This window comes from Crotalus tigris, unplaced genomic scaffold, assembly GCF_016545835.1.
Source record: "Crotalus tigris isolate CLP2741 ecotype Arizona unplaced genomic scaffold, ASM1654583v1 scf7180000019894.434026, whole genome shotgun sequence".
In the NCBI taxonomy this organism is placed as follows: Eukaryota; Metazoa; Chordata; class Lepidosauria; order Squamata; family Viperidae; genus Crotalus; species Crotalus tigris.
Window position 1 is genome coordinate 201,410 of NW_024097758.1, and position 130,336 is coordinate 331,745.

The following is a 130,336-nucleotide window of genomic DNA, read 5'->3' on the forward strand; positions in this document are numbered from 1 at the left end:
TAAGATAAACAACTGTAATATCATGCATGGAAGAAAGATGTATGTTATTAAAACTTTTCTTTTGGGCAAGTAAATACTTCTCAAAATTCAGACCTGGCTTTGATTTTTTCAAGAGCTCTAAATAGACATGTACTATTTTTTTCCTGGCTCCATGGTTTGTTTCCACATAGATTTTAAAATAAATTTGGCAAAAACCCAAAGTTATCAAAAATAATTTGCTTTCAATTCAAAGACAAATTCAAGAACACATTTAAAAACAGATCTTTTTAGCATTTCTAAAAGTGAGATAGACTAATATGCTGAACATTCTAACACTATTCAAAACATATATATTTAAAACATATACATACATTTAAAATTTATGTATATGTTTTAAATATTTAAAATACAGTATAAGGCACACAAACAAACATTTAACATTAAATAGTCTATATTAAGTCATAAATCTAGATTAATCGAATAAATGGTTTACGTTATCTAAAAGAAATGCAACTGTAAAGGAGTCTCTAAAAGGAAATTTATAAACAGTATCCTTTAAGTTTTCAAAATAACAGTTTCCACAATTTTTTATATTTAATAAATGCATTTTACTTACAAATCAGGAAAGAAAACCAACGAGGAAGTCATATCTCCTCAATTCATACTCCAAATATCTTTCACTTCTTTTCATGTTTCCTACATGGCTCACAGTATGCTTTTTTCTATCTTAGGGTGACTCAGAGTTACAGAAAAAAAAAAAAATAGAAGGACTTTTGGGTGTAAGGGGTTTGCCTTCTTAGGAACAAGCTGAAATAAACCTGCTGAAATAAAATTATTAGTGACTTCAAATTAAAAAGTTTTAACACAAAGGTTTTCAAAGAACAGTAGCAGATTTTAAATCAATAGCATATATTTAACATGAACTCATGGCAAAATCAATGGTATGTCTCAAATAAAAAGGCTCCTCGTTTGAGTTCCTTAAAGACAATTCAAAATTAGATTTTCATGAATAGATGATATGATTCAGATAAGATTGACATTTTCAGTATTAATATTTCCCATAACATTTTAAATTAAGCTATAGAAGAGATGGTCAAAAACATTACAGACATTTATCTGCAGACATTGACCAGTGAGTATTTCAGATTCTCAAAAAATATCATCTGAGGACCATTATTTGTTACTTTAATAAAGGCTGTTCAGTTATAATAAACTATCGCTTTTGCCATCAGATTGTTATATCATGCAAAAAAGTACAAGTCTAATGTTGAAAATCATCTTAATAGAGAAAAACAACTTTTGCAACATAATATTGTGATTGCTATGCAAAATGCTATGCAATTTGTATTTTCTCATTTCTGTAAAAAAAAGTCATTCACCTATTGAAGGTAAGGTTAATATATGTTGTTTAAATAGGGCATTTTTTTCAGAATAGGGCAAAAATCCAGAAAATTATAATGGTTTTTTTTTAATGTCAACAATATTCTTTTGATATCCTCTCCCCCCCACCCCCGGGCATTCTTCTTTTATTTTGGTATCAGCCACTGCAAATGTTGCAGATAGAAACAAAAGCCAGCAAATTTCCTGGACCTAAGAAAAACTTCAATTGCAGCTCCAATCCCTTTTTAAAACACTCTTATAATGAACAAGTTATTGTTCATTTATGAAAATACAAAGATCAAGTACAAGGCCAACCACTTTGAGACAAATGTCTTGAACTTGAAATATTTAAATAAATTATACTATTTCCTCTAGCTTTTTGAAGGATTTATCTCTTTGTTTTTTCAAGCATTGATATTCATGTGCACTTGCTAATTTTTGCTTAAAAGATATGAGTGATGATGAGGAGACGGTGAGTCATGCAATAGCCTTTTGGTATTGTTGAAGTAGTTCTTAATTTTAGTGAAAAATGGATTAATATGTACTTATCACTAAATAATAACAAACCCCTTGAGAATTCTAAGAATAATCTGAACTATGCTGCTGAATGAACCATAAAAAATTCCTATACTCACTATGAAGTAGGAATGTTCTTTTTAAAACTAATTTACCCATAGAGGTTCAGTATAATGAAATTCCATAGACATCCTACAGTCTATCTGTTAAAGTATTATTTTTAATGTTTGAAAAATTAAACACTTTAAAACTGTTTTTTTTTTAAAAAAAAACCCATCTGTTGTTGGGGTGTGTGTGTCTCTCTCATGTGTATTATCTATTTAAAAACCAGACACAATAAAAACTTACTTTAAATTTTTATTTACCTCAAAATATATGCACTTAGCACCTCAGATTTGATTTCAGCATTTTTTTTCAAGTGAAACTTTTAAATTACAAACAGTAGGCACAGCAGTAATATTTAAAACTGTTCCCTCAAAAAATAAAGGCAAATCAAAAACCTGATTTATTTATTTGCTTATTTTTAAGAACTTCAGCTTTTTGGTGTCCTGATACAACATTCAAGTAGTTTTTATGCAAAAGTAAAGAATTTGGTTTCTGAGGTTACTTGGTATTCTAAAGTTTTCTCAAAATGAGGGCTTCTATTGTCAAGGCTGGAGTTTGTGCAAAAAGTTTGTTTAGAAAATCTCAGTCCAATCAAAGAGTAGATGGTAAGCAAAGATGCTTTCAAGTCAAGATTTTTTTTTCTTTTAAGGCACTTAAAAGAGTCTGTGAGTAAACCAGGCACAACTTTGGGGCCAATGCTTTGCCTTCATCTATAGTGAACTTGATCCTAAGCACAATATGAACAATTATCCAATTTTTTCTTTTAAAAAAATCAAGATGTGCAGCTTGCTATTTATGCAATTACCAAATGGAAAAGCCATATTAACACTTTTACAGAGTGATCATATCAAGGACTTTCCACTCCTTTAAAACAGGAAGAGAAGTAAATTATTTTTATTTTATTTTATTTGCATCTCAAGGCTCAAAGCAGATGCTTATAAGTATTTGTTTCCCTCTAAATCTTAGCCCAAAATAAAGCAGCCATCTTGAAGAAGCTTCTTTTGTCACTGTCTTCTGGGACAAAATTTTTAAATAAAAGTTTGTTGTACGTTGTCTCTGAATGGCCAGGAAAATAAACTTAAGGGTCAATAAATGATACTGCAATATATCTTGTTCCTTTTAAAATTGGAAGTCCTTCATGTAAATGAGTAAGTCTTCCTGGATGCATGAAACTCCATCCTTTTCTAGGTGATTCGATTGAGCAGTTGTATCTCAGAAATTTACATCCACCTCCCTATAAGAAGTAAATCAGAAATATCATCTTAAAGTCTTTATGAAATCCCACAAGGTCCTCTCTAGGTAAAATGTTTTGAATGACATAACAATGATTGACATTACCATCCCATTCTCAAAAGTATATTATTTTGGAGCATCTGTAAATTTGGTTGAAAGATAGCAATAGCAGTAGCACTTAGATTTATATACCACTCCATAGTGTTTTACAGCACTCTCTGAACAGTTTACAATGTCAGCACTCTAACGATCCATGATATTTGCATTTTCCTTTCATGAAAATATGATAAACAGACTTTATCTGATATTGTTATTTTCTTGACTTACAACTCCAATTCTCTCCCCCTCCCCCAGACAAACTAGTTGATACTCAGGTTGGAAAAGAGATTTAACTACAACTGCAATGAAGTTTGACATATATAAGGGAGACCCTGCAGTTACATCCAACATACAGGGTGAGTAAGAGTCAGTCATTAACAATCAGTTTATTTTCTTTAGAGTTAAAATTAGGAGGTACCGCCTTTTGACCCCCAAAAGAAAGCAGTTGCATACACAAGAATGAAATGGCTAAAGGTGTTCACTTTGATATCCCACATGATACTAAGCTAAGTGAAAAAGGAACTATGAGGAAAGCAGTCCATTTGGCCAAAACTACTTTTGGGAAGTTTTACCCATTTATTCCTTAAAATGCCACTTCAAGAAAATCAGACCCTATCAACAGTACTGTTTTCATACTGGACATCCTTATTAGCCATACAATGTATTACACATTTCAAGATTTAATATAATTATATGGTTGAACATTCAGGCTCTGTCCGTCAGTGTTTTACAAAGGCCTAGTACAGAACCAGCTGTTCTGACTGTTGGACCAGTTTCTTATGTTAATCTTCCAGCAGATGTCCTACAAATATTTGTGTGGAAATGAGCTAGAAGTTGAAAGAACAGCATCAGTTCTTGGATGCACTGCAAACTTACTTGAAAATCTTCTCCTGGTTTGTTAAGGGCAATGTTGATGGTAAATGTAGATGAGTCATGGTGAGGTCTGAGAGAGCGCTGTCGGTCAGTAGTATATTTCACAACAAAATTCAACAAGGCATGACCCTGGAGAATAAAATACATGAAGGATTTAAAAGGCATACTGTAAGTTGTCGTGAGGGGATTTATCAATTGTGGGTGCTCTTTCACTCTTCTGGCTTTCTAGAAGAGGGCCAAGACCTGGAAAGAGTGCCAAGTAGCATGGAAATCTAAGAGTGGGATGCAATCCTTGGGGTGGTTGCTGGCCTGTGTACACTACCTTTGCCTTTTTGAAATTCTGTACTTGTCAATTTTCAACTCTTTTTAAGTTACTTTTAATATTTTTAATTATGTTTCTTTCTAAGTTTTCTTTACTTATAAGCCACCCAGAGTCACCTAAATGAAGTGGGCAGACCAGAAATTAAATGGAGGAATGAATGAATAAATAAATAATAGCAGATTCAACCACACAGAGGATTATTATTTAATTTATATATCTATTAAGAAAAAAAACAATTTCACAATATGTTATTATCATTGCTTTTTTGCAGAAAAAAAGAATAGATAAATATAGAGGAGGCATGAGTAGGGCTCAAAATCACTGCAGTCCCACGTATCCAGTAAGAGAGAGAGACTGGGGAAAGGGAAACATGCCCAGTGATACCACTCTCTTCATATTTGGACTCCAAAACCTCAGAATAATTAAATAAGACACAAATCAAATTTTCCTTAAATATCAGCCACAAGTTATTAATAAATTAGCTCACATGAAAAATTAAGAGTTCAGCGTTAAATTTACGCAAGCCCAAAATTTAAGGGAGAACTTTTATAAAATGTTTTATAGATGGCACCTTGATCCACAAAAAATGTCTCGTATGTATCCTGATCTACAGCCTAAATGTTGGAGATGTGGAAGTCTGGATGCTACATATTATCATATTTGGTGGACGTGTAAAAATATAAAAGCTTTTTGGATTAAGATATGGTGGAATATTCAAAGAATTTTTAGAAGGAGGGTAAAGTTTCCCCACAATTGTTTTTATTAGGTATTGTTACAGATTGTGATACTAAAGATATCACATTGATGTTAAATTTAATCACAGCTGCAAGGTTGTTAGTAGCACAATGTTGGAAGAAGGAATCTCTGCCTACCTTGCAAGAGTGGCTTTTTAAAGTTTCTTATCTGGCGGAAATGGCAAAGATTTCGGCTTTCCTGAAGGATCAATCTCAAGAGAAGTATGTTGTGGTATGGAGGAAATGGATAGATTTTATACAACACAAGATGGATATTAAAAAATATTATTTAGCTTTTTAATAATTTATATTGAAAAGCCAATTTTTTTGAAAAGCCAAACTTTTTTCCCCTTTTTTTTCTTTCTTTCTTTTTATTATTATTTTCTTCTTTCCTCTTTTCTATTTTTCTTTTTATATATATATATATTACCTTTAATTATTTTATAACTTGTTTAAGTAATGTATTTAGATTTGTTTATAGTTTATTGTTGTTAATTATTTAGTAATTTGTTTAAGTAATGTATCTAGATTTATCTATATTTTACACTTTTCTTAAGATTCTTTGAAGAAATTCTAATTAAGCCTATATCCAGTTCTGGGATAGTCGGGGGAGGGAAGGGGAGGGTTGGGGAGGGATGGGGAAAATTGTTTTGTTTTTGTATTGTAAAATCTTATAAATTTTCAATAAAAAAAAAATTAAGAGTTCAGACTATGCTCTACTTGATTACTTTTTAAATTTTAACTTGCCTTTGTATAATAGCCAGCAAATACTTTTAGGGTTACAGGTGCTATGAATTCTCTGATAAAATGCAACCACACATTTTCCAGGCCGATTTGTTTCATGTGAATATCATCTGTTGGAACATTTTCATAGCCTCCAGAAATGCGGCTATCCTAAAACAAGACATAATAGTGTATTTTACGTAATATGTTTCACCTGTTATTAGTACAACTATAAAACAACATGGATCTTTGTAATTATTAACTGTTAATATACTCCAATATCTACTACTTTATAGAGATTATGGATATATAGAGAGTATAACTCAGTTTATGCAACCAAATGTTAATTGCTTTTTATATCAATTTTATTGTGCAATTTACAATGGAAGCAAAACAATTTTTCCTTCATCTTGATAGCTAATACATATATTTTTATTGTAAATCAGTAAGAGGGTTTGATAGCCAGTATAACAAGCCCAATACATTAAGTTCTAAATAAACCTTTATAGTTAAACTGTTAACTGCTTAAATAATTTTTAGAGTATTAATCAGCCATTTAATAAGTTCATTAATTTCCTTTAAAGGAAATATCTCTTTTTTATTAACTTTCACATTATAACCTTGGTGTTGCTATAAAAATTTAGCATGAATTTTATGAAGATTAATTAATTATAATTAATTAATCTTACTTATTAATTATACTTATTGTATAATAATATTGTATATGATTATACAATAAGTACCATAGCCTTGCAGAGTCAAAATGTCTCACTTAGTATTGTTTATAGAGACTATAAAACCTCCAAGAGAAGAAAAGAGAAAAGTTTTTCAACCAGGGATTAAACTTCGGAATTTTTCCATGCAAAACTGCTATTAAAATAGTTATGAATTATAATCATATATTCATGAATAACTATTAAACTTACAATTAAAAAATGCAGCCCACCTTAAAACACTGGACACGTGTCTGATCTTCCCCAATATCTCAGACATTGACAAAGTTTTTCCATTTATTTATTCACTGGCCTTTGTTTATGGGCTCCAGTAGTGAACCCATTGGCTGTTACTGGTATAAGAACCCAATAAGAATTCCCTAACATCATGCACTAACCACAATCTGCCTTAGCTATCATTTAACTTGATTTTACTTACCTTATATCAGAGTTATGAATTTTAAAGCTACTATTAAAACTAAAAATAAATTCTAAAAGTGTCCATGAAATGATTCTTACATGATGTTTTCCACCAGACCACTGGCCAAAGTGTTCCATTTCTTCTACTAATTCATTGCAGGCTGTTTCAGAAAATATGGGGAACCAAAACACATCTGGGCATGGCTATAAGTTAGAAATAAAATGCACTTACATTATAATGGATTTGGCATGCTATTTGACAAAGCAGACACTCATATTTTTCTTGACATCTCTGACTAGTAGAGAAGGGATTTATAGTTTACAATTATCTACCAGCTCTCTCTTGTAATTAGAACATATATGTCATTTCTTGTCCTTTAATTGGTGGATTTAATAAAATAATTTTGTGCAGATAATAGTATATAATGCACTAGACCAGCTATATAATTGCTCTTATTGAAATGTGTAATTATCCGGAAGGAAAGACCATTTCAGTGGTGACTTGGGTCTGCCTGCATGAAGTAGTTTCCTCTCACATGCCCACAAATATGCAGCCTTTCAGGCCTTCTTATATTTGAGCAAAATAAGTTTTTCTTCTCAAGAGTCTGAATTAAGTCTATGAGACCAGGAGTTCCACTCATCTGAACCAGGTTGGATCATTCTGAAATGTGGCCCTGGTGACTCTACATCTGAGCTGTGTAAATGTTTGGAAAGAGATTATTTACAACACGTGGGAATCCATATGAAACAATGGTCTCTGAAACACCAAAGCACTTTTCCTGGGTTTATGCAACTTTTTGTACATCTCCATATGCAAGTACAGGCACAGCCACTTCACCTTTTTATGCATGCTTTGAAAGGAAGGAGTTTTACATATCCTACTCTCAGTGCTGACTAAAAATGCTTCTAGGATGTGTGATTTTAATGCATATTACACATTAATTGCAGTGTTTGCTAAAGTTACCCTGCCTGAAATAAGTTCAGGGTAACTGAACTGAACTGGCTCTAGAGTGGGTAGCTTCAGCCAGCACTTCTCTGACTACTGCAGCATTTTCTTAAGTTGCCTAGCATGGCAACTTATACATTAGTTGGTGCTGCCCTTGGGTCTTCTTCCGCAAGAAAAGTTCTGTAGGAGGAAAGCTGATAATGAGTGTGGATCAGTGCAAAGCAACATGGCTGCTTGTTAGTTAGAAAAAAGAGGGAAGAACCTGGGAGCTTCTTAATTAAAAGCAAGAGGGACATGAAATTTTGTAGGTTAGTTTTGAAGAAGGCCTTTGCTCAATGTTTGTTTATTTGCTGCCAAAGCAAAGCTCCCCTTCAAGTGTGTATAGTCCTACCATGTTAGAAAACAATAACATCTCTTATATAAGCTAACAGTGTGATATTTTTCTAGCCTTAGGATCAGATTGTCTTGTTTGCTTACAGTAAACTGAACGGTAACATAACTGTGGAGTCCTTGGTGCTCTCCTTGTTTGGTTGCAGAACAAACATTAGCAGAAATGTGATTTCTGCTTTATTTTGGAATCAGAAGGAAGGTAACATATACATTATGTTCCCTAAATTCAGACCAACTATACTTTTGTAATTGTAGCTCCTATCAAATGACAAAATGTTTCCATTTGGTTTCCCAGAAACATGTGGTTGCATTTCCAACAAACCAGAGCATACCAGGGAATGAACTGCTCTTCTTGAAGCTTTCTATCTCATCAGATGTCACCACAGAGAGAGGGGGGGAGGAAGGGAGGGAGGGAGGGAGGGAGAAAGAGAGAAGAGAGAGAAAGAGAGAGAGAGAGAGAAAGAGAGAGAGAGGTTGGATGGGGCTTGATATGAGATTTAGAAGACTAGTTTTGGGAAATGGAGACAGGATTATGAATTAAAGTTTTCTTAAAGTTTTCCCTAAAGACAACTCTTTTCAAAAAGTTTTGTAAGAAGAAAAACCACATAACAATGACTATATAAAAGTCTCAAGAGATACTCTTTAAACATCGGTAAATTAATAATACCAACTCCATATTAAACATTTAGAACAGCAGAACTCTTAATCATGCATTAAAAATCACATTGCAATATTTTCCTTGAGGAGAATTTCTAATTACCTGTTCTACTATATTTTCAGTAAAAATTTTCGAATAGTTGGGATTTATGTAAGTCTCCTTCCAATCCTTGAAAAAAGGATAAAACATGAATTATTTTTAATGTTTTTCAATGCTCAAAGCATTCAGATAATTTTTCATATTGAATATGGATGGTCAGTATAATATACACAAAAGATGATTTCACACACACACACACACACACACACACACACAAACACAGTCTGAAAACAATTTCAATTCATAATTCAATACATACCACAGGATTTTCAAAGATTTGCCAAAGGTCATTGTTGTAGTGAGAAGTATTGTAGTTAGCAGTTGATACAAGTCTCCCAAATTCATGTCTGTTAGTGAGGTACATAAATATCCCCTATTATTAGGGAGCAGGGAAAAATATGTTAGTGATTATATATAATAATTTAAAATATATAAAAAACTATGTTACATATGAATCAAGATCACTGAAATCAATGGGACCCAAACTATAATTTAACTGATCAGTGTTCACAAGATTATTTTGTATTTTTCCCTTTGATCACTCTTTTACTTCTTCAAAATTTGCTAACCAAAGGGCTGCCCATCAGCTTCTTTAAATCAGCACAACTTATTTGATGGGAATTAAATGGGTTACACTGAAAATTGACTGTCCTTAGGAAATGAGCAAGCATGGATTCTAACATGTGTACAACCTTAGTTCTCTCTGTCATATGTAGCATGTATTTGCAATGAAAAACAATAATAGTTTGTTGTATCCTCCTGTTACAAAAATACACCGCACCACTGTCCAGTTTTATGTTCCATTACTTTTGATGGATTGCATTGCCATAGAACTGGAGAAATGCAGTGGTAACACATGCTTCTAACACAGGTGTATTTAAAAATATGAGATTATGTCTCATAGAAAATGAAAAAAAAAATACTACAAGCATTCTTTGTTATTATAGCACAAAAGAGCTGCAATTATATCACAAGATTCAGCAGGAAACCTGCTATGCAAGAACAGGTTTTCAGGATCAAAACTGATCAAAAATAATTGGGTAATTTAATTTCAACATAAACAACAATAATAATAAATAATACTCAATTATAAATATAAAAAAAACCTATTTCTTCTCTGGTAACTACTTGAATTTTATTTTGAATTTTATATTGTGCATACATTTAAGTTTGTGGCAATTTTAAGTTAACATCTTATCACTGTATGGGCTAAAAATAAGAATCACTCTCATGCAATATGGTGTAGTTTCATATTCATTAACTCAGTGACAAATTTAGCATTTCAAACAGCAGATAAAAGTGATATAAAAGATGTTAGCCTTAATGAAAAATTATCCAAAATCCCATAGAATTTTATCTGAAACTGTACTATAATGGGATATAACACCTGCATCTGCTGTTACTAGAACAATTACTTAAAATGTATTATTTTAATATAGAATGACTTATATCACTAGATGAGCAAATGTTTTGATTTGAATTTTAATGCAGAATTTGCATTCCTTAGCTAATTTGCAATTATATCATAATTATATTTGAACAGCTTTTCAAATTTCATAGACCTATTTTCTAATTTAAAAAAATCTATGTGAAAATTTACTATTAAAGAAATATTAGTCCAAACTTTTATATATTAATAAAATATAAAAATGGTAGCTGTTCTGAAAAACTGTACATACAGAATTGAATACACTATTAGAAATATTTATGGAATTGTATGCACATAAACAGTAGCCTACGTTCAGTGATGCGCTGATAAATATGTAAGAAATAACCCTGCTGACTGTATTTGCCATGCTACACTGTGTTGCCAGCAACTTTTTAGGCATCCTAGCTCAGTTTTGCTCTCAACCAATTTCCAGAATTCCAGAAAAGTTAACATTTAGTTCTTGTGAGCAGAGCAAGCCAGCTCTGAAACACCACTGTCTAAGAGATATTATAGCATCTCTCAATAAGAACTAATGAGGGCTGATGGGAAATGTAAGCAGTTTACAACCTAATGCTGGAAATTACAGCACTAATACATGGTATCACCACCATCACCACTTTATTAATATCAAAAAGGAACTATAAGGGCATGTCCATAAAACTAGCTGATATATCACTATGTAAACAGTAGTAATAACCGCTTCCTTTCCACCATTTAGTTCTGTTGATTGCTTAGATCTGTTAACCACACTGCATCTGTTAACCACACTGTATTTGTTAACTGCACTATATCTCTTAACCACACTGCATCTGTTAACCGCATTGTTTGGCAGCCTATAGCTCTAGAATGCCAAGTGTCTTTCAATTTCCCTTTCTGTAAGCTATATTTCTTGATTACATTCCCTAACCCATTTTTAATAACCATAAAGTGTTTGTCTTAAGTTAACACCCAGAGGGGAAAAAAGTGTATCTTCTCCAACATTTAGTAACCCTTTAAAAATTCAGTGAGCCCTCCATGTGGATAATCCATCCTTGACCTAAAGAATACAACTCTCAATTTAGTTTTTAAAAACAATGTTACACCTCCTGCTTTAACACCTTTCACTGCTTTGCATGATATATAAAGATAGACTGAGTTTGTAAAAACTGTAGACGTGGGTCAGAAGACATTTAAAAAAAGGGTATCGATTGTATTGAAATAAATGATTAAAAATGTGAAACCTTTGGGGGGCTGAGCATATGGAAGGTCTCCACAGAAGGGGAGTCTTTTTCCCTCTGTATGGTCTAAAATGAAGGAGGAGAAGCACCACATCAGTTGACCTTTTGTTGCTCTCTTTCACATTGTTAGAGCTGTATTAAGATTTCCGCTGCCATGTTAGATAAACAACATTCTTTAATCAAAAGCTGGTAAAGAATTGTTACAAACAACATGCAGCTTCAAGCATAGCTATTCATGTATGGGTTAAAAGCTTGATCTGTCAGCTCTTTATGTGATGCAATTAAAAGAAAAAAATGTGCTGATCCAACGAACAAGAGTATTTTCTTCTTTTTTTCATGAACTGTGAAATGGAGTTAGATTTAATGAACACGAGCACATGGCAAGCATAGATTGTAACAACTGATGCTAGAAATATTGCGAACAAGATAATATTGACTGGGGTATGCTGTAAAATGAGTATGAATAAAATAACATCATGCATTGTTAAAGAAGGGAAGAAACTTTAATACTTGCCACCTTTTCTTGTTCAATTCAGCAAAATTATTTTTCAATGCTACATTGCCTGGAAATAGCTGTCATATTGTTTCTGCTCTGGAACTAATGTAAATATCAGTACAAATTACAGATTTACAGTTGTATTCCAGTGATATTCACATGTGATCTTACAATACTATCATCCATTCAATACTATTAATGATATTATTGCTTTTGTTTGATAAAATTTAATCAGATTTATAATCATAAAGTTAAAGGCAATTCTACAGTGCAACACGGGGACATTAGTACAATCCAATAATGTACTAATATGTACATACAATGTATAGCATTGGGGGTATTTTTTTTAGCTAATAATAATTTCAATTTATAAAATGGCAAATAACTATCTATAAATATCACATGGAATGGATTTTTTGATTCATTATGTTAAAAAATAATTTTGTATCCAAAACTGGGCAGCCTAATTGCGAATATTTAAGAATACATAAAAATGCTTCATTTTAAATTAAATGGTTGCCAAGTTGAACAAAAGTACAAAAGAATTGGCTAGTAGTTTCTTTTTGTGAAAATAAAATAAAAAGGTAACAATCAACATGAAGCATTACATGCACCTTACCATTTCCCGGGCGTTCCTGCACATCGCCATATCAGAATCCAGCTTTTCACGAGCAAAATAATTTCTTTCATTCATCTCAGATCTGAGAATCTGTCCTTTGATCAAGTATATATTAGCTACATAAGGGACATTCCACACACCTCTATGAAAAAAAATGGCAGAATGATTGGAATTGAAATAGTCCTGCAGTTGGGCAACATTTTGGCCCACAATTCCCTTGTTTCTCTCTTAAGTTAAGTGATCAAATATTGTCAAACTTTAACTATAATTTCTACTTAATATGAAATGGGAAACTATACTTAAAAGTGCCAAGTGCACCAAGAAGATGAGCAGCTTCCTGATATTTACTATCCTGATTTTTTTCCAAAATTGTTAACTTTAGAGACCATAAAGAAACTATATGAAACTTACATATAAAGTTATTAGGGCAAGGTGAATTCCAATAAACACATTTTCTCTTATTATTCAATAAGAGAATGGCCAATATCATTCATCAATTTTACAAGTTGCAATTCTCAATTTTAACTTCTATTTGAACATTGTCGTGTCAACTGCACAGATATAAAAACTACATTAGCAACATAATCTGTTTGCTATAGTTAGCATATCAATGAACCAGAATAAAACTATGATAGGAAAACAATCATTTTCATGGTTGTTCCTCTGCTTTGGAAGAAGTCCACAAAGCAAGTTTGCATTGCTGAATTTTACAGAACACTTGCTCCTTTGCAAGGAAATCAATTTCTGGTGGAATATCTGAAGATGAAATGCACATTGTAAACAATTCTGAAATTAATTTCCATAAGTAGCTGTAATTTGTTCCATGTCCCAGTACACTGCTTCATGCAAAAATAGTTTTATAATATTCAACAATTCAAGGGAAATACAAATTACTTAACTGTAATTCATAATTGAGTAATTGATATCTACAAATAAAGAGCATTTAACTTTTCAACTTGTGACACACAATTATACTTTTTAAAATTAATGACAATTTATAGTTTACAATAGCACATTGCTCACAATTAACTTCATATTATTTACATAAATATTCCTTAAAAAGCTTTCAGTGAGCATTTGCTATAACTTCCACAAAATTAGCAAGTCTGAAATAAATGACTCAACTAGGCAAGAAGGGATGATTTCACATCCTGTAATAGGCATGATTTGATGGTATTATGCAAAATATTTTGATGTGCTCATTTGAAATTTGAAACAGCCCATTCTGATTGTGTGAGGCAAGCCCAAATGTGAGCTAGTATTTTAAGAATGATCAAGACTTTTTTGAAATACTTGAAAAGGAGCCACGTCACACAGAAAATTTGTTGTTGTTCAGTCGCTAAGTTATTCTTGAATATGCATGACCCTATGGACCATAGCACATCAGGCTGCCTTATCCACCACTGTCTTCCAGAGTTTGTCCAAATTCATGGTCATTGCATCAATGAGACTATCTAACCAACTCATCATCTGCCATCCCCTTTTCCTTTTGCTTTCCATCGTTCCCAACATCAGGATCTTTTCCAATGAGTCCTCTCTTCTCATTTGGTGGCCAAAGTATCTGAGCTTCAGCTTACACACACACAAAAAAAAATGGACTGTTTCAAATGTAACATGACATTGAAATAATTTACACATAACTTTTTTCTTCATATTGCAACCCTTCAGTAAAGAAAATTGCAACACAAATTTAACAAGTTTATTAAAACTGTTTATACTAGATAACCACAAAAGTTTAAAAAAATAGAGTTGCCAGCTAAGATCTTTAAACATAAGACTAACTTACATTCTATTTCCTTGGATAATATCTATGTAGTCTTCAGATCGAGCATAATACCCATCAGCAGTTAATGAACCCCAAAAGTTAGACCAGAGTTTCCCATGACGTGTTACAAGAGGTGCAATGATCTTTCTGTAAATAACAATATAAGGAAACGTGACTAGGTTGTAAATTAACAATGGAAGCTAACATAATAGCATTAACAGTATAGCATAATAATCACTCATATCCTGGTCACCTCATGATTGAATTATTTCAATGTTCTCTACCTAGGGATGCCCTTGAAGACCATTCATAATCTATACCCAAAATGCACTGCCACAAGCAGTAACGGACATTTCTCAGTGTATCCATGTATCACCACTGCTAAGTAAGATGCATTAGCTATCAGTTGGCTTTTGAATGCAATATAAGATGCTGGTTATTACCTATAAAGCTTATATTTTTTTCAAATTCAAAAGCTGTATAAATGGCTTTTGAACAAGTTCCTGAAAAAAAAACTGAGATGGAAATACAATATATCTAGCTGTGATCTTAGTGAACAGACAAAAGGAATGTTGACACAGAATAATATTAGCATTATTTTCTCTAACACACACTAAAACTAAAGCTATTTCAAAAAATCATTAAATAAATCTATAGAAAAATTGAGATTAGACTTAATAATGTTCTCTAATCCCAACCAATTTTCCCCATGTTAAGCATACCTATTTTGTTCTATTAGAAGCTTCAAAGTATTTGGATTTGTTAAAATAACATCTGCATCAATGCTGAAATAATAGTCACACTCTTTATTCTGTCGACAGATATCCCTTGAAAAATAGAATAGACAGCAAAGCTATAAGAATTTATAAACAAGTCAGTATCCAAATAGTCATAATAGCTGTAGATATGTATGTATAAAACACAGAAATTTGAGAAGGTTCTGTGGCAGCTTAAATAGTATAACACACAAATATATATATAGTTAATTGTTCAGAAAAAAGATTTAGATGATAAAATAAAAAAGAACAAGGTGTCACAAGTCATATGCTAGATAAAGTACTGCAAAAGAAGAATTCAGAAGTAAAAGCACTATGGTTTCTCATGTATGTGTTAATGAAATACTAGAGGATGATTCAGAGATTAATTTTGCAACTGTCTGCAAGATTATTTGTCTGCAATAATTATTCAGATGACCTTCCCAGTAATCTTAAGAATAAGCTATCCAACTTTTGAAATGGGAAAATGACTCAAAACAACATTGCCTCTACATTAGATCTTTTCTTGGCTGTGATGGAATGTCAGGAACCATTACAATGGTAATGTGGAACCATTACAAATGAGATCTAAACCTTGGGAAAGTAGAAAGAGTGAAAAAGCTTTCTTGGGTTTGGTACATAAGGTGGAGTAGAAAGGGGCTTTGAAGGGCTTTCAGAATTCTGTAACTATACTCCAATTAAGCTACTTTTTTCCAAGATGCCTAGTAACTCCTGCTTCCTGAAAGAATTAAGTTTAAAACGTCCAAATAGTACAAGATACAGTACTAATAAAGGATAATATTTGTAGCTCAGGATTGATATGAGGGGGCCTTGATGTCCTCTGAGCTTGTTGTTTTCTGGCAGACATTTCATTACCCAACCTAGGTAACAGCGACCAGCACTGATGATATTATCTAGTTTGGGTAATGAAATGTCTGCAAGAAAACAAGCAAGCTCAGAAAGCACCAAGCTATAGTACATTTGCTGCGGTAGTAGCATTCCAGAGATGATCTGGAAATCAAAGGGCCAAAGTGGTCCCAAGGGTGGTAGGAGCACTTGGGGCTATGACTTCTAAGCTGGGAGAGTAACTCCAGCAGATCGCAGGAACATCAGAGCTCTCTATCCAAGGGAGTGCAGTGCTAGGAACAACTAAGTTAATGAGCAGAACCCTCAAACATCTAGGCCTCTGATATAGGAACCAAGAATGAAGAAGACACATGCCATCCATGGGATTGAGAAGGAAACCTTTTCTTTAATTTAAAATATAAATTTTACTCCTATACTGTATGTACAAAGAGAGAGATCTTCTGAGTCTTTTTTATTGCAGAAAATCCGAAACACTTTTTCCAGATAGATTGAACGTATGCCTACTTTAATAGCTTTCCAAGCAAATCAAGACAGCTTTATAATCTTGACTTTTTGTTGAGTGCTTTATTTCATGTCTATTCATTCTCTATTTTTGTTGGGAAATGTGCAGTTATATTTGCTTTTTAATTTTTTTTGCTTCATTGTTATTACTTGTTTCAATATTATTTCTGAATATTGAATTTAAAAGACAATTGCTTTCAAACTTATTAAAAGCTAGTGAAGAAATTTGATAAAATAAACTGAAAATAATGAAGTTGACAGGCTGATGAATAATGTACCCCATCTGTTTTGTTTCAATATATTTCTCTACCATACTGAAAAACATATAAATTTTAATATTAAGCAATCCCACAAAGAGAAAATGTGTATAAACACATAGCAGAGGTACTTAATTAAAGCAATTCTTTTTATATATATTTATTCAAAAGAATAAAAACCTTCTAATCAAGATCATTATCTCTTCTAATATATGCACTGGAAGATTAAATAATTAAAATTAAATTACATTCCCATGTTCCTGGCATTGGCTTGATTCAGATTTTCTTCAGGTCCAACAATTTTTATAGTTTTAATTATATTCTTCGCTTTTTCCCAAAAGTTTTTTATATCCTTTTCATGATGAACTTCCTGGAAACGTGTTTTTTTTTTTTTAAAAAAAGAGAAAGAATTAATGAGAAATCAGTAAAACTATACAAGAACAAAATATGCAGTAAAATAAATAGCAGACAAAATGGAAACTGAAATGAAAACTCTACAGATCTGGAAAAGATTATAAATAGATTGTTCTTACTTCAACATTTTTATACCAGATTTTTTCCTCAGATGGTATTTATATAGGAGCAGGAGTTCACCCAGTGAGATCGAATGGACTTATACATACAAACAGACACACACACACAGGCACACACAACTTATTCTAAATATAGACACAAGTAGGCCATAAAAAATATGATGGACTGCACAGTAACAGCCATGCTCCCGTTCTTTCCATTTATGGATGATTTTATTCTCCAAATACCATTACTTTAAAATAAAATTGAGGACACTGCATCAGAATTGGCTCTATTTTCTCAATTTAATAAAGTTCAACAGTAAAAAAAAAAAAAGGTTTTCAGTTCTCAGACCTGATTCTTCGGTAGAAGTGGATAAATAGAATGTTCAGGATGCAAATAACCATTTGCATAAAGTATTCACCCAGATTGATAACATAATCTTTACTTCCGCCCATGTCTAATCTTCTGCAGTTAAACTGAAAAAAAACATGTTCAAAGTCCCTAAACAATTGGGCTAAACAAACATTTTGGATATTCATTCATTCATTCATTCATCCATCCATCCATCCATCCATCCATCCATCCATCCATTCATTTTCTAGAGTAGCCTGTTTCAACCACCTGGGTGGCTTGCAATTCTAAAACAATTAAAAACAACAGAACTGTAAAAACATCCAGAAAATACAGCAGCAGAGATAGTTACCAGCTAACAGTAAAGCCAAGAAACAGGGTCTTTAATACATTTCAAGACTCATAATGCACAGCTACAGTCAAGTTTTCAAAGCCTTGCAAACAGAACTCAGAGTTGAAGTCACTAAAACCTCCAAAGGGAGAATATTCCACAAAGTATAGGCTGTAGCAGATAAGGCACATCTTTTAGTTCCTGCCATTAGTTCTTTGGCTAATGGGATTTGTCACATGCCCAATTTGCTGGAAAAAATTGGATGGATCTTGGGGAAAAAAAGTTCCTCAGGTAGCCTGGTTCCAAGCCACAGAGGGCTTTAAAGGTGGTAACCAGCACTTGGAAATACACTAGCATATTTAGTATTTGTGAGTTTAATTCCTCCTTCCATGCATCTCTAAATACAAAGGAACAAATGCTTCAAGATTTGAACGAACAATGCACTGAAGATATAATAGAAACACTAACCTGAGATGAAATTCTACTATGAATATTCACAATATATGCATATTATATCTCATGTAACAGCACAATTATTTAAAAGTTTAATGTTATTTTACTATCAGTCTACAGTATAAATTGAGTTATTTACTGATTTACAAAAATTATCATTAAATTCCTATTTATAAAATACTTACATTATTATGAATAAAGATGCTAAGTTTTTCTTTTGTATATTCCAGATTCAATACTCTGTCTAAGCACTTTGATAGGAAGGGAGTTGGTTGTTCAATGAAAATACCAATTGTTACTGTTGGACCCTCCTAAAAACAGTAAGAGTAAAGGTATAAACAGTGCAAAGGGCTGACTTCAAAATCTTTTACTGTAAGAACAATGAACTACTATTATGAACCTTGAAAAAAGGTATTCTTTTCTGTATTAGCATTTTCCACACATTAGTAAATACTTTAAATTATACCAAAGAACTGATGCATTAAATATTTTTATAAACTACTATAATAATTAGTTTTGCCTGCAATCCTATAACTATTTACCTAGGAATAAGTTCATTGAATTTCACGGGGCTTAACTTTTTAGTATAGATGTATAAGATTTCATAGTAATAATATGGGTGCATAGTTTTCAAGTCTTTTATATAACTAAGATGGAACCCATATTCAGTTGCAAGGTGTTGATTTTAATCCTTCAAAAACATAATATAGAATGAGGATCTGGGAGGGATGAAAGGTAGGGGGGGGGAGAGATTATACTTTATTATGTGTGGCTTTCCAATATCAACATGAACAAAGTGGATTGAGTCCAAAGGAAAACTTCCAGTTAAAACACAAAAAGTAAACTATTAACTTACGTATGATCACTAGGATTACATTTGCAAATACTTTAATTAAAAAATAGATAATGCCATCACCTGTCATAAATCTTAAAACCACTGATATCATTTTTCATCTTGAAATACAGGTTTATGTCAATTGAAAATGTTCAGAATTTCCCTGTTTCAGTTTAATCTCTCTTAACACTATTCACAAAATGAGAATAACAACTATGTAATATTTATATTTGTATGGTAATTTTATGTGGTAGTTTATAACAAATCAGCAAGCACCATTTCCCTATGCACTACTATTCTTACCTAGCTTGGTAATGAAATGTCTTCAAGAAGAAAAGCAATTTCAGAGAATAAAAACCCTAAATTCTGCCATAGTTGTCTCTTAGAGTAAATATTAGTGCTGTGCGTCTGGCTGAAAACTAGGCACTGCCCAGACTAAGTTATGCCATGAAGGAGAGGGCCTTGTGTACTTTATTCACTCCTATCTAACTTTGATGAGAGAAGACAAATTACATTTTCTACCAAGACAAAACCATGATAGCAAAGAATCCATTTGCAATCTTTTGCAGAATCTCCATTTGGTGTCTTCTGGGCTTTGGGGGAGAGGACTATTTCCCAACCCTTATTATATATGGTCCATGAGATCAGAGCTATCATAGAAGCATCCCTAGGCTGCGGGGCCAGGCATTAAGTTGAAATTATTGGGCTTAAGAACCAAAAAGAATATTTTTGACAGCGAAAAGAAAGATTCTTTGGGGATTCCCCATTGAGCCTCAGTGATTTGGCTTACTGTACTGAGAAAAAGAAGCTATTAAACAGAACTGCAAGTTTCTGAGAACTTGTTTTCTGCTGTGTGATCCATTATGATTTTGGGTCCTTGAATCATAAGAGTTTTGAAGTTTTTTTTGGAAACATTAAACAAAATCTACATTTGGAAGATTCTGGTGAATAAGATTGGTTATTTACAGTATCTTCTTTGACTAAGGACAGCTTCTCCTTCTCCTGATCTGAGTCAGATGAGAGAGATCTGAATCATGTGCAGTAATGAGTGGGGATGTTTTTCTTCTACCTACAACATTGGACTGTACCTTGTCCTTTTTGGTGAAGAGGTAGAAAAGGGGAAATGCAGAGAAAAGGTTCAGATTTTTGCCACCATCCCACCCACACACCATGAGATTGTTAATGTCTGTCATGGGCTCAATCCAGGAAAGCTATCACCTCTGTTTAAATGCCAAGGCTTTCTCTGGTAAACTTTGAAAATAGAAAACCAGGACTCTCTGATGGAGAGAAATGTGTACATTCAGTCCTGAACTCCATATAAAGTTGTAATTATTTTCGCATAACAGAAATCAGTTCCCACCCTCATTTTATGGATAAAATGGTAGCTAGATGGAGAAAAGAAAGATGAGAAAATCTGTTGGATGTAAGGTATGGAAGGAGACACTTATAGAAATCATTTATATACATACTTCAATTATATGCAGCATATACTCACAGGCAATGTAGCAATTTCTAATAAATCTGAGTCACAGACACCACAACCTGTTTCACGAGTCCAGCCATTAGGTATATAATTTCCAAAGTAATTGAGATTAAGCTAGGTTAGGAAAGATAGAGGAACAAACCACAATCAAGTCAATTCAATAGATTATCATTTCTAGCTTTTAAATAAGATCTACTCACTTAATGGGACAAAATGAATTTGGCTATGAAATTTCATGAAATGCATTGATCCTTCTTACCACTGCTACTAACAAATGAATTTCTATTTTATTGCTGTTATGTGGAAAAGGTCATATTGAAATTAAGTCACTTTCACTTACTTTTGTTGGGCCATTTCCATGAAGAGTGACTGGCAGAGTATCATATATAGAATTCCTAGCTCTGGCTCTTCCGTCTTCAAATTTCAGAAGAACTTCATCTGCAGTCCATCAAGAAATTAACAATGCATCAACTGCTGGTTACTCAAACAAGGATGATACAACATTCTTGGCATTTTTCCCCTCATCTAATCCAGTTCATACCATTCTTCTATTTCTATGTCTATTGCCAGGAAATGAAAAACTGGATGATATTGAAAGTAGTTTTTAAAATTTAGAATTAATGTTCAGTAAATTCCAAGCCTTCTTATCTTGAGATTGATATTTTTGGTAAATAAGTGAATACACTTCAAGCTCTCTTATCCATAACCAATAATTTCATACAAAATTTGGAAATCTTCAAAGGGGTGCTTCCCTTTAAAATTTGTGATGCAGCATGGCCTCTTCATATTTCCAGCATTCTCTCCCAGCACTTACGAAAACTAAAAGAGCCTTCCATGTTGATGCAGGTCCTGAGAATACCTGTTTCTCAGTTCTAGCATGTGACTAAGACAAGAGACAGATGCAGTGGTGGGGGCAAATCCCACATATTGCAACATTGAAACGTGAACTTTTTGGCACTTGCATTTTATTGCTGCATCCAAGCATTATGTAGAGGTTATGTCATAAGTAGTTAAAGGGTAGATGTTATGTCATGACACTACAGTATATTGGTCATTTTGATAAAAACTCCACTGCTGCAGATCCCCATGTAAGAGACTCTAGGAAAACTTGAAGCATCATGAAGTGTTACATGAAGGCAAATAGCATTTCTTTTTTTCTTCAACTATGAGAATAATTTTATATCCATTTCTTCAATCAGGCAAATATAAATCACATAGGCCAAATTCCACATCATGGGCAAGAATTGCAACATTGGCAAAGAAGAAGCAATAATTGTATTGTTTGTAAGCTACCTAGAATCACCCCCAGTGAGATGAACAGCATATAAATTGAATGATTGAATGAATGAATATTTCATCATTTAATATGTACTTTAACATACATACCAACAGCTCCATTTAGGGTCTGGAAAATATTGCATTTGTGATCCAAAGTAATATTAATACGTTCCTAAAGTACAAGAAGAGAAAATATGGTAAAAGTGGCCCTATAAAGTAAAGATCAGTATAAAACTAAATTCAAATAGTGTTATATAATGACCAGATGTTTCATTGGCAATTCTTTTAAATACCCACACCCACACATTTGCAATATTCCATATATCATCATGTTCATAATACTTCAAGAATATATACTTTGTTAAGACATTGTTTATATATCACTAATACCAGAGATTTGCTTTCTGTTCCAAAGGCCAAGAGAAGTTCATGACTTCTCAGAGAAGAATGACTTGGCAGTATATAGTACAAGAATATCTGCCAAAAATCGCTAGCAGATTACCATATTTGAAAGATCAGAATAGAAAGTTGGAAATAGACTATGGTACATAGACAACAGGATAGTTAAGTCTGCTACACAAATTAACCTTTTAATAAAAAGAACAGCAAGACATGTTTCTAGAATCCATAGATGTGCCTCAGTTCAAATCAGTGAAAGAGCCAAGAGATTATTTTAGTATCCTTGAGCATAGGAATTACATACACCAACTCCATCAAGAAAAACTGAATACAGTTCCATCAGCATAGTAAATATAATTATCCCTTACGTAAGCAAAAAACTCCTTAACACAATCATTTAATTAGCTGTTCAAATGCAGGAAGTTGCACCATAAAAAAAAATATGGCTAATATTTGTGATAATTCTGTTACTATATTCCATGCATCCAAAGAAGCCTGTTGTGATCCACAATAGTTATAGGATAATATTTTGTTTCCTTTTGTTATGGTGTCACAATATTTACTGCTTTTCTCCCACTGGAAATTGTTATATTGACCTTGGTTCCTTTTATATTTTTTTCCAATCCAATGGAATGGTGAAATAAATTATGTAAAAAGATTCAGGGCTATGCCTGTCAGTTGAATAATTTTCCAAAAGCAGAAAGGAAAGAGACAACATTTGATGTTCTGGGAGAAATCAGCAAGACAGAGTCACAACTCAAAACTAGATTGGATTCAACCAAGCTATAAACATGATAATAATCTATAAAATGTCCCTAACTGACAAGTGATTGAAATCAGCTCAAAAGGTTGCTGACTCTTCCATTCTAAGATTCTTTCCTCATCTACAACAAGTGATCTAGAACAAATATATTTTTGTTCAAAAGAATTGAAGAAATGATGTTATGTTTTCCTAAGTTGTTTAAAAGTAAGATTTATGTGAACTGCCCCCAAATATGTAGGTTTAATACATTACCTATAGACACTATAGACACTACAGATAATTGTATTGATTGCTAATTAAGTTCTACTTACCCTCTTCAATGGATCAATATAAATTTTTGTATAAAAAAGCTGATCATCATCACTATCTTGAAGGTCCCATTGTTGTACAATATCATTTACATTTGGATAATAACCAATAAATCCTGAAATAAACCATAAAAAACAATTTGATATTTTTTAAGACACCAACCATTAAACTTTAAGAAAATTCTAAAAACCTTTTTGGAGAAGCTGTACCCAATTTCTTGCTGGAGATTCCTTGGTGTTTATTTCTTGAGATACATTCTGTTCTTCTGATTTCTTGCTCCTAAATAGAAAAACTATTCTAGGTATCATTCTAATTCTGCTATTGTTTGAGAGAAAACGAAATTGGGATGATGACATGACACTCTCTAACTTGGCATAAGTGATCACAAAATCAGTCTGAAGTAATTCATAAATAGCAAATGAAATTGCTGTCAAATCCTATGCATTATTTCTAAAAAGATCTGTAAGAAAGGACCTTCTGAAGTTGAATCCATTCTCTAGCACAAGGGAGAAGGTCTTTTCCTGAATAAATTCACATGCAGTGAAATATACTCACTACAGAATTTCCTTGGGACTTTGCATTTTAATGGGCAGCCCCAATACCTCTCTTTCTTCAACCTTAAATTAATATTTTATTTTTCTGATTATTGTAAACCATTTGAATACCTAGGGCAGTAAAAATATATTATATAAAATGAGCAAAGCAAAACAAAGTAAAAAAGAAGTGGGACATTCTTAGATATAACAGTGCATAGAATCATAGCTTTAACATACCATGCTATAAGAGCACATTGTAAAGATATCTTATTAGCCAGTTTAAGGGTTCAGCAATCTCATGTAAAATTTAAATGGGAGGGTCAGGGATTGAAAGATATGATGCATATACAAGCCTAACAATATCTCAGACTTTTTTAATAAATCATTAGTAGTAATCCAATGTTATATGTCAGCCTTATTTAATAGCAAAATAATTTATATCATTTAAAATCTTTATATTCAGCACAAGTTCTCTTGAAAGTCTTCAAAAAATGTTTTGCAAAAATGATTCAGGATTTCAAAATAACCAATATAAACCATACCATGTTGTTCAAATAAGTAATATTGTTTATATAAGCAAACAATAATTAAGATAAACTACAAATGCTATGGCTCCATTTAAAACTAAAAGACGATTAAGTTAAACTTTTCTAGTTGGTGTAGAAAAAGCTATAATCATATTGGCAACAACATTTAAATGGCCATGCACAATAATTTCTTTTAGTGAAACACACATTGGAAAAATCAGTTCTTTCCTAATCATTGTTGTTGATTTATGGTTTGCTTTCCTAAGACAAGGCACCAAGATAGCCCACAGCAGTTCCATTTTCTATCATTCTTATTGCAAATGAAATAAAATCAGTCTGTCAAATATTGTCTGAGCTTAATTCATCTATTAGTTATTCTTGAAAAACTTTATACCAACAAAAATCAGTATAACAATTGACTGCCTGCTTCTGCTCTAATTATATCATCAGTTGCTCATTATTTTAGCTAGTGAAAAAAAAATGTCTTAATATGACAATACAAAGATCGATATGTTGAAATATATGAGCCTACTTTTGAATTATACACCCCAAACCTGGAACTTATATAAAAAAATTTGGATTTATTGAGCATCGAGGAATTAAAGATCATTACTTTATATTGGAAATATATAGGTATTTCTGATTTACAATCTTAGATTGCAGAAATGCATTAACTTTCTATTTATGAGATGGTTTTACATTGACAAAAGAAGGCTGATAAAATTATTTCACATGATTAAATTATTAGATTTCTTTAAAAAAGAAAAGGAACAATTATGATATAGTAGAGAAACATTTGTTTTCCTTCTAATCCATCATGTTTGATTCTTGGAGATTGCGTGGAAAAGTTCCTGCAATTTTCTTGGTAAGGTTTTTCAGAAGTCATTTGCCATTGCCTCCTTATTAAGGCTGAAAGAAAGTGATTGGCCCAAGGTCACCCAGCTGGCTTTGTGTCTAAGATGAGACTGGAACTCATGGTCTCCCGGTTTCTAGACTGATGCCTTAACTACCACATCAAACTGGCTGTCAGATAAACTTACAGAGTTAGACAGATAAAGAACATATAGGCACAAATTATTTTTCTTTCTGCACAGGTTTATATTGTTCCTTCCCTTTCTTTATATATTTGTCTATTTCTCTATTTCTCTATCCATCCATCCATCTATCCATCTATCTAAGTGAAAATCAAAATGATATTTCAATTCAATTTATAATATTTATTGTTTAATTGCCAGTTGTAAAAAATAAAATGAAACTCAGAGTGGCTGGCAAAAATGTGCAAACATCAGTAAGAAAATTAAAACATTGTTATTTCAACAGATAAAAATAATGGATAAACATTAGAAAATTGCTAAAATCATCTCTCCCAAAAGCACTAGATTCAGAGAAGCAGTATCACATTAGACAAAGAGGCCTCGGAAACCGTTCAACATAGGAGCAGGGTGTAAGATGCAGGTAGGAACAGCATACACTGAATGGCACAGTCAAATTGCTGCCATTGTGTTCCAGAAGATTTATACAGTGTATGGGCTTCCAAGTCCAGAGGGAAGAACAGGCATTAAGTATCACATCCATATCTCTGTTTCTACCTCTGTTTCTAGTTCCTGACCAAAGTTTCATGAATGCCTGTTGGAGGGATGGCACTGTAACTAATTTCAGATGAAAATTAAATAATAACTGTAACTTCTTGCCCTAAAACAATGCCCTCCTTAAACAAAATATGAAGAGTGGGTATCTGCAGAACTGGCTAAAATTCCAAATTATCCAAATGGCTAAACGCCCACAGAGGAACCTGCTTAGTTCAAATAACAGAAGATAAGAAATCAGTCAGTTTCCATTTTAATGCTACTCTACCCAATTAGCACACAAACTAGAACATCTGTGCCAAAGCCAAATTTATAACACGAGATTACAAGGAAAAGCATACACAAAAACTGAATACTGTATGTATGTACGTACGTATGTACGTACGTACGTACATACGTACGTACATACATACATACATACACACATACATATGTATATCAGGGGAAAGTGTGCATGAGATAACAAGACAAAAATATTATATGTATTAAGATAATTCTGGTAGAGTCATTAGATGACAGATGAAGAAGCAGCCAGCAACCATTTTAATTTCTTGAAATGTTACTGAACAGAACTATGTTAGAAACATTGAGAAATTCAATTCAGCCCAGGAAAGGACAAAGGAGAACATGAATCATTCCAGTACAGAAAAATTGTAGTTTCTACTGTATATTTAATCATCTTTCTAGTGTCACATAATAATAGGCTATCTGTGATAACTATGGCATAGAGTATTTTTAGGAATGTGAAAATTTGCCTAAGCAATTTTCTTTGCCTGAAAAACATTCTGAGGAATTTTTGCAACATTCTTCAAACAAGCTAGTTGTGAAAGAAAACCCTATGTTGCTTTATAAGTACTTTGTTAGCTTCTATCTAAAATAGTGTTCTTCCAAATTGGCAACCTGAAGATATGTTGGTTTTGATCCCAGAATTCCTTAACAAGCATAGAGAATTCTGGTGAATTAGGGAATTGAATCCACACATCTTAAAGTTGCCAAGTTTGAAAAATACTAATTTAACTGCCTCCCACTTTTCTCTTTTTATCTTTTCTTTTGCCTACCTCAGCTCTTGTTGATAAGAAAAGGAGATGGAAATGAAATAAACTTATCTGAAATTACTCTTATTAATAATGTACATTTTCTCTTCAAAATGTTTCAAAATATAATTAACAAAGAAAGCAAATTTGCATAGCATGCCATTTTTCCACTTTTGACTTTGAAAAATACTACTTACCTCCAGCATTAAGGAATCGTTTTCCACTGCGAACAATCGGGTATTTGTCAGACAATCTTTTATCAGGCCATATCAAGCCATCTGCTGCAAATACAACTTTATGATTAATTTGCTGAAATTTCTTCAGTAATTCCTCAGGTCCTCCAGTAAATATAACATCATAACTAAAGAGAATAGAAAAAGTGACTGTTAAAAAGCATTTCTACACTTCAACAGTAGCATTCAACACTGAAACGAAAGAGAACAATTCTATCTTTATAGTGTAACGATTCAGGTGTTATTCAGATGTAAGCTTTACATTTAGAAAAATGAGACAACTCTATTTTTTATCTCATTCACTTAGCCTTAAATAAAATCAGGTTATTTCCAATTTTTCTTTCAAAACAAGTCATTCTATTAAAAGGAATATATAGATTAGCCCTTTCATCTATTTGCTTCTGTCCATTTATCGCTGCAGCCATTTTTACCATTCTAATGTATTTCCAATACTGAGGCCAAGAAGGTGGAAAAAAGATTTTCTGAAAGAATTGTAGAGAAATAGTATGGGAGAGAGACCATTTACTATGCTTTTCAGTATGTTCCTTCTACAACTGAAACCAATGTGCAGAAACCTCAACATTCCACATAAATTTTCTTCTCCTGTAAGTTTCATTTTTTGCCATATTTTCCAAGCTCATGAGAAATTCCATTCAATTCCCCATGGTGTGTTTCAGAGTTTACAGGGTTGTTGGAGGTGGTAGAGCTGAAACTGTTATCTTCTATTACACAATTTCCCTACATTCTGAAGCCTCTGTGGCTGCCCACACTTCTTAATCCAAAACACGTCATGTAAGGAGTTGTCTCATAGGGCTTCTTTCAGGAAGCAGGAAAGCTAGAGAAGCTACAAAGCTACAGAACAGGATATTCTTCCATCCTGTCCCTTCAAATTCCACCCAGGATAATTCATGATATTACATGAACTACTACATGATATTATTTTCTATTGTTATTTTTTTATATTTTTTAATCATTTTTTTTTCTTTTTATTGTTGTAAGCTAGCCAGAGTAGTCCCAGAACGTGATAAATAAAAATTAACAAATAAACAAACAAACATTCATTTCTACTTTGAAAGAAATTGTAATGGAAATTTTCAACCTAAATCAGGACTGATAGAAAAAATGCATGTAAAACACTGGGCATTGGCTATAATGTGCCCTGTGTTTTACATGCGCAGACAGAAATCAGTGGAGAATAGTTTCCAAAATAGTTGATTCTTAATCTTTAATTTGCATTCTCAAACAAATCCCAGATAGATAATATCTAGCTATCCCTAGGTGTTGCCTACTTAGTAGTAGCTTAAAGTTGTCCAGATTGAGAAACATTTGCCTTAGAACATGTTTCAACAACATGATCCAATCCCATTGAACCAAATCTCTACTCCAGCACCATTGTGATACCCGTGCCATACTTTTTCTGCAAGTGCAACTGATACAATAGCAACTTGATGAAATGTAGAGGCTGTCTTTCCTAAAAGATATAACATTCATTTCGTATATCTATAACTATTGAATTATTGAATTAATTATTGTGTTTTTGTGTGTGCTTGTTTTATTCCTAATGTCCCACTGTCACTCTTCAAATATTTTCAAGAATCCCTATTCACCTCTAATGAACATATAATTACACTGAAGCAGTACAAGCCAGAGAGTCTTTACGGGCTTCAATTTTCTTTATCTCCTCTTCTCTACATTATCACAAGATAACTATATTGTAGATGCAAATACAGCATCTACAGTCCCTTGCAGTTTTTATACGTTCAGTTCCCCAAATGAATATGGAAAAGAATATTTTTTCTTCCATATTTGTAATTATAAATCAGAATAACAAGAGTTGAAAGGAACCTTGGAGGTCTTCTACTCCAAACCCCTATTTGGGCAGGAAACCAACTCAGACAAATGGTTTGTCCAATCTCTTCTTTAAAACTTCAGGATGCAGATTGCTCCACTGATTAATTGTTCTTGCTGTCAGGAAACTTATTTATTGGTTCTCTCCTTGATTAGTTTCAATTAAATAAGATTGTGCAGAAATATACTCTTTATCTATTCCTATTTTCTGCTTTTAATCTCTCTATCTTTTTAATTTTTCACATTTCATTTTCATACTGCTGCTCCAGCTGTCTGAAATATTTCTGGCTTTTTTATTTTCATCTTAGTCATGTCCATAAAACAGAAAATGTAATTTTGTTTCGAACCTGAAACAAACACAGATTGTCTCTAGAGTCTTGCCAAATTGTTCTGGATTGCCATTGGCCACAACTGGGCAAAAAGAAAAAAGAAATTGCAGAACTCTTTGTGCTGTTTGGATTTTGGCTAAAACAAAAGCTGCAGGGATTCTGGAACGATCTCATAGGATAAGAAGGGCAAGGCTATTACACATCCTCTCTCTGCTGTCCTTCCAAAGCATCTCCCAATGCAGCATATCCCAGTACTTACAATTCACCACACACACACACACACACACACACACACACACACATATACACATTTCAAGTTCTTTTCCTTCCCTTTTGCTGTAGTCAATGACTTTGAGTGGCATATTTCACTTCCATCCCATGGCCTTCCTTTTTTTGCCTCCTTCCAGTTGCTGTCACTCATTTCCTATTGCCATCTATATTCCAATGCTTTTCCTTCCCTAAAATTTTAATGCTACACCCTTGCCATTTTTCCATTTCCCTCTTTTATTATACTGTTGTTATATTGTTTCAATAAGTGATATTTGTACAGAATTAATTACTAACATTCTATTGTTCTTATAAAGTATTAGAAATAAAAAAGAGAAAGAAATGTTCTATCAGTTATAAGTTAGAATATTGATATTACATACTTAAATTATCTGACTTTTTCATATGCTATTGAGTATAAGATAAAGAAAAACTGCTTCAAATCACATCAAAGGATATATATTTTTAATGCTATAAAGCAGTGGTGGCGAACCTATGGCACGGGTGCCAGAGGCGGCACTCAGAGCCCTCTCTGTGGGCACACGTGCTGTCGCCCCAGTCCTAGGCCTTCAGCTGGGTTTTATAAAACCTTTTGGCTTTAGACGTCTGCTAAAGGCCCATTACTTCTTGACCAGACTATGTACCACTTCAGAATTTTGTTACAACACAGATGCAATGATTTGAACATTAGCATCCCTTTGAATTGAAAAGTTTGGATTGTAGGGTCAGTAAAAGATAATAAGATTTCCCTTTCCAAATTGATCTTAACACCAGGCCTATCAAACTAATTTTTATGAATTCATATATGGAGTACATAATGTATCATGTTTAGATGATTTAGAAGAGACGTATGCTAAGAAAAATTGGCTACCGGGTTTGGAAGTGAACTAAGTGACATTTTCCTAGTTTTTATTTTCTCTCTCTATCATCTATAGATATAAACTGAATCCAGTAATACTATATATATCCTCTTGAGCTCTTGTAAGATAAGTAGATAGAATATGAATGCCTATTAAGTGCCTGTTAAAATCACAAACACTTATTTGGTGAATTTGGGTCACTTTCTGTATCTCTTTCCAGTATAATTCAGAGTAAATGTTAAAGCTTTTAAATCAGAGTATGTTGCCTTAGGTTCTTAGCGACTAAAAATAAGACAGAACAATTGAATATGCAGGTTGTATTTGATTCTATTATTACAATGGTTGCAATCCTAAGTTTCATTTAAAATCTGAAAAGAATCTGAAAATCTAATAACTTTCATAATTTTTTTTCTTTTAAAAATGAACTAATTGAATGTAGAATATGTTAAGTACAAGGAATATCCTGAATAGAGAGCAACTAAACATGTACCTCCGTTTGCTCACATCAGTCTCCAAGAAGCATATCAAAATGAGATTTAATGTAGAGGTTAAGATACTGGAGTAGGAACTGGGACACCATATGTTCTATTTTTCTGAGGCCCTTAGGCATGAAAATTGGCTGGATTATTTTTACAATTTTACTATAATCACTCTTTCTTAGTCCAACTGCCTTGAGTTGTACAAAAATAAAGGCAGGATAATCATCTATAAGAAAAGAGTGATCAGAACTCTTGTCAAAAAATGAAAAGCTTTCCAAGTTAATCACTAAAATACATACCTAAATTATAACAATTTCTTAATTATAACCACTACAAAACTGCCCAGGATTAAGTTTGCTAACTCTGTCTTTCCCTGAAAAAGCCTGCTTGAGAAATTGCTCTATGATTCATTTAGCTATTTCCAGTTTTGTGTTTACACGTACTATAACATATTCCTAGTAATTAAGATAAAAGGAAAATGTAAACTTATTTGGACATTAAGAGAAAACGTGTCCTTCGGCATATGAGTGAAGAAAGAAATGTTCTCGTTATTTTACCTTTATCAACAACTCAGTATAGAACTTAAACTCATTTTAATAGAGTAATAGAATAATACGGTTGGAGGAGATCTTGAGGTTTTCTAATGCAATCCCCAGGTGTTTGCACATATATAGGGTAGGAGGCTTCATATGTCCAACTAAAATGGTCCTATAGTTCAATCTATATTCCAAAGACAAGAAATGTTTCCTATAATTCAGGAGTAAGAAGTGTTTCATGCTGTGGTCTACACTTTTGAATAGCACGTCAAAACCTTCAGTTCAGAAAGTGGGCAGGCTAATACAAACCCTAGGTTTCCATTAATTTACATTTCATTAACATCCACTTCATTTTAAGAATTAATATTATTATTCCAACACTGGAAGTTTTTAAGAAGAAACTGGACAGCCATTTGTCTGAAATGATATAAGGTTTCCTGCCTGAGCAGGGGGTTGCACTAAATGACCTCCAAGATCCCTTCCAACTTTATTATTATTATTATTATTATTAAATTATTCTTCATTAATTTCATAATTCACCATCTCACACTAAACCTTCAACTTTCTGACAACTATGGAAATTTTTGAATACTTGGAATAAATTCTGTTCTCTAAGGACTGAATAGGGCTTAAGCTTTCGGCAGAAACTGATGCATCTCACAGATGTTACTATTTAAAACATGTATTACTTTGCAGAAACTCTGTTCACATCTGGATATATATTTCTGAAAAAAAAAACCTTAAAGAATGCCGATGGTATTCTATGTCTGGACTCCTGCTTCAATGTACATTGTTGGAAAAATTATTGCTAAAGTCGTGTTTTTCTAGGAATTACTACAAATCAAAATTAAAAGGTACAGCAGTCTCCATATTATTCCAAATTATATAAGTTATGTTACATTATATAAATAATATAGTTCCATATTATTCCATTTTTAGAATAAGATATTTAAACATTTTATTCATATTCCTGAAGAACTTCATGACTAATTCTAGATAGATGATGATGATGATGATAATGTGTGTGTGTGTGTGTGTGTGTGTGTGTGTGTGTGTGTGAGAGAGAGAGAGAGAGAGAGAGAGAGAGAGCGAGAGAGAGAGAGAGAGAGAGAGAGAGAGAGAGAGAGAGAATAGGCAGATATGGTCTCTATTTTCTTTTCAGAACGTCAAAACATTTCTTTACATCATGGTATAAATGGGAGTTTCCACTATCTATCTGTCAGGATCAGTAATAATCTCTAGAGTTCAAGTTTAAACTGTGCAAGACAAGTTCATAACCCTTCTAGAACCCGAAATATATCATAAAAATGCAGTCATTATTTTACTCATTTATTTTCTTTTTTAAAAAAGATTTTTTTTATTTTAAGAAAATATGTTTTTAAAAAAGGTAGCTAATTCATCCATTTCATGGGTTTTTAATCAGCAAAGGAAATCATAGCAATGATCAACTAAAAAATATGATTTCTGTGTAAAATTTATTAGTTATTCCATTGACTATCCATACAACAACCCAAGATTTATCCTAACTGTGATTGAACAGATATGTGTCTTCTACATAATAAAAAATATCAATAGAGATCTAAATTCACAGTTGTTCTATGGTCATCATGAACTTATTTATTTGTGCCTTTAAAAAAAAGTAATACATAACAATGGAAAATATAAAGAAGCTCTAACTTCCAAAATTTTCAAGGTCTAACTACCTAACTACAAAATTCACATTTGTCTATCAATATAAAAACTGTATAATGGCAATTCAGGATCCTTAAGAATCCTAATATTATTTCTCTTTCCTGTTGCCAAAAACATTTCACAAACTGCTCAGAGTCCCTCAGGTAAGACTGATGATGTAGAAATGTGATAAATATATAAATTCTACTGCAGCTTTCTGCAGAATGGTCATTGATTTATCTAATGTTATATTGTTTGTAAGCCACCTAAAGTCACTGAGAGTGAGTGGTTGGCCATATAAATCTAATAAATTAAGAAATAATTCCAGAAAATTTCCCCAGGCTGAATTCTATTCTCCCCACTTTTGTTCTCAAGAATTTTCTCAATACCTTTCATTCTAAAGAATTTATTCATGAAACCTTTTGTGTGAAGCATTGCTATATCTTTCTGCCAAGATACATAAATGTTATAGAATAAGATGCAACAGACCACACAGAAGGGAAATGTATACATGCATTTCATCCTTGTGCATTATGTACAGTCACAAGATGCTGGGTAACTACACGTCTCCATTTCTCCAAAAAATTCTAACTAGCATGGATATTTTTAATCATAGCAAGCAAATATTCTAATGGTTAAGGGTTAAATGGATGCTCTACTATTCAGAAAAGATTGTAACAATTAATTATATCAAAAGTTGTGGGGAATTTTACAGTAAAGTATTAAATTTGCAACAGTAACAAAGTACAACACTTAAATAAACCAGAAGTAAGGTATCAAATATGGTATATTAAGTAATAAAAAATGTAACATCAAAAAACTTAGAATTGGAAAATAAAGACATTTCAGATTATTAAAAGTTGATGACTTACACTGATTGAAAAGAGCAGTTTTGCAATACCTATTAACAAGCTATGATTCTTGTGCAAGAGCATATAATGAATCTAGATTAGAAATTTGATAAACAAGTAAGTGAAAATCCATGGTAAATGGTAACAGTGAATTACTTCTGTAATCTTTCCCAGAAAAGCACATGATTCAGTCTTCAGAAGTTGAGCTTGACTAGAGGAATTTTATCTTTTAAGAGCTACTAATCCTATTTGGAGTCGAGGAGGTTACCAGACAGAGAGGTGCTGTTTTACAAAAGGAAAAGAAAACAGACTCTTTTCATGTTCTAAGAGTATGGTAAGAATTTGCAGGAGGGAAATAAATTATATATATATAATTTATTGGTATAATTTTTTGGTATAATTAGGGAATACAGTACTTAGAAGGTTTCTAAAAATTTTCACTGTCACGCTTTCTGCAAGTTTTGGCAGAAGGATGAAAGAAAATAAATTTGCTTTGGGATTTCTTCTGTTTCCAAAAGTTGTCTGGTTGATGCTACAAACAGCCCTCTGGGCAAATTCACCAAACCAGAGACTGAGATAAAGAACAATGCAAAAGAAGGAAAAGGTGACACACAGAGAGGAAACTGGTAGCTGGCTCAGAGCTACATTTTCCCTCTTTCCAAAGCTGAAAGTAGAAATGTTAAGCCGGTGACATGATCCAGATGCAATAGAGAGCACAGCTTTCCAGACAGCATTTTCTTTACCACAAAGCAGAATGACCTAATGTTGTTCTGCTGGCTTCTTCTACCCTTTGTCTGTCCCAGAAAAGAATCAGCCAGACTATTTGTTAAAGTAGTCACAAAGCAGTCAGGCCAAAAAAAAAAAAAAGGGGGGGGGATATGTTGGGATAGCCAGATTGCTTTTGTTAATTTGTTCTAATTACTGCTTTTTAATTAGTCCAGAGGTTAACTGTGTGATGATCACTTAACTTTCCTAAAAGTAAAAAATTATTATTAACAAATATTTTATTAACAAAACAAAGGCAAAGTAGGATACTTAAATCTCCCTCTACATCTGTGACAATTGCATTTCTTGCAATATCAATGAAAAATGTTAAAATGCTTGTCTGATCCAGAGATATAATCCTTTTTGTTTTATACTTATAGGAAATATTTCCAAAGCAGAAAGAAACGTAGTATCAAGGTTCATGACTTAGCATCTGATTTTCCATTTCAGAAGGTTGGCAAGTTGCTATTATATAGCTATATGCATTTAATATTGCAAGTTAAAAGACATGTTGCCAGTCTTTTCTGACTGAAAGGACTAACTTATACAATAAGAATGAGCGAAACAATTCTGAGCTATACAGTTCATACCTTTTAAAGTCTTAATAATCTGTTTGACATCTTCAAGAATATAACAGCAATAGTCTCTGAAAATGTTTTACATCTCTAAGTCCACTAGGGGAAAAAAAAGCTGGCCATAGAAAACAGATTCATTTCTGTTCCTTAAGACCATCAGAAAAGATCCAGCATGATGCAACAAAACTAACAATATTGTGACTTTCCCAATGACTAGAATGTAAAACCCAAACAAGGAATTCTTCTTACCAATCCACATACATAACCACCAAATCTTCTTGATCAGCATACGTCTCCAATGCAGATTTTAACAGACGAACTTTCTGACCTCCACCAATAGAATTTGGTTGCCCTCTTCCTTTCCACTTTTCACCTTTGCCTAAGACCTAAAAAAAGAAATAACATTGTTTTTATTTTCTGTTTTTCTTTATTAAAAATATGTTGCCATAATTTCAGTAGTTAAGAGGAACACGGACAACTGGGCTGGGTCAGATCCATAGCTGCTCTTGTTTTATCCAGTTCTGCTTCAGATTTTTACAAAGGGATCTTTCCTAAACCTGCCAAAAATTGAATGTGTTGAAATCAATCAAGATAAATTTCACACAGTTTTTCAAACTGAGTCAGATGACAAAAATTATACAGTATTTCTACCCATACCTAATTTTTACATTTCTCATAGCCATTTTTTAGTTGTGAACAACAGATTCAATTTTTTTTTTACTATTAATAGTAACATTGAACATGGTTACAGTGTTGAAAGTGGACAAATTCTGAGTTTGGTGCTCTCTGATCTTGATTGTTTGTTTGTAGATATTTTATTACCCAACATCATCAGACTGGTGATATTACTTAAGCAATGAAACATCTAGAAGCAAACAACCAAGATCAGAGGGCACCAGGAATGGTATAGTTCAACCCTCAGGTGTATATATATTTGGTTCTATTGGGGAACAGAAAAATATACTTTGTCTACAAAAAATAACACACACACACACATGCACACACACACACACTATTTTGAATAGAATCTGTAATACAGATAGTCTTTGACTTACAGCCATACATTTAATAATCATTCAAAGTTACAATGGCACTGAAAAAAATGACTTATGACCACTTCTTACACTTATGATCATTCGAGCATTCCCAAAGTCACATTATCAGACTTTACGTGCTTGACATCCAACATGTATTTACAGCATCCCAAGGCCTTGAATTATCATTTCCAACCTTCTTAGGGAATTTCTAATAAATAAAGTCAATGGGGGAAGTCAGGTTAACTACTTAACTACCTCATGATTCACTTAACAACTGTAGTGATTCACTTAATAATCCTTGCAAAAAAGGATGTAGCCTTGGGGCATGACTCAATTGCCTTGCTTAGCAGTGGAAATGTTGGGCTCATTTGTGGTCAAAAGTCAAGGTGTAACTGAATAAGAAAGCTTACCAACTTGGAAAAATAATAATAAAATAATCTCCAATTTCCTTTCTCCAGATCTAAGAAACTTACACTTCTACCCTTATATAACTTACACTTCTACCCTGTACCATCATTCTGTTCATAGTGACCATCTGCCTAGCTCACAAAATATTTGTCTACAAAAATTCATGGAATAGTCTATTCTATTATATAGAATATAATATATTCTATTCTAATAGTTGTAAACTTGCACTAAGATAATGCTGTTGTAACTTCACGTTAAAGAAAAAATGGGGTGAATTACTACAGGGTTAAAAATATTATCTCATATTTGATAACTGGTGTCATTGGTTTCTGTAGTTTGGGATACAGAAAATTTATGAGTAGTGAAATGCTGACTTAATACGGATTAACATTAGAGGACATGATATTTGAAAGAGTGTATATATGCATAATAGGCTTCACTTTAACTTTTCTTTTTCTTTTTTGACTCCACTTGTGTTAAAAGAACTGATTGATATTCATTAACTTTTACAACATATGCTTGGAATTAAAATATCAGAAGAACCAAAAGTTAAGGGTAGACTTGGGAAAACTGCTCCTCTCTGTGCAAATCAGGAAAAACTGTGCAAATCATGAAAAACTCTGCAAATTAGGAAAAACTGTGCAAATCAGGAAAAAACTTCTAGTGCTTTATCTCTATCCCTTTCCATTGGACTAATTGGACTAATGCCTAAAATATGCTTTTACACTATTGTAGCTAAAGTACTTTCATAATACTAAGTTGCAGAATGTTCCATGAGTTTTGCATGATCTGATATTTACTGAAGTAGCTGGTTGGGAAGTTCCAAAAAATTGAGCAGAAATCAAGGTTTTAACAGGTGCAAAACATTAGAACAAACATGGTCTTTCTGTCTTCTTTAGTCCTTTTGATAGTGATTACAAAGCTTTTTTCTCAAGCCGGTAACTTATGATAAACTTGAAAAATGGGAGAAAGCTCATACCTGATTGTCCTAATTTCCAATCAGTATTTAGGTTAGTATGAAAAGTAAATTTGATTGTTTTTTAAGACCTTATAAACTAGCTACAAAACACTCAACAGAATCTAAATATTTTAGGTGAATCATTTTTTATTTGCATAGATGAACTCTGTTCTTTCCTTCTTAAATATGTTATGTTTTCTCCTTTTTAAAGAGATACAATGTGAAAATAGGTGGCACATGTATAGGCATCTTCCACTTGATCAGTTATTGCTTATTTTAAAGTTACTAAACCATAACTGTGTTTGTAGTCTTTTAAGCATACAATTTCAAAACATATGCCTAGGCTGTTCATAAAAAAGAGTTTACTGGCAACATAACACAAAACATAATCCAGTTTCAACTCCAAATTTTCAGTATGTCCTCAATACTAATTGGATAAAAAAGTTTTTGTCTTACATCAAAGGATATCTGATACATCATAGATTATGTCCTGAATATCTTGGTAATATTCAATTTTAAATGATGGTGTTAAAACTATAGAGGCCATTACTGAGGTGGCGCAGCAGTTAGAGTACAGTACTACAGGCCACTTTAGCTGACTGTGTTCAGCAGGTCAGTGGTTCAAATCTCACCGGCTCAAGGTTGACTCAGCCTTCCATCCTTCCGGGGTAGGTAAAATGAGGACCCAGATTGTTGGGGGCAATGTAAATATATATATATACATTGCTTACTGGTGTACACCGCTTAGAGAGTGCTTGCACTTAAAGCGGTATATAAGTCTCATAAATAAATAAATAAATACCTGTATATTCGTATTGACTAAATCAGAAAAACAAGTATCTCACTGAATCCAGGAGCCAGAATAAAATCATCAAACTACAAATAAATTGTACTGAGATGGCAAGGGGTGATATTGTTAATATGAAATTATGGAATAAAAGGGAATATTTTTGAATCATAACAGATGCAAGCACCATGAAGATAATTGAATGGAAACCCAAAAAGGTAATATTTACAGACTGTTAAAAATCTTGCCAGCCTTTCAGTCTATAACTCTATGAAACTGTCTCCTAAAATGAGTAAAAGACTGCATCTGAAAGATTAAGAGCTAGGCAACACTAACAAAGTGCTATTGGAGGGAATATTATTGAGCTGGCAAACACATGCAGGATATGGCAACAGAAAGATTTTCTGATTTCATTCTGTTTTTATTTTAGCATAGTATAACCTAATTTATAAATGTCCCATATATGTATGTCCACAGAGTGAAAATTGTCTGCAACATCATGAAATGGCAAATGAACACACAATACCTTTACTGTGTAGTTGAAGTGATTTGCTGATTGCATAAATCGGTGGAAGCCATCTGTTTCCTTCGTTGCGATAGTTAGAATTAAAAGCTTATCTAGTGAAGGAAAAAAGAGAAGATATTTGTTCCTGACTGATGAAATAAGAGAGCTCTGAAAAATAAGGAACAATTGTGAAGTTGGCTAAACTCATCCAACATCTCATAATAAATCAAATCTTCATTTCACCTTAAATCATAACAGTAAACTAAGTTAATTTGTTTCATCAGAACCTCAGAATTTAAGAAGTTTACATAAACTTAGCTGTCAAAAACAGCATAAAAGAATACTGTTGAATGGAAATATGATACTATCCATTACTATCTAAATGATAGTTTTATTTAATTATTCAACTTTATAATTAGAATGAAATGCAATTCATCAACAAACTTCATTTTAAAGATTAGAATGAAAACTGTCACATCTATTTCAAAAGCTGGCTTATAGAAAACATCTGTCTAAATGAATTGTTAGTGTCCAATTACATGGGATGGGAACCATTACAAGTTCAGGCCAGATTTACAACTTGGCCTCTACAGGTACTATTGCTAACCAATATGCTTCAAAATGTTCATATTCAGAATAAAAACTTGTATAGCACAAATGAGAAAATCCATTCTGAGTGGTTTCAATTTGAATGTTACTGACAATTAGTCAGTAATGGATTTCTACCTCAGAGTATTCTAAATGCCTCACCATTAGTACTAATTATAGAGAGCCAATTTGATGTAATTATTAAGGTATTAAGCTAGAAATCAGGAGACCCTGAATTCTAGTCCCACTTTTGGCAAAAGCCAGCTCAGTGACCTTGGACCAGTCACTTTCTTTTATTTCTAGAGAGGAAAAAATGGCAAACCATTCTTGAACCATTTTGCCAAGAAGATGTCTAGGCAATCGGACACAATTGAACAAAAGGGGGAAAAAACAGTACTAGTTATATTTCAGTATAGGGAAAATATTTGTTAGATATGGTATTAATTATAGGTATTGTTACTATTTTTAAAAAAGTACTAGTGAATTTAAAATTGCAGTATAATTTTTAACAACTCCCCTTGTGAACCATAGAACACAATGATGAACCTACTATTTTTTTTCTTTGTTTACAGAGCAAGAATTATGAAGCTTGTGAAAGAGAAAATAGAAGTATAGTATGCTAGAAAATGAGATTGCGTATGACTAAGTAAGACAAATCAAATCTCTCAGCAGCAATAAAATTACTTCTATTCCATTTTGAATAACATTGTGGAAATGATGAAACTTTGATATATTGTATGCACGACTTTTGTTTGGAGAGATTATAAATTCAATTCATTTCTGGTATTCTAATAAATTCATGATCTTAAGATTTACACTAGATTCTAATTAAATCATCATTATCCCCTTGCAAGTCAAAAATCTGCTTATTCCTTTTTTATCTTACCAATAGTCTTCCAAATATTCTCCTTTCTCGGGAATTAAGAAGCAAAGGGGTCCAAGTGTGAGATACAAATAAGAGGTGTGCTTTTTGCAACCATATGAACACCCCTTTGTTCTAATCACTTCATAGCAAAAATGTCTAAATGTTTACAAATATTCTATCCCAATCAGAATATCACACAGGGAAATTTATAAATTAATATTTAACTATAATGTTTTTAGTTTTATTCCTTTCTATTTCACTCTCAGCCCAGCCCACCCGAGTGGGAAAATAGCAGGAAGAAGGAATACTTGGTACATTGTCCTCGTGGTGCGATTCAAATAATTTAACTGGTTCTGTTAGTCGTCATCTCCAGCATTACATGCCTCGCATATTCATCATCACTACATTGTCATCATCACTGGCACAATGCATGTCGCATTGACATTATCACAGGCACGACATGCATCGCACTGATGTCATCACCGGCATGACACGCCTTGCGGCATCGGCATCACCAGCGTAACACACCTTGTAGTGGTGGTGTCACCAGCGCAACACTCCTCACAGATTTATTGTAACCAGTTCACCAAACTCAAAGTTAGGTATCGGTTCTGCTGAACCCGTGCAAACCGGCTAAATCCCACCACTGATTGTCCCCTTCAGCTACTTTGAAGTACTAAAGTCAGGATAAAAATCTAATAATAATTAAAGTAATAAGTTCTGTTTATGTGTCAAAAGTAATTCAAAAGTGCACAGGAATAGATGTTCTGCTTTTAAAAGCACCATATCTTTCCTCTTGTTTCTACTCAAATCTGAAAAAAAAAACAGAAAAACTAATCTGCTTTAAGGAGTCAAATGAATGAAGCATTTATTTTTTTCATTTACATGGACATGTTAAAAAAGATATGGTTGCTTTAAAGAGATGCTGTTCTTTTTTAATATTATTTTGAATGCACACACAACTTTACAAAAGGACTTCAAATATTTTGATCATGATATGGATTTTTAAGATTACAAGGAATAAAGCAGGAAAAGACTATCTGGTTATATATTAAATTCAACTATGAAGATCTTACTTGTTCATCAAGACTTCTGAAGCTAAAAATATTGTCAGTTTATAGTTTATTAAATTTCTTCTTGTGACTTAATACCTACTCCATTTCAACTTTTTTTTAAAAAAAGCAAGTATGACTGCATTTTAAGTTTATATTGCTCATTGTGTGAGAAGGGTTAATTTAATTTCTATTATTTATGTCAGCTTGCAAAATTTGTATTTTGAGAGACAACAAAAAATTGCTAAATAAACAAACAACATTCTCCTATATGAAATTAATTTAATCACATGTTGCATCAAGCATTAATGCGGTTGCTTGGCTTTATTTAGAACCATGTGTGACCCGGGCTACTATGATTTGTTCACCAAATTATGATTAAGCAAATTTCAGCTTTTGCAATTTACAAAGCCACCCTCTGGGAGTGACAAAACAGCAATTATATATTAGGATTTATTAACTCTTAGTGAAAGTTGGCAGGCAAAAAAGAATCAATTTCAACAGGAATATAAAATTCAAATCATCTGGATAAAATTCTATTGCCTTGAATATAACTTGGTCAGCAAACCTCTGAGGATAAATTCTGGAAAGGCAATATACTTTATACTACTTGAAACAATGATGAACGAAAATCAATTTTCTACTTTATTGGAAACATTCTTACTCTGCAAAAAGGTTTTATTTTTCTATGTTATTCTCAAAGTGTTTCAGAATTTTTTAAAACATTTTTGGTGGATTTATTTTATTTTTATTGTTATAAACTATAGAGGATTCAGAAAAATGTTTAGCACAAAGCTAATATTAAATATATTCAGAATTCTAGTATATTGTCATTTTATGACTTAGGTAATACATTAATTAACTACTGTCCCCACTTCTATCTCCTCACTTCCACAAAATACTCCAAACACAATAAACCATTTACTTAAATTAGTCTTTGGACTAGTATAAAGTCCATTTCCAATAAGTATGGATTATTTTACATTATTTTAACAAGGTAAGATTATTGTATGTATAAATCTCGTGCTAAAATTAAGTATCAATTAGTTAATTTTTTAACATTGCTAGTCATTTCAAGGAGAGGAACCTATTTCTTTCTTTAAGAAAGAATCCTTAGCTTTTTTTCACAATTGTCCATATTGGCTGAAGTTGTTGGGAACTGAAATTGAGCAATATCTGTAGGGTCAGAATTGCCAAATTCCCATTGGTACAAACACAAGCTAAAATATGGCTAATTTCATAAAAATGTGAGAGCAAGGTGCTAAAAGTAGGCATTCTCTTGAAAAGTTATATAAACAGTTTGACCAAGAACATTCTATATTGACTTTATCCATTCTTTTGCCCTTCTGTTATGTTGGATTCTAAGCCTCATCATGGTGTCTGAAGATGATGGGAACTGCAGCACAACGAAGGCTAGAAGCTACCAAGACAGGCTGTCCTCTATGACTATACTCAGCAGCCCATGTGTCTATAACACTTTTCCCCTGAACTATTTACAAATGTAGGTATGGATTATGTTCCTACAAGTTTATTTTTATCCATCTAAGTCATCTACTTAATAGTAATTTTAATAGTAATTTTAGTAAAGGTTATGAAGGGTTATAGTTAAATATATAAAAAATAATAATACAAACTAAAATATGAAAGAAAAAAGAAAAATGCATAAAAGAAAATGCAAAAAACAGAAAAAATAAAAAATAAGAGTATAGCAAAGGAAAAAGAAATATATAAATGAATAACTTCACCCTTCATCATTTTAGTAACTTATTATCTTTTCTTAAAATATAACTAATGATTTCTTCTTCCCATATCCTGCCTCATATCTATAAATAAACCCTTTTAAAAAATCAGTTTGGTTTAATGGTTAAACCAAGAGATTGTGAGTTCTAATCTTGCCTTAGGCACCAAAGCCAGCTGGGTTAACTTGAACCAATCACTCTCTTAACCCAACTCACCTCACAGGGCTGTTGTGGAGAAAATGGCAGGAGGAAGATGTATTAGGTATGTTCACTGCCTTGAGTTATTTATAAAATTAATAAATAGAAATAAATAAAATAAATAAAGCCTCATTGATAAGCAAAGGGCTACAAGAGATAACATATCTACTTCAACCTTGGTCAAATAAAGCAACATTATATTCATTTCTTTTCCTTTTAACAATCTTGACCTTTGAATTTGAAAGAAAGCTTTTTCAAATAATGTCCTGGTTTCTTTTTATTTTTTCTTCTCACAAAATTCTTCAAAGCTTTAAGATTTTTTTTGTCAATTCAATATAGAAAAATTATAGAAGTCACATAATTCCCATTTAGCATCTCTTTCCATATCGTTCTTGTAGTCTGCCATTTCTAAATCAAGCTCAGTCTTGTCAGAAACAAACCTGTTCCTCTTCCATAACTTTTTTTAAATGCAGAGGCAGAGACTTTTAAAATTAATTTCTGGGTCCATTATTCAAACATATCCTTGAATATGAGAATGTTAAAATACTTTGCTTCTTTCTATATAAGCTTGTCTAGTTTTTACTTCATTCTGGTTCCCTGTAAGTGTTCAACCTTCAAATTCTCATCCTTTATTTTTAAGGGAAATCAAAACAAAAGCATTTTCCCATTATTTCAAACCCGTCAGAAGTCTTAGGCTATTTTTTCACTTTCTCTCTTCTCCTGAGGAGCAACTGTCTGGAGCACTTGTGGGCAATCTGTATTAGTTGGTCCCAAGAGTAATCACAAAGAGCTGGTCTTGTCGCTAGCAATTCATTTTGTTGCGGTTGTTGGCTTCACTTCAGTTCACCATTTCTTGCCTGGATGTCATGCTACTTATGCAGTAATTAAGAAAGACCACAATTTCCATAATGAAAATCAAATGCTGGGCTGTTTTGTTTGATCAAAAAAAAATATTTCCTACAAGAAATTAACATTCTTCTTACAATAATTGCAACGTCTTCATCAGATTTACATTATGATCTATGGCCGTATATGGAATTTCTTTTTACATCCTAAAATTCTGTAATCCAGTCAAAATTTCAGTTCTGTCAATTGTTAGGAATATATACACTGGAATGTTATGTCCATCTTTGTTTTAACTGTTTTATAAATAAAAAACTTAAAAAAATATTTCAGTTCTATCACTGTCTTTTTCAATAATTCACTAAAGTTATTTTATTTTCCAAATGTGAGATTAAACAGAAACTTTGAAAATACAAGCTATAGGACTACATTGCATTATAAATCTTAATTTAGTGTAGCTAACATGTAGCTAACATATGCTTTCTTTTTAGACTTTTTTAAAGGATTGTTTTTATAGTTCATGCAACTTGATTATAGATTATTACACCAACTGAAGACCTGCTTTGAGCCAAATTTGACTTCTTTTTTTTAAAAAAGAGAGCTCTCCATCCTTTACCTAACTGACAGTTCTTTTTCAAAGTAAAGATGTATAAATGTTAGCACCATGCACCTTTCATGCATTCTTAGCTTTCACAGGAGAAAATGCATGCCTGAAATAAAAGAGGTCATCAGGTTGAGGACAATATAACTCCAAGCATCAGCTGAAGGAAAAGGATTAGGAAAGTTATTTCCTGCTTTTAAATACCCCTGAGTATCTGAGTGGCCACCAGGAACATCAAAATGCTTAGTTAAGATGGGCCTTGGCCAGACTCAACCAAATAGTTCTGATATTTTAAGCAGTGGTGGGATTCAACTATGTGAACAACTGGTTCTTTGTGTGGATACCGCTTCCGGAAGTCCATTCTGGGCCTGGGCAACAAAAAATTAGCTACCAGTTCTGCCAAAGTGGTGCAAACTGGCTGAATCTCGCCACTGATTTTAAGGCATGAAACATTTTTATTTATATTAAATGCATGGATAGCTGATATTACTATAGTTTTACATTGAAATTAAAGGTTTTAAAAGAATCAGCATAGCAAATAAAAGATTTCCTGAAACAGACTGATAACCTACTTGCCCATTTGAGCAGCACACAGTATAAACTGTAAATTACAGAATTAACATAATATTCAAATGTCTTTCTAGTGCCCAGCCAGTTCACAAAGAATAAAGGGATTTACTTTTATTTATTTCTCATTACTACTCTTCCTCCTGCCCACTATCCCAAATGACATGTCATCCAGGCACTGTGGTTATACACAACCAAGCTATTTTGGAAGGAAGAAACATTTTGGGGGGAAGCTGGGCTTAAAGAAATCTGAATGAAAGAGGTATATACAAAGCCCAGCAATTTGTCCAATATATACAGAGGATTTTCAGTTATGAAAGGTATGGATTTAAATCTGTTGTTCTGGGATGGTTTCCATAACACATTGCATTTACATTGGATAATCAGAATACTGTAAAATATCTGCTTCTGCAGATGTTATTCAATCTCGGGACAGTAAGAGATAACGTTATGAAGTTAGATTTTTAGCCAGCATTATAAGGTACAATAGGAATGATTACCAATGTTAAATGCACTTTGACATTAATCCTGTTTTCTCAGCATGCAATCCATGATTCAAAAATTAATCTAAAGTTAAAATTTGTTTTCTGCTATTTCTTATCCCATTCTTTCTGGATTTTTTTTTGAAATCCAATTGTTGAAAAGTACATTAATACAATGCATGGGTCCCCTGCGACAGAAATTACAACTTTTGAAAGATGTAGTGGTAAGATGAGTTAAAACATCTGCACTAACTGCCAATAAGTTACATAACCATATTAAAGGTACTAATATTAGCATATAAAATTTTAAACCATTTAGGCCACTTAACCATTTTGCTTTTGCTAAAAAAAACCTGTATGAATATGAGAGATATTTCAACAGAAAACTAAAGCCATGGACACTAGTACATTTATTCCAAAGTTACAGTAACAGAATCTTGCAAATCTGAAAGTACTTTTCCCCACTCTTGCCTTTGCTTTCCAGAAAACTAGGGAAGGTCCCTTCTGAGACTCTTCATCCATCCCTTTCCTACTGTGGCTGAAACATCTCTTATCTGGCCATTATCCAGGTGGAGGCTTTTCCTCTGTCTCCCAAGGTTATTTTCACAACTTATTACTATGTCCATAAAACTGAAAGAAGTCAAACTTGTTTTGAAGAGGCCTTACACTTTTATCTTAAAAAATGTATTTGAGCGCCCAGCCTCCTCATCCCACTCTACTAGACATAGTTTACAGTACGAATGAGTGTGTCTTCTCCAAGGTAACATCTGCTGTGGAATAATCCTGTCCAGGTATACTACTCAGTCCATTTCTTGCACAACTTTGCTCCCTCTTCCACTAGCTTCAAATGATTGCCTAGCTCTTCTATAAAGTAATCTCCTATTCATAAAAATTTTAACAATCTGCACTAATGAATATAATTTATACAAGTCATGGTTTTTAATACTGGCCCAAATCCTATACACATACCAGTACTGGCATAAGTATGTGCTAGATCTAGGTAAATGGAAGAAAAAATATCCAAGGTTGTTGGCACTGACTAGTTACTATTTAAAAAAATGGTGTGGCCAACTCTTGAGATAAACAACTGAACTCAGAAGGTCAATGTGTCTTTGTCAAAGGAGACAGACCTTTCCTCTCTCAGGCATGTAAATGTGTGGAGTTAAAGAAAAATAAATAAACTCCAGTTCTCAAATGAACATTGTAATTACTTAGAAGCTGGCAATTTGGAGTCCACATAATAGGCATGTACATCCTCCCTCTAATTGAACTGAATAAATCCATATGTGCAAGAGGCAAGCATGTGTTTTCATAACCCTTTGTGCTTTCAAAACCCACATTCATAAAATCACAAAAATAACATAGAGATGAAACAAGGTTGTCTATGGAGGAAGATCTGATCCACTATGAGAAACAGACAAATTTCCACTATTAACAATGTATGTATTTTTCTGCTGAGTGACAATACTTTCCCAATGTCAAGAATGTAGAATTAAATATGTAGTCAGGCATTGCAGTATTATTTCCAATAGATTAAAATAATGAGCAGGGGGGACAGATTTGATCCAAACTGTGTGTGTCATAGGTTTCCTGACAAACACAAGAACTGTGAGGCCAGAAACCTTTTCTCTCATAACCACTGTAATAAGACTCATTGCCAATGGACAGTCCAAGTTCTTGAATTTATGGCATTGTAAATTCCTGCAGTGCAAAGCAGAATAAACTAGTTAGAAAGAGAAGACCACCAGTGATTTTATCAACAATTCCACTTGGTCAGAAGCAATTCCATTTTCTGCTCCAAATTTCCTCCAATAAATCCATCTAAAGTAGAAAATGTCTGCATTTATGGCCAACAATATCTACATTTATGGCTAATTGGAAGCTCCTTATAGGCTTACTGTATGAACGGAAAAATGCACTTCTGACTTGTGGTTTTGATGATTAGAAAAAAAAATGGTCAATAGAAAAAAGTGAGCTTTTTTGTAATTATAGGGTAAGAGAGAATAATTGTAATTGTATTTTTATTTGCTGCAACAAAAATCAGAAGCTTCTCCTTCCTTCCTTCCTTCCTTCCTTCCTTCCTTCCTTCCTTCCTTCCTTCCTTCCTTCCTTCCTTCCACTTTGTATTAGTTTGTGTTAATTCTTATGTTCCTTGTAAAAACCTTTAATAAAATTTATTTTGAAAAGCAATCCATTTTAAGCAGAGGCAGAGCACTACCGCATTTCTCCAACCTCCTTAATTGTTGTTTGTTTGATTTTAAAAATATAAATAGGAAAATGATCTTGTTGTGTCCTGAGCCTGCAAAAGCAGGCTCGGGACATTGCAAATGTCCCAGGCATTACAGAAGTTGCCCAGGACCAGACTGAGTGGTGTCAGCCCTGTGCGCATGCGCAAGGTGCGAAAGCGCTCCGTTTTGTTGCCATTTTGTCCAGGGATCTGTGCATATAAAAGGAGGCCTGCGTGCCTTTGCTCATTGTTGGTGTTTTGACTGAAAACAAAATAAAGAGCTATTTAATGCAAGATGTATCTTCATCATTCGCCATTGTTGGAAGGACTTAGCACTGGTGACGAAGGTGGGATGTTTTACAAGCTGAACAAGAAGAAACTTTAAAGACTCTCCCAAAGAAGTCCTGAAGAATGAAAGATGGTGTTAAAATCAACGTCCCAGCCTGCCAGTATAGCGTCGCTGTAGGGTGAGCTCAGCTGAAAGACCCCTTCCCTAAGAGAAGCGAGTGGTGAAGTTGTAAACTATAGGACGGCGAAGATTGGCCATTTATCCAAATTTGAGGTCTCACCCGGAGAGATGGGAATCCTACATTGCGAGGGTGGAGAATACTTCAGGGTAAACCAGATTAGAGAAGATGGCTTGAAAGCTGCAACCCTATTGTGTGTCTGTGGACAGGAAGCTTTTGAAATTGCAGAGAATCTGGAGGCCCCTGCACCTCTGGAGTCAGTAACATATACTGACTTAAAGAAACTAATGAAGGAACATTTCCAGCCCAAGTTGTCCATTATTGCTTGGAGGCACATGTTTGAACAAAGGAACCAGAGGGCAGGTGAATCTGCTAAGGAGTTTATTGCGGCCTTGAGGCAAGCAGCCAGACTGTGTGAGTTTAAAGATTTGGAAGAAAGGCTGCGTGATCTCTTTGTATGCGGGTTAAGGAATAGAGACTTATAACAGAAGATTTTTGCAAAAGAAGATGTCTCTTTCCAAGATGCTCTGAGAGAGGTTACAGCTGAGGAAGCAGCAGGTGGGGCGGTAAAAATTTGTGGCCTACCAGGAGCCCTCCAGAGACAGCCACAGTCTACCAAGAGGACGTTCGAGAAGGGTCGGAGGCAGATCCTGAAGAAGAGGTGGATAAGCTCTACCAGGCAGCTGAAAGAAGGCAGAAGGAACGTACAGACAAGGCCCTAGCAGCTTTTCAATGCTTCGGGTGCAGAGGACGCCACAAGCGAGCTGACTGCAGGTTCCGTTCCGCCATTTGCAGAGCATGCAGCAGGCAAGGCCACATCGGATCCGTCTGTTTGGGTCGCCAGAAGGTACAACCTCGTGATGAATTGCGTCTGAAAGGTACCAGGGTCCCCAGCCACAACAGGGTGGGTTTCTGCGCATCGCACAGGAGTATTTTAAGGACAGACACACATAAACCACTAAAGAAGAAACTGTCCCTTAAAGTAAGGTTGCAAGGGGTTCCTTTATCCATGGAGTTGGACACTGGGTCCGCTCTCTCCATTATTTCCCTCAACACATTTAGGAAAATTTGCAATAGCAGTGGCCTTCGAGCCAAACTCAGGCCATCCAATGTAATACTCACAGATTTTCAGAATTCTAAGGTGTGTATTAAGGGGGAGGCCACCCTTAAGGTACAGCACAAGGATTTTGAAGGTCCTTAGATGTGTTGGTTTTGGGGGTGAATGCACAAGTCTTATTGGACTCGATTGGTTCAAGGCTCTGGGAATCCAGGTTACTGGGCTGCACAATTTGCAAACATGAAGCTTGGCAGAAGTCTGCAAGGAGTTTGCAGATGTGTTTAGTTCTGAGCTTGGATCCTATAAGGGGCCACCAGTTTCACTATGGTTAGACCCAACCATAATGCCCATCAGTGTTAAGCCTAGGAGGGTACCCTTCGTTCTCAAAGGCAAGATTGATGCTGAGCTGGACAAATTGTTCCAGCAGGGTATCTTAGAACCTGTAGATTCTATTCCATGGGAAACCCCCATAGTAACTCCTCTAAAGGCTAATGGGGACATACATATATGTGCAGACTACAAGTGTACACTGAACAAGGCACTGCAGCAGCACGCTTATCCAGTACCTGTAGTGAGCCACATCCTGGCTTCCCTCAAGGGGTGGGGCGCATTTTTGTGAAGCTTGACCTGGCACAGGCCTATCAACAGTTGCCTGTTGAAGCAGCTGCTGAGGCTCAAACTATTGTAACTCATAGAGGAGCTTTCAAAGTAAAGAGACTGCAATGTGGGGTGAATGTAGCCCCTGGCATATTCCAAAGTGTCATGGAAAGCACACTTCAGGGTATTCCTGGAGTCTGCCCATATTTTGATGATGTTCTCATTGCTGGTGAGTCATCTCAAAATTTGGCAGAGAGATTAAGGGCTGTCTTGCTTCGTTTTCGAAGAGCAGGCCTTAAGTTAAAGAAGGACAAGTGAAAGATAGGACTCAATTCTACTGACTTCTTAGGATTCAAGATAGATGCTCAGGGCATTCACCCTGCTGAATCTAAGTTGCAAGCTATCCAGCAGGCCCCAAGCCCTAAGTCTAAGAGTGAGCTGCAAGCCTTCTTGGGGCTATTAAACTTTTACCATGCATTTCTCCCACATAAAGCTGCAGTAGCAGTAGACAAACAAGCCTGTTGGCAGTGGGCCAAAGTCCACGAAAAAAGTTTTAATGAGGTTAAAGCCTTGCTCACTTCTAATGCAGTGTTAGCTCACTTCAATGAGCAACTACCTGTTTGCATTGCCTGCGATGCATCTCCCTATGGGGTTGGAGCTGTACTTAGTCATCTGAAGGATGATGGTACTCAGGTTCCTGTGGCCTATTATTCTAGGACTGTGTGTTCTGCAGAGAGTAATTACACTCAAATTGACAGAGCATTGGTTATAGTGGCAGGCATTAAGAAGTTTCATGATTTCTTATACGGCCGCCATTTCAAGGTCTATACTGACCATAAGCTTCTGCTAGGGTTGTTTACCACTACCAAACAGACCCCACACATCCTTTCTCCTCGTATGCTGGGATGGTCCATTTTCCTGTCAGCAAATGATTCACAAACCTGGAAAAGAAATGGGTCACATTGATGGTCTGAGCAGATTGCCATTGAACACATGGGAGCCTGATCCTGCTCCAGCCATTAATATTCTGTCCATTCAAGACTTGCCTGAGTCTCCCCTCAATGCTAGGGATGTGGCTGCTGAAACTGCCACTGATCACACGCTTACACGCATGCTGACATGGGTATTGTCAGGATGGCCTGACAAGTGTCCTGATGCAGAGTTTCAAAGCTTCTGGCACAAGAAGCATGAGTTGTCCATGTTCAAGGGATGCTTGTTATGGGGTAACAGGGTAGTAATCCCAGCCTCACTGAGGTCTAGAATCTTAATCTCTCTACATGAGGGTCATCCTGGTATAGTCAGGATGAAAGTGCTTGTGCGCAGCCATCTATGGTGGCCTGGCCTAGATAAAGCCATCGAGGCCCAGGTGCACGGGTGCCAAGTGTGCCAACAGTCCCAGCCTGAAATACCTCAGGCCCTAGTTCATATGTGGGAGGAAACTCAAACCTCATGGTCTCGGGTACATATAGATTACGCTGGGCCCTTTCAGGGGCAATTATTCCTGGTTGTTGTTGATAGCCATTGCAAGTGGCTAGAGGTTGTTCCTGTGTCTTCCACTACTACTACTACTACCACTACTACTACTGCCAAGACTATCCAAGTGTTGAGAGGTATTTTTGCTGCTCACGGCCTTCCAGATGTTCTGGTTTCAGATAACAGTCCTCAATTTACCTCTTCTGAGTTCCACACTTTTCTGCAGGCCAACCTGATCTGCCATGCAACTTTAGCTCCTTTACACCCATCCTCCAATGGAATGGCAGAGCGAATGGTGCACACCACCAAGGATGCCCTCAAGAAACTGACTTAGAGTAACTGGCATTACAGGTTAGCAGACTTTCTTCTTGCACATCGCACCACACCTTGCACGGCCACAGGGAAGAGCCCTGCAGAATTCCGCTGTGGTCGCTGGCTCATCACTAAGCTGGACAGGCTGCACCCTGACTGGGTGGCATCACAGGTGTCACAACCATGGGCTCCGAGGAGACTTCAAGTGGGTGATCCGGTCTGGACTCGAAACTATGGGCTTGGTCATCTCTGGGAAACAGCTGTGGTCTGCAAGGTCTCCAGACCATTGTCCTATGAAGTGACCTTGGAAGACAGCCACGTTCTTTGTCGGCACATAGACTAGCTGTGTTGGAGACTAGACTCTCACCCTTCTGCTCCTGGCTCTGCTCTGGGGGGGGGGGAGGATTATAGTATGCATTCTGGGGATCAGTATCCCAGGTCTTTCCAGCAGCTGATGACGCCATGGGTGTCCCATCACAAGGTTCCGCAAGTGCTCGGAAAAGGAATTCATTGGGCAGGGGATCATCCCACACATCCACAATTATTCCAGACAGGGAGACTGACCGGGGGTATCCACACAACTCACAAACTGCAAGAGAACTGGAAACACAGCAAGGGAATTGGCCCAGTTCTGCAATTGCTCCCAGAAAAGTCCTCTGGAAAGGGGGTAAACAGAGAGGCAACTCCTGATTCTGGCACTTCAGGCACAGCCTTGGGGGCCACAGGGTACTGGGGCACTGCAGCTACCCCGGACTCTCCATATACTGGCCTTAGGTTCGAGGGACAGTGCTCCCAAGAAAGGTCCATTGTGGAACTGGGGAATACCACCCCTCCAAGGGATGCTGGCTTGGGCTTAGAGGGTCCAGCCAGCCAGCAGATGGGCAGGTCAACCGGGTACTTGGGGACAGCAAAGTCCTGGCCTGCCGAGCCTGGTAGGCAAGCAGGTAGGCCAGGCATCAGCACCAAGGTCACCTGGGGAATTAGGGCAGCAACGTCTTGGCCCACCTAGCCTGGTAGGTGATCAGAGGGGCCAAGTAAATGCTCCTAGTCTGAGGAGGTCGCAACGGGCCAAGTGCCCACCCAAATATCTTAAGGATTTTGTGAAGTTGCTGTCCAGTTCAAGGGAAACTATTCCTACGGGCTCTGAATAATAAAACATGTTTATTTTGTGTTATTTTATGATTTTGGGTACGTGCATTCACCAAAGCAATGTGGTTGGGGTTTTGTCTGAAGGCAAACTCAGATAGTCCACATTTAGACATGTGATTGTTGAAAATTATAACACTCTTCCCAAGGAATGCTTGTGAGGGTGTAATGGCATGTTCCATCTAGGGGGGAGGGGTGTTGTGTCCTGAGTCTACAAAAGCATGCTCAGGATGTTGCAAAGGTCCTGGGCATTACAGAAGCTGCCCGGGACCAGACTGAGTGGTGCCAAAAGCTCTCCGTTTTGTTGCCATTTTGTCCGGGGATCTGGGCATATAAAAGGAGGCCTGCGTACCTCTGCTCGTTGTTGGTGTTTTGGCTGAAAATAAAGAGCTATTTAATGCAAGATGTGTCTTCATTATTCTCCATTGTTGGAAGGACTTAACAGATCTTATCTGAATTAAAGCAAAATATAGTTTAGAAACATCCTTATATGCAAAAATTTATATATATTTTTTTAAAACAAGAAAATGGTGTGTGCCTATAAACAGCCAAGTCAATCATCTTTCAAGATTTATAGTTAATTCAGAGCTTGTGATGAGCTGGACCAATTCATGTTTTATATCATTGAACTGAACAATGATGGCATATTGATGTATAAGGAATAAAAAGCAACACTTTCCCATACTATATTTTCTCATTCCATTGCATACTATATTTTATATTCCCAAATCTAATTTATTGACTTTTCGAGCAGACATGGCTACTGCCCTTCCATGATGCTTGACCTCGTTTGTGTATCACTTCCTCTACTTCACCCTAGTAATATACATTGTATTTTATTATATTAACAAAGCCACGTGATATACTAAACTTCTAGAACGGATATGAACATTTTATAGAGAATACAAATCAGTTTTCAAATTCTATACAATATTGCTAAACCAAGAAATTAACATTTATAAAAAAATAATAAAGCAAAGAAGCATAGTGATATGCTTGCATATAGTTGTGGTTTATTATCAGCCATACATTTTACTTGTCTGAAGTGAATTATTTTATTGCTGTGTTCCAATTATTTTTAAGAAACTGTAAAGCAGCGGTTCTCAACCTGTGGGTCGCGACCCCATTTGGGGTTGAACGACCATTTCACCGGGGTCGCCAAACAATGTGATCCGCCATTTTTTTCTCAGCTGGCACAGGGGGCGATGCCGCGTATGCGCACTGCGCAGGTGGCACCGCCGTGCATGCGTGCCACACAGGGGGCAGTGCCGCACATGCGTGCCGTGCAGGGGGCGCCGCCACGCATGCATGCCGCGCAGGGGGCAGCGCTGCGCATGCGTGCCGTGCAGGGGATGGCGCCACGCATGCATGCCGCGCAGGGGGCGCCGCCGCGCATGCGCGCCACCTGCTTATGACCGGGGTCGCCGGTCTAAAAAGATTGAGAACCACTGCTGTAAAGGAAAAAACTGTCACGAGATGAAGCTACACATTAAAACTGTTGCACTCTACACTTCCTTATTTGTATTAAAGTTTCCAAGTAATTGCTTCATGCTACACATCTCTTCCTAACACAAGCCAAGTTTATTATAGTTTGGGGGATTTTTTAAATAAGAGAAACATGTGCTATACAAGTTCATTTATTCTGACTCTGAGAATGAATGAGGGCATAAAAAAAGCATCCAGCAGAATAATTTGTTTTGACAGGAACCTGAACTATAACTAGTATGTCAGGACTTGAGCAGCCAATAAATTGGGATATGCTCCACAGTGCATGTGTCCTTTATAAGCGCTATTTTTGGCAGTGCATTTCAGCAAATGTAGCATACATGTTGATTACAAGTAAAGCAATAAGTTAACAGCCACTATTATTTACTCTTATTCAATAGTTACTTTTATGGGTACAAGGACTAGTTGCATGAAAAAGACATTGTTCTATCTATTCATGATCCTTTCAGCTTTTCCACTCAAAGAAGAACTGGCAGCTCTCTCCCCCTCCCATTTGTTTTTTTTTCTTTTTCACTAGATCAACTGATAAAGCTGAAGGACTGAAGGATTTAATAAGTGGACAACGACTAGCCCTAGGGTTACAATCCCTTTCTCTTTTTATGCATTTTAAGATTTCTCCAAAGTCTGGTCATGCATTGATGAAAATCAACAGCAGTGATTTCCATTATTCCCCATCATTCTAAGAAAGGAAACTCATAAAAATAATCTTACAAAAATATGACTTGGTACAGTAAAAGTAGAAGACAACAAAACTCCTTCAAAATTGGGATAATAGTAGTAGTAGTAGTAGTAGTAGTAGTAGTAGTAGTAGTAGTAGTAGTAAAGTTGGAAGGGACCTTGGAGGTCATCTAGTCCAACCCCCTGCTCGGCAAGAAACCCTATACCATTTCGGACAAATGGCTATCCAGTTTCTTCTTAAAAACCTCCAGTGTTGGAGCATTCACCGCTTCTGGAGGCAGGTTGTTCCATTGGTTAATTGTTCTAACTGTCAGGAAGTTTCTCCTTAGTTCTAGGTTGCTTCTCTCCTTGCTTAAGTTTCCACCCGTTGCTTCTTGTCCTGCCTTCAGGCACCTTGGAAAATAGCTTGAGACCCTCTTCTTTGTGGCAGCCCCTGAGATATTGGAACACTGCTATCAAGTGGAAATTCATATCTTAAAAATCCTTGAAATTATTGTGCAAAATTAGTGATTTTGCTTCACTAATATCCCCACTGCCCCCAAATCTTAAGTGGAACAGAAGATGCCTTCCTCTTCTTTAGGGGAGCTGCAGAACTGCCAGGAAAACATCATCTGAACTTTTCGTCATTTACTATGCTGATCACTGTTTTCAACCAATTGGCCATAGTGAGGGCTTGTACTACAGTGAAGTCTTTCTATCACTAATATGATTCTGCCTAGCAGAACATTCAACTGTGATCTGCAAACACATCATAGCTCAAATGCCCAATGAATGCTCTCTTGCATTCTAGGCAAGCAGTATATTCTTATGGTTGGACTTAATCCAACACCGAGGAATCCATATCCCAATCTATGTTTTCCTCTCCAGATCTAAGATATGCTTTCTTTTTCTATTTTCTTGCTGTCTCTCATAATTCCTGTATATTTTACTTCATTCCTGGAAACTGTACATCTTTCTCCTTTCTTCATGTCTGCTCCAGTCTAGACAGAGCCACTGTTACTTGCTGACTCAGTTTAGTCTCTCATCTTTTCATTGTGGGGCAATTTGTGAGTTAACTTTTTGTAGCCTTCAAATGAACAAACCAACCAAAAGAAATGTACCTTGATATTTTGGTTCTGCTTTGCCTGTCCACTATCTGGCAGAAAGTTAATTTGTCCTTTTGGAATTACTATCATTTTGGGAAAATATGTTGGATTGTATCAACAACAACCTGTCAGTCAATCAGTCAGATCTTTATCATTAATCAATCCAAAAGAAAAACACTGGTAGAAAAAAAATGTCAATAAGATCTAGATAAGCTCAGAACCTGAGTAGCTCAAAATGAACCCAATTTCTCATTGAACAAGCTCAACAAACCACAGCATGAAACTTGGCCATGCAAAGGATAATAATATCTATAGCTATGTCACTGATTAAAAAAGAATCAAAATAGATCAATTTGCTCTGTTCAACAAAAAGGAGTGATAGGGATAGCTCAACAAAATGAACAATGCAACAGAATGTGAATCAGAATATTAACTTCCTCTGAGCCAAAAAGACAGAATTAGTTTCTTTCCAATATTATGAAATTTACCCTTTTGACATATCTGATAGTAAAATGTTAAAAGGTCATACAGAAAACTGTCTCAAAGTAGTTAGATGAGTAAGATATCTGGCTGTTTGGAAAAAAACTAAAAATATATCAAAATAATACCTTCATGCCAAGCTGCAACACCAGGATAAAACACATTGTCACATTGTAGAGTCAAAGCAGTATAATTCATGATGATAGCCTACAGTCTCCTATAAGTCTAAATTGGAATATGAATATCCCTCAGTGCAAGTCATCAACATGTATAGGATTTATGGTCAAAAAAGTGTGTCCACTATAGCCTTCAATCTTAAGGTAATTTCCTCTTCTGTATATGAAATAAACAATTTACTTTAAGCATATTATGAAAAAAAATAAAGCATTCTCTACAGCAGTTGTTTGCTACTTTAAAATGTACCCCAAGACTCTGGACATTGTAATAAATTCTCTTGGTATTGGTTCTGGAAGATCCTTTAGGGAATTGAAATGTTACTAGGAAAGATAAAAAAATTTAGGCAAAAATAAATAGTTAGGATACTAGAATTTTTTCTATTTCATTTTTAGCTCTCATGTTGATTTCTGTCTTTTCTTTTCCTTACTTTATATTGGTTTGTATTAGTTTTTATCTTCTAAAGTTGTGTGCATATGTTTCTTGCAGGTATGGCGATCAGATATTATGATGGATTTTCAAGGCAAAATACATGTAAGAGTATGAAAAAAGTCTGATTTAACTCAAGATCCAAGCAAAAAAACATGTGGCAAACAAAATGTGTGTTTTAAACCCATTATCACAGTTGAATGAAAGTCTTGTGTTTTTCTTTGAACAGATTTAATGCATGTTTTTATTCTTCTGCTTTACACATTGCAGATTGAATTTCTTACTGCTTTCCAGCTCTTCTGAACAAGCACTTTATAAGATCCAAGAAACAGAATATGAGCAAGTCTAGGGCACAAATTCATCTCATTTTGAGAAAACTGGCTGGGGGAACAGGAGGATATAAAAATAACAGTTACTAAGTTGAATAAATTATTTTCCCCAATCTTGCTCCTTAGGCCAAATCTGTTACTAAATGAAATGATGCCAAGAAAGCAGCATTTCCTTTTTTGCCTAAGAAAAAGAAAGAATTTCTCTCTTAGCTTGAACTGGATTTCTAGGTTTGCTACTTGGATTCTGAAACTGGAATCATCAGAGTGAAAATAAATTCTTCATAACAGTCATTTAAGTGCATTTGACAAATTACAATCCCCCCTTCAATGCCTTCTAGGACCTCCCCTTTTTCAAGAACAATGGCTTATGCTTCAATTTAATTTTGTTTCTAAGATACCTTTGTAATTTGGGGGGGGGGCTTTAGAAACAACTACAAAGTCTTCCCTGATAGAATATTGTTAAAATCTGAGGTTCCTGAAATAAACTTTATGAAAGAAAAGAACATCGCATTTGTTCATCCCCATTCATTTTTTAAAAAAAAATTTCCTCCCAGACACAAAGAGAATTCCATAAAAAAAAAAAACCTCAAAATTTCAGAACATATTTCTCTCTGATAGGAAGGACGTGAGTTACAGTTCAATATTGAAAAGGTGCTATAATTAATCTCTTTTTAACGACCTCCATCCCAAATATATGTGTTTAGAAACGACAGTCTTTAACAAATAACACTTCTGTTTCAATTTGTATCTAGGTGAGCATTTGCCAGTTATTTAGGTTGTACATAAATGGGGAAGCAAGAAGATAGGAGAAAAAATAGGAATGATGAAACCCTGGATCATCATTATAAGGGAAGAGAGTGGCCACAAGACTTTGGTCTCTTGAATACAAGGAGAAGAAATGATTTGAAACTGTTTGACAAAACCAGAAACTAAACTACATACAAGGTGCAAAAGCAACACCTTCTAAAATCAACTTTGGCAAGATCTGGAATGCCCTCCCTTCTGTCCTTTCAAAGGACATCAAGCAGCTTATCCATTCATCGGCTGCTGATAGTATAAGGTGGACTTAATTTAATCTCTCTCAAACAGATGCAAGCATTTCTTAGAAAAGAAACGAAGTCCCGCCTCCTAGGAATTAATCATCCTCTTATAAATCAGTCTGATAATGGAAAGTGCCTAGGGTAGAGCAGGAATACTCTCGCCTTCTGAAACAGGCATGGCTTACATATAAACTGTAATCAGTGAAGTCCTGGCGTGCGCGTTAAGCTTAGAACTAGAACAAGCGCGACAAGGTTAGTTACCTGCAGGAAGGGGCGACTGATGGGATTCGGGCTCAGCGAGTTGGACCGGAGGGAAGAGATGGAGGACTAAACCCAAGACGAGGGCGAGGGGTACAGCGATCCTCATCGCCATGTTCAGCATTTCGGCAAATCAGCCAGCAAAATCAGCGGCTGAGTCCTTCTCCCTTCACTTCACTCGTTCGCTGAAAGGGAATCCTTTCGAAGTGCCTCGCCTTGCTTTTCCTTTTAATACCAAGCCCGGGGGGCTGCCATCCAAACTCCCGAAATGAATGGGCTCGGGGAAAAGTTTCCACGCGGGAGAGGAAATGGGACTTGAAAATTCCACTGGTTCACTTGGAAAGAGGAGAGGCAGGAGGACCCTTCCGACAGAGTTGGTCAAATGCACGGATGGAGTGATTGCCGCTAACTTCTGGTCTCCTTAGGTCCTCGATTCGGGGCAACAGGCAAAGGGCACGCCTGAGAATCGCTAGAGCTTTTATACGCCAGGCGGGAGTGGGAGGGGAGAGGCAGCAGGGAGACCTGAGCGGAGCGAAATCGGAGCTTCTGGAGAAGGAGCTGCGAGATCCAGCTATTGGCTCGCGGCGAGGTCGGGCGGGAACGTATCTTTCTTCTTGCATCCAGCCTTTTCTCCCCCTCCCCCAACGCCCCATTTATTTTATTATTTCATTTCATTTTTGCACTTCACAGAGCCGGGACGAAGAGAACATCCAGAGGGCCCAAGTGAGCATGTGTGAAATATGCGCACATGCTCCGTAGAGACGTGAAGCCGTTGCCCAAACTCTAAATGCTGGCTTAATAGATGTCGAGCCGCTTGCTTATATCAGAGCTTTTTTTTTAATCCCGTGCAATTGGGCTCGGAAAGAAGGGATTGTTGGATTCTGACTTGGCATCCGTGGAATGGTGTAGCCTATTTTTCTGTTTTTGTTACTTTTTGGCAGCTTGGTTACCGCTTTGATATAAAAAGATACAATAAGGCAGAGTGATAGCGTTTCTCAATCTTAACAATTTTAAGATGAATGGATTTCAACTCCCAGAATTTGTTTCCTTGTCTTCTTTAGACTAGACCTGCCTAGTTCTCTCAATCATTCTTTGCACAGTTTAGCCTCCAGACCTTTTATTATTTTCCTCTTCTCTGTACTCCTTCTAATGTCTCAGCATCGTTTTTGTAATGTGATCAGAACTGGACACAATATTCCAAATGTGGTGTCTGCCAGAGGACTTGTTATGGCACAAAAGTAATACTTTACACAGCACAAATGGAAGCTGTTTAATTGCTGCCCTCATTACATTTCATGCCAGCACCTCTACTTTACTGCACTGTGGCAGGAACACTCCATCCTCTTCCCACTGTGGTGATCCAGGGTCTTTTACCCTGAGCTCCCTGACTGGTAACAGGCTGGACATTTTTGAAATAAAGTGCTAGTGGAAATGAAAGCCTGGTTAGAATTTTCTTCCCTCCAACTTCCTGACAATTGTTTTCATTTTTTTTAAATTGAATCCATAATACAAATGAAAATAAAGATGTAGGGCAAGGGTCCCTAACCCCCAGTCTGTGAACTGGCACCAGTTTACAGCTTGTCAGCAACTGGCTGTGCACAGGGAAAAAGTTTTCTCCATGGAACTGGTCCTTGGTGCCCAAAACGTTGGGGGCCACTGTTATGGGGAAATGGGGAAGAAATGGGGCAGGGGGAAAGATAAGTGTGAAATGGGGGGGGGGAAATCATTAACTTCCAACCTTTTTCAGCATAGTAGAGTAACAATAGTTAGGTACTTGTCAGCAAATCTGAAAGTCAGACTTCATTTTTTTCTGTCTTAATAACAAAGTATAGAAGTGATTTCCAAATAGAAACAAAGCTGGATAATTTGGCCATCTCTACAAGCTCCACCAGTTTTTCCATCCAGTCTTCCATTGTAGGGATTGTTATATCTTTCCATTTTTGTGCATAAAGAATTCTTGCTGCAGTCAGCATATGCAATACTAAAGTTCCAGATTATTTTCAAGTTCCTTGCCTATTAGTCCTAAAAGAAAAGTCTCTGGTTTCAATTTTATATTCATTTTAAGAATCTTCATTAAAATTTGAATTTGACCCCAATATTTTTTTAGAAATGGTGAAATAGTAGGTATTTACTTTTTTTCCCCCTTTAAAACAAAGTAAAATTGGTAAGTGTTGTGCCAATTCCCCTTTCAGCCTGAATATTAGGAAGAATAGTTTTTTTAAAAAGTAGTGTTCTCTTTATTTTTACTCATTCTCCAGTGGTCACATCAGATGGAATGTATTGTATGGAAGGGTAGAGGGAGATCAACAGAAGACATTTTTTTTAAAAAAAAAAATTGGAACCACATATCTGGAAAGGCACATCCATAACAAGGAAAGTGGGTGGTGTTTCATTTTTGGCATGGGTGGGAAGAATGAAGAAACAGGGGATTCTTTTGGACAGAACCCCAGACCATCACTGCAGCCAAAGTGGAGGAAGGAATTGCAGTCTGTAAAAGATTATTTAAAGAAATGGCTACATTCAGTTTATGCATATAGTCTGCAGAATAGCCTCTTGTCTTTCTTCCTGAAAGTTACTCCCAAAAGATTAGCATTGAAGTGGATGGTGTCATGAGAACTTTGTGGGTTTACAGGACATAGTCCAACTGACAAACACAAAAGACTTCTTGTTGCTTCCTTGTTTGTTTGTTTTCTTCCTTTATTAGCATAGCATGCAAGTTTAAGCACTTCAGTTGATTTCCAGGCTTGGAATATAACTCAGGCGGTGACATTCCTCTCCCGAGCTTCCTGATAAGCTACAGAGAAAAGCAATAAACAGGCCTGATTTATGTGAATTAAGCCAAATGTTTGAAAGTTAACTCTCCCTCCACTGGAATAGGAAAAGAAGGAAGGGAAGGAAGGAAGGAAGGAAGGAAGGAAGGAAGGAAGGAAGGAAGGAAGGAAGGAAGGAAGGAAGGAAGGGAGGGAGGGAGGGAGGAATACTTATAATTTTTTTTATGTTCATTCAGTCATGTCCAGTTCTCAGAGACTGACTGGACAAGTCCCTGAAGTTTTCTTGTCAAGGTTTTTTAGAAGTACCATTGCTTCCTTCCTAAGGCCTAAGAGAAAGTGACTGATGCAAGGTCACTCAGTTAGATTTGTACCTAAGGAAGCATTAGAACTCCTGGTTGCATTAATTAAACAACTTGTAGCAGACACAGAATGCCAGTTGGATCTAGTCATATCCTCAAACTTTATTGCTAGAAAACCCAGCAGGTACTCTGCCTCCCCTAGTGTACTTAACTAATCTTGAAGTATTGGAGGATTTACTTTGACAGAATATCAGGCCTTCCCTTCAGCTGTCCTTGAAAGCCAATACAAGAAGATTCTCTGGATACATAGAAACAAGAGAGCTTGTATATAAAAATAATAAAGGTAGGAGATAGATAGATAGATAGATAGATAGATAGATAGATAGATAGATAGATAGATAGATAGATAGATAGATAGATAGATAGGCAGGCAGGCAGGCAGGCAGGCAGGCAGGCAGGCAGGCAGGCAGGCAGGCAGGCTAAATGAGCATCTAATTTGTCTTCTTGTGGTGGTTTCTTTATTCATGTAAGAAGCGCCTTCAAACATATAACATTCAACACTGAGAAAGTAAAATAGGTATAAAATTGATCAAAGAGCATGTGTAAAAAGTATATAAAATAAATAGGATTAAAACTAAATGACATTTGACCAGTGTTGGATCACATTGATAGCATGTTCTCTCACCAAATTGAGCGCTTCCTCTGTACATGTTGAAGGACATTGTATGCACTGTAGCAGAGGGGTCCCCAACTCCTGGTCTGTGGACCAGTAGCAGGCCATAGTATGCCAGCAACCGGGCCGCCCTCTGGTCTGTGGAAAAACCTCTCTTCACGGAACCGGTCACTGGTGTCCAAAAGTTTGGGGACCTTTGCTATAGCATATGTGAGGTGGAATGTTCCTCTCCACATTAAACTCCCTTTTTACAACCCTTTAATCCTTTAACTCATGTTAGAGTTGGGCACACAGAGTATCTTCTATAGGAAAGCCTCATTTTTTCAGATTGTTCTTGGATCTTCGTACCCAGAGTTATCTGTAATTCGATAGATATAGCTGTCACCAAACTAAATTTTATGATTCCCTATATCCATTTAATGTTCCTACACCTCTTTTAGATTTTTTATATATACATTTTGTTTTATATTTTTAAAACAAATTATCAATACCTTACATTTTTATGTACATTTTTATGCTTTTTAGTTTACTGAATCCAACCCTTCTTATGTTGGTCTGTTTATTGTAATAATGTTTATTTCAACATTAAAAAAGAAAGAACTCATAGTCTCTCCGTTTCTATCCTGATGTCTTAAGCACTACATCTCTCATCTCTAACCTATAGATATAGATATAAATAGCCATATATGTTGCTATTTCTACACTCTGTATTTCTTACTTAAGAGTCAAGTAAGGGATAATTATGTTGTGTGTGTTTTTTCCTCTCGGGTATTTTTCCTGAACCATTATGATCTCTACACTCTTCCTTCAGCTTCCTATGCTAGACATCTGCAATGATTAGAGTTAGTCCTCTTGGTGGTCTTCAGAGGGTCTTTTCTAAAACCCCACAGGGGTTGATTGATTGAATCAACTTCCTGTTATGTGCTTTGCTGCTAGAGAATCCTCTAGCCAGGAACATTACAATTTGCTGACATATAAAAATAATGCCTTTTGAACTATCCCTGAATTATAGACACATATTTTACCTCATGTACAATGTCAGAGAAACTTGCTTGAGCCTTGAGTGGGGATTTTTCCCTTATATTCTTACATCAATAAATTGGATCAGTGACCAAAAAAATCAGAAAGACAATATCATCACTTTATATTCTTTCTCAGGGTAACCATTGATTAGTGAGTACTCAAATAATTTGCATGCAAAATGCCCTTGATTTAGACAGCAGTTTCTAGACAAATATATGGGAACAGCTGAACTAGAAGTAGCAATTATAACAATTATAGAAAATTATATGAAAATACCTTCAGAGGTACTGGAGAAATCAAAATCATAAACTTTTTTTCCAGGAAAATTGTACAATACTAGCTGTGATACATGTTCAAGATGGATACATACATATACATAATACAGTTTTGTTTTTCTATTACACATTTAAGTCCTCAATGCTGTAGTGCAAGTAAAAATTGATAGGTGAGGATCTACTATTGACTGTTCTTTGGAGCAATTCTAGTTTCTACACATGGTGCCAATTACAGTAAGTTTAAATACTCCATTGCTGTCAATTTTCATTTTGAGGAAGGTGTATGCTGGGATACACATAAAGTGTAAAAGATTAGTTAATCAGTTTTGCTTTGCTGGAAGAAAATTTAAAATTACCTAAGTATTTTATTCTAACAAAATCCAATATCCAAAGAAGCCAAGTTCTCCCACCCTAGATCAAAACAAAGCATCATGTTTTGTTTCCATTTTGAATTAAAACTCTTCAACAAAACTCTTTAAATTGAAATATATGTCGTCATATACCATTTATCTAAGCACAAAAGGTAGGCACGATTTTGTATAACCACCATGAAACAGGTTAGAAAATATTAAGATCACTTTCAAAATCTATTAAAAAGATGATAAGTTGCCAAAGAAATTGGAGTATGGATTATTTAAGAACAATGGACAGGCTACACAACTCTCTCATATACAAGTTTGTAGAAGACCATGAAACTTCTCACTCCTTCCTTCCTTCCTTCCTTCCTTCCTTCCTTCCTTCCTTCCTTCCTTCCTTCCTTCCTTCCTTCCTTCCTGCCTTCCTTCTTTCCCACAAATATACATTGATAAAAATAAAGAGCATTTTAGAGTGAACTCAAGCAGTTAAAGTGCAAACACCTTCCTTCGCTATGCTTTATTTGAGAAAATTGTTATGAAGCTAGTTCTGGTTAGGCATATCAATATTTTTATCTTAAACATACTCATTCAAGCATAACTCCTACAAAATTGAATGTGCCTAACTTCCTGAGAAGTATGCTTAGTTTTGAAGCACCAGAATAAGGAATGGCAAAGTCAGCTCTACTGTTATCTGAATCTATGATTCTGAAGAAATGTTGAGATTCTATAATAGAGACTTAGACACCAAAGTAGTCCACAGGAAACTAGCAGTTTAGATTAATCTAGATGATTAAGTGTTGTACAACTGTGAACTATATATTTCAAATATACAGTAACAATTCCAAGCACATTCTGTATGCACATTTATTAGGGAAAAGTTCTAGTGAAAAACTCAATTTTATATAGATTTCATTGCTTGCAAATTTCTAGAAATTCCTCTTCTTGCAATGAAGTAAAAATTGACACATGGAGCAAAGGCTTTCTTCTTAAAATATGTTCGCTTAAGGAAGTTTACAAATAAAAGACTTTCATTGCATCATATACCTTGTAGCCAATCCTTGTAGGAGGACTGATGAATGATCTTGAATGATGGGGAAAAGGATGCATGCAGGGACCACTTGGGAAGTACTACCCTAAATCAAGTTTCAGCTCATTCAAATTCTTCTGTTTCTCTCTCCCACTAAAACTTGATTTTAATAGCTGTGTACTTCTTTCTTACAAGGCATCAGCAAAAAGCTGTATATTCTTTCCTTTTAGAAAATAGCTTTTTTGCACTGCCTAGTTTCACTGTGTGAAATAAAAAGATAAGGTGAGAAATATATTCTTTATCTTTGCTACTGACTGGAAGTGTAGACATAAATAATATTTTATTTATTTTATTGAATTTTTATAGCCACTGAACTCAACCAAGTGAGTCTGGGTGGCTTATAATTCTAAAATTATAAAACAATTAAAAATATTAAAACAGTAAAAAACATCCACAGCAAGTGTGATGGTTAATCAACTAACAGTAAACCAAAGTAATGGGGCCATTAATACATTCGAAGCTTCAAGCCCAGGTACACAGCAAGGTTTTTAAAGCCTTGTGAAAGGTCAACAGGGTTGGGGCCATTATAATCTCTGAAGTGAGAATATTCCAGAATATTTCTGGGGCTAGACCAGAAAAACCCCATCTTCTAGTTCCCACCAGTTAAGATTCTGTGGCTGACAGGATCTGCAGTATGGCCAATGACTTGGATCGAGAGACTTGTTTTGGAGAGTAAGCACTGTGACATAGAAAACCTAGGAGAAATTCAAAGAACATATTACCTGGAGCCTCCTTAACTCTGGCAATGCCACTGTGTATACCATCTAGAATTTTATCTCATACTTACTATAATTTTAGTTAGTGGAAATAAAAGAGAAATAAGGCAGGGAAATCCCCGTTTGATTAAATAAGAAAATATACTGGAAGCAGAATAAGTTTATTTGCTTCTGGAGACACAGAAAAACAATTTAAAATACTATTTTAAGTAACAAATGACTCATTCTGACTAGAAAACATCTGCTCCAAGTGCAAAATGGCCTTCTTTCTGAAGTGTTTGGGGGTTCCAAATGTGAAATACACTGTAAACAAGCCTGAAACAAATCTAAAATGAGTGAACCATACAATTTTATATCTGAAACAGCTGTTTCTTACTTTACATGATTCTAATTACTAATAATTTTAATTTGATATGTGCACATCCAAATTTGCTTCCATGATTTTTGTAGGTTCTGAAATAGCAGAAAGAGATTACTTCTATGTAATTTCTACATCTGTGAATATAATAAATAAATAAGCAAATAAATAAAAAAATAAAAAAACAAATAGGTCTCAGTTAAATTATTGCAGAAGCATATTCATTTCCCCTCACTAGAATTAGAAAGTCTCATTTCTTTCTATTTCTCCTGAATTTTACAGGTAGTCCTCTACTTACAAGAGTAGGTAGGCCATTTGAAGTTACAACAGCACTGAAAAAAGTGATATGACCATTTTTCACACTTACGACTGTTGCAATATCTCATGCTCACATGATCAAGATTCAGATGCTTGGCAACTGACTCATATTTATGACAGTTGCAGTTTCCCAGAGTCATATAATGCCCTTTTGCAACCTTCTGACAAACTGGGGCAAAATTCACTTTACAACTGTCTTGCTTAGCAACAGAAATTTTGGGCTCAATTGGGGGAGCTATCAATTCAAAAATGATTATAATTTACTAAAGCAGTAAAGAAATAAAAAAAGAAATCCAGAGATTAAATTCTTAAAAATATCTTTTAATACTTCAACACGTTAATATAATGCAAAAAGTTGAAAAGTTAAGGTAAGCAGACTCAGGATAGTGACTCAGATACAGGCTGACTGGATGACAAATGAATCAAGAAGCAAATTCCATTCTGGCATGCCATTGGTGGGTGAGAGGAATTGTCCCTTCTTTTCACAGTTGAAAACGGTGCACATTTTAAACTCAGCTGATCTCTATCTCCTGAGGTACTAAATAATGCCTCTTATGCACCTTTTTGAATCAGAATATGGAACCAATAAGTTTTAATTAAAATGAGATGACTTTGAAAATTACTGGCCAGTTCCCTACATCAATAGGTTACTGCTTGCCATTTGGATATTCAGAATGTGGCATTCATGTTATATTTAGAATGTGGCATTTCATATCTTAGAAATGGAGCCCATAAAGGATTAAATCTAAGGGAAATTGTCCAAACAAAACTTATAATATCATGGACAAGGAACTGTATATGCTGATATGCTGTTCTACTTAGTTTGGTAAAATTTTAAGAGAGAAAAATCACTTGGCTGATTTAACAAAATATACTAAGCCCAACAATTAAATGTGGACTAAGTGTGTTGTATGAACCAACAATTCCTTCCACTTAAATATGGCCAGAAAATTAAGGATATTCTTCTACAGTTGGTTCTAACTCTGTAGTTCTATACCTTTAACCATTAATGCAGTAATTCAGAAATAATACCTAATCACTGTCATAATGAATAGTTTAAAGAAAATAAGCAAAATCACAACACTGAAATAGTTCAAACAGCATCTGAGTGAATACTGATGTTAAATTAGTAGGATTATAAAGAGGAAAAACATAGAATTACAGGAAAGCATGTCTTATGAAGTTACACTACCTCACTTTAGTGCTATGAAAATTATTTGCACAGATGGAGAATCTGACATATCTTGGAGAAGTCAACAGGTCTGTGGTGTCTGCAGTGAATCATTCTTTATTCATCTCTACCAGTGGCATTTATAAAATGAATGAGATCTTTCTTTTACTTCTTTAACCCATCCCAACTTTTCTGCATTTACTTATCCTTTTTTTTACAATACTATGCATGAGTCCAATGGAGCTTATCTTCAGCAAGGATATGTAGCAATATGTGGCCTTAATGTTCTATATTTGATTTAATAAACTTTAATGTTGTACTTAGTCACATCAAAGATCCACCATTAAGGAAAAACTGGTTTTAATATAGGTTGGCAGGGAGGCATTGGAAAAGGAAAGAAAAAGAGCAGGGAGGTGACAGGCTGGACTTTTATTTGAATTCAATTTAACATATGCCACTCTACACTCTACAGTTCAGTTTAATTAATGCCACTCTACAATGCCTTGGTAAGGCCACACTTGGAATACTGCATCCAGTTTTGGTCACCACAATGTAAAAAAGATGTTGAGACTCTAGAACAGTGGTTCTCAACCTGTGGGTCGGGACCCCATTTGGGGTCGAACGACCATTTCATGGGGGTCGCCAAACAAGGCTGTCCGCCATTTTCCCCCCTTTTCTTTGGCCATGCCCCTGGCACCCGGTGATGTATAAGTGGTTGGGGGTCATCACAACATGGAAAACTGTATTATGGGGTCGCGGCATTAGAAAGGTTGAGAACCACTGCTCTAGAAAGAGTACAGAGAAGAACAACAAAGATGATTAGGGGACTGGAGGCTAAAACATATAAGGAACGGTTGCTAGAATTGGGTATGTCTAGTTTAACGAAGAGAAGGACAAGGGGGGCATGATAGCAGTATTCCAATAACTCAGGGGCTGCCATAAAGAAGAGGGAATCAAGCTATTTTCCAAAGCACCTGAAGGCAGGACAAGAAGCAATGGGTGGAAACTAATCAAGGAGAGAAGCAACCTAGAACTACAGAGAAACTTCCTGACAGTGAGAACAATTAATCAGTGGAACAACCTGCCTCCAGAAGCAGTAAATGCTCCAACACTGGAAGTTTTTAAGAAGAGACTGGACAGCCATTTGTCCGAAATGGTGTAGGGTTTCCGCCTGAGCAGGGGGTTGGACTAGATGACCTCCAAGGTCCCTTTCAACTTTATTATTATTATTATTATTATTATTATTATTATTATTATTATTATTATTAATGCTTGTTAAGCCAGTTAACAAGACTTTATTCTGGAGAAATAAAAAATAATGTACAAAATTTTAAATAAATATTAATATATGCATAAATTAATTTTTTACATACCAGAATTGACACCGAACAGTATACAAGTTTCAGCTGAAATTCTAAACTAGATATCAGAGGCATGTGTTGCAGTTTTTTTTAATAAAAACGTTTAATTCTTCATCAGACAACTAAAAAAGAATTAAAATGTCAGAGTATTTTTTCTTTCTCTAGATTCATTGGAACATGGGGAGATTCTCCTTGACCATTATTCAAAAACATGTAATTATGGTAGTTTAAACTTTTCTCTTAAATGGACTGATAAAAAATATTAAGTGTCTGGTATGTATGATATTCTCTTCACCCACTAAAAATCCAAAGGCATATCAGAAAGAAATAGATTTAAGTCAGGAGTTATAGTTTAGTAAAATAGGAGCTTTGTAGAGGATCCTGAAATCTTAATAAATTGTTCTGCTTTTGAAATATCTAGCCTCAAGTGTGCCAATCTGAGTTGGAAGCCACAATATAGAAAACTTGATTACACCTTTGATAAACCTGAACATTAAGTACTGAGATTACAACCTCCATAAAAATGAAGTGCTAGACTGCTTATTTTAAAGCTCATTTATAAGCTAGTAACATAACTGTAACTTACTTTCTAGAAATAGATTCATGTTTGTTATATTCTTTTGATTCTAAACTTCAATTAACTTTTTCACTGGTGCTGAGGGATATTGTTATAAATTATGATTTATTGGGAGACTGTCTAAAGTAATATATAGAGTGCATTCAGAATCTTTTATAGCCCACTGGTAACACTATATATGTTTATGTTTCCTGCAGAGATTTAAACCTCAACCCATGATACAATTTAGAGTTAAGTTGGATTTCACTATTTAACTGTGAACTGAAGCTGAAGGATGATTATTTGGTTTTTTCCATTTAATATTTGATTGTGTACTTTGGCAGTACAGGGCTTCTCCCCAAACACTTTTAGTAACAGTTGACTTGCAATCTGATTAGTAGCCAAATTAAGTCCAAACTGCTTCAATTCAAAGCTTCTTTAAAAAAGAACTTTAACTCATGCAATTCCAATTATAATTGATACTCAGGAATCAAAAGATGAATGGTATTTATTAGCAATTATATCAAGAATGCAACTGAAATGCTGATTATGTTATAATTATTACATTTCACACGCAGATTTTGTTTCTTCACTATTTTCTAGAACTAACGTCATAAAATCCTGAGACTGCAAGAAGACAGCATGATTCCCCCCCCCCAATTTTAAAAATGCATCTTAAACAGTTGAGACTCTTCTCTTGACTAAAACACACCACACCCGGTACAGTCTCTAAATTCCTGTGGATTTGATCTACATTGTAATGACAGAAAAATAGAATCTAAATTTATGATGGGAATAGGCATATGTCTTGTTATTATTATAGGTATGTGTTGTGGCAACCTTGCTTTTATTATATTGTTGAATATTTTGGGGGGAAACAACATTCATTGTGAATTTAGAAAGTTTCAAAATTGTTGGAACCAACTGTGTGGAAAGCACTGTTAGGAATTATAGCCATGACCAGAAAGCAATAGATTTAAAATTATAGAAAATATTTGTAGCTTGGTTTTAGATTTTGGCAGTGGTTTGTTCTCCAAGCTTGCCATTTAGCTCCCAAACATTTCATAGCCTAGCCTGGTAATGAAACATTTGGGAGCTAAATGGCAAGAAATTACAAATTTGCCAAACCACTGCCAAAAAGCAATAGATTATTTATTTTTCTTATTAAATCAGTTTGGGGGTGTTTATTATCCTGTGAAGAAAAAAAGAAACCCTTCAGTCTGAAGTGACATTTTAAAACATCTCTATATATGGGGTGCAGATATCGTATTTCTGCTGTTTTGCAAAACTGTACTAGGACCATTTCATTGTTCCTGACGGGAATGCCAGGGTTAACCAAAATGCCAAGTTGGATACTCCACAGAGTCATATGCTTTGTCTTGGCTGACAGTTTAGGAAACATCTTAGTGTTGTAGATTTCTGCTGAGTTACATATATCTTTATTCTTTTTTCTTTTACTAATGAAAGTAAAAGACATTGCAAAGCTTGAATAGTTAATCCAAATTAGACTCCCTGTCATGAATATTCCAGGGAAGTTATAACTTTTTTCTGTCCTACAGTACTGAAAATGTTTATAATTACCCTAAATATGAAAACCTTTTTAAGGATGTACTCTATGTAATTTAATTTCTCTTAAATTTTTACATTAATTTTTCTAAATGGGATTTTATTTTGCTGAAAAACAATTCTAGCATCCCTTGGCAAATTACAATTTACTTAAATGTTCAAGGGCCTATAGTAGTCATTAGCACCTTCTTGCCTATTAAATTTGGTATAGATAGTTGTTTACGATAGCAAAACTAATTATGGTACTTACTCTGTATTCAAAATAGACTGCCTGAATAGTTCAAGAAAAATATGCAGTTCATGATGCACTAAACCCTAAAAGATTAGTTGAATTTAGTTTAGGAAGTTATATGAATCCAGTTTGTATACCTCGGTTACAATTTACAAAGCCTATTGAATGAATTCAGCAAAATATTTGTTCTGTTTCTCCCTTTATTTTCAATAAACTAACATGGCTTTTTTATTTTATGTAGGTTCTAACTATCTGACCTAGTGTACACATTGCACTAAGTCATAATATAGTTATGATGTAAACATGGTATGTAAACAAGGTCAGTGTTACGAAGCTTCTGGAACATCTAGTTCATAAAAGTGCATCAAAAGTCTGGGAAATATTCTATCACTAGAAAGATTCAGAACAAAAATAAAAGGATAAATGAATAATTATTGTGGCTACTTTATGAGATCAAGTTTTAAGGGCAGATTGAGACAGTTTGAGAAGGGTTTAGATTATTAAAATTAATGTTTTATTAATTTGCAGCCAATTTACAGTCAAAATGTCAGTCTCAGGAACATGAAGAATTATTTGTAAACAGACATTTTGTGCGGTCACTGTCACGTACACTATCCAACATTTTAAACGCATTGGCTACCTTCCTTTCAACCAATTTGCCTTGTTTGTTTGGAGCAGACTTGGACTGAAATAGCTTCATGGTTCAGAAAGAAAAATGGTGTTTTACAAATTTGTGATTTTTCAGCCTGGCTTCCAGAGGCCTCAGATGGGGCTCCTGTATTTCTTTTCTTCTATCCAATCAGCATATGGCATCTGAACTAGAATAGCTTTTTTCATACCACCAAATTAATATTTTATTTGAAAGCTTGTGCTACTGGCAGCCAGAAACAGATGTGAATTTTAGTTATAAATCAGTTAGCTTCCCCCCTTTTATAAATAATAATGATACATCCAGAAAAACAGCTTATTATAAATTATTCAATGCACTATTATTAGTTTAGTCAGACATTACTAAATTAGCATAAAATACTTGCCTTAGTTTTGAGGTGAGATGTACAACAAAAGACACTGCCCCAATTATTTACAAAAAAATATGGTTCAACAGTTTTTCAGTTTCCCGGTGTCGCTTACAATGGTGGGATTGTTTTGTATTCTTTATCAAAAGCTTTCCTACTTTTGCTTGGTTTCCTAACATCTCCTAGGTGCTGCCATATAGTTGGACAACATTTGGTAAAAATAATAGGTAACATTTGCATTCACCATGAAATACCTTAGTAGATTTCACTCTCACTTGATATATAAGAATAGCAATCTAGCAGTTGTCATAAAATGAAAATTTATCATGACAATTATTTTAGTAACAAACTATAGTAAACTTTCCAGACTCTGTTTTTTGACTGAAAATGAAAAAATAAATCAGAAAATAGTAGGCAGGGATTTTGCTGCTTGAAAAAAAGAAAAAGAAAAAAATAGCACTGTCCAAGCTAACAGTTATATAATGATAATCAGGAAATAGAGAAGGCTAGTTTAGTTTAGTCAAAGTGTAGGCTATGGAACTGTTGATTCTGTCTCCCGAGACAATTGCCTCTGTCTCTCCATTGGTTGGGATGGTCTGGATTTAATATAGCAATACCATTCTCTGTTCCACCTTTCAATACGAAGTGCCTTTTATAAGATCTTTTCATTATGACTTGCAACTTATTCCCATGTGTCTCTGGAATTTGCATGATATGTTTTATTAATGTACATGATGACTAAGACATGAATTTTATACTTTGTTCTTGTACATTTTCCAATCTTTGGGATTGCAATCTTCCACCTGTTTTATCTAGAAAGAAAGATGAGATATAAGTGCAGGCCAGAAAAACGCTATGCATGCACATTAGCTTGAAGATAACTCACTAAATGGTCTTGAAGTACACATCCTCATGACACAGCTTCACTCCATAGCTTAGATCCTGTCTAGATCGTGCAATAAGTGAGCAATTAGCTAGGTCATGTGAAGTAGGATAACTGAAATTGATTAATTGTTGGCAAACATTCTCCAACTATATTGAGAAAGGAGAAATGACTAATACTGATGAATATAACCATTGTGCTATATAACCATTCTGTGCTTCCAAACTGGACTACAGAACCCCTCCATGTCCATAGATGACCTTCACTGAAGGTCTTAGTTGTAAGTCTTCAATGAACCCAAAGGACTACCTGTATAAAGAGGGAAACAAGCAGCAAAAAATCTAGACAGCATTCCCCCTTACTCTTTGAACAATGCAATCAGGGTATTTTGATATAAAGTAGATTTACAAACTTGGGAAGAATATTTCCTTTTCTTCCAAAATGAAACAGTGGAACTCTGCTTTTTATCTGCTTCACCTTATCAGAAGATTGGAAACAAGCAGTTGGAAAACTATGAGAGGAGCTTGGAGGATGAAGTGGTGATATAGAAGGCAAAGTCTGGGAGAGAAAAAAAAACCTGTACCGGAACACCTGCAACTCCCAACAACCAATCACACCCACGAAAAGTCAGCTGATATAGTTGAATTATAGCAGATTTTATATACATTGAATTGAATGGTTTTGGAAAAAGGAATGATCCATTTATTTTTATACAGGTACAACTAATAATGAAAGCCAGTTTGGTATATCACTGGGCTAGAACTGAGAGACCATGAGTTCTAGTCCTGCCTTAGGCATGAAGCTGGCTTGATGACCTTTGACCAATAACTTTCTGTCAGTCCTAGGAAGGAGGAAGCGGCAGACCACTTCCAAAATATTGCTAACAGAACTTGTCCATGCAATCACCAGGAATCAGTGTTGATTCAGAAGTGCACACATACACAGACACATACATATAACTAATGGCATCTTACCACTGTTTCATTATGAAAATGAGAAAAAGGCAATTGTATAGGAATAAGAGTGAATTCTAACTATTGGTGTATGTTTCAGCTGAATTCATGTGCAAGTGAAAAGAAAGCTTTTGGCACAATATAAATGTAATAATATCATAAAACTCATGAAACTTACTTTTGCATGAGCCTATATAAGGCAATGCTATAAAACTCAAATTGATCAGACTATTATTTTATACTGAATGGAAATTCTCTCAGCTTAATTTTCTTGACTGTTTTTGAAAACCAGAACACTTTGCTTATCTATATTGTGTTTCAGCCACAAGTACTAAATACTTTACGCGATTATTTTATTAGTGTTATTTCACATCATGTACCCAGATTTGACATACTAGATTCCAAATATTGTATAGCCAAATATCAATCCCATTCAAAGCATCAGGAGAGTCTTTGAGAATGGTACTTTTCTCCAAAAGCACAATATTCTTTACCTAGCTGTTGTAGGCTGTAACGTTGCCAGTTCAACAAATGATAAAGATTACAGATAAGAAGGTAAAAGGAGCAAAACTTAGATTTAGTAGTGTTGGTCCAGCCAAAGACCTAAACTTCCTCTAATGGCTCTTTTTTCTTTTCTTTTCAGAGCTCCTGCCTATGTCACTCTTGATTAGTCAAGACACTTAAAGTACACTGTCTTTTATACTGACCCTGGTTTGTGATTAGTCAGTTTTGTTAGTCCCACTATTTGGCCCACCTTGATAAAATTTTAGCTCTACCGTTACTGTTAGGTCAAGGCTGATGGAGGACTCTAAGATTTTCTTTTGATTTCCATTGTTACAGTTCATAACTTCATCCATGTTTAATCCATAAATGCAAAACAATGAGCAATACAAGGTAATCAATAAGCAGTGAAATATAAATGTGTTAATCTTTTAATATATTACAGGGAAAATTTATGAAAGATAAATAAATAAAAAAAGAGATAGAGAGAGAGAGAAAGAAAGAAAGAAAGGAAAGAAAGAAAGAAAGAAAGAAAGAAAGAAAGAAAGAAAGAAAGAAAGAAAGAAAGAAAGAAAAAGATTAAATCCATGTAATATATTACAAGGACAATTTATGGAAGAAAGGGAGAAAGGGTCCACTTTATTCTATTTTGCTGCAGTTCTGAGCATCATATTTTTAAAAGATTCTAAAAAATTGCAAGAGATTCAGCAAAGGATAGTAAATATGATCAAGGGACTAAAAATTAATAGCTGTGAAAAGAGGGTGAAGGACATGGGTATATTTAGTCCTAAGAAAACACAGCTGATGATGATGTGATAGCATTCTTCAAATATCTGAATGCACGCCATTCAGAAGAAGATCATGACCTCTTCTTTCTCATTACAACATGCAGGATATGAAATAATCAATTTAAATTACATAAAACAGTGGAATCAATTATTCAAAATTGTGATAGACTTCCCTTCACTGAATTTGTTCAAACATGGTCTCAGCTGAGGTCTGGTATGTTTTAATTTGCATTCCTGCATTAAGCAAGGGGTTGAAGTCAGGAACCTAAGTAACCCCTTCCAGCTCTGTGGCTCTATGGAAAATAATTGATTCTACCTAGTTTGTTTTGTAGTAAGGATGGATTTACAAAATAGCTCTATTTAAAAAAAGAAGTAATACATTTATTACAATCCTTTCTTATTCAGAAGAAGCCTCATTAAATGCAAAATCATGTTTTTACCAATTGAGCAGATATTGGTTTTTTTATCTACTGTATCCTGTGGATGAGTATTTGAAAGGAACATTCAGAATTCTGGTATATTTATGTTCCAAAATCTTTTTTTAACTACTTTCGAACTTCTCTGAAACACTAATAGGATCATATTTATTTCAACTGCTGTTTATTTTAATTACTGTTTAAAAGTCCTACTTTTAAGACATTTCTTTTTTTTTTTTCATTTCTTTCCGCACATATTAGCTCACAGCTATCCTTGTTTCCCTATGGTTTGGTCAGTGGAAAAGATACACAGAACATAGTAACTCCTTGTCCACCCTGAAGTTACTATTTCTTTCTTCACCTTGGCCAGAAGCAGAAGGGAAATAAAATGACATTTATAAAACTACGTATACTAGGGCTTTATGCTGAAAGAATTATGATATGATCAGTTCAAAAAATTATCCCCTAGCAACACTGTGTGTGCCTATTAATTGAATTTATATGCTGCCCATCTCACTACCCAAAGTGTCTCTGGGTGGCTCACAATGCAATAAAAATATAAATGTAAGAACAATTATAAAAATAATTTAAAAATTACAATAATTAAATATGGAGTAAAAACCCATGTCTTGAGCAGAGCAGAGATGGTGCCTTCTATGTCATTGCACCAGTCTCCAGCCCAATCTCAGGATCTCAGGCCAGCTGGCAGAACCAAGTTTTAAGGCCCTTTGGGAAAGCCAAAAGGGTGAGGAGAATCTCACCTCCTGAGGCAAGATGTTCCAAAGGGCAGGGAGCACAACATTTTCTCCTAGATCCCAGAAGCTGAAATTCCTTGGCTGACAGGGTCCATAAATGGCCTTTTCTGCCAGAATAAGTGGGGTGGGACAATCCCACTGAGGCAAGACAATCTTTCTCTCTTTCTTATACTGATGTTCAGTCAGGAGTTGCAAATAATTTCTTCTTTTTAATTTTCTTAAATTTTTCCTGGAAGAAATCTGCAGAATAAAAACTGATACAACAATAATAGTACAATAAGAAGATACCTAGTAGTCAACAAAACAAATTAACACTTAAGAGGGGGAAAAAAAACAAGAAAAGAATATCCATAATGTTATTGTAAAGCTAAAGCTCAGTGTCTTAACTTAGTATGGAATTTCTTCAGAAATAGTTTGGACCTCCTTCCTCCCCTCTCATCCCTCTCACACACATGAACACAGCATAGGGGAAATGCCCAAACATTTACCATGTCTATATTATCATTACCCACCCATTCACCCACCCACCCACCCTCAATCCTCCCCCCCTCGCTTCCCAGAGCAGAGTACAGGGTTATTAATAAGAAAGTTAACAATAATAAAGAAAAACAAAAAAAGAAAGAAAAAAGAAAAAAAACCATCATAATTAAACTTTAACTCCCCTTAAATTAAATCATATAAACAAATCTCTACAACAGTTACTATAAAATTTACTCATAAAATAAATGAAACTTTATAGTCCCATATTTTTTCTGAATATAATCTACCCATCTTCTCCATACAATAATATATCTTTCTTTGTATGATCCTTCAAATAAGCAGAAATTTTTGCCATTTCTGCAAAGTTAGAAACTTTAAATATCCATTCTTCTAAAGTAGGCAACGAGTCCTTCTTCCAATACGAGCCTACTAATAACCTTGCTGCAGTTAATAAATTCAACATTAAAGTAGTTTCTTTGTCATTTAAATCCACAAAGATACCCAATAGGAATAATTGAGGGGTGAACTTTATCTTCCTTTTAAAAATCTTTTGAATGTTCCACCAAATCATAATCCAAAAAGCCTTTACCTTTTTACAATTCCACCAAACATGAAAATATGTCGCATCCATATTACCACATCTCCAACATTTGGGTTGTAAATTTGGATACATACAAGATAATTTTTTAGGATCTAAATGCCATCTGTAAAACATTTTATAAAAATTTTCCCTCAAATTTTGAGCTTGTATAAATTTAACATTTCTAATCCAAATTGTCTCCCATAAGTCCAATGGGATCGGATCCTGGATATTCTGAGCCCATTTAATCATACAGTCTTTAACCAATTCTGTTTCAGAAGGGAGGAAGTAGGATGGTTAGAGGAGAAGGGGAGGGGAAGAGAGTAGGAGGGGAGGAGAGAAAGAGGAGGGAAGTAAGGAAGGTTTAGAGAGGGTGGACGCAACCTGGGGGGAATGGGCAGGCGGTACCAATGGTTAGGAATTTATTTTAATTGCATTGTAGAATAAATGGAAAATAAAAACTTTTTAATAAAAAAAAAAGAAATAGTTTGGACCTGCAGTCTGACATAATGCATACATTATAATATTTATGTCAGTGAAGAAATGGGTCTCCAATAAAGCAAATTCATTCCTTAGTTCTGGTTAAATCCTCAAAGAAGTTATTTCAAGGAATTCCTAGGAATCTTTTTAGATAGAAAGCAAAGATTAGACAGCCATTTAACACTTAAATTAGAGATCCTGCAAGGAGCAGGGGATAAATTGATGCTTCTAATTATGATTATAGTAGTCGTGAAGAAGATAAAAAGTTGGGGAGAAATGACATTAACACTCTTCACTGTGTAAAAACAATTAGTTTAAAATATGAAATTCTAAAATAATCTGAAAATGGGACTTTTTTTTTCAAAGTGGAAAAAATGAGAAATTGGAAACAGATTTTGACAAAGTATATTTGTTTGGATATATGTATACCTTTCTAACGGCTGTAAAATAATTTTATTGTATTTATACAGAATTATAATTAGAATATTAAATAGCATACGTATTTCTGGGAGTGAGGAAATCGAACTCCAAGAAAAATCAGAAATATTCATAAAACTATAACAGCAGTGCCCCCTGCGGACCACTTGATGAATAGAAAGTCTAAGCAATATTTGAATGTATCTCAGTAGTAATAGATAACAATATTGTGTAAAGTTTCTTCTGTGTAATCTATTGTATATCACATGAATTTACAAGAATCCAATTTGCATAACTCCCTATATTTTACACATTAATTAGAGGCTTCTTTCAGAGAAATCTGAGAAAAATAAACACAGAATTCCAGAGATATGCAAGTATTATTTTTACCTTGGATTCCTTGGATAAATTGTACCATCATGTTGTTGAAGAAGTGGCTGCTCTGTGTCATGAAAGTCTTCTGGTAAAATAAAGCTGTGATTGAGATCACATATTCCTTTAAGCAATGATTTCAAAATCATGGCTTGTTGAACAATACAATTGGGTGGCAGCTTTTATCAAAATAAATTAAGAATTAAAAACAGTTACAAATCAGAGCAGGGTCACACTGGATGTTAGCTGAAAGCCCAAAGAAATTGGGTTAGGGTTTAGAATAAAGGTAATTCATATTTTTAGGCTTATGAATGTTGCAACAAAAAAGATATGGTCATTCACACATCACAGATGTGTACCAGCCACACATTTGTCAAGAATAAAACTGGTGACATTTCTCTGAACTCCTAATCTAGCTTTCTACTTAAAGCACTATTTTATTTATTTTATTTTATTTTTAAAATTTATAAGGACTCTGGGCGGCTAACAATAAAAAACACATAAAACATAACAAAACAAACAGTACAAGAACAGTCATCCAGGGGTCAGATTTTATAAACCCCAGGCCTGCCGGAAAAGCCAGGTCTTAAGCAGCTTACGGAAAACCAACAGGGTGGGAGCGGTCCTAATCTCTGGGGGGAGATGGTTCCAAAACGTGGGCGCCATCACAAAGAAAGCCCTCCTCTGTGGCCCCGCCAAATGGCACTGCTTGGCCGACGGGACCTGAAGGAGGCCCAGCCTGTGGGATCTAACCGAACGTAGGGAACTATGAGGTAATAGGCGGTCTCACAAATAGCCTGGCCCTGAGCCATATAGGGCTTTAAAGGTAATGACCAACACCTTGAATTGGACCCGGAGACCAATAGGCAACCAGTGCAGCTCACGGAGGATAGGTATAACGTGGGTGTATCAAGGAGCACCCACTATCACTCGCGCGGCTGCATTCTGGACCAACTGTAGTCTCCGAATACTTTTCAAGGGTAGCCCCATGTACAGCGCGTTGCAGTAGTCCAGACGTGAGGTGACAAGGGCATGAGTGACTGTAAGGAGAGCCTCCCGGTCCAGGTAGGGTCGCAACTGGTGCAACAGGCGAACTTGTGCAAAGGTCCTCCCAGCCACAGCCGTCAAATGATGTTCCAAATTCAGCTGTGGATCGAGGAGGACACCCAAGTTGCGAACCTGCTCCGAAGGGGATATATTTTCCCCCGCAAGAGTCAACACTGGACAGTCGACATGATCCTTGGGAGGCAACATCCAAAGCCACTCGGTCTTGTCAGGATTCAGCCTGAGTCTGTTAACCCCCATCCAGACCCTCACGGCTTCGAGGCAACGGCCCATCACATTGGCCGCTTCACTGAGAGAGCTCGGGGAGGCGATATATAACTGGGTATCATCAGCATACTGATGAAACCTCACCCCATGCTGTCTGATGATCTCACCCAGCGGCTTCATATAAATGTTAAATAGGAGGGGGGAGAGGACCGACCCCTGTGGCACACCGCATTCAAGGGGCCTCGGGGTTGACCTCTGCCCTCCCACCAATACCAATTGCGACCGGCCAGAGAGGTAGGAGAACCACCATAAAACGGTGCCTCCCACTCCCACCCCTTCAAGTCGTCGCAAAAAGATACCATGATCGATGGTATCAAAAGCCGCTGAGAGGTCAAGTAGCACCAAGACAGAGGAATAACCCCTGTCTCGGGCCCACCAGAGATCATCCATCAGCACGACCAAAGCGGTTTCTGTGCTGAAGCCGGGCCTGAAGCCAGATTGAAAAGGGTCTAGATAATCTGCTTCATCCAGAGACCGTTGGAGCTGGAGCGCCACCACTCTCTCTACAACCTTCCCCACAAAGGGGAGATTGGAGACTGGATGGAAGTTATTTAAGTCAGCCGGGTCCAGGGTAGGCTTCTTGAGAAGGGGCCTCACAACCGCCTCCACTACATTCACTGCTTGTCTTTTTTTTTTACGGGTATATAGATATGCTTCCAAATCATGTTTATTTTGTATGACTAACTTTAATTATTCAAACTGTAATCAGCAATGAGTCAAGAAGACATACAATAACATTTAAAATTATCCTTAATAGACAATACAGGATAAGTGCATAATAAGCCTTCAGACTCTAGAATATGGGACAGCATCTGCCAAACTATCAAAATCATACTTCCAAACTCTCAAATAGGTTCAGAGGAATACTATGGTCAATGGTATAAAAAATTGCCAAGAAATTAAGAACTTCATGTTCCTTATCCCACCAGAGGTCCTCCACTAGAAAAATCAATGCTGCCTTACTATTATATCCAGGGCTGAAATTCAACTAATCTGAGTCACCCTGGCCTAACCAAAAATGGAAAGGTTGAAGGCCAGCCAGAAATTGTCCAACACCATTTAATCTAGTGTTGGCTTCCTGTTGGTGTATTACATGTGCCTATGCTCATTTCTTCCTTCCCTTTTCAGCCCTTCAAGATGGCTCAGCTATCAATAAAGCACCAATAGTTGCACTTCTGTATCTGGAAGGAAAAAAACAAGTTGAATTTATTGGAACTCTGGAGCCACATAGTGATGAGCAAACCAAAGCAAAATGCCCAGCACTAAAATTGAAGAAACCCAGTGGGAAAAGCCAGAGTTTGCTGCAAAGGACACAACAGGAAAGGAAGAAACAGCTTGGAAAACTGGGTGGGTAGGTGAGAATCATCCTTCTTTCCTCAGATTGGGAGTGAGACAAACATTCTTCTATGGAAGAAGAGAGAAAGCATTCCCTCTGCTATAGTGAAACACTGAAAACTTTGGCCTTTCAGGAAAAGGTAAAGGACAAAGGAAATTAGATAAAAAGCTAAACTCGATAGGAAAAAAGTATAACAGCAATAGGATTACATAGAAATTTGAATCAAGGATCTATTGAGTTTAGTGACAAAGAAATATAGCCATTAGTGGTTAGAAATTTTCTGTAGAGAAATAAGAGTAGATTAATATGATAAAGAGAGAGTGAAGATAAAATGTTTGGTCAGGAGGAAAAAAGAAGATAAAAATCCTCCCTAGTGATTCCCAGAGTCCATCTATAGTGATGCAAATTGTTGCTCTAATTTGGCAAGATTTCTTTCTATGGATAAGGAATAATATGGAATACTATTCAGAAGTAACCCGTTTTTCCTAGTTTGGAAGGGGGGGCTCATATGTAGATTATTAGGAGTACTAGATAAGAATAGGAATAAGGCATAGAAGTTAAGCAATATGCTAGAAGTGATATATTTAGATAATAACTCAAGAAATTTACAAGTTTATAATCCCCTTTTATAAAATAAATTTTCCTCCAGCCCCAGATTCCAGGGCTTTTGTGTCTATCTGGGTTAATCTGATGCACTATGATTCCAAAAAAACCCACAACAGAGCAATCTGATAGGATCGTCATCACCTGCTCATTCCAGATGGCGATTAAGTCAATCTGCCCATTAAAGCCTCAAGAATTTTTACAATTTCAAGAAACCAGAGACTAATCTGAGCATGGATAGATATTTCCCCAACTTCTAATCATTTTACAAGTGTTCTGGGACAAAGAACCTCAATAACTTAGATTCGGCTCATAGTTGTCATGGAGGCCATGGACTCGATTTATTTCAAATTCCCTATCAAGCAAAGGCAGACTGAAATCTCCCAGGACAAGATATGGGTGCTTTAAAGTTTTTAAATGATCAAATGATATTTTTAGTTAAAAGAACTGTTTAAAACATTTATGAAATCCTTCCTGCTCCCTGAACATGTCTGAAATGTTTCATTATCCAAGTAGGTAGCATTACAGTGCTTGCGAGTCTGTTTAGTAATTAAGGAGTTTTCATCATTTCCTCTGATTGTTAGTTGGTTTTAATGAATGTGCTCTGCTAGTCTTTTCTTTGTCCTACTTAATAACTGTCACAGTCCTTATTCTGTATGCCATAAATGACTCCTAGTTTTTTTCTCCTAGGACTAGTAGGTCTTTTGGTTTCCTTAAGATGTTTGGCTTTAAAACATTTATTGGACATAAATCTGACTCAAGCAATTAAGTAATCTAATTATTCTTGCTCTGAAAAGAACTTGCACAGTTACTACTCTTTGCACTTAATCATAAATATGGTTAAGAGTTCAGGAAAATAATATTATTCTATGATATTGGATATGATTGCCAGTTGGAGGGCGGACTAAAGTTAGAGCTTCAGGAAGCAAGTGTATTAATGATTCCTTTAATAAATGACTCAAAGCAGAAAATATCAACTTTATTGAATTTGTCTGTTAATTGTATGAATATTGAGATACCCACTTTGGTTCTTTTTATACAGTGTAATTACAGAAAATAAAAAAGGAAAACATGAAGGCAATTCTTAATATATAAGAGCAGTAAAAAATGGCAAATGAAGTATATTTGTTTGCGGAGTGAAAATCAGCCAAATTTATATACTATATATCTTTATTATTATATATGGATATCAATATACTGTATATCAATATTTGACAAGAATTTGAGTTATATGGAGTATTCTGACATAAATGGTATAATAGTTGAAGGTATGATTGTAAATATTGAAATAAGCAACTTTAATAAAAATCCTCCTGCAAGCTTAATTCAGTGTGATAAGACTCTTAATGTCCTGACTTGAACTAACGCCTACGTCGATGATCATTCCTTCTGTTTCCACGTTCAAAAAACATGAAATCCTAAAATGTAAAAGAAAAAAAAAACTCAGACTAAAATCCTTGTTTATTCATATTTTACATCTGCTACTCCTGAATGAAGGTTACCTGAAGTTCCTGAAGTAACCTACAAACTCCTGAGTGTATGAGAAGACTTTTGAAATATCTAATAACCTCTCCAAGGAAGCAGTGCAAATCATGTCTCCTCTTATTACCAAACTCTGAAGATGATTGGTAGTGTAGGTTACTGTCAGACTAAGTAGAACTAGAAATGCCTCACTCCTTATCACAATATCACCACAGGTTATTCACAAGAGCAAAAAGTGAGGGTTAGTTGGTAATTCTCTAAAAGAGTTGAATCAAATGATGTTTTCTTGAGGACAGGTGAACTACCTCTTGCAGTCTCCATCTTCACCCCATCTTCACCTTCCTGGAAATCAACCTAAAAGTATATGGATCTAACCTACATACTGTATACTCACCTAATAGATGGTGGAGCTGATGTCATAAAAAAAATTTTCTTAAGACCAACAGGCTCTTATTGCCTCACAAGAGAGTAAATCACACTGTCCTCGCTGCTATACCTCTACATTCAGTGCAGATTAAGGCAACTAGCTACACAACAAAATCTCAAATTAAATGGATGATCTGAGCTACTAGAGATAAGGTTGCAGAGGCAAGATTTCTGTCTAAATTATAATTCTAGGCATACCAAGTTTCAATCTCCTATCCTATACCTCCTGTGTATTGCCACTAAAGAAAGTGGAGATGTTATTCATGGACCATGCTAAGAGCTAATTTGTCCAAAATTCTTTTTACTATCTTGTGAACCCATTGTTTTCACAATTGTAATGTTTTAGGCCTAGGACTTACCATAAGAAAGCAAGCCCCTGTTATGACTGCTTTCATATTAATATCAAGATCCATTGGAAAGCGGATATGAAAAATGCTTGCATCTGTAGCAGCCTCTCTTGCTAAACCAGTCCATCTTTTTACTATGTTTCCAATTGTAGTTTTCCCATCTACTGTTTTCACCTGATTTTAAAAAGAACAAAAGAAAAAAGAACAGATTTTATTTTTTCTAAAATATATTAAATATTTTAATATAAACATTATATTTAACAAATTATTACATCTTTTTTCCCAATGTTTAAATACCCCATACTGATATCTCAGATAGCAAGACAATATCTCAAACTGGCTGAATTAATATTTATATATCACCATCAATTAAATAAGAAATTTCAACATAAATAAATACTACATTCATTGAAAAGCATCATGTTACTGCAAGGTGATCAGCACAAGTCCTTTAGATTTATAAGTATTCTATACCTACATTTTTATGGAAGATTTTAATTACACTAATAAAAACAAATACAAACTTTACTCAGAGAAAGGACAGTAAAAGAAAAAATAAAAATAAAGAAAAAAAACAAGAGAAAGAAAAGGGAAAGAGTGAAATAAACAGAAAAAAACCATAAAGAAGTGGCTTCTAATTTTCATCATAAGAATAAACAAGTTTGATAGCTCTTCATCTTCTATAAGATGAAGATATATCTTCTTCCTATAACCCATTTCTTATCTATAAGCAAATACATAAAAGATCAAATTTTCAACACTGGTATTAGCAAAAAAATCCAAAATGCGTTGCCAGAATTTCATAAAAATGCTCTATTTTACCCTTGATCAAATAAACCAATTTTATATTTCTTCCTTTTATTTCTGAAAAATCTTAATCTTTAATTCATTCAATTACTGATATAAATTGATTTCTCTTGAATTCTTCATCTTATCACATAAGCTTCTTCAAGGCTTTAACAAGTCTCATTTGTAAATCCAATGGAAAGACATTATCTAGGTCATTGTTTTGATTTATCAATTGCATTTCCCTTTTAATTTTTAAAACCTCTTTTACAACTTCTTTTGTATAACAAATAAAAAATCCTTATAAGGATCATTCTGTTGGCATGGTCATTTGTATTCCACTTTAAAAACATTTTTTTGTCTTTTTCAATATTTCTAATTCCACTATTGGATTACTATGAGCCCACTCTGCATCAAGCAAAATTTTTAATTTTTTAAAATATCATAGTGTTTTTGTCATTTTGTAAATCCCAATCCTAATCAGAACAAAAGGGCAGTTTTTTTTCTTTTGGCCTGGTATATGTTTCAATTGAAATATATTCCTTTATTCTTTCCTATTTTGCACTACAATTGACAAGTGATAACAAAGTTATCTTTCAAAATAACTCACCAAATTAAGGAAATAAATGATAAAAGATTGAGAAAGCTGGAGAAATTTAAACTTATCTTATCACATAAACTATGAGTGTTAACATGAATATATTACTTAAAATAGTAGCCCACGATCTCTGGGAGTAAGCTGTTCCACTGGTTGATTGTCCTCACTGTCAGGAAGTTTCTCCTTAATTCCAGGTTGCTTCTCTCTTTGATCAATTTCCAACCATTGTTTCTCGACCTTCATCTGGTGCTTTGGTGAATAACCTGGCCCCCTCTGCCTTGTGACAGCCCCTCAGATACAGGAACACTGCTATCATGTGTCCCCTATTTCTTCTTTTCTTTAGACTAGCCAAACCCAAGTCCTGTAGCTGTTCTTCGTATGTTTTAGTCTTCAGGCCTTTGATCACCTTAGTAGCTCTTCTCTGTTTTTTTTCCAAACTCTCAACATCTTTTTTGTGATGTAGTGACCAAAATTGGCCGCAGTATTCCAGGTGTGGTCTTACTAGGATTTTAAAAAGCGGTAATAATACTTTGCGTGATCTTGATTCTATGCCTCTGTTTATATAACCCAGGACTGTATTAGCTTTTTTGGTTGCTGCTGCACACTGCTGGTTCATTTATAAGGATATAAAAGAAGATAAAAACTTAGAAAAAACAGAGCTTGATAAGAACATGAATTCCATCAAAAACAAAACTCAATAATCTCATCTGTAACCTTCAGAATTGTTAATTCTCCACAATAAAAATATTCTGGAATAATTATTATAAGAAAAAGTCACAATTACAATTTAAACAGACAATCTAGAAATGATAAAAAATAAAAATAAGAATTTATACAGCCACCCTGAATTGCTTTGCAGAGTAAAATGGGTGGCATATAAAATTAATAAATTAGTGTATATAGTTCAAGTCCACGGCCTTATTAATAAATAGTAAATGGAGGATGTGTTTACCTCGAAATTAACATCCTGATAGAATTGGCAAGGCACACAAGATGCAGTAATTTTAAGAACATTTTCTCTGGCTTCATTCTGTAGAGTAAATCTTGGATGGCATGGATGCCACTTTTGTTTCACATATCCAATGATGTTACCTAGAGGTGCCTGTACTTCAAGCTAAAAGAGAGAGAGGGGGAAATCTCAGTTATCTAGCACAAAAGTAAACAAACAAGATTTCATTCATTCAGTCAAAATCAGTGCACTCTAATACTGAAGGTTAAAATAAGACTTGAGGATCTTATTTGACAAAAATAATAGATGATAGAGACAAAACAGAAGTATATCTGAGAAGGTCAATTCCTTTCTTAGCCTTAAGTATCTTCCCATCCTTCCCTTCTAACCCCCAAAAAGGTTCTTGAGGTCTTGCCTTCCTGTAGTAGGAATATGTCTGTCTTCCAGTGCAATATAAAGAGGAGAGATGCTGAAACAAATTCTCAATATACACATACCAAATGATCTAAACTTAGTTTCCAAAGTACTTAGGAATTGTGCTTGGATGTTAATACTTTAGATTTGTTTACTCTCAAACCCTCATTCATGTATTGCAACTGCCATGCTGGAAAGGCCACTTTAATATGTTTTTCCATAAGGATGAATGTATCCATTTGGATGATGTGGTTTACATTTGGATACTTGGCAACTGTCTCATATTTATGATGGTTGCTGAGTCCCAGGGTCATGTGGTCCCCTTTTGCAACCTTCTGATAAGCGAAGTCACTTAACAACTGTGTTATTAATTTAACAACTGTAGTGATTCACTTAATAAATGTGGCAAAAAAGTTGTAAAATGGGACAAAGGTCACTTAACACATTTCTCACTTATCAAGATAAATTTTGGGCTCAATTATGGTCTTAAGTCAAGGACAGGACAAATGGTTGTCTAATATTTTCTTGAAAACCTCCAACAATGGAGCACCCACAACTCTGGAAAACAAGTTGTTCCACTGATTAATCAGGTTCGCTATCAGGAAATCCCTCTGTTTTGCCTCCACCTCTCCATTGCATCTTGTCCTGCCTTTGGGTGCTATGGAGAATAAATCAATGATCTTTTCCTTCTGATAGCCCTTCAAGATTTAGAAGACTGCTCTAATGTCTCCCCTAAGCCTTCTCTTCATTAGCTTAAACATACCTGTTTGCTTAGCCATTCATCATACAATTTAGCTTCCTGACCCTCTCATCATCTTTGTTGCTCTTCTCTGCACTCTTTCTAAGGCCTAACATCTTTTTTGTATCATAGTGAACAGAACTGGATGCAGTATTCCAAATGTGGTCTCACTAGTGCAGTATAAAGTAGCTATCATTTCCTGTGATCTTGATGCTATTGTTCTGTTGAGGGAGCCTAGGACTGTGTTGGCTGTTTTGGCAGTAGAAGCACATTGCTGACTGACTGACTGACTGAAGGAATTTGATTATCTCACAAGTTTTATTTTAAAAATAGTTTTATTCTTTCTGTTATATGTATAACATATGTGTCATACGTAGTCTGGTATAACAGGTACCCTTTTGCCTATCAGTTGATAGGAGAGTCATGCTTTAAGACAGAGGTCTCCAACCTTTCCAGGCTCACAGCCCGGAGCAGTTCCCAAACTGGTGCACACGTGTTTATGCAAACGGGGCCACACGCACTGGTGCGGCACAAGCGGCCCCATTTGTGCATGCGGCATGTTCTGGTGCCATGCACATGCGCAAATGGCTGTGCACCCCGTGGCAGCTAGCAGACCCGTTTCTGCCCATGCACATGCATAAACGGGGCCATGGATTCCACCGCAAGTGGGAATGCATGCCCAAATGTGCGTGCACTGGTCACCCATTTCTGCAGCCTGCTGGCTAAGAGCCCACAGCCGATCCTGGGCCGTGGCCCATAGGTTGCGGACCCCTGCTTTAAGGCAAAAGGGTTGCTTGGAGCAAGATAAATCTGTGTTCATGTGGAAATAAACTGAAGAGAGTTGTAACTATCACTTGAAAAGGATAATGTAACTTCAGAACAAAAAAGAGTCCTGCCCTTACACAATAGAAGGATCTGTTTATTACAGATGCAATCATTAGTAGCTAAATTTAATTTTTCCTCAAATGAAGGAGGGCACTAATTATTGCTTGGTAACAGAATACTATTTGTTTTCCTGATATGCTGCAATGTCCACAATTATTCTCACATTTGATGAAAGAGTATAACATTAGCTACATCACCATTCTGCAATGTCTTTCTTCTTGAAAATTTAACTGTCTTCCCTGATGATAGGTTTCTGGTAATTCAAAAGCTTACAAATGCTTTTGCAAATATTTATTTGGTCTATCTAGTTGTTAGAAAGCTTCCCAATTGAAACAAAGCTGTAAAATCAATCCTCTGAAATACTCAAAACAAAAGACACAAGTTGTTGGAAGTTGCACTAGAAAGAATTCATAACAACTGTTCTCTTGATGATAAAGAAACGATTTAACTGAAAGAATCAAAAGTTGGGCACAGGAAAGAAAAGTTGGTTTACCTCTTGTAGGCAACAAATACAAGGGCAACAGCAAATGGAGCAATGGTAATCCCTGGACAATTGCATGACTGGTTGGTTTGTACTGTCAAAGAGTTTTATGGTAAACGATCTCAAAGGGCCGTAACAGTTCAAGTTGAAGTCATCGTTTTCTTCAGCTGCAAAGTATACCCAATGCCCCATGGCATTTTTTATTTCATACTTATTACAAGTTTCCAAGCCACTTATCACTGAAAAAGAAGTAAAAGCATAACAATTAAGTGACTCTAAATGTTTATCATTAATATGACCTGAGAAAAAAAGAGAAATCAGCTTCAGCCTCTAAAATGCAGTTCCATAACACATGAGACAGTATTGCTTCATCCAATTACATCAGCCGGTTCTATCTGGTCAGGCAGGAAAGGTATATTGTGGATCCCATCAGTCAAAGAATTCTAACTGGCAGGGTTCTGTAAGAGCACCTTCTCTGCCATTGCCTTCTCCCCTGGGACACTTCCCCCCATCAAGGTGAGGCAGGCTCCCACTCTCTGGCGTTTCAGAAAGGTGTGGAAACATGGTTCTATGGGCTTGTTTGGGACACACAGAGGAGCATGCAGCCATAGGGCTGGTTTGTGCCCTGAAAATCTTCCTCCTGTCTTTTAATTAATGTTAATATTGAATTTTAATCATCCTTGCCTCTCCTTACATTTTATATAACATTTTTATGTTTTAATGTTTTTATCTGTATACCTTTCAGAATCCCTTGGTGAGGGGCATGAGTGGTTTCAAAATTTGATAAATAAAAATAAATTAAATTGCCATCCTTACTGCTCTCCCCTAGCACCTAACAAGTTTACACTCACATTTGTTTATTTTTTATTTATCACATTTTTATGACCATCCATCATACTTGCATGACTCTGGGCTATTTATAAATAAACTCTGTCTCCAGTATAATCTTAAAAAGAATAAAGTCAGACATGACTAAACAAATCAATTTTGCCATGCACCCTTCCCTAATTTTATATCTAAATAATTATAAGACCTCAAATAATTTAATGACTAAGTATTATTGTGGATCATAAAGAGCAATGGTGGCAAACCTATGGCATGGGTGCCAGAGGCGGCATTCAGAGCCCTCTCTATGGGCACGTGCGCCGTCGCCCCAGTCCTAGTCCTTCAGCTGGGTTTTATAAAACCTTTTCGCTTTAGGTCTCTGCCACCGTGTAAAAAAAAAAAAAGGTCCAATCAATCAGTCAATTTCAACTTCTCGCAGGAAAAGAAAAGATCTTGCAAAGTTGGAATTGATTGATTGAACTTTTTAGTCCCACCCAGTCTGCCGTTACTATCACAGCCACGCCCACCCACTGGGCCACACCCATCCAATGGGCCACACCTACCCGGCACCCAATGATGTATAAGTGGGTTTTGGGTTGTAGTTTGGGCACTCGGTCTCTAAAAGGTTCGCCATCACTGATATAGAGAGTGCACAGTCAATAAATATCAATGAATAAATATTTCAGATTTACAAAACTGTATCTTTTCTTAATCCCCAGTAATTATTGAAACAATAAAGCAACATACATACTTTCCATGAGCTCAATCTGCTGTTCAATTATTATCTGATCAAGCTGTTGAAATCATAAAAAATAAATAAAACACAAAGAAATATTAACAAACATTAAATGACCAATTATCCTATGACTATAAATATTTTCAAAAGCATTAATAACTCTGCCATTTTATTAGTGTTATTTATTCAGATTATGTAATACATGCTATAGCCAGGAAGAAATATTACCTATTTTGTTGGTGTTTTTTTCTTTCCCCCAAACAAAGGATAGAATGGCAGCACATGTCAAAACATATTTCTGGATTATTTATTCAGTCCTTAATTGCTGTTCCACATTCGTTATATTTAAATAAATTCTTGAAGATACATATCAAAAATACTCAAAACTGCATGCATGGAAGAGAAGTTAACTTTTGGTGTCAGAATCTGTTATCTCTGAGTAATGATAGGATTTCAATACCCTGACTGGATCTACTTCCAGTGCTTGGCCTAAACATAATTTTAACTTATCTTCTGATTTTTCTACAATGCATCATCAAAAGAATTCTGTGCACTATGAGCAATTTCAAGAATAATTATTGTGCCAAGAGATAATCTACAGTACCAATCTTTGCCAAAAGAGATTGTTTTTCCAGGTCTGCTGTCAATTGGAATTGCTCTTCCACTTGCACAAAGGTTTAAATTGCTACCGTGTTTCCCTGAAAGTAAGACACTGTCTTATATTATTTTTGCCTCCAAAAGAGGCATTAGGTCTTATATATATAATTTATTTTGCGGTCACAGACCAAAATGCAAGTGCAACAAAAGAAAACACAAGAAAAATATAATCACAAACAATTAACACCAGAAGCCTTGGCTAAAGGGAATTACAACGTTCTCCCCTAATAGTTACAGCTCTTAAAAGAAATTTAGAAACCTGAAAAGTAATATAGGAGGAGCCATCCCCTAGAAAATATAAGACCAAATTACTAACCTTAGAACCAGAGGGATCAATTCCAAGGAAAGACAATAATTTAATTCTGACTGTGTTATACATAGGGCAGTATGATAAGACATGCTCCACAGTTTCAACTTCAGCCCTATCACAGGGCATAGTCGCTCACTAAACAGAAGCCTCTTGAATCGAGTAGTGCTGAAGGCAAGACATTGAAACGGGCTAGGTAAAAGACTCTTCTATACTTGGGGATGGTTAGAGTATAGAAATATGAAGCCATCCTCAACCCATAATTATTAGAATGGCTGAAAATCAAAGGGGAGCAGGGTTTTTTGGCTCTGGCTCTTAAGTATTGCAAATCTATGTCCACAAACCATTGGACTACCCTAAACTGGACGTCCTTGAGACCATAATCTCCCAGAGCATCCCCCGTAAAACCTAGTAAGTGGAGTTTCTTCATCAGCTCCCTCTCCCAACGAGAAGTATGAGAATCAGCAAACACCAGGGAGTGGTAGCTACCAGGGACTGCCGAAAAGAGTACCCAAAACCACCATTTAAAGGTGTTAATCCACACCATGCATTCGACTGAACAAATGCCCAGTTCCAGGTACATCTAAGCAAATCCAACACAGGGAGGAAGACCCAGAAGTTTCCTAAGAAAAACAGTCTGGGTTCTTTCAATACAATCCTTGAAGCCTCGTATCTGTATGGAAATTCCATAAAGAATTTGGGCCAGGGTTTTGGCTTTATATATACGCAGAGCAGAAGGAGTAAATTGGCCTCCTTGTATAAAAAAGAATCTTATAATCTGCTGATGGCTACAGAAGGCCGAATTCAGCACCTCGTTCGATGTTTAGTCCAAGCACCAGTATTCTGAAATTGAATACCTAAACACTTAAAATGAAAAACCTGCCTAACAACATTACCATTGATAGCCCAGTTGTATGATTTCCATGCTCTAGAGAACACCAATACTTTGGATTTGTCATAATTAATAGACAAATGGTTCTCAGCACAGTAAGACCCAAATGCAGAAAGTAATCTTTTTAGACCGAGCCTTGATTGTGATAGAAGGACCGCATCGTCAGCATAAAAAAGAAGTGGAATCTTCGTATTTAACAACTTTGGGGCATGGGACTCAATGCGTGCAATGTAAGAGGCCAGGTCGGATAGCAATAAATTAAACAGAAGAGTGGCCAGGACACAACCCTGCCTAACTCCGCTCTCAATCGGGATTGCATTTGAAAGTTCTCCCTGCAAGCCGCACCTAATCTGGCTAGAGGTCTGATTATACAAAGATCTAATTAGGAACAAAAGACGTCTGTCAACAGAACTTTTGTGCAATTTTGACCATAACAGTTCCCTAGGGACTGAGTCAAACGCTGCCTTTAAATCAATAAAAGTAGTAAAGAGTTTGCCACCTGGTGTAATAGCGTATTTGACATTAGGTCTTAATTTTGGGGATGTCTTATAGTTTTCATGACACTTGCCTTGCCTCGCGGCAGCAGCACCAACAGCCCCACCCAGCAACTTGCATGACTGCCAGTCTACTTCTGCTATGGCCGCTTGCAGCAGGAGGCACGCAGCACATTGTGCCACTGCCCACGAGCCTCGCACCCACTTACTGGTATTTCAGCCTACCCTACCAGGCCATTCCTTGATCGGCAGCCTTTCACTTATCTCCCGAACTGGACTGCCATGGTATGGCGGAACATTTCGCGAGAAGTTGGAAGGTCTGACTGACCTTTTTTTAGTCTCACAAACTCCGTTTCCCTGCAGCAGAAGAGAAATGTGCCAGAGCTGGAAAGGTTAGTGTTGAGTCCTTGGCGGAAAGCAGACACGAGAAGCAGTTGAAGTTCTCAGTTTCCTTTATTCAGCGTTCAGCTTACAAGTAGATGGCTTCAGCAGCTCCCAAAACCTCCCAGCTTCTTATATAGACATTTCCCGGGTAAATGCGATACTTTTCCCGCGCCAGCACCCACGCATGCGCACGGCGCTGGCGACAGCCTGTCTGGTCCCGGGCAGCTTTGCACCTGCCCGGGACTGCCTGCAAACGCCCGAGCCGTTTGCAAGGCTCGGGACATAACACCCCTTTCCCCCGGGCTAAAACTACTACCAACATATAATCATTTATTTTATGCAGTGTTCTGCTTCTCAGTGCTCCTATCGTTACCTGGCTTTTGTTTAGCCAGCAATGTTATGTAATCCTCTACGTATTTAGGAGACTTCTTTGCTCTCTGTGACCTTCTCAGCTCTGGGTTACTAGCATGAGTTCCCTGACTGGAGGGAGATGTGAGCCTGTTCTCCTTATTTTGCCTTGGTGCCTTCCAAGGACTGTGCCCCGCTGCCTGGCCTGCTTGCTCGCCCACCGGGCTCGTCAGGCCAGGGCTTCTGTCACTTGTGACCTGGTTGACCTGCCTAGCTGTAGACCCTCGGGCCCCTTGAAGTGATAGCCACTGCTGGGCGTCTCTGTTGAACCTCCTAGGTCCGTCCAAGACCTGTCAGGAGGCTGTCCATTCCCTGAACCCCGTTCTGTGTCCGGGCTTGTGTGGGTTTCTGTACTTTCCCAAAACTCAGTTACTCCCTGATTTGGGCTAGAGGTGTTGTAGTCGGGACTTGGTTCCTCGACCACCTCCCTGTATGTTTGACCCCCTGTAGGATTTGGGGTAAGGTCAGGCCAACCTTGGGGATTGTGTGCCAGCTCTCTTGCGGGGAATGATTTGTTGGGATGCCCCCGGGTATCCTCCGTGACTGGAGTGCTGTGTGATGTGTGTGGAAAGTGAGTATGCCCCCGGGGTGACTCCCTGGCTGGAGTAGGCGTGGATGCCTGGTAGTTAGGTAGGCTCATAGAATTCTTGTTCGGAGCTCTCGCGGAACCCTGGGATGGGCCGTTTGTGGCTCCATCAGTGGAGATGGGCAGCAGCTCGTGCCCTTCCCTTTGCTCCAAAGGGTCCCCCTCCCCCCCTGGAAAAGACCCAGGAGTCTCATCTGAAAAGTCCCGCCTAGGGCGGAGTTGGTCGATGTGCTGACGCAGGACACGACCGTTGTCCAGGGCTAACTCGTAGGAGAGAGGACCTGTGACCCTGGAAATAGAAGCGGGGACCCATGTATGACCAGGCCCGTAATTGCGAGCCCAAACCGGGGCACCCACAAGTAGTTGTCTAGGTGCCCTACGGTGTGAGGTAGATAAAGGCAGTCTGTCCGGATGCAACCGGTCAAGTTTAGTAGTAAGTTGACGCCCCCAACGAAGTTCAGCTGGGCTTCTCCCTGTAGAAGTGGACGGTGTGGTGCGATAAGAAAGGAGAAAATCAGCCAACCTGTGATGCCAGTCCCCGTAGGTGAGTCTTTTCAATGCGTCCTTTGTGATGCGCACCATACGTTCAGCCATACCGTTGGTGGACGGGTGGAAGGGTGCAGACGTGGCATGACGAATCATGTTTGCCTGTAAGAAAGCTTGGAATTCGGAGGAAGTGAATTGAGGGCCGTTGTCAGACACAATGACATCTGGAAGCCCGTGTGCAGCAAAAATCCCCCTCAGTACCTGAATAGTCTTTGCAGTGGTGGTGGATGAGACAGGTACAACCTCAAGCCATTTTGAATGGCTGTCAACAAGGACCAAGAAGAACTGGCCCTGAAAGGGCCCAGCGTAGTCAATGTGCACCCTAGACCATGGGGACTGTGTTTCCTCCCATCTATGCACGGGAGCTTGGGGCATCTCTGGGCGAGATCGTTGGCACAGGTGGCATGCATGCACCTTAGCCTCAATATCTTTATCTAAACCAGGCCACCACAAGTGGCTGCGCGCAAGAGCCTTCATACGAACAATGCCAGGATGACCCTCGTGGAGGGATTCTAAGACCCTAGTCCTCATTGAGGTGGGAATGACAACTCTGTTTCCCCAAAGCAGACAACCCTGAGAAAGGGACAGCTCGTTCCTTTTGGACCAGAAACTCTGAAACTCAGGACTAGGGCAGTGCTCAGGCCAACCAGACAAAACCCAGGAATGGACACGTGAAAGTGTGTGATCTGTACCTGTTTCAGCGGCAACATCCCTGGCACTAAGAGGGAGCTCGGGCAAGGCTTGGATTGATAGAATGTTGACAGCTGGCGCAGGGTCAGCTTCTACTACTGGCAGAGGCAATCTACTGAGGCCATCAGCATGGCCCATTTCTTTTCCAGGCTTGTGGAGTAAAGAAAAATCATATGCAGACAAAAAAATAGACCACCTAAGCATTCTAGGGGAAATGATTTGGGGAGTCTGCTTACGTGTGGTAAACAGTCCCAGCAGAGGCTTATGGTCAGTGAAGACCGTGAAGTGCCTGCCATATAGAAAGTCATGGAATTTTTTAATTCCAGCAACAACAGCCAGAGCCTCCCTGTCTATCTGAGCGTAGTTGCGCTCAGCAGAAGACAATGTTCTGGAGTAATATGCAACAGGAACCTGAGTTCCATCAGACCTGAGGTGGCTCAGGACAGCTCCAACCCCGTAAGGGGACGCATCACAAGCGATGCACACAGGAAGGGACTCGTTGAAATGTGCAAGTACACTGTTAGAAGTGAGCAAGGCCTTGACTTCGTTAAAGCAGGCCTCATGCGTCTGTGACCACCGCCACACTGCTTGCTTGTCTAGTAGCCTGTGAAGAGGCTCAGCTACACTAGCTTTTTGTGGAAGAAAAGAATTGTAGAAATTCAGGAGGCCCAGGAAGGCCTGAAGTTCGGCCTTGGACTTTGGCCTAGGTGCTTCTAAAATAGCAGTTAGTTTGGATTCAGCAGGGTGAATCCCAGCAGCATCAATTTTGAACCCCAGAAATTCAGTAGAAGGCACCCCAATCTTGCATTTGTCTTTTTTGAGCTTGAGGCCTGATTTCCTGAATCTTAACAGAACAGCCCTTAGCCTTTCAGCTAGAATGTGTGTGGAGTCTCCTGCAATTAAGACATCATCAAAGTAGGGGCAAACCCCCGGTATGCCCCGCAGTGTGTTTTCCATTACGCTTTGGAAAATCCCAGGAGCGACATTCACTCCAAACTGCAGCCTTTTTACCTTAAAGGCTCCCCTGTGGGTCACAATAGTCTGAGCTATAGCAGCATCATCATCAACAGGCAGCTGTTGATATGCTTGAGCTAGGTCAAGCTTTGCAAAAACGCGCCCCCCCTTGAGGGAGGCCAGAATATGACTGACCACAGGAACAGGATAGGCATGTTGCTGCAATGCCTTATTCAGAGTGCATTTGTAGTCAGCACAGATGCGAATGTCCCCATTTGCCTTTAGAGGCGTGACAATGGGGGTCTCCCAAGGACTGGAATCAACAGGTTCTAGGATTCCCTGTTGAATCAGTTTGTCTAACTCAGTGTCAATTTTACTCTTTAAAGCAAAAGGGACCCTTCTTGCTTTAATTCTAATGGGAGTGACAGTGGGGTCTAGCTTTAAGGACACAGGGGGTCCTTTGAATGTGCCCAGCTGGGGGCTGAAAACATCTGCAAATTCTTTGCAGACTTCCTGTAGGTCGAGTGTTTGTAAACTGTTGAGTCCTGTGACGTGTATCCCCAGGGCCTCAAACCAATCGAGTCCTATGAGACTCGTTCGTTCACCCCCTACTACTAATAAGTCTAGTGGACCTTCAAAACTCTTGTATTGCACGTTAAGGGTGGCCTCCCCCTTAACACACACTCTTGAATTTTGAAAATCTGTTAACACAATGTCAGAAGGCCTTAACTTGGCCTGAGTTCCACTACCGGAACAAATCTTCCTAAATGTATGCAAGGAGATAATTGAAAAGGCAGACCCTGTGTCTAGTTCCACAGATAATGGAACCCCTTGTAGCTTCACCTTGAGTGACAGCTTTTTCTTAATGGGCTTGTGTGTGCCTGTCCTAAGGATGCTTCTTCGCGAAGCGCAAAACCCCACCCTATTCTGGCTGGGGAATCTGGTACCTTTCAGGCGCAGTTCTTCCTGAGGTTGTACCTTTCGTCGGCCCAGACACACAGCTGCAATGTGTCCTTGTTTGCCGCATGCCCGGCAGGTAGCGGAGCGGAACTTGCAGTCGGTTCTCCTGTGGCGACCTCCACAGCCGATGCACTTGAGCGGAGCTGAAGAGCTTCCCTTCTGATTTTCTTCCTTCGTGGGGTGGAGACGGTCGACTTCCTCATCCGGATCCTCCTCGGAGTTTCTTTGGACGTCTTCCTGGTGCACGGATGCAACCTCTGGACTGTTTCTGATCGGCCGCATGTTCTTGACAGCGCCGCCTGCTGCTTCTTCTGCGGTGACTTCCCTTAAGGCATCTTGGTAGGACAATTCTTCTTTAGCGAAAAGTCTCTGTTGTAGATCTCGATGCCTTAACCCGCACACGAATCGGTCCCTCAGTCGTTCTTCGAGGTCTTTGAACTCGCAGTGCTTGGCGGCCTTCCGTAATGCGGCGATGAATTCTTTGGCCGACTCACCGGGCCGTTGATCCCTCTGCTCTAAGGTGTGGCGCCATGCGATGACGGACATTTTGGGGTGGAAGTGCTCCTTCAGTAGCTTCTTCAGATCTGCGTAGCTGACAGACTCTACTGGAACAGGTGCTGCAAGGTTTTCTGCGATGTTGAAGGCGTCTTGACCGCAAACACAAAGCAGGGTGGCAGCCTTCAAGCTCTCTTCCCTCACTTGGTTTGCCTTGAAGTAGTTCTCCACCCTGGCTACGTATGACTCCCACCGCTCTGGATGTGAGACGTCGAATTCCGAAAGCCTTCCGATTTTCGCCATCTTCAGGAGACGGGTCTATCAGCCAGCCTACCCCCGAATGCGCACTGGATTGGCGGGTAGCTGCCGAGTCGACGCCGTTCCGCCGCTCAGGACTCACTTGGGTAAGCTTACACTTCTTCCTTTCCAGGCGGTGTAAGGCAATCCCATCCTCGTCGCCAGTGTTGAGTCCTTGGCGGAAAGCAGACACGAGAAGCAGTTGAAGTTCTCAGTTTTCTTTATTCTGCGTTCAGCTTACAAGTAGATGGCTTCAGCAGCTCCCAAAACCTCCCAGCTTCTTATATAGACATTTCCCGGGTAAATGCGATACTTTTCCCGCGCCAGCACCCGCGCATGCGCACGGCGCTGGCGACAGCCTGTCTGGTCCCGGGCAACTTTGCACCTGCCCGGGACTGCCTGCAAACGCCCGAGCCGTTTGCAAGGCTCGGGACATAACACCTAGCAGGTTAGCAAAGAAATGCTTTTGGGAAGAGGGAGGAGCTGCGCTGGGAGGAGAAGTGGCAGGAAATGGGTCTGCCATTTCCAGAAGGGAGAAGGAAGACACGGGGCAATGCAGGCAGCAAGCAATTGCTGTGCATCTCTACACAGAGCCACTGAGTTCTCCGTTTTCCATTCTCTGCGAGACAGGCGACAAAGGGCTGGCGGCGGCAGGCGGCTGGGAGAGTTGGCGGACGACAAAAAGGCGGTGGCTGCACCAGGACAGGTGATCTGCAAGGCAAAACTTAAAGAAAGCCCCTCCAGAAGTGCACAGCGGCAGTGGAGCCATTCATTGTCACTCCCCCCCTGGCTCCAAAATGATGGAGGGGAACTGGGCCTACCCCACCCATCCCATTCATCATAGCATGGCAGTCTGGCTCGGGAGGGAAGTAAAAGGTCAATCAATGGCCTGGCAGAGGGGCTGAAGTACCAGTAAGCGAGTGTGGGCCATGTGGGGCAGCTCCACCCCTCCCCCACCTGCCTTGCCTCATTGTGGCAGCAGTGGCATGATATGCCGCATGGCCTCCTGCCCCATTGCAGCAGCGAGGTGGGACAGAGTGGGCAGGGTCCTAGCTAGGGCTTATTTTTGAGTAGGGCTTATATTAGCCCCCCCCAAAAAAAATCAGGGTAGGTCTTAGTTTAGAGGAAGGGCTTATTTTCAGGAAAACACGGTAGTTGTTTATGTTGCAACTGCCTGTACAACTAAGTAGGCAAATCCTACATTGCCCATGTGTACATACTTAGAAATGTTAATGAATGAATAAATAAATAAATATTATTTATTTTTAATGCTCAGGGGTGCAAAACCAACAAATGGCAATATAAAAGCAATCCATCAATGATTTCTTTTAAAGTGAAGTGCCATGATCTGCCAAGCCCAAATGTGCTATAGTCTGGAGAGACATGTTACTCACAAAATCCATCAGCATGTTTTTGAACCTTAGAGGATTGGGATCGACTTAATGATTTAAAGGAAGTAGTTGGCAATTTAATATAAAAAAATATTCTAAGAAACTGAAAATAGCACAGCAAAAATACTTGATGGAGAGAATGCTTTCAGAATGAATATACATATTCTTTGATGTATGACCAAAATTGAGCTCAAAATTTCTGTTGCTAAGTGAAACATTTGTTAAGTGAGTTTTGCTCTCTGACCACCATTGTTAAATGAATGCCTCCACTTATTAAGTTAGTGACATGAATCTAGCTTCCCCTTGGTTTTGCTCGTCAGAATTTCTCAAAAGGCGATCACATGATCCCTGGACACTGCAACTGTCATAAATGTGAGTCAGTTGCCAAGCATCTGAATTTTGATCACGTGATGATGGGGATGCTACAATGGTCGTAAGTGTGAAAAATGGTCATAAATCACCTTTTCAGTGCCATTGTAACTTCAAACAGTCACTAAACAAACTATTGTAAATTAGGGACTGCCTATATGCTCCCTAGTTCAAAAATTAATTTAACATTTCACTGGTGACTGGCATTTGTGGGATCCCATTCTTCTCTGTAAAGGAACAAGAAAATAAACTGAAAATAAGTGTGATATACCTGGCTGAAATATTCCAATCCACGAGGGCACTTGGGGATTTGAGGTGGTGGTGGCATCCAGATGATGGGTGGCGGTGCATTTGCTTGAACTAAGAAAATTAAAGAGGATTTTAAAAAAAATAAACTTCAGACAGCTCTTTTGAATTTCAGACTGCTGAAAGCCCTATTCTAAAAACATGTAGTATCTGGATGTACTTTAGGATTTCATAAGTATCAATGAAGCACAGTAAAATTCTACATTATATACTGTTGATGCCAAGTTAACAATTAAATTAAAGTAGTTGCACTACTGGGAAAACATGTGCCTAGAATGAAGCACTCACACTTTCATTTCAACAAAGGGCAAAATATCCACTAGAGGGTGCAAAGGACTTGGTTGATGAAATTTGAAAGGAACTGCAACAAATATTTTGACAAATGAGGATACCTTATTGTTGTCATGTGTATTGGAGATCTCCAAAAGATTGAACTCTTTAGGGTTTAAATTAAATATATATCCCAATAAGTTGAGTTCGATTTCTAGGGACTTCATAGACATAACTGTGACATTTATTTTATAGCAATATCAAAGTGGTTTCCCATTGCTTTCTTCTGTGTTGGTTTTTCTTTTTCTGTTTTTCCTTCCTTGTCTCGCAGACAACTTTAATATTCCCATGTACAGTAGTGTCCCATTCACATACTAACTAGGCATGACTCTGCTTAGCTTCAAGTGCAGATGAAATCAGCCAGGTAATGGCACCAGCTGGAACATTTGAAAATCACTCAGAGTTTAATTAATAGAGACGTGCAGTGCTTTGGCTTCAATTCCCAAAAGATGTTTTGGAGTGTGAACATAGCACCTGTCTGCAATGCCTTAAAGCAATTACGTCTTTTCCTGGGATCACAATTCAGCTATTTTATAGAGATGCAGACAAGTGTAGTCATCGTACCCCTGAGCACATTATCACATCAACACATCATTCTATGATCCAGTTCAAAGCACTGCATAGTCCTACTGTGTACCACATTCAAAATGCTGTCTTCCAGAAGCACCTCTAAACCAGCTGTGCCTTGTTATGTAATTGCATTAAAAACTATTCCTGTGCACAACTTATCTGGTAGCCTCTGCATAAATACTATCTTCTCATGTACATAGAACAGCAAATAAGCAATTGCTCGAATGCTTCAAAAGGAGGTACTTTGTCAAACTAATACTTTGGATAGCCCTCAATAAATGATTATATTATTTTTTTTCTAAAATATATTTAGTAGAGAAAGGATTCTTTGAAGTGAAGATTGATAAATATGCACTGTTTTATCACTTCCCTAAAGTAGTTATATTTTTTCTGGACTCACACAGTAGCTCCCAGTTCCAGGAAAAATGCATCTGAGATCAGCTTCTTACCATAGACCCGTACCTGTTTGGAAGCATCTTCTCATTCCCTATTGGTGTCTCCTTATCTCAACTTTCATTTTCCTAGGATCATATGGCTATTACATGAATCCAGGAAAAGACTTGGCTTCTTAAATGTGGCCCTACAGCTATAACATCTGTGTCTACCCCTGCACCAAAGATCTGAAACACAGTCCACCTTTATTATTTGTGACTATACATTTTAAGCAAGAAGGTTTATTACTTCCTGGGGTGGAGATCAGCCACTCTTTATGTTTCAAGCTGTAGCCTAACATGGATCTATCAGGTAAAAAAAATATCTTTTACATTTCTGAACAGATCAAAGGTCTAGCTAGGCTAGACATGTCAAACACAAGGTCCGTGGGCGACATGCGGCTCGCAAAGTGGTTTCATTTGGCCTGCGAAGCCATCCTGGAAACAGTAAGGAACGGCCCCTGCTGCCTTGGCCCTGGCCCAGGCCGGCCGGGAGCCAATGTACAGTTTTGTGGTGGCCATCTATGCTGAAACACATTCAGTCTTAGCTCCACAAGGCCATCTGGAAACAGCGAGGAACCAACCTCTGCGGCGTTGGCCTCACCCCATGAGTGCATGCTGGGGAAGTCTCACCCTATGAGAGGAATGAAGAAATGCACCATCGCTGGAAATGGCCAGCAAATGGCCCTCGCCTACTTCACATATCTGGCTTGATGGGCTCTGGAGGAGGGGTTTCAGCAGGCAGTGGGGCACTTTCCTCACAGCACTGAGAGGCTGAGCTGGGCAGCGCAAATCCAAAAAGAAGTGTGACGCCCAGCCCCCAGCCTGCCCGGTTTCAGCGATGGTGCATTTCTTCATTCCTCACGAATGGTGACCTCCCCAGCTGCATTTCTTGCCTGTTTTTCTCCCTCTCTCATCTAAAATATTTTCACACTACTCTGTACTTAGAAAGGAAGGAAAGAAGGAAAGAAGGAGAGATAGTGTCTGAGGGAAGTCCTGCCTTAGTCCTGCCCTGCTGCCCTTTCACCGTCCCCTTGCCCCCTCCTCCTGGCCTATCCTGGGGGTCTCCCATCCTATTGCTAAGGAAGCTTTGGAATCAAAGCCGGGTCTCCTCCCATGGAGAGGGAATGGGCCTTCCTCTGACTTTGCCCTTGTACCCATCAATCTGGATAAGGAGAGCAAGCACAGCAGCAGCAGCCTTGAGGAGGAGTTAAGTGCAGGTGGGCGCCCCCTTGGGGAGTGGAGCTGGGCTTGGTGCCACGGGTGCTCGAGGGCAGGCTGGGCATTTGCCCTTTGCTGTCCAGTGCTCCAGGCAGCCCGCCCGCACCACCATCCAACCCCCCCCCACATGGCCTGAGAGGAACAGTGAGGCTCCTCCAGTGGACCATACCTTGGCACTTGCCCTGGTTCCACCCCCTTCTGCCAAAGACCCTCATATCTGTCCCACTCTTGCCCAGGTGCTCACAGGCACCCTTGATGTTAAAGATGTAGAGCTGGCCATGCCCACCCAGTAGGCCACACCCACTCTACCCATGCCTACCCAGTAGGCCACACCCACCCTGGCCACGCCCCTGAAGGCAACCACAATGCTGATGCGGCCCGCAATGAAATTGAGTTTGACAGACCTGGGCTAGGCCTTCTGGACGTTAGAAATTGGTGGAATATTTTGGAATATGTGATGGGTTTACTACATTGTTGTTCTTTTTAATTTGTCCTAATTTGGTTTTGTTGTTTGTTACTTCTTATTATACTGTTCCTATATGGTGCCCATTATCAGACATATAAAATTGAATCAATTTTCTATTACCTGGAACGGCAAGCCCATATTGAGGATATTGGACTTGTGGAACTGAATAAGCTGGGCCTGAATATTCTGGAGGCGATGATGTGGGCTTAGTTTCATTTGCTGGAAGAGAAAGGAATGCAGATATGCAGTCTTATATGTATGCCTTGCATAAATTACATAAATAAATTGCATTTTATGCCCTATTTTCCTAGAAGTGGATGTACAATAGACTGAATTTTGCCAGTGTTTTAAGGATTATTTTGAATGAATCTATTCATGTTTATATATATGAAATCAAAATATATACATTACATTTCCAAACATGTAAAATAAAATGCAAATGTTTATCAGTGAAAAATCTTATATATAAATAGTTTTTTTAAACATGCTAATCTATTGCATTATTCACACTACAGCTAGTCCTTGTTCAACTATGGCAGTTTAGACTGGCAACTCCACTGTTAAGTGATACACACATAAAGCGCAATGTCACATGACTGTGCCAACTTACAATGGCAGTTGCAGAAGTTCCAGTTGGTGTTGGAGGATTCCTGCATGGTCACAGCATCCTGCAGTCATAAGATTACCATTTGCAAACCATCTGCTGCCTTTTCCATTGACTTTGCTTCTTGGAAGCTGTCACTGATGGTTAAAAATTGTGATACTGTGACTGGGGGATGCTGTGACATTGTAACTGTGATATGGCTGCCAAGAATGCAAATTGTGATCATATGACACTTGTGTTTAAACTATCTCAGGGAATGTACATACATATATATGTATTAGGAGCAGTTCAGTGATGGGATTCAAATATGTGAACAACCAGTTCTCTGTGTGGATGCTGTTTCTGGAAGTCTATTCTGGGCCTGGGCAACAAAAAATTAGCTACCGGTTCTGCTGAACTGGTGCAAACCGGCTGAATTCTACCACTGGAGCAGTTACATATAAATGTCAAGTCAATAGCAGGATCTGGTTTGTTTTTGCTTTCATGGACCTTTTCTTAAGAAAATCGATTCAAAATCTGTTTGTTCATTGAGTAATTCATCAGGTAACAAAGTTATTTTTCCAGTCTGGAAACTGCCTCTGCAGACATCCCTGGCTTTACTAAAGAAATACATTGTTGTTTATATTCATTTATAAACTTGAGCACTTCCCATTCTCTCACACATATACAGACACAAGTATGTTACTTACACATTTCCATCATCTTTTATTTAGTCTTATCTGAAAAACAAGACATTCCTTTTATAATGTAAACACATTGTTTCAGATTCTTCCATTTGTTTTTTAAGTTCATAGATAAAACTAAACAGACTTGGTTGACCAACTTAATGAAGAAGTCAATATAGGCTTTCAAAAGACCCCAATAAGCAGTAAATAAAATTAAATATGATCTCTGAAAAAAATTCTAATGTGATATATTTTTAGTAAATATGGACATTGTTTAAAGGCACATTCCATTTCCATTACAAGCTTCTGGGCTCCAAATTTTGTACTTTCATGGAGAATCCAATAGTCTATTCCATGTTTCCTTGAATTTTACCACATTGCTAGTGTTTCAGAATTATCATTTTTGTGTATGCATGTTCCAACTCTAATTCCATTATGATACTGATTTTTCTAATCTAACAAAGTGGCATTTTTGTGTATGCATGTTCCAACTCTAATTCCATTATGATACTGATTTTTCTAATCTAATAAATCACATATCCTTATTTCATACTAAAACAGTATTTTCTTCTAGTTAGTTATCTTATAGCGTAACAATAAACCGCAATAATGTACTATTGGTTCTTCCACATAAAAGACCATTAAGCTCTGTTAATTTCAAAATGTGTTTGAGATGCTCTGTGTTTCAAGAAAGTTTTCTAAATTGCATGGAAGTAGTTTTATTTTATTTTGCTCCAAATGATACATTTCCAAGACAAGATTTGGCTCATAATTTTAAAAAGGACATATCTTTCACATAGTGTAATATGATGCAGAGAAACATTACTATCTGCAGAGTCACATTCTCTTTTAAAAAAGAAAGCAAAATACATATAATAATAATAATAATAGTAATAATAATAGTAATAATAATAATAAAAAAGTTGGAAGGGACCTTCGAGGTCATCAAGTCCAACCCCCTGCTCAGGCAGGAACCCTACACCATTTCAGACAAATGGCTCTCCTGTCTCTTCTTAAAAACTTCCAGTGTTGGAGCATTCACTGCTTCTGGATGCAGGTGTTCCATTGGTTAATTGTTCTAACTGTCAGGAAGTTTCTCCTTAGTTCTAAGTTGCTTCTGTCCTTGATCAGTTTCCATCCGTTGCTTCTCATCCTGCCTTCAGGCGCCTTGGAGAATAGCTTGACTCCCTCTTCTTTGTGGCAGCCCCTGAGATATTGGAACACTGCTATCATATCCCCCCCAAGTCCTTCTCTTCGTTAAACTAGACATACCCAATTCCAGACATACCCAATTATGTTTAAGAACATAAGTATGAAAAGGGTACTGTTTCCTATGTATGCTTAAAAGTATAATTTAACTTGAAAGAGTTATGAAAAGTCACTTAACATTTATGTATTAAAGTCTCCTAAATTTGGATAACTTCTAGATGTGTTGGCTTCAGTTCCAAAAAATTAGCTATAAGGATTGTGTAAAACATTCAAAAGAAGTGTTTTGCAACCACACATCTGGAATACTCTGAATCATTGATTTGGGAAAGATACCTGAATCAAGATGGATTGCTCTAAAAAATTCTGTTTCCAAATTGTTCAGTTTTACTGTAAATAAATATTAGCAATAAATAAGATTAGCCAGAGTAACTACATTGTTGTTGTTGGGGGTTGTTTTTTTTTTTTTAGGTTCTGATTCTTGCCATGTTCTTTCTGGATGGATGGATGGTTGGATAGATATTTTATTAATTGGTTAAACTTCTGGAAAAGCCACAGTATATTCTGAAGACAGCAAAGGCTCAGTAGCCCAGGTGCCAACAGGTGCCCTTAGGAAATGAGCAAACATTCTGAGTGTCAATAAGTCTGGCCTAAAAATGAAGAATAGTATTGTCACAAATGAGAATTCTCTCAGGTAGAAAGAGGCCCTGATTACAAAAGCAGAACAGGGAGGCTGCAGTTGGAAGGCTGGGCTGTTCACCCATAAGTCTATCTCTGGAGCCCTTCATCTAATAGTGCTTATACTCAGTTTCAGAGTGCTGATTGAAAAGCATGAATCTGGATTGTTCTGGAAGCTTCTAGAAGTACAGTTTCTGCCTTGATGTAGTCAATGGTTTGCTGACCAGGATTTAGGGGACAGTATTAATATACAGATGGCCCCTCTGTCTCTGGTCACTTGTAGTTCTGGATGCAGGGTCATGAAACCCAATGTCCTAACCCACCCAAAAAACATACAATATCTTTAGGGAAACACCTGAATGGGAACATGTTTAGCTACTTCTGCGTTCTCCCTTCTTATCTACAGTGTACCAGACTTACTGGGTGAAATCTTTATCTTATGTGTGTTAGCTTTGCTAGATGGGTTAATTATGTAATTATACAGAATAAATACAAGGATTTCTTGTCATTCGTTGCTCCCCTCATTTAGAGGAGTCCGTCTCTATTCAGCTGAATAAAAACGTAAAACTTAAAGGCACCTTCTGGTTTCTTGTATTCTTTATTAAGCAAAACCTCAGAACCTGCATATCAGGTTCTCAACCTTTTCTTCACCATGGACCACCTTTTGGGGCCATGGACCATGGGCATGACCTCCAAAATATAACTCAACATTTAAATCATAACATTTCTTCAAGCTTTCGTGGACCCCCTGTGATTACATCACAGCACCCCAGAGGTCCGCAGACTAAGAACCACTAATGTAAGGGTTTCAACATGTTGGTGAGAAAGGTTAGCTTTCCTCCTTTGTCCTATTAATTAATTAATTAGTAATTTCTATATCTGTCCAACTCAACCAAGTAATTCAATATTTGTAAAAGTAGGGGGAAATTTTCTGCTGTCTCTATTGAGAATTTAGAGGATTTTTTTTTCTGATAACAATTTTTAAATAACTGATTAAGTATTTAGTAACTATGTAGAACAGAAGTTCCCAACTTTTGGGGCACCAGGGACCGGTTCTGTGGAGAAAGGTTTTTCCACAGACCAGAGAGTGAGTGGTTTTGTGTGCATTCTGCAGATGGGGCTTTGCTTGTTTGTGCGGACCGGTTGCTGGCATGCCGCAGCCTGGTACTGGTCCATGGACTGGGGATTGGGGACCCCGATGTAAAACACATATTGTTTTGTTTTTTTTAAAAAATGAAAATCTTCTGTAAGTTGGTTCCACAGTAATAATCAGTTTAGTGTTCCAGCCCACTCTCCCTTGTGGTCACAGGCTACAATGCAGGGATCATGAGATTGTTAATAGTTAACATATGTTTTGTTTTGAGAGAACACTGGTGGGTAATTTCATTCTTATCTATTATTAAATTAGATACATTTTCTCTCTCTTTTTTAATCTTATTAGGCCACTTTGTGGAAATACATTATGTCTCTAGTTAATATGATCAGATAATGTACTGTATGGGACATTACTGCCTGGTAGTTGACAATGGATACTATAGCTTTGCACATATCTAGATTTGAACAACCAAATGTAATTTGAAGTCTCGATGGGTATGCATTTTCACTTTCGATGAATATACATTTTCATTTTCAGCTAAATGTGTCTGTTCTTGAGATGCTATGTCAGTCACAAAGGCTGCCCCTCAATCCTGGGATAAGACAAGACTGTTCAAAACTTACAAACATTTAGCAACCATCTAAAGTTACAATGATATTTTAAACAGTGACTTACCACTGGTCCCTTTCACTTATTTTCATTGCAGAATCCCCATGGTCACATGATCAAAATTCGGACACTTGGCAACCCGCATGTATTTACAATGGTTGCATTATCCTATGTCTGCCATTTGTGACCTTCTTAGACAACTTCCAACAATCAAGTCAATGGGAAATCAAATTCACTTAATGACTGCATTATTTACTTAACAGCTGCAGTAATTCACTTCAAAACTATAGCAAAATAAATCATAAAAGCAGATGTAGCTCACTTAACAACCACCTTGCTTAGCAATAAAAATTCTGGTTCTAGTTGAAGTGTAAATCAAGGACTACCTGTATTCCCAACAGTCCTATATGGGTGCTCATTCATGCTTCAAGTCACATTTTACCCTTCAATTCTGAATCACTGAATAATTGTAATCTGCATTTCAAACACTGCTGAAATCACTGGGGATTGAGATTTTTTTTTTTTTGTAATTGAATGTAAATTATTAGTTTATTGAACTGGATAGGGGTCAATCTAAAGAGCTATGCCCTATGCTCCATGTGTGTCCCATATGTTGGCTTATAAGATATCTCTAGATGAGAAATCATTGATTGCATAGACAACACTAACATCCTTGTCGTAAAAACTGAGCTTCACTTGTACATGAGGAATACTGGACAACATGTGCAAAAAATTATTAGTTCTGAGCTTAACATTAATAGGAAATGCCGTATATGCCACAAATACTTCTAATATGGTTAATGTAATCTAATTGCCATCCTATTAAAAAGCTTTATAAGAAATCAGATTTGATCAAACCGTAATAGTTATTTGGAAGTCTGCAACTAGGAACATAAGAAAAGTTAAGTGTTTTCAAGAAAAGAGTAATGAATAAAATGAATTAGTGATAGAAAGCAGGTATGCTTTTTGCACCAGATGTAATAGATGTAATGCACCAGAATGAAGATGGTCTAAACTTGTCAATGCACTGCACGGCCTTCCTTATACAGAAGCTGTGTGCTACTATTTCAGAAGTAGGCGCCATTTTGGAAGTTACCACAATTCTTGAGTTGCAAGAATTATGATTGTTTCTGGGATCATTGTATAGGAAGGCTGCATGGCACATCAGCTGCTTTTCCTGGAAAAACAAATTTCAGAAAAAATAAATGGAGTGGGACATGATGGGGCATGGGAGGCCCAAAGGTGTGGGTCCCAGCAGAGCAGGAAGCAGGTCCAAGGCCTGAGGGGACCCAGCTGGATGGGAAATGCACCCAAGGAATAACTACAATGTCCTTAGTGTTTGTCATAAGGGCAGGCACGTTGCCAAGTGGCCAAATTTTATTCATGTGAACCCAGGGGTATTGCAGGTGCCATAACCTCATGTATAGATCATAAGCCCCGTCGTTCAGCCATTGTAATTTTGAATCAACTAATGAATGGTAGCAATTCAAGGATTATCTGTACTGATTAAATATTATTTTGTCTAAGCATTTTTGTGGAATTGCCTTATTTAACTTATGTCTTAATTGGGCTCAGAGCAGCATATATATATTCCAAATTTGGTAAAAATAGAACATACAATACACATTACAATAAATAGCAGACCCACAATTCATAAAGTGCACAATATACTGTACAGCTTACCTTCTTTAAACCTTGGCTAGTTCAGGACCCCCTGCTCTCCCTCCTGGTCTGAGACTGCAGGACAAACCACCGCTATAATTTTTCCCAGGTATGTGAATTCAGATTGTATAGAAGAGATTTCTCAATTGTTTAGCACTGAAAAGGCTTTCTTTTTTCAAGCCAGTGGAATATCTCAGCAAGTTTACACTTTGCATTTACCAAAATAGGATCCCTGTTAAAACTAGCTGTAGTGCATAATAATAAACCTACAAACAGCTTAGCATTTATCTTCTACACTGTTCTTTGTTATAAAATTGTGTCCACAAGCTTCACCTGTTGCAGTTTACAAAGCAACCATAGTTTCCTAGGTTTGGGAAACAAATGCTTTCAGCATGTTTAATTTGGAATTTTAAGGGGGGTCCTTGGTGCTCTCTGAGCTTCCTTGTTTTCTTGCAGACATTTCATTACCCTAACTCAGCGGTTCTCAACCTGTGGGTCGCGACCCCATTTGCGGTCGAACGACCATTTCACGGGGGTCACCAAACAATGCAGTCCGCCATTTTCCCCCCTTTTCCTTAGCTGTGCTACTCCCTTTTATTCTATTGGCTTTTGAAAGCCAATAGAATAGACTCTCTTGAATAGAGTCTAATTCTATTGGCTTTCAAAAGCCAATAGGAATTGTCCAGGCTGTCTCTGCCCTGCTGAGCCCACCAAGAGTCCCATTCTGCAAACGAGCTGTCTGGAAGTCCCATTCTGCAAACGAAGGCGAGCTGTCTGGAAGTTTCCACCCCTCCCTGCTGAGCAACTACTAAAAATGTAAGTAAAAGAGGGCCAGGGGTGGAAGGTGGGAGGCCGGCGAGCGCAGGGAGGGTTGCTGGCGCGTGTGGGGCCCGGCGGGTGCCTTACCTCCCTTGGGCTGGGCCAGCTGGTGGCACAGCCGGTGGTCGGCCTGCTCCGTCTCTGCCACTTGCCAGCTATGCCTCGGCTAGCGCAGGGGGCGGCACCACGTATGCGCGGTGCTCCCGGGCAGGGAAAGTCCTCGACTTACGACCGGTTGGGTAGTCCTCGACTTACGACCGGTTGGGGGTCGTGGTATTAAAAAGGTTAAGAACCACTGCCCTAACTAGATAATATCATCAGTGCTAGTAAGGAGTGCTATTTGCTGTCTGTTTATAGTCTAGTCTAGTGTCTTGCCTGTCTGGGTGGGTGGGTGGGCTGGTGGAACAATCTGGGATTCTTTGGTTGGGCTGTTTACTAATTGGAATTTTGATTCCTTTCAATCAGAAAATCTCTCCTATTCTCCAAACAGCACAGAGAGAGCTTCAAGGCACATTTTCACAGGAATAAATTTCATCATAGAAATGGAGCATAAAATAATAACGGTGACAATAAGAACAAAATATCTCTAATAAGCTCCCCCAACCAGATACTACCAACAACGCCTTATTATTTTGATTCTACAAGAGATAGAATTCTAACTTCAGGGCTTCCCTCTGGCTATTGATAAAGAAACAGGGCGGTGCTGGACAAACTGGGTGGAGGAAAAGAAATAGGCAGGTGACAAGAACTTTTCCAGAGTTGGAAATACAAGAATAATAGGACAACTAACTCCCTCGCATGGAGGGAGCGGAGTCAAATCGTCCCTCGTCCCGCTTAATAGACCTGACGAACTCAGTTTATACCTTGGAAGACCAGGGCGTTTCCTGTTTACTATTCTTCCGTTTCTTTGCAAGAGTGTTGCCAATCAAAGCAAATAGTGGAGCAAACCCTGCGCCTGGCAAAGCCCTCTATCCCTGTTTCGAGAAGAAAGGAAAACTTACATTTTACGTCCTTGCCAGGGAGTTACTCTAGAGCAAGCGCGTCGGAATCGCCTTTGCAAAAGGTATTTCCAGCCCCGTTGCCGTTAGCTGATCGGTACGTGTTCTGTTTGTGAGAAAAACGGGAGCTTTGCGACTGCTCTTCTCCCTCCTCCCGCCCAGCTCCAGGGGCCCTGCTAGGGAACAGGATAGGGCGGGAAGGCGGCAAAGAGCAAATGCAGCTAGATATGGGAGGGAGCAAGAGGCCCTGCAGTTCAAGGAAAATATTTCTGGACTCAGTCATTCGCCTGAGAATGGTGTAGTTAATGGCACATCAGAGGAACTCGCTGCTTAATTGCCAGCGTTCAAATGACGGAGAGATAAGGCAGAGAGAGTTGCAAGCTACGGTTGTTTGGAAATGACTTAAGTCTCATGCCTACGTCACAGGACCAAGCCCGTTGTGTTCATCGCTGTGAGATCAACAACCTAAATCCGTAGGCTTGATCCATAGGTCTTTGCCATTGATTAAGTAATAACAAAGCATCCATTGTACGTTTCCTCCACCCTGTTTGCTCCACCAGCCCAAGTGTTTGTTTGTTTTTTTAATTTCTTTTGTCGATGGTGAATCTTGGAACAAAAATGAAGAATTGCCTGAAATTCAGTCCGAGGTAGGTGCATTCTGGTAGCACAGATTCTTCTCATTTTTTCCCCTTCGTTATAAATGAATTTGTTTAGTTTATTCAATTTATTTTTACTTAAGACGTCAGGTGTGCCTGCGGAACTTGTTGGTACTCAAAAAGGTATCGACTGACGATCCTTAGAAGAATCGAACGTTCATTTAGTTGCCTAATAAGCCAATGGGCATGACGCCAGTCTAATTCGCGCCATGGTTGTAACAGGAAATGGGGAAACGGAATAAGAACTTTTCTTGGCAGCCCCGAATTGTTTAATGTAGAAAGAGCAAACTAATCTAATGAAACAATTAAAATGATCAGTGGTTGTTGAAAGTGTTGTGCAGCTAATTTTTAGGCTTGTTTATTAGCTATGAAATAGAAACATCATTACTGAAGTTGTAACAGTGTCGAGAATTATAACATAGAGTAGAATATTTAGAAGTAGATGGACGGCTTTTTTTCCAGCTGTCATAAATATTTCCAAAAACCACTGTGTAAGAAAGGCACTTCTTTTAGAATGGGAAAAGATAAAAGCGAAAATCTATATGAAAATACCAGGATGGCTTTCAACAATGGAAGTGTTTGTTTACCCAAACTATTAAGAACTATAAGAAAATTGTGACTTATAAAGATATTTTGAATATTGAAGGGAAATTAAAATCTAAACAAGAGTTGGAAGAACAGGGCATTGACTTATGGTGGCTGCATTTGCAAATACAAATGAGATATGAGAAAGATGCTAAAATATATGGTTTTTATAAAGACCCGATAGGGTTTGACCAGATACTATTGACATCAGATGAAAAATTAATTAAGAAACTATAACTTTCTGTTAAGTTTAAAGATGGAGGATGAACAAGTAAAAAAAATGATAACATGGGCAAATATTTTTGGGCACAATGTAGAGTTGGAAAGATGGCAAAACTTTTGGGGAAAAAACTATAAAATAACAATGGCAGCTGCTTATAAAGAAAATTTAGATAAAATGTTTTATAGATGGTACCTACTACTGTGAGGTTAGCAAAAATGTTTAAAAATATGTCTAGCAATTGTTGGAAATGTAGGCAAAACCCAGGCACTTATTATCATCTTTGGTGGATATGCCGTATGATTGACTTAACTCACTCACTGACTTAAATATGATATTTCCACTTACAATACATATTTTTTTTGGCCCTTTGGATCAGTACTGGAATGTGAGATACTTTTGTAATAGTTATGACATCATTCTAAAAAAAATACTAAAAATACTTTTAAGGGCATCCTGGTCAAAAATGCAAAATACACATCAGCTTAATAAAACAATAACAATAAAGCTATGAGCACAATCCCCCAATATGTCTTCTAAATCAGTGGTTCTTAACCTTTTTGAATGAATCGCCCCCTTGAGCCAATGAGGAAGTTGTCATCGCCCACCTCCCCCAACATAACCTTTCAATCACAACATAGGAAATAATTCTTCAATTTATGCAAACACTTTTTTTGTTTGCTTTAAAATTGTCATCAGGACATATGATGCAAATAATTTATTTCCAGTCTTTTTCCCATATCTCAACTGTGTGAAAAATTTTGGTACCACCCGTCACTTTATTCCCAAATTTCGTAATACATATATTTCATTCTTATCTTATTTATTCAAGACACTTAAATGTAATGACCACTGAAAACAAAATTCAATTGCAAGAAAGTGAAATGCCCGAAAAGAAAAACAGTAACATTTAATGATTGAATTACAAGTGAAATTTAAGATGCAAAAAGAAATATAAAAAGGGCATAAGAACAAACCACAGTGCAAGAACTAAGAATTTCAAGACGAAAACTCTGAAACTAAATTAAGATTCGAGGAAAGTATATATAGTCACACACACTGTAAAAAGGATTAAAAAGACACAAAGAAAATATAATATCAAATTGGAGTGCATGCTAAAAAAGTACAATACAAAGAGACACACAAAACAGCATACAATATTTTGAAAGAAGCGCTCACCCCTCCATCACTGCCCATTCTGGCCAATGGCGTGCCACTGTATCGGTAGAGCAGGGGTAAGCAACCCAAAACACTCAAAGAGCCACTTGGACCCGTTTCCCACCGAAAACAAAACACTGGGAGCTGCAAAACCCTTTTGACATCTAAAATGAAGATAACAACGCATATATCCTTTTTTACCTTTATTATATATATCTTCAGTGTTATCTTCATTTTAGATATCAAAAGGCGCTCTCTCTCTCTCACTCGCTCTTTTCCACCCTCCCTCTTTCTGTCCTTGGTCTGCCAGTCCTCTTCCCCCACTCAGTGTGTGTGTGTGAGAGAGAGAGGGAGAGAGAGGCACTTGCGCTTCCTCTCTCTTTCCTCTTTCTTTCTCTCTTTTTTCTCTCTCCCCTCTCCCTCTTTCCTCTCCCTCCCTCCCACTTCTTTCTCCAGGTGAGGAGAGAGAGGGGGGGCAGAAGGCGCCAAAGGGCGGGGAGGGGGGCAGAAGGCAGAAGACCCCCTTTCGCCGCTGGAGGCACCCAGCTCCACTGCCCACCGGGACTGCGGGGACGCCCCAGCTCACGGTCACATTGGCAGGCCATCCCACATGCCGCTGGAGTCCCCAGGCTCAAATCGGGGCCACAGGGTATCTGCGGAATGCCCCACCCATCAGCTGCATCGCCAAGCCTCCCCTCGCGCTGCCGGCATCGCCAGGCTTAAGTTGCAGGACATCTGCAGAATGCCCATCAGCTGCATCGCCAAACCTTCTCCCGTGCCGCTGGCGTCCATGGTCGGAACTGGGGAAACGATCCGCCTCCCACCAGGACCAACGCTGGAGCCTCCCGTGCTGCCGGTAGGTCCGTCATGTTGGAGGAGCTGGAGCCGCTCCGCACCGTGCAGTGCTCCCAGCGATCCGCGACCCACCAGCGTCGCCTAGGGAGTGATGCCCCCGCCAGCCCAGCCGGGACTGCCGCATGGGGGGCAGGAGGAAGAAGGGGAGGAGGAGGAGGGCAAGGAAGCCGGCACCAGTCTCCAGGAGGAGGCGCTCCCATGGGTCTGGCTAGGGCTCTTCTGCTGCTGGTTGGAAAATTCCCCCTCCCTTTCTCTCCCTCCCATCTTCTGCTCACCTCACATTCTTCACTGACAAAGGAGCCGGGACTCCGGCATGCCTTCCTGGCCAGGTGGGCTAATGGTCCCACGGTTGGGGATCACAGGGGCTGTTCTCCCTGCGATCCCTTGCGAGGCTTGCGGGAAGGCTGGCCCGCTCAGCTGAGGCTCTGGCGGGCTGCTCCCAGCAGGGATCCTGGGGCTTCCCCATGTGGTTCCCTGGCCACGTGCACCTCAGACAGGGCCAGCCAGGGAAAGGGACTTCCTGGCTGTGCTTGTCCCAGGGGGCAGGGCACCCGGGCGCAGGGCCAATGAGGAGCCCTGCGAGGGGGCAAATCTGCATGAGAGAGAAAGAGAGAAAAGCACAAGTGCCTCTTTCTGTCTCTCTCTCTCTCTGCAAATGGTGGAGGAGGCTCGGAGCTGCAGGGGAAGGCTCAAAAGTGTCCCCAAAACTTCTCACTCCATCGCCCCCAAATCGCCCCTTTTTTGTTCCTTCGCCCCCACGTCGCCTCTTTTTGTTCCATTGACCCTCTAAAAAACCACTGTTCTAAATTGTTATCATGTTTTTCTCCAAGACTTCACATTGGGCATATAAAATTCCTTAGCTGCAAAGAAGAAAAAGGGAAACAACAGACAGAACCGTAGGCAGCAATCCTACTTCTGCTCTTATGAACTGGAAAAATCATAAGATTATCAATACTTAATATATTTCATACTGAAGGGTAGATGAAGACAGAGTTTAGAGTGTCACTTTACCTGTCATGCTAGAATACACATACATTTGAACCAAAGTTATCTATTTAACTGAATGCAGTTTTACAAGTTGCTTCTTAACACTCTCCCAAAGGACTTTTGGTAATGGTTGAAGAGAACTGGACTTGAAATTTAATTCTGATGGCTTTTAAATTTTAGTCATAAAGCTACTTTTTGAGTTGTCAAAATGTAGTTTATTACATTTTTAACCTTTACCATAAAACCCATCATGAATTCTGGTGAAGCAGTGGGTTGCATGTAATTCATATTAATCACATTCCAGTAGGAAAAATTATGTGTAAGAAGTATGCACGGTACTTAATTGTGGAATTAATTGCATAAATATGCCCATAGACATGCTCCCACAAAGTCCTTGAGATAGCAAACGGACTGCTCCAAACACGGAATACATTCATCAGCCGTTTGGACAGGGTTTGATAAGAACAAGGGAAGCAGGATGCATGAATCATTATCCACCTGCATAGCCTTGCATCTGGAAAGTGTCTGTTATGTGATACATTGTAACCACCCCTATATACGTCTTTTGATTACGCTGTGTGATGTAAAAACTATAGTAACAATAAAATAGGGTGTTGGAGTCAGCTCTGGGCTCCCATCCCGAGATACCTGCGTGCGTGTCTCATTCTCCATGGGAGACCACCACATCTGGTGACCCCGACGTGATCCACTGAGGGATACGTCCCTGCCGACCCTTTACTTATCGCCTGGAATAGGCTTGGTGCACCCGACGAAGTTGCTGGCAACTGACTCCTCTTCGTAAGTATGGGGGGTGGAATGTCTCACGCTCAAAAGCAGCATGTGGAAGAGCTGAGGCTACTTGGCAGGAAAAAATATCTTACTGATCAGGAACAGAAATTAACCCGTCACCTTTCTAAATCTGAGGCTGTTAAATTGCTTGCTTACGTATGGGCTAACTGCTCATCCTATCTGGAGTCTGGATCTTTAAAAGTAGATACATGGAGGAAAATCGGCGCCATCCTCCATCAGTCTCCGAGAGCCCCCCCAGAGATTTTGTGCCTTTGGAAAATTGCCTATACCCTGATTCAAACCCATGCTGACTCGCCTCATCAGCCTTTATTAGACCCTCCACCGTACAAAAGTCCGTCTGTTATGTTGGCCACTCCCTTACCACCTGGAACCGGTTTTAACCCTCCTTCTGCCCCTGCAAATTCTATGGATCCTGATAAACAACAAACAGCCTCTCCTGTTCCTGCCATGTTGCCGCCTGTCTCCCGGCCCGGAATCATCCGTGGTGCTTTTCAAAAGGCTTTGAACAATGGTGATTTGAGTGTTTCTGAACTATCCGAGACAGAGTTATTCCCTGTACTTATCAACAGACCGCAGCAAGCATAGTGGTTGATTGGGAAGCACTTCCCCTGGCTATGATCCGAGAATTGAAAAAAGCTACAAAAGATTATGGCATAACCAGTCCCTCTACTAGAGGACTGATACACTCAGTTGCTAGTGCATATCAAATGTTGCCTCAAGATTGGAAAGATCTGTTCCGCATGCTTCTTAACGGAACGCAATACGTAGTTTTTGAATCTGAATATAAGAGAGAGGCACAAAACAGAGCTAATCACCCAGGTTCACAATGGACAGCGGAACAACTCTTCGGAGAAGGCAATTTTGCTACCCTTAATGCTCAGGCTCAAACTTTCACCCCCTTTGCATTTCCGATCATTAATACTTGTGTTCTTTCTGCCATGGCTCGTGTTGATGAGTCTGGCACCCCGATTCAGTCTTTTTCTGCCATTCGCCAAACTGCGACTGAATCCTATGCAGACTTTGTGAATCGCCTGCAAGTTGCCATTGAGCGTCAAATTTCAAACAGAGATGCAGCAAATGAAATCCTCATAAAATTGGCTTATGAACATGCAAATGCGGACTGCCAGTCCATTCTTAAACCACTTGTTTCCAGTCCCACGGCCACCCTAACGGACTTTCTTAAAGCCTGCCGCATTGTGGGAACCAATGCTTTTCAAATGGACACTCTTGCAGCTGCAATCCAAAAGGGGAATCAACTCCAGGGCACTTGCTTCAATTGTGGAAAACCTGGTCATTTTAAAAAGCAATGCAGAGCCCCAGGAGGCAGCGCGGCTCGACCCGCTGCCATCTCCGGAGCCAAGCCCAAAACTGTGTGCCCAAAATGTAAAAAGGGTTTTCATTGGGCCAATCACTGCCGTTCCTCTCAATCCAATCGGGGAAACTAACAGAGGGGTCTGCAGCTAACCCCTCTCCAAAGGTTGCATCCTTTTCAGACTTTACTCCTTCTGCTTCGCAACATTTTTCTGGCATTGATTTAAAATTGGCTTCTGATCTTTCTGTTACTTTTCCTAACCTACTCATGGTTGCTGAAACCCTTTATTCCGGACCCTTGTCTCCGGAAATGGAGGGAATAATCCTTCCCACACCTGTTGCCCGGGAACAAGGAGTGTTTGCTTGCCTGGGATACAAAACACTCTTAATCTTGTACTTTTTACCTTAAACTTTTTGAATGTTTCTGGCACCCCTGGCTCAACCGCCGCAAGCAGGCATTTTTCTGCTTCTCCCACAGATCCTTCACGCCCCCAGGTATACTATCGACACAAGCAGGCATTTTTCTGCTTCTCCCACAGATCCTTCACGCCCCCAGGTATACTATCGATGTTTGCCTGATCCCACCTGGAAAGGGCCTGCCTCCCTCATTACCTGGGGTCGAGGCTACGCTGCAATAGACGACCATGGCGAGATCATTTGGACTCCAGCTCGTTGTGTTCGTCCTTATATGGCTCAACGTACACCACCTCAGCCAGGCATATGAGGATCAGGGACTGTGGGCCTTTAATGCTTTTGTACGGGATGCCAGGCGCACTGCTCTTACACTTAACGTCACGAACTGTTGGATTTGAATGCAAATTCCTGGTGACAGTCGTGGTGGCCTTATTTTCCATGCCATCCCGTTCAATGAAACAAGATGGAAGCAGCTGTGGAACGTATCTACAGAGACTTTGAATATGACATATGCTGTGGGCGCTCGTATAATGGAACCTGCCAGATTTTGTTTTTATAACACAGGACTATTCCGTACTGCCACTTATTTGGGAAATTATAGTAATTGTCAACAAGTTATTATATGGAATTCAGCAAAGAAATGCAAATCCATCAAAAGCAACCTTACTAAGTTAAATGACACCTATCGAAGCAATCAATGGACAAACGTCAGTACCTACATGGCTTGCCTTGACATGGAATCCATAATAACATTTGCTAATGAGTCTCACCAGGGTTATTATGAGTTACCCGATATGTGGCTACTATGTGGCCATATAGCCTATCGCCAGGTGCCTAAGGATTGGAAAGGCACCTGTACACTGGGCCTTTTGACCCCTGCTGTATATGCCTTGCCTCATCTCCCTGATGGACGCCTGCGGAACAAACGTGATACTGGTTCTTCAGATCCACCCCTAACATTGGGTGGTAGTTTAGAGACTCAAATCAGCAGAGGAATATTGCCCAATCTAGGAGTTGCCATGAACTATAGGGACCTTCATTTGCTTAATAATTGGACTGTTCATATGTTTAATGAAACAATCAACAGCATTAAAATGACTAATCAAGAAATGGGGGAAATAAGGGAAGTAGTTTTGCAAAATCGGTATGCTTTAGATATTATTTTAGCAGCAAAAGGCGGTGTATGTGCTTTAATTCATTCTCATTGTTGTATGTATATACATGATTTTCAACCTAATATTTCTGCTACAGCAAGGAAAATGGAATTTATGATCCAAAATAATCCCTTACGCAGCGATGGATCAGGCACCGTGGATATCTGGGGTGCCCTTTGGTCCTGGCTACCGGATGGATCCTGGCTACGATCTTTGATTTCTATTATAGTAACCATTTTGATATTAATTGTATTGCTATGTTGTTGCATTCAATGTATTCCCTCCCTCCTGCAAATGTGCCAAAATGTTACGCCCTCCACTAGGAAGGACGCCTTAATCAGTGAATCAAGATCCCTTCTGGAACTGGAAGTGAGTAACATTAAAAAAACACAAAACGAGGAGATGTGGAATTAATTGCATAAATATGCCCATAGACATGCTTCTACAAAGTCCTTGAGATAGCAAACGGACTGCTCCAAACATGGAATACATTCATCAGCCATTTGGACAGGGTCTGATAAGAACAAGGGAAGCAGGATGCATGAATCATTACCCACCTGCATAGTCTTGCATCTGGAAAGTGTCTGTTATGTGATACATTGTAATCACCCCTATATACGTCTTTTGATTACGCTGTGTGATGTAAAAACTATAGTAACAATAAAATAGGGTGTTGGAGTCAGCTCTGGGCTCCCATCCCGAGATACCTGCGTGCGTGTCTCATTCTCCATGGGAGACCACCATACTTAATATCAGATGTAAACAACAAATCTTATAGCTCATGTATAGGACGGAAAGTGAATAAAGTATTGTGGAATTTTCTTGCTTTAAATTTGTCAGTACTAAACACATATTTAGTATTTTTAAATTACACAGCATCTAAAATTTATAAAGTGGAAATACAAGATTTAAAAATCTCCAAACACCAGTAATGTTTCTTGAAAGCTAACAAAATACATACTTTCCATGAGCTTGAGCTGCTGGTCAACTATCACCTGATCCATCTCTTTTAATGGTTAAAAAAAATACAAAATGAAGTGAGAATAATTATTTTATTTTCAACAGTCACTGTTTTAGCATAGCATGTATGAAAAGATACCTTTCTATTTTTTCTGTATATAATACATTTTCATTAAATGTAAAACATTTGACTTTAGATTCAATAATAAATTATTAATATAAATAAATATTAATTATAATTGATTATTCATAGAATTATCAATACATCTGTTTAATTCACTATTAAACAGATACTTTATTGAATCATTCTTCAATAGAATCACGTTGATTCACTAAGACTATAAGGATGCAAGAGAAATAAATACTTCATTATGTGGGCTTGTTGAAAATTTCCAAATTTGCCCTGGTTAATATCTATAATAAAAACTGATGATAATAAACGTCTCAGACTAGTCATGAGCCTTGTCAAAAAGCATCTTTTAATGTCAATTGATTCTTTATATATAGCAATTTATGAAATGACTGAAAAGCTAGGATTATGATCAATAGGATCTTGGATACCAGCTAAAAGAGATTTTTCCAGGTGAGACTCTCCAGCTATGCTGGCCAGGGACTAGAGAAACCATAGTCCAATATAATTAGGGGCTATTAAATAGGGGAAAGAATTAGAATCTCATTATTTTCTGTACTGATCAGGTAAAAGGTGCATGGGGAAAAAATACCAGGCTTAAATATTCTAATCCAGGTCGGCATTTGGAAGGAACTGGTGGGGCTGGCATCCAAACCACAGGTACAGCTGTAGAAGGCACACTGGCAACTTGGAGAGCCCCATAAGACGGTGCATTAGGTTGAACTGCCAAGTTTCAAAAGAACGATGAAAACATTGTTTAGCAAATTCTTTTCTAAAATACAAAGGATAACCAAACATTAACAAGGATTTCAAAAGGTTTGTGGTAAAATTTCAGTTAAAATATCTGCATTGGTCTGTCAAATAAGAAACATAATCTGCTATGTTATACAGTATGGCATTATGTAAGTGTATGATTGGAGGCCATAAAAAAATAGATAAATGAACTGTTGAATTTTAGTCACATTACTTTGCTTGCTCCTGATCTGCCCCACATTCTTTTCTGGAATGTTTTAGGAAATCAGTGGTTTTATACATTATTGTGATGTCTCCCTTGAACGATTCCACAGACATCTCAGATGTCAGCTCAGGGGAGGATGAGCCAATTCCTGGCACATCAGGAACTGAGTTGATGGCTCTGAATCGTCTGGAAGGGATTTGGCAGAGGTTCAGCTGGGGAAAGTTTGCAATGGCAGACAGCCAGCAAAGAGGAGGAGGAACTGTCTTGTGCACCTCATCTGAGGACATGTAGGGTAGAGAAAAGACAGGAGCAGGGAGAATGCCCCACCCATCTTGAGGGCTGCATCGGAAGCTGTCTATTTATCACAGCAGACAGAAGGAGGTGTTGCAGGGAACAACATGTTTGTTTTCTAGCTGTGTTTTTGATGGTCATAATTCCTGCTTCACTGTGGATTGACCCCGGGTTTGGAATTGTGCCTTGGAGACTCTGAACTTTTCTTGTCCTGTCAACCCTCTTGTGCCTGGTGGATTTAAGTTTCTCTGGTGAAGTTATTTTGTTTGAGCAACTCTCCAGTGCTTTGTGGACTATTAGGCAATTGCTCTGTGGATTAACCTTGGTGTGCTTGTGACTTGACTTGATTGGGACGATTCTGGATTTTTGGTGAAGGGAATTGTTGGGGAATATTAATAAATTCACTAAACCAGAGGTCCCCAACCTTTATGGTTTGGCGGTCCAGGCAGGAAGGTAGGCACTGTTATGCATTAGTGCACATACATAAATGGGCTGTGCACAAGTGCATGTGCAAATGGGCCAGATGCAAGCACATGTACATGGGCAAATGGGGCCATGGGAGTGTGAGTGCCACAAAGGGGGCATTAGCGCCAGTGGAATGCTTGCTGCAGAGTGGCACTAGTGCTGGCAGGATGCTCTACACGGGGCGGCGCTAGTGCCAGTGGGATGTTCTGCATAGGGAAATGCTAGGGCCAGCAACACACTTGAGGTGTGTGGCTAGCACCAGTGGGGTGCTTGGGGTGGCTGTAGCACTGGCAGGATGATCAGGGCGGCACTAGTGCTGGCAGGGTACTTGGTGCAGGGCAGTACTAGTGCCAGTGGGACGCTCAGGTGGGGCAGTACTAATGCTGGGGAGATGCTCGAGGTGGCACTTTTGGGGCCCGGTGGTCCTAGCCCTGAGGGACACCCGCAGAGGCGCTAACACGAGTGGGGGGAGAGTGCAAGCATCTATGCACATCCATTGGCCATCCCTTCACATGACCTAGTGACCAAGAGGCCACAGCCCAGTAGTGGGCTACAGCCCACAGGTTGGGGATCCCTGACTAAACCACAGTTACAGTATGTGTGTGTCTGAGTGAGAAGGGCAGTACAATTATTCATTTTGGTGCGAGGGGAGAATTGGTAATTTATTTGACTCTGAGATACCTGATTTCAAAGTTTAACTCTACTACGTCCACCCATATACAGTGGACTCTGACTGGTAAACTTCAGTAAGCCATCAATTTTCAGTCTATCTAATGTTGCAGATGATGTAATGCCATTAAAAAGACCTCATCAAAAGAACAACTAGATAGAATGTCACAAAACATAATTTCAACAATATGAGAAAAGGCAGAAGCCTCTGAGGCTGTGTGTGTTTTATTTTTAGAAAGAAGCAGAAATCCTACCTTTTAACCTGGAGTTATTGGTGCGGGGGAAGAGGGGAAGAAAGAGGTAAAGAATTACCATTCTAGTCAGTCTTGACTCTGGGTGATATCATTCATACCTACATTAGTTTTCTTGATAATAATGATAAGCAGTTTTTCTTTGCCTTCTTCCAGGAACTGTTTTCAACTTTCTATTATAACCTACAACCTTAGTATTTCCTTAGTATTGAGCTACTGGAAGAAAAAATCCAGATTTGGCTTAATGCTGAGATTTTGTGTCCTATTAAGAACTATTGTGCATATTTAATCAAAAGAAACATATCGTTCAGATGGTTAATCCTGGAGGGGATGTTGATATCATGGAGGGAGAGAAGGATTAAGATAGACAGCCTAGAGAAAGCACAAGATTTCTATGAACAATTGGAAGGAGGGGAGAAAGAGAATAGCAGCAAGGAAGAATTGGAATCCAAAAGCCAGGAAGACCAACAGCAGGAAGTAGAACGAGGGACAGAAAGCAAGGAAGAAAAAGGACAGAGGAAAGAAAGAGGAGTAGGTCTAAGAACAAGACAAAGACATAAATAGAACACACAAATAGAAAATGGAAAAGGAGATTAGACTAATATCTATTAATATAAATGGATTAAATGCACCCGCAAAGAGAAAACAAATACTAACAAAACTAGCAAAACAACATATAGACATAGTTTGTTTACAAGAGGTACACATCAAAGAACAGCACAGGAAATATTTGGAGTTCCCCAAATTAGGAGTATTATATACAGCACTAGCAGAACAAAAACGGAGAGGATTAGCAGTTTATATTAGAAAAGAAATTAATGCTAAATTGAAGTACCAAGATACAGATGGAAGAATATTAGCAATAGAATTACAAACCGAACAGAAATTATGGCTGCTAGTGGTAATATATGCACCAAATGAGAATCAAAAAGAATTTTATTACAAATTACATGAGAAACTTATAGCAATTGGACAGGGAAATATTTGTATAGTAGTAGATTATAATGCAGTAGTGGATGTAAAAAAAGACTATATTAGTGATATGAAAAAGAAAAGAAAAACACTACCAAGGACATTCTTTGATTTGGTACATGAATTTAATTTATATGATCAGTGGAAGAAGCGGAATAAAAAAAAAGAATATACATTTTTGTCGAACCCTCATAAATCTTGGTCTCGAATAGACATGGCATGGATGAATGAAGAAGTAGGGCAAGACATAGAGACAATAGAAATAATGCCAAATATATGGGCCGATCATAACCCTCTGAAAATAGTTTGGAAAGGGCAGAAAAAAGTAAGAAGATGGATAATGAACTCTCACATTTTGAAAGAAAAAGAATTTATAGTAAGGATTAGAAGATAAATGAAATTCTTTTTTAAAGAGAATACAAAACAACAATCATCAGTACAAATTATTAGGGATACCACGAAAGCATATTTAAGGGGCTTAGCAATAGTCTATATAGCAAGAAAAAATAAAGTGAAAAGGCAAACACAAAATATACTCCAGGAAGAGATTAAAAAATTGGAATCTAAATTACAAAAAGAGCCCCAGGATGAATCGATTAAAATGAAAATGGTTTGGACTAAACATAAATTAAACATGATAGATCAAGAGGAAAGAGAAAAAGAATTGAAAATAGTAAAAAAAATTTTTTTTGAACACGCAAATAAACCTGGGAGATGGCTCTCTTATAAATTAAAAAAAGAAAAAGAGAAAAGATTTATTCAGGAACTACACAATAAAAATGGAGAGTCACAATACAAAATGGATAAAAAGAAAGAAAGAATTCAGAACTATTTTGAGTTCTGAATATAAAAAAGAAGAAATAGATGTGGAGAGTATAAAACAATACTTAAAAGCTAATGGCTTGCCAGAATTAAAAGAAGGACAGAGAAAAATATTGAATGGGAAAATAACAGCCTTGGAATTAAAAACTGCAGTGCAAAAACAAAAAAAATAATAAAACCCCGGGGCCAGATGGCCTTCCAGGGGAAGTATACAAGACTCTTTATGAGGACTTTGAAAAAGATACTATTGGATGTGTATAATGATGTGTTGGAGAAAGCCAAATTACCAGACTCCTGGATAGAAGCCACCATATCCCTTATCCCAAAAGAAGGCACAGACCCCAAACAGATCAAAAATTATAGGCCAATCTCATTGTTGAACACTGATTATAAAATTTTTACTACCATAATTACAGAAAGATTGAAACTAATATTACAGGATATAATACACCCAGATCAAAATGTTTTTTTACCCACAAGACAAATTAGGAATAATACGAGAACGGTGTTAAATGTCTTAGAATATTACGAAGCACACCCAGGAAAACAGGTAGCACTAATTTTTTTAGATGCTCAGAAAGCATTTGATAATCTCAGTTTGCAATTTATGTTCCAACAGATTGAGAACATGAAATTTGGAGGGAAATTTGAGAACATGATAAAAGCAATATATAAAACACAAAAGGCCAGCATGATAATCAATGGAGATAATACAAAAACTTTGAAATAAATAAAGGAGTAAGACAGGGATATCCAATGTCACCTCTACTTTTTATTTTGACTTTAGAAATGCTATTAACTCAAATTAGAACTAATAAAGAGATAAAAGGGATACAGGTTAAGACAGAAGAATATAAGACACAGGCATTTGCAGACTATTTGGTCTGTTTTATTGAGGAACCACTAGAGAGAGGAAATATTTTGATGAATGAAATAGAAAAATACGGAACAGTGGCAGGATTAAAAATTAATAGAGAAAAGACCAAAATGTTAGTTAAAAACCTAACCGAAAAACAGAAAAGGAAATTAGAAGAGAATCTGGAATTGCAAATTGTAAAAAAGATTAAATATCTAGGAATCTGGCTTCCCACAAAGTGTTCCTCAATAAAAGAGGATAACTATAAAAAATTGATATTACAAATGAAAAAAGATTTTGAGACCTGGGGGAAATTACAATTATCATTATTAGGTAGGGTGGTGTCAATTAAAATGAATATATTACCAAGACTATTATATTTATTCCAAACAGTCCCAATAAAATTAGAGAAATGTTTTTTGAAGAATTGGACAAAATAATAAACAAATTTATTTGGTCGGGCAAAAAAGCAGGGATAAGCATGAAAATGTTACAAGATATTAGAAGTAGAGGTGGTCTTGGGCTCCCAAAATGGGAAATTTACTATCAAGCAGCTGGACTACCCTGGATCAAGGATTGGATAAACCTAGACAATAAAAGGGTTTTAATGATTGAAGGGCTTGACCTACAGGCTGGCTGGCATGCCTTTTTATGGAGAAAACATAAGAAAACACACACATATTTTTATCAACATCAGATAAGAGGTGCGCTGATTCGGACGTGGGAAAAAGTAAAAAAAAGACACTATAGGAAAATCCCAAATTGGATTTCACCGATGATGATCGACTCTAATACCTTGGATAAAAAAAAGATAATTAGATATAATGAACTATTAAATAACCAAGGAAACCTCAAATCAAGAGAAGAATTAGAAGAACAAGGAATAAGCATAGATTGGTGGCCATACTTACATATCCAATCTAAACATAGTAAAGATATGGAAGAGCACAAAATAAGCCAGACCCCACATCAACTAGATAAAATTTTAACAGATAAGGAAGGAAAATTTTTAACAAAAACTTATAAATATTTATTAGAGGTAGATTTGGCGGAAGAAATAGTGAAAGGGCCAATGATAGCACGGGCACGAAATGTGGGGGGAAATATAAAACTGGAAGAATAGGAAAGATTATGGAACAGAAATTGTAAACTGACATTGTCAACTGCATATAGAGAAAATCAATACAAAATGGTCTATAGATGGCATTTAATACCGGCGAGATTGGCTAAAATGTACAAAAATATGAATCCGGAATGTTGGAAATAAATAAATAAATAAAAATAAGGAGGGAACATTCTATCATATGTGGTGGTTGTGCCCTAAAGCAAAGACCTATTGGGAACGGAAAGGAACTGGATACAGGAGATAACTAAGGTGCAAATTGAACTCAAACCTGAACTATTTCTTTTGGATATAATAAATTTAAAGATGGAAAAACAACTCCAAAACATCATTATACATATATTAACAGCAGCCTGCATAGTATATGCCCAGTGTTGGAAGGGTGAAAACATACCTACAAATGATATGATTATATACAAAATTCTAGAATGCGCAGAAATGAGCAAAGTTACGCAAGAATTAAAAGACAAGGAGGCAACAGAATTTTATGAAATATGGAACAAATATTATGATTGGCTAGAACAGAGGAAGAAAAAGACATGATTACTAATGTAAATAAACTGTAAATAATATATAAGAGATGTATAACACAGTTCTGTTAAGAAAAAATGTATTTTTCATTTTTATTTTTGTTGTATAGTGAAAAAGGAATAAATAAAATTTTTTAAAAAGAACTATTGACCATTAAGGCCTCCAGATCTCCATTTTTGAAATTCAGCAACAATATGATCAATTTTTAGCTGTGAAATTTTGAAGGGTTTTTTTTTAATTAAAAAGAAAAGCCGCAATGAAAGCAGGAAGGTTCATACTAGCATACCACTGTCATTTCCACTCTCAAATCCCCAGCCCTCCTGTTAAATTTGGGAAAGAATAATTCTGATGATTCTCTGGAAGGAACATATGTTCAGATGACACAGTTACCTCAGGAACCCTTCTATTTCTGGAAAGCACTGGGAATCACCCAAAGCCACAAAGGGTGTGCTTGGCTATTTCTGTACTTCTTTATCTTATCTACTGGGTGCCAGCTTTTCTTATGGGGAAATGTTATAGCCAATAAAAGTATAAATATGTGTCTCGCTCTCCATTTGTGGTTCCCTCTTGCTTTAAAGGGCCTGTCTTTATTCAGCTAAATAAAAGCGCATTAAAGCAAACATCAGGACACTATCTTTATTGTACCAAGCCACACCTGAAAACCAGCAGAACATTTAATGGGAAAGTATTTTTGAACCAAGAAAGCTGGAGATACCTCAAAAACTTACATGGCAAAGTTGATGGAGATCTATATTGAAGCAATCCAGATGCCTGCTAAGGAATTCCAACTTGGACCTCAGCTCCTGGATAACCTGGGACAGCATATCCCTGGCCTGGATAACCTGGGCCTGGATAATCTGAAGGTGGTTCTGTAGGTGGTTTAGCTAGAAGAACAAGAAACATTTAAGCTAACGGATGGATGAAAT

General features: G+C 37.2%; 2 protein-coding genes across 6 annotated transcripts; both read right to left on the bottom strand.

Moving 5' to 3' along the window:
* Nucleotides 1–2,214: 2,214 nt before the first annotated feature.
* Nucleotides 2,215–60,262, bottom strand: PLOD2 (procollagen-lysine,2-oxoglutarate 5-dioxygenase 2). Of its 2 annotated transcripts, XM_039364869.1 has the most exons (20): nt 59,803–60,262; nt 39,628–39,719; nt 36,161–36,297; nt 27,695–27,858; nt 23,817–23,929; nt 22,452–22,515; nt 21,406–21,503; nt 21,078–21,179; nt 18,933–19,058; nt 17,345–17,466; nt 15,439–15,543; nt 14,738–14,863; nt 12,952–13,093; nt 11,840–11,902; nt 9,450–9,563; nt 9,194–9,259; nt 7,197–7,301; nt 5,989–6,135; nt 4,189–4,314; nt 2,215–3,214 (listed from the first exon to the last, which is right to left on the bottom strand). In XM_039364869.1, the coding sequence occupies exons 1-20, from the start codon at nt 59,921–59,923 to the stop codon at nt 3,059–3,061; spliced, it is 2,289 nt and encodes a 762-aa protein (XP_039220803.1). In that variant the 5' UTR covers nt 59,924–60,262; the 3' UTR covers nt 2,215–3,058. The 2 variants fall into 2 exon arrangements, with proteins under 2 accessions (XP_039220803.1, XP_039220805.1); XM_039364871.1 differs by lacking the exon at nt 11,840–11,902 and having other exon boundaries at nt 59,803–60,261.
* A 24,161-nt stretch (nt 60,263–84,423) lies between these two features.
* On the bottom strand, nt 84,424–113,385 carry LOC120317886 (phospholipid scramblase 1-like). Of its 4 annotated transcripts, XM_039364876.1 has the most exons (10): nt 113,236–113,385; nt 111,437–111,490; nt 106,189–106,218; nt 105,016–105,114; nt 101,843–101,931; nt 92,157–92,199; nt 90,593–90,819; nt 88,065–88,226; nt 85,741–85,902; nt 84,424–84,891 (listed from the first exon to the last, which is right to left on the bottom strand). In XM_039364876.1, exons 3-10 carry the CDS (start codon nt 106,199–106,201, stop codon nt 84,835–84,837), a joined length of 852 nt encoding a protein of 283 aa, XP_039220810.1. In that variant the 5' UTR covers nt 106,202–106,218; nt 111,437–111,490; nt 113,236–113,385; the 3' UTR covers nt 84,424–84,834. The 4 variants fall into 4 exon arrangements, with proteins under 4 accessions (XP_039220810.1, XP_039220809.1, XP_039220812.1 ...); XM_039364875.1 differs by lacking the exon at nt 111,437–111,490 and having other exon boundaries at nt 113,236–113,366; XM_039364878.1 differs by lacking the exons at nt 106,189–106,218; nt 111,437–111,490.
* Between the last annotated feature and the right edge of the window lie 16,951 nt (nt 113,386–130,336).

Bases quoted from the DNA above. Each gene is read 5' to 3' on its own strand.
- LOC120317886 (XM_039364876.1), bottom strand. The intron at 92,200-101,842 runs GTATATCACACT...TGATTTCAACAG, and splicing joins GATTGGAATATTTCAGCCAG to CTTGATCAGATAATAATTGA. The intron at 84,892-85,740 runs GTAAGTCCTAGG...TTTACATTTTAG, and splicing joins CAGGGGCTTGCTTTCTTATG to GATTTCATGTTTTTTGAACG.
- PLOD2 (XM_039364869.1), bottom strand. From the start codon at position 59,923: ATGCTGAACATGGCGATGAGGATCGCTGTACCCCTCGCCCTCGTCTTG. The intron at 23,930-27,694 runs GTAAGTAGTATT...GGTTTATTTCAG, and splicing joins ACGATTCCTTAATGCTGGAG to GATTTATTGGTTATTATCCA. The intron at 3,215-4,188 runs GTAAGTTTGCAG...TACTTCTTATAG, and splicing joins AACCAGGAGAAGATTTTCAA to GGAGGTGGATGTAAATTTCT.